Genomic DNA, 144,179 nt, shown 5'->3' with positions numbered 1-144,179 from the left:
TATATAGTCCGGACCAGAAGACTTCCTGTTATTAAGTGATTTAAGTTGATTCTTTACGCCAAGGATATTTACTTCTATGTTACTCATGTTGGCAGCAGTTTCATTGTTCTCTATTCGAATTCTGGAATATTTACTTCGCCTTCTTTTGTGAAGGCATTTCGTATGGCTGTGTTTAGTAACTCTGCTTTGGCAGCACTGTCTTCGATGGTATCTCCATTGCTATCGTGCAGAAAAGGCATTGATTGTTTCTTGTAGCTATACTTCACATATGACCAGAATCGCTATGGATTATATGCCAGGTTTCACAACAAAGTTTCATTGTTGAATCTGTTATAAGCATCTCGCGTTGAATTCCGTGCTAAATTTCGAGCTTCTGTAAAATCTTGCCCATCTTGGGGATTTTGCGTCTCTTTAAATTTGGCATGTTTGTTTCGTTGTCCCTGCAACAGTGTTCTAACCCGTATTTTGTACCAAGGAGGATCAGTTCCGTCGTTTGTTAATTTATTTGGTATAAATCTCTCAATTGCTGCCGATACAATTTCTTTGAATTTAAGCCACATCTGGTCTACACTTATATTATTAATTCACACCAGCGAGTCCAGTGGGATAAGAAAAAAATGTCAGGAAACGAAGGCAGGCGATACTGTAATTCATACATGAAAAATGTTAAGTTGACACTGAAAAGTAAAACTGTGAAAGTAAAGTAAATTCAAAGTATCTGCAAAATCCTGCTAGAGATCAACAAAAACAACTAACAGAAATCCCACTGACTGTAGTAGCCATAGTGGGAAACGGAAAATAAATTTTAAACACTAGTTTTGAACAGTAAATGCGAACATTTTAGGTTGGGCATTTGCGTGACTCTTACTGACATTAAGTGAAACATGTTTACTGTTACCAGTCACTGTTTATTTATGTCCACCACCCGTTTCAAAGGTTTGAACCTCCATCATCACATGGATTTACATTTGTTACTATGACATTTGTGTGTGTGTTGTGTTACAATTTTTTGGAGGAACCTGTGGCACTGTCTCCTTTCACTATCGTAACACACACATCACTTTCTGAAAAAACACTCCATTTCTTATGTAACGGTTTCTGTATAATTTGGTTATAATTTGGTTTTATTCGTATGTTAGTGCATGTCACAGCCAGTTCTAGTAACAGTTTTGGCTCACCTTAATAAGATGACATTTTCCTTATGGGAACTGCAGGTGAAACGCAGTTTTGAGAAAGCTCCATACTATCTTTCAATTCGCTTTCTCCACTCTTAAGAGTTCTGTAGGCGCTTTTAGCGCTGGTACGCTATAGAGTCCAGGTGCTTTTGTCAGTTACCAGGCGAACTAGCAGTGGGACAGACGAATGGAGTTTCCCAGGTGTGAATGATTTGGAGTGGTCTACTAGCTATGGTGTTTACCTGACAAACAAGGGAAACCACCGGAAAAACCTTGGCTGTTACTAGGGTTTGTGCTATCGTTGTGCGCTGTTATTCGATTTCTTCAAATTTAGGGGTTCCGCCTGATTTCATGCAACCCTCATGAAGAACCTGTCATGCATGACAGCAAGAGGCAGCTGTGGTGCAGGAACTTTGAAGCAGGACGTGCAGACGTTCCTGATGCAGGCTGTCAGGGAATTAAGCGTGTACCACTTGTTTGAGTGGATCAGGCAATTCGAGAAATCATCTGTGAAGGACAATTCAGGCTTGTCCTTCTTTGTGACGATGCTTGGCTACACACTGAAGCTGTACCAAAGACGCTCCCGCACCGTCTTCAATGGGAAGTGGTCGACCAGCCACCACATAGCGGGGACTTGGCTCCAACTGATTGTCATCTCTTTTCTCACATTAACTGCTGCCAATGAAGAGAGAAATTTTGAACAAAGGAAGAGCTGCAGACCAGCACAGAAAACTGGCGGAAAGCACAAGCGACTCCCTTCTATTAGGAGGTTTCTAAAAGTTGGTGCAACGCAAGTGTCTGAGTTGTAACAGCGACTACGTGGAGCACCTACCTCAGGGCTGCAAACAAAAAATCTTTTGAAACTTCCTGGCAGATCAAAACTGTGTGCCGGACCGAGACTCGAACTAGGGACCTTTGCCTATAGCGGGTAAGTGCTCTACAAACGAGCTACCCAAGCACGACCCACGCCCCGTCCTCGCAGATTTACTTATGCCAGTACCTCGTCTCCTACTTTCCAAATTTTACAGAAGCTCTCCTGCGAAACTTGCAGAGCTAGCACTCCTGAAAGAAAGGATATTGCGGAGACATGGATTAGCCACCGTCAGGGGGATGATTCCAGAATGGGATTTTCACTGTGCAGCGGAGTGTGCGCTGATATGAAGCTTCCTGGCAGATTAAAACTGTGTGCCGGACCGCGACCCTAACTCGGGACTTTTGCCTTTCGAGGGCAAGTGCTCTGCCAACTGAGCTGCCCAAGCACGACTCAAGGCCCGTCAGATGGTAGAGCACTTTCCAGCGGAAGGCAAAGGTCCAGAGTTCGAGTCTCGGTCCGGCACACAGTTTTAATCTGCCAGGAAGTTTCACATCAGCGCACACTCTACTGCAGAGTGAATCTGATTCTGGATATTTTTATTTATTTTCACTGTCATTTAAATTCCGCAACCGATCGGACATTGCAAAACAAAAAAAAGGCCTACTTGCATTACTTGATATCCGCTAAAGCTTATCCAATGCAGAAATCTATTCACCTCTCTCGAATCGTCATCAATGTCCCAATAAAACTGAAGAGGCTGTGAAAGTAAAGCTTGAGTAGGGTATTGATTAAGAGAGAGCAACGGATGCGTTGTGAGGGAAATTTCAGTAGGCCACTACCTAAGTTCGATGTGCTTTGCACACAGTTCATTTCCCGCAGCCATGCCGGCGGCGCGTTGACCCCGGAAACAACTGCCGGTGTGCCGAGGCGCTTAAGATTTCTCGCGCTGGCCTTTTTCCGCCTTCGGAACTGCCCCGGGCCCGTCTGGCGCCCCCTTCAAAATGTTGCCCGCTGACGTGGCCAGGTGCTGACGCAATATCCACGCCCGCACTGTGATTGCTCGGCTCCGCCCCTGGGCCCGGCCGTTTCTGCTCCGCAGCTGTTCGCGCCTCGGCAGGAAAATTTACCTCCTTCGCCTTTCTCCCTCTCGCTCTCCCTCTGCCTCCTCTGTCTTCCTCATTCTCTCTCCATCTTCTTCTCTCTCTGTTCCAGTGGACTCAGGTGCAGTAAACCGTTTCGCTGACGCTGCCGGTTCTTAATTCCAGTTCTGTTTGTACTAACGGCCGCGTTTCTCTGAAGCACTGGCGTTATTGGCAACTGGAAAGTCTGACATATTCAATGCAGTTGAAATATTCATTGCTTTAAATATAGAGAGAACTGAATGAAAGACTTTGTACGTTGTTTATTAGTTATTTGTGGAGAGTAATCAGTGTCTCTATGTTCAGTAGAGACACTGGAGGCGAGTACCAACCGTGTGCGTTATAACAAAAGCAACACTGAAGTAAAATCTAAGACAGATTGATAACATTTGTCGACCTACGAAGAGCTTAGAACAATATAAAATTTTGTAAGGTGTTAGAAATCATCAGGAAAATGGTGTAAGCTAAAGGGAAAACTCATTGCCACACAATTTGTATACACAGTTTCTACATGAACTAGGTGGTTATAATTATAATGAAAGACCAAGAACAAAGAGTTCAGTTTAAAAGGGATGTAAGATAGTGATGTAGTATTTCTGTCGTACTGTTCAATGCGTCGAAGAATCATATTTCAAAAGAGACATAAAAACTACACTCCTGGAAATGAAAGAAAGAACACATTGACACCGGTGTGTCAGACCCACCATACTTGCTCCGGACACTGCGAGAGGGCTGTACAAGCAATGATCACACGCACGGCACAGCGGACACACCAGGAACCGCGGTGTTGGCCGTCGAATGGCGCTAGCTGTGCAGCATTTGTGCACCGCCGCCGTCAGTGTCAGCCAGTTTGCCGTGGCATACGGAGTTCCATCGCAGTCTTTAACACTGGTAGCATGCCGCGACAGCGTGGACGTGAACCGTATGTGCAGTTGACGGACTTTGAGCGAGGGCGTATAGTGGGCATGCGGGAGACCGGGTGGACGTACCGCCGAATTGCTCAACGCGTGGGGCGTGACGTCTCCACAGTACATCGATATTGTCGCCAGTGGTCGGCGGAAGGTGCACGTGCCCGTCGACCTGGGACCGGACCGCAGCGACGCACGGATGCACGCCAAGACCGTAGGATCCTACGCAGTGCCGTAGGGGACCGCACCGCCACTTCCCAGCAAATTAGGGACACTGTTGCTCCTGGGGTATCGGCGAAGACCATTCGCAACCGTCTCCATGAAGCTGGGCTACGGTCCCGCACGCCGTTAGGCCGTCTTCCGCTCACGCCCCAACATCGTGCAGCCCGCCTCCAGTGGTGTCGCGACAGGCGTGAATGGAGGGACGAATGGAGACGTGTCGTCTTCAGCGATGAGAGTCGCTTCTGCCTTGGTGTCAATGATGGTCGTATGCTTGTTTGGCGCCGTGCAGGTGAGCGCCACAATCAGGACTGCATACGACCGAGGCACACAGGGCCAACACCCGGCATCATAGTGTGGGGAGCGATCTCCTACACTGGCCGTACACCTCTGGTGATCGTCGAGGGGACACTGAATAGTGCACGGTACATCCAAACCGTCATCTAACCCATCGTTCTACCATTCCTAGACCGGCAAGGGAACTTGCTGTTCCAACAGGACAATGCACGTCCGCATGTATCCCGTGCCACCCAACGTGCTCTAGAAGCTGTAAGTCAACTACCCTGGCCATCAAGATCTCCGGTTCTGTCCCCCATTGAGCATGTTTGGGACTGGATGAAGCATCGTCTCACGCGGTCTGCACGTCCAGCACGAAGGCTGGTCCAACTGAGGCGCCAGGTGGAAATGGCATGGCAAGCCGTTCCACAGGACTACATCCAGCATCTCTACGATCGTCTCCATGGGAGAATAGCAGCCTGCATTGCTGCGAAAGGTGGATATACACTGTACTAGTGCCGACATTGTGCATGCTCTGTTGCCTGTGTCTATGTGCCTGTGGTTCTGTCAGTGTGATCATGTGATGTATCTGACCCCAGGAATTTGTCAATAAAGTTTCCCCTTCCTGGGACAATGAATTCACGTTGTTCTTATTTCAATTTCCAGGAGTGTATTAGTAAAGAGGGTATAAGATGTAGACTCACAATGGCAAGGAAAGCGTTTCAGAAGAAGAGAAATTTGTTAACATCGAGTATGGATTTCAGTGTCAGGAAGTCGTTTCTGAAAGTATTTGTATGGAGTGTTGCCATCTAAGGAAGTGAAACATGGACGACAAATAGTTTGGACAAGAAGAGAATAGAAGGTTTTGAAATGTGGTGCTACAGGGGAATGCTGAAGATTAGATGGTTAGATCACATGACCAATGTGGAGGTGTTGAACAGGATTGGGGAGAAGAGAAATTTGTGGCACAACTATCACCAATTTAGTATTAGAGGGCAGCGTGGAGGGTAAAAATCGTAGAGTGAGACCTAGAAATGAATACACTAAACAGATTCACAAGGATGTAGCTTGCAGTAGGTACTGGGAGATGAAGAACCTCGCACAGGATAGAGTAGCATGGAGAGCTGCATCAAACCAGTCTCTGGACTGAAGACCACAACAACAACAACATAAAAACTACATGAATTGTAAGTTTCTCTAACGACATTGCTATCCTTAGTGAAAGTGAAGAAGAACTGCAGGACATTTTGAACGGAATGAACAGTATAATGAACACACGCTGTAGAGAGAAACTGAAGAAAGACGAAAGCAGGTGTGGTCAGTGCCAGAAAGGAGATTAGCGATAATCGTAACATCAAAGCTCCTGACGATGAAGTAGAAGGAATTATTGTTCCTCGGAAGGAAAATTAAGCTTGACAGACAAAGTAAGAAAGAAATGAGCAGCAGGCAATCACATCCGAAGAGGTCACTCCTGGCAAAGAGAAATCAACTAATATCAAACACTGGCCTTATACTGATGATGGTGATGTTTGGTTTCTGGTGGCTCAAATGCGGGGTCATCAGCGCCCGTAAAAAGTCCCAATTATTATACTCCAATATTTCTATACAGTCCAATCTAGCCATTGCCACGAATGATGATGATGTTGATGAAATGATGAGGACAGTACAAACACCCCGTCCCCGGGCGGAGAAAATTCACAACGCTGCCGGAAATCGGACCCGGGACCCTGTGATCCAGAGGCAGTAACCTTAATCTGAGGAATACATTTCTATGAATATATGTTACGAACACAGCACTGAATAAAAGTGATCGCTTAATTTATTTCCAAGGCTTAAGAAAATCCTAAGTAACTGAACTTGTTTGAGAAGCTCAATAAAGTGTTTCTTACAGGTTTCATCACACTGTACATTAAGAACATTTGAATATTCAACACTCTTTACTGACTCTTGCTTACGTGCTACCTCAGTTTTTCTGTTAATTTATTTGTTATAGAATACTGAACACATTATGTTTTCTCAAAACGAAGGGAGTGTCCATTTTCAGAGACCCATTTAGTAATTATGTAAAAAACGCCATTAATAACTACTTCTGTTGCTTTCTCTGTGATGGATTTATTATAACACTAGCATCATCTGGAAAAAGTAGGAATGAATATTTTAAGTGGAATGTCATTCATACGTGTAAGGAATAGAAGAATACAACAATTGGAATCTCGTGGCTCTCCCTTCATGATTTACTCTGTTTGAAACGTTGTGTGAATCAGTTACTTTTTATAGCATATTTGGTATACAGTATTATAATGAAAAAACTCCAGTCTTCATCATAATACAGGAGATTACTGGTGGTGACCGGTTTCATTCTAAATAGTTCGCCATCCTACAGCACTTCGATGAGTCACTGAAGACAACCGTTTAGACTGAAACCGACCACCGTCAACAAACTATTTTGTATTCTGCGGTAAAGCCTGATCGTTTCATTTTAATTTTTCGTATTACTCGGCACAAAATTTCGCATTATGTTTGTTAATTTCGGTTGAAACTGATATTTTGTAATGCCATAAGTTCCATGAAACGGAAGTATTTGTAAGAGAGTAACATTTGCACACAATCAAACGATTTCGGCAGGTCGCAAAAAAATAAAAAATAAAAAATGCAGATAATGTTTTATGATTTCATGTAGTCCCATTAAGACGAATGCACGCAGTATTCGTTTGAAGGGATGCGACTAATTCCCTTCCTTATACATAAAAAGTGTTCGTAATTCCGTAGAAGGACAACCACCAGCTGTAGAACGGAATGACGACAGTGAAATCTTATGCCGTACTGGGACATGATCACGGATTTCGCCTTATAGCGAGTAGCCGCCTTACCCTTTAGCTACCCTTTCACGACTGACGGCGCAACGCAGACTACCATATGTCGTCAACCATGCGTCTATGACCCGTAATATGTATATTTACGTACAGATCAGACTTGTAAGTCGCTTGCCCGATGTACGAGATAGATACCATATTACAGTGTCTGTGTTATTGCATGCATGCATATTCAAAGGAACTTTGCATAGTAGTCAGAGTAACACAGGCACTGGAATACCGTATCTCCCTGCCAATACGGGGCAAGCGACTTTCACGTACAGTGTCTGACGTGTATGGGAATATACATAGTGGATGTACGAGTACTGGTTGTAGACGCCTGGTCGACTACATATAGAATTCTGGGTCTGGCTGTGAGTCGTGCACGGATAGCCAATAGCACAGAGCGTTCGGTCAGAGAGTTAGCTGTCCTCTGTAATAAAAAAAAAAAAACTAAGTGAATGGAACGACGATGAACAAGCGTCATGGGACGTCCGCCCCGGACAAATAAAAAAAACCGGTAAAGCACATGAATGGATGCAATGACGTCACGGAGCGAAACCCGGTCACGTCATTGATTTTTCACCCTCCTTTTTAACCAAGCGTTCAGCTCTCAAGAATATGAGGAGCCGCCAGCAACGGGACGTGGTTCAGATTCAACGTTAAACAGTAGGGCCCCCTTAGGGACTCTCAAGTGGCACAAGTGTCGTCCAATTGAAAGTGTAGCACCAGGCTAGCGATCCAAACTAAATAATAATTATTATCTTTATTTTTGTTAGTATTAATATTACAATAACTACTACTGCTACTACTACCACTACCCTTCACCAAACTGACCATTTGCTCTGTCTCCGATGGAACGTGCAGCTCTTATCTTGCGCCTTTCCGCAAGTGACTGTAGGTATGGAAGGAAAGTGAAATGACTAATGAAGGTACATATCCTACCCCATGCCAACATTATGCTCAGCTTCTCATAAATTGCCCTCCAAGTCCTAGTGCTCAAAGCATCGAAGGTTAGTTTTTTCTTTAGGCTGTTGTTCGAACTCTTTTCCTGATCCTCTCCATAGAATGTGCAATACCTGCAATTATTATCGATATCTTAGAATCCAATGAGGAATTCCTGGCTACTGTGTGTCATAAATATATGAAGCTCTCTACGATTTTAGTAATAAATGGCACATTTTGTTTTTTTGAGTGTGATTGTAAGACTAAAGCGGCCGTTGCCTGATAGCATGTTAGTGCAACTCTAGATTAGCAATCCTGTGTACACTATCAAAGTAGTATGGTCAGCAAATGGAAGCTCACGTGTTGATGATGTGTGATTTGTGGGGCGCTCATCTCCGCGGCCATCAGCGCCTGTACAAAGTCCGAATTTCTACGCAGTCCAGTGTTTTCACTATCCAATCTAGCCATTGTAACGAATGATGATGATGATGATGATGATGATGAAATGGTGATGAAAGCACAAATACCCAATCCTGGGCAGAGTAAATCCCCAACCCGGGCGGGACTCGAACCCTGGACCCGTGATCAAGAGGCAGCAACGCTAGCCTCTAGACCACGACCTGCGCACATGGAAGCTCTCGTAAACTTACCTCAGTCACTTCGGTTTTTTTTCTTTAAGGTGGACAACTAGAAAGCCGTTGACTAAACGTTACCTCAGAAGTTTATTTTTACCGAAGTTGTGCTGAGCTAATGTAATTTTAAGACGTTATGTGTCTATGTCATCGACTACTAATATAGTTTTTGGCTGGCAACTGAAGCTGGATCCTTGTAGTTGACTGACCAGTCACGGGAGTGTCCTGCAGAGTTCGATGAAAGCCTCTACCGGTGAACGTTAGGCAAAGGCATTCACCTATGTCTGTTGTTTGTCGTCGCGGTGGATCTTCACCCTTGGTGGTGGCTTGAGGGTGATGTGTGCAGGGAATTAACGTTACGTTCCAATGGTCATCACCACGTTGTAAACGACAAGTATTATAGTGAGTTCATGGCTACAATATCCGTACTTAAAATTTACATGTCTACGTAATAATAGCAGTATTTAAACTATTCACATGTGAGAATAGAATACGGCATTCATTACTTCCCCACTTTTCGATACTGTTCCAAGTACTCTATGATGTAAGGTGTTTTCTTTCGTCGCTGTTTATTGACCTAACTATTAATTATAAAAAAATATGCTAATGTACTTTCAATTAATTCATATTCCTCAATCGTTCAGAAAACTGATTCAATTTCTAAGCTTTTTCCAGGGCTGCTGCATTTTCTGCGTGAGACACTGATCTGAGATCGTGTATTGTTGTTATACAAAAACAAGCATCCAAGAGCAGAAGTACCACGAATTTTTTCCGTACTTATTACAGCCAGCAGGGTAAATTAAAATTATTTTTGTAAATAGATGTAATGGTTACAAGCTGATATCTCATATCCTCATTACATGTGATCTGCCTATGCGTAACGCCGCAGTTATACATCACACCAAGAAGTTGAAGAGTACAGTTCTAGTTTTGCATTCATTCAAACCCTCCATCAGTTTCTTATTTTTCCGTTAAGCAATAAAGAGTTTTCTACTACTTAATATTTCAATTAAACGGAGACCAGTTGGTGTTAACGACGATTTTGGGACGAATTCTTGTATAAAAGAGGAATACATTTAGGGTGCTTTACTAAATTCACTCCGGCCGCGGTGGTCTCGTCGTTCTAGGTGCGCAGTCCGGAACCGTGAGACTGCTACGGTCGCAGGGTCGAATCCTGCCTCGGGCATGGATGGGTGTGATGTCCTTAGGTTAGTTAGGTTTAAGTAGTTCTAAGTTCTAGGGGACTGATGACCACAGCAGTTGAGTCCCATAGTGCTCAGAGCCATTATTTGAACTCACACTCAGCATAATTAAGAGAGCAAATAAGTTTCTACAGTCTAAAATGTTTCTCTTTGGTTCCTGCCTGCAAATATTTGCCACTAAAATCATACATGTGTTGTAACTGCAACCGGAACGGTCGCGGGGTTGAAGTGACAGAAAGTGCGGTGGGACCCGCAGAGCGGCCCGTGAACAACACAACGGGAGAGGACGGACACGACCTACAAAAGACAGAAAGAACAAGAAGAAGATCGAAACAACACAGTCACAGTCACAGTCACAGTCACAGTCACAAGGTGTGGAATATGGTGGAGGGGCCCAGACCCCACATATGGCCAGAAAGGAGCTTGAGGAGACAGAGTCGGGAGCGTACCTTGGCTTCGATTGTCCGGAAATGGAGGGTCCAGGAGAGTCAACGATCGAGGGTGATTCCAAGGTACATATGGGTGGCCGGCCACGGTGGTCTCGCAGTTCTAAGCGCGCAGTCCGGAACCGTGTGACTGCTACGGTCGCAGGTTCCCATCCTGCCTCATTCATGGATGTGTGTGATGTCCTTAGGTTGGGTAGGTCTAAGTAGTTCTAAGTTCTAGGGGACTGATGACCACAGCAGTTGAGTCCCATAGTGCTCAGAGCCATTTGAACCATATTAGAACTTAAGGGTGAGGGTGAGGGCGATAGGATGGCCATAGACGGTGAGATAGAAATCAAGGTAGCGGAAGGAAGGGGTGGTTTTGCCTACAATGATCGTCTGGGTTTTGGAGGGATTGACCTTGAGCAACCACTGCTTGCACCAAGTGGTGAAGCAGTCAAGATAGAAATTGGAGAAGGTGTTGGGAGAGCTGCAGGGTGGGGGCAAGGCCAAGGAAGGCGGTGTCATCGGCAAACTGGAGGAGGTGGCCAGGGGATGACGGTGCCGTCATGTCCGCCGTATATAAAAGGTACAGAAGGGGACAGAGGACAGAGCCTTGGGGCACACCGACGGAGGGAAAACAGGTGTAGGAATCCGTGTTATGGATGGTGATGTAGGAAGGACGGTGGGGGAGAAAGGAGCCGATCAGACGGATGTAATTAATGGGTAGGGCGAAGGTTTGGAGCTTGAAGAGGAGACCAGAATGCCATACGTGGTCATAAGCACGTTCGAGGTCCAGGGAGAGGGAGATTGTGGAGCGATGGGAATTAAGCTGTTCAGAAAGGAGGTGAGTGAGGTGAAGGAGTAGGTCGTCGGAAAAGAAGGATGGCCGAAAGCCACACTGGGTAACTGGAAGGAGGCGGTGCTGGCGGAGACGCTAGTGGATGCGATGGGTGAGGATAGATTCCAGGACCTTGCTGAAGACCGAGGTAAGGCTTATAGGACGGTAGGAGGAGACGGCAAACGGCGGTTTACCAGGTTTAAGGAACATCAGGATATGGGAGGTTTACCACAGGTCGGGGTACTAACCAGTGGACAGGACTACATTGTAGAGCCTGGCCAGGGTGGAGAGGAAAGAGACAGGAGCTTCACGAAGGTGACAGTAGGTGACACGATCATGACCAAGAGGAGTGTTGCGTTTAGTGCGGAGTGTAGCAATGAGATTCTGTGTAGTGATAGGGGCATTGAGTTCCGTGTGCGCAATGTTGTCCAAGTACTGGAAACCAGGAGCGAGTGGAGGGACAGTGGTGTCAGTTCGATCATGGACATCCGGGAAGAGGTAGTAATCGAACTGGGGATCATTGGGGATGGAAAAGACATCGGAGCGGTAAGAGGCAAAGTGATTGGCCTTACTAAGGGTGCAGGGAAGGGGTGATCGTCATGGAGCAGAGGATAGTAGGGGGAGGGTTTAGTTCTGGTAAGGCGACGGAAGGCTGACCAGAACTTTGAAGAATTTATAGGTAGGATAGCATATAAACAGGTGCATGTCTGTCGCCAGTCCCGGCGTTTCTTAGCCGCGAGCAAATTTCGAATGTGTTGCTGGAGTTGCCGGTGCCGTTGTAGTGTGTCTGGGTCACATGTATGGAGGAAGGCATAATAGAGATGGCGGGGTTCACGGAGGAGGAGGACGGTCTGAGGCGGTTAGATAGGACGGTGGGGGTGGATGGCAACAGTAGGGACGTGGGCCTCCACGGCCTCAGACAAGGTGTGCAGCAGAAGGGAGGCGGAATGGGTTACATCATTAGGGTGTTGGTAGGTGAAGGGACGGCTATCGACCTATGTTGAGAGGGTATCCCGATAGGCATTCCAGTTGGCACAGGAATAGTCACGAACGTACTTTGGGGGAGGGTCATAACGAGGGACGTGCGGGGGCAACGAACATGTGAAACTGTGAGGACAGGGAGATGGTCGCTACCAATAGGCTCCAGGACATCCACCGTTATGAGGCCAAGGAGGTGAGGGGAGGAAAGGATAATATCAGGAGCGGAGTTGGATTTGGGACGGGTGTGCTGGGGGATGTGGATGAGGTCACCTTGAAGGGAGGAGAGGAACCGATGCTACCGTCGTAACTGGGTGGCGGAACGGCTATGGATGTTGAGGTCAGCGGCGATCACGTAGGAGGAGAAGGTATGGTCAATGTGACAGACGAAGTCGAAGGGAACAGTGGCGTTAGGGCGGACATAGATGATGCCGCAGGTAACGGTAAGGCCGGGGAAGAAGAGACCAAGGATCAGATGTCCGGTGGGGTCAGGAAGGAGAGGTTGGAGGCAAACTGGGATCTGGCGGTGGTGACCAATGGTAACTCCGCCACGCTCAATCGGGAGAGGATTATCAGAGCAGTGAAGGAGGTAGGGCGACGAGTGGACGGTGTGGTGGGATTGGAAGAAAGTTTCATTGAGGAGGAAGGCATCCACACGGTGGGTTGCAAGTGTGTGCAGAAAGAGGTTCTTGTTGGTGGGAAGGGAGCGGATGTTGTTGAAAGGATACGGTGCTGTCGCGCCATGACAGGGATTTAGACAAGGGTGTCAAGATGGGAGAAGGTGAAATAGGCCCGGTTGTTGGAGGAGGTGGCATACATTTCTAAGTGGAAAATGGAACAGGAGGGAGAACTGTTGGAGAGTGTGAGGTCTCTGGAAAGGGTGGACGTTTTGTAGGACAATGGTGAGGAACCTGATGATGTCCTAAGTGGTGGGGGGGGGGGGGGGAACGAAGGGAATTGCCAGGACGGGTGGGGGCGTCCAGAGGACAGACAAGGACGGTGAGTTCAGGAGTGGTCGGAGGCAGTCGGGCTTTACACTTTTGGGTGTAGGTGGGATGGGGGAGATTGCAGGTATTGCAGGAGGGAGGGGATTGAAGGTTAGGGCACAGCCGGAAGAAGTGCGCTTGCCTACAATGAGAGCAGGTGGGGTCCTCGCGGCACTTGGCTGTTGGGTGTGCATTATAGTGCAGACACCTCTGGCAGCACAGGGGAACAGAAGGGGGGGAGGAGGAGGAGGAAGCGGAGGGAGCAGGGGCAGGTGGGGAGACATCCATGGCATCCTGGGAGGGGGAAGGAGGACGGGGGGGGGGGCTTTTTGGGAGCAGAGGAGGTGGCGGCGCCACTAGGGCGTTTAACGGCGGCAGAAGACGGACGACGACCAGAGTCTCACGCTGCTGGCGCGGAAGCTGAAGCTGACACCGACTGGCAGGAATGCCACAGCTGGCGCCACTACCGTGGACGGGGCCGAGGCTGCTGCTGCTGGAGGGCGGGCTGGCTGGCTGGTTGGCTGGCTGGCCAGACCGCTGTAGCTGGAGGGGTGGCTGGCTGCTACAGGCTGGACTGCTGATGATGGTCGGGACCGCTGCTACTGCTACTGCTGCTGCTGCTCGACTGTACCGCTGGCTGGCTAGCTGGCTGGCTGGCTGGCTGGCTGGCACCTGAAACCGTAGCGTTTCGATTAGTGCGGGAACTGTACAATCGAAGGGCGGTAACCTTATGGAATACTGCCGGAGAATACCCCTTGGCTGAGCTTTTTTTTTTCTTTATTGTAATTTTAATCACCTCAATACAAGGTGGGCTGGCAGCAGCATATTACCCTGCTCTTCAGCCTTGAGTGGTACAATAACATGACATATAGGTGGCACAGACAATACAATAAAAACGGCGGGCAAAAAATGTAGATACAAAAAAACAGTTAACATGAAGCCGTTCACGCTGGATGAGAAAAACACTAACATTTGGTGACACAGCGCACATAACACTGACGACTGCGACGGCACACGTGAACGGACACTGAACACAAAACGAAGGCACACACACGAGACACTGATGGCGATGATCTCCAGTGTGCGAATGTTCACTGAGCGTGTGCGAGTCCGGGGACCTGCCAAGGGAGGGGGAGGAGGAAGGGGAGTGGGACAGGGAGAGGGGAGGGCAGATGCCATGTGCAAGGGAGACAGGGGGAGGGTAGGAAAATAAGGTGGGAACCAGGGGGAAGAGGGGTGGAGGAAGGGGACGGGGGAAATAGAGAGAGAAGGGAGTGAGGGTGCCAAGTGGAGAGGCCACAGGAAGTGGGGGCAGGTAAGATCAAAGTTGATAGGAGGGGTAGATGGAGGGGAGGAGTTCATCAGGGAGGAGGAGCTGCCAGAAGCCACCTTGGGAGAGGGTAAGGAGAGATGGAGACCAGGTGGGACGTGGGAATACAGTCGCAGCAGTGGGCGGGGGTGGGAGAGAATGGGCGAGACAAGAGGGTGAGGAGGGTCGAGTTTGCGGGAGGTGTACAGGATCCATATCCTTTCAAGGAAAAGGAGGAGGTGGGGGAAAGGAATGAGATTGTACAGGATCCGCGTGGGAGAGGGGAGACAGATGCAATATGCGAGGCGGAGAGCATGTTGTTCAAGGATTTGAAGGGATTTATAGAAGGTTGGGAGGGTGGAGATCCAGGCCGGATGGGCGTAGCAGAGGATAGGGCAGATGAGGGATTTATAGGTGTGGAGGATGGTGGAGGGGTCCAGACCCCACGTATGGCCTGAAAGGAGCTTGAGGAGGCGGAATCGGGAGTGTACCTTAGCTTGGATTGTCCGGAGATGGGGGGTCCAGGAGAGGCGACGGTCGAGGGCGACGCCAAGGTACTTGAGGGTGGGGGTGAGGGCGATAGGACGGCCATAGACGGTCAGATAGAAATCAAGGAGGCGGAAGGAAGGGGTGGTTTTGCCTACAATGATCGTCTGGGTTTTGAAGGGATTGACCTTGAGCAACCACTGCTTGCACCAAGCGGTGAACCGGTCAAGATGGGATTGGAGAAGGTGTTGGGAGCGCTGCAGGGTGGGGGCAAGGGCAGGGAAGGCGGTGTCATCGGCAAAACTGGAGAAGGTGGACGGGGGTGACGGCGGCGGCCGGCGGGAGAGAAAGGAGCAAATCAGACGGGCGTACTGGCTGAGCGAGAGGCAGGCACTTAAGTACTCTATCGGGGGCGCCGCTTATGGCCGCTGCAGCCACGTGTTCCACTGTAGCGCCCTCACACTAAATGCGGGCCAGGAGGCGCGCTCCACCACAGCTTACGGCGCGACGGTGCAGAGACCTCTAGGGGTCTTCGACGTCCATGACGTCTGGCGGGGATTCAAATTCCGCGGCGCGCGGTACCAGAACATAACCAGCAAGGTAAAATACAGAAGAAATTACCTAGGAACCAGTTAGTAAGCCTTTTGATCACCACTCTTCATGCAGAAGCCTTCTTTGTGGCAATTTTCATTGAAAAATGTGGTTTCCTGCATATTACCATGGGATGAGGTGATAGCAGTCACATGTCTCTGTGCAGCTAACCTTGTAACAGGCTAAGTAGCTTACCAGTGCTAACTGATAAACATTATTACATGGTTTCTGTTGTTCGTCACAGTATGTCATGATGTTGACGATAGGGGATTGAATCGTAGGGAAATGTAGTCCTCAAAAATTATGATCAAGAGACTCGGTGATGAGGTTAGCCCGTCTCTGCTCACCCTTCACCCTTCAATGTGAGAAATTTTTGCCATCGATGAATGACTTAGTGGATACCGTGGTGGTACTTAGTAGGCTGGAGTTCGGCTTTTCGGGAAACTTTCCTCCTTGAAAACCACCTCATTGTCAGGAGGAGCCATGTCAGAAAAATACTGGGAAATAAAGCTAAATTTGACAGCACAAACAAGAGGCATATGTCACTGTCCCTGTGCAGAATATGGTGCGACGTTGTCGTGAAGCATTAGCATTACTTTCCACAGGTTTCCGCGACCCTTCGTCTTGAGAGCCTGCAATAATCTGCAGAGGAGATTTAGGTAGCATGTTTCTGCGACGCTTTGCCCATTACGAGCATAATGAGCTATACAAATAGCGTATGTGTAAAATATATTATACTGGGTGTCCCATTTATCTTGGCCACCCAAAATAAGTGTTTGTCCAGATGTAAATTACAAAATGTTTCAAGCAAATGTTCTTTAGCTGTCAGGAGGACATCAGTCAGCATGATTGCCTCCGTTGTAGCTTTGTTTTTTACAAAGATATGAACAGCGTTATAATTTTTTTTATATGCACACGGTATTTTTCATTCGCTAATTCATTTCCTCTCCTAAAGACCTATTCAAAAATGTATCACAGTGTACCATTCACTAAAACACAACGTTATTAATTACATAACACAACACTGACTGAGCCCGGGATCACAAACTCGTGCACTTGCTGGAGTTGTCAGAAAATAAATGAAAACCAAGTAAAATCATAACACAAAATTTACTTGGACTGTACTGTACCATTGCCTAGGAGTAGAACATTCAAAGGTGCACATAGTGGTAACCCTGGACACCGATACACTGGTGCACTGGTTGAATGAAACAATTATTTACTGCTTCCAGTGATGTCACCAAAAGAGCATTACAGGCAAACACTATTCGTTCCTACACGTCCTCTGGTGTTGTTGGAATATCGTAATAGACATCGTCATTAACGCATCCCCAAAGAAAAAAGTCCAGAGGATTTGAATCAGGAGACCTAACAGGCCAAGTAACTGTTGCTCCTCGACCAGTCCATCTGGCAGGATACCTTCGGTTCACAACACGACGTGCACAGAAGGCATTATGTGTTGGACATCCATCGTGTTGCTACCACATAAGCATTCTGGTTCTTAGCGGCACTTTATCCAGAAGAGGGGGAAACGCTGTGCCGTTTACACTGACATTGATGAAATAAGGGCCAATAATTGTAGTACAAAGCATCCCTCACCAGAAGTTAATTCTTCATTGACACTGATGTTCCACATGCCAAAGACATCGGGGATTGTCGCTGGACCAATAGTGCTTGTTCCTTGTACATATCTGTACATTGTTTGAGAAGGAACATTCATCGGTAAATAGAACATTGGGCAAGAATGTCGGATTGGCGAGGATTTGCTGCTGTGCCCACTGACAGAACTGTACACGATTCTGGAAATCATTCCCATGCAATTCTAGAAGTTGGCATACATGGTAAGGATGGAACCGGTGACATGTAAGAATGTGATGTGCACTTGTTTTAGGAATGGCAATCTAGAGTTAAAGCTGTCGTTTGCTCACATGTGGATTGATAGTAACGGCAGCGAGAACAGTAACTTCGGCAGCTTCGTCTGTGCGAGTGCTACGACGATTCCATTGCTGCGGGTTGAAACTTTCCGTTTCCTGAAGCGTCGCCACAAGACGAGAAAACATCCGACGGGAAGGTGGGTTCTGGTCAGGATATCGCTCTCTGTACAGTTCCGCTGACTGTGTAGCATTTCGCCTACCTTCAACAACAACAACAGCAACAACAATAAGAGAAACGTTATGTCGATGAAGTTTGTAGGAATTACAGGCTTTACTGTACGCCAACTCCACACAACAGTATTTAAAAGGACTAAACTACTGTACTAAATGTACCCGTACATAGTACATAAGAAAACAGAATAGCGATTACTGTTCTGCTAACTTAAATTCCCCATTGATGAGTAGCATTTCTACGTTCTCTTCATTGGTGTACATTCTGCTCACAAACTCTTCAACAGACGATGACGGAATGACGGGCGTGCATTCTACTTATGTTTATATTTATGCTCTGTCAACGTAACTGCACTAACCGCTGGGCGCGTCAGCGTCAGTGCTGTGTTAAATAATTAATAACGTTGTATTTCAGTGAATGGTACACTGTGATACATTTTTGAATAGGTTTTAAGGAGTGGAAATGAATTACCGAACAAAAAATATTGGGTGACATTTAAAAAAGTCATTTCGCTCTTTATATTTTTGTAAAAAAACTAAGCTACAACGAAGGCAATCATGCTAATTGAAGTCCCATGACGCCTAAAGAACATTTGCCTGAAATATTTTATAATCTGAATCTGGAAAAGCAGATCTTTAGGGTGGTCAAGATAAATAGGACACGCTGTATATTTGGCGCAGCGCCACAGCAGTCAATGAAGCCACTTTGCATTACTTCGTTCGGTTTTTTTGTCGGTCGTGGAACTACATCTTTCTACTATATGACTTACAGTTTTGTCTCATGGCTATAGGCAGGCGGCTACAGAAATTTCCTGGGGCCGCCTGAAGCTAATGCAACATTCCCGCTGCTGAGTCGAGTCAACAGGCTTCTTGAACAGGTGTGATGAGTCATGGTTCAAATGGTTCTGAGCACTATGGGACTTAATATCTATGGTCGTCAGTCCCCTAGAACTTAGAAATACTTAAACCTAACTAACCTAAGGACAGCACACAACACCCAGTCATCATGAGGCAGAGAAAATCCCTGACCCCGCCGGGAATCCAACCCGGGAACCCGGGCGTGGGAAGCGAGAATGCAACCGCACAACCACGAGCTGCGGACGATGAGTCACGGATCACCACGTCTGATACCTTGAAACGATCGTACAAAATACTGAAAACTGTTCCGGGACTGCTTTTCTCAATTCCCAATATCAGCTTGACTTTGATACACCGGTATTTGATCAATGCTTCCCCTTAGATTGCGATTGCAAGGCCTTCACAGAGAGATTACCAATTGCCACAGTGGGAAGGTAATGTGAGTTTACTTAAAATTAGCTTCTGCCCCGGAATATTCTACGGCTCAGAACCGCCCTCAAGGTGCACCATTGTGGAACTATGCAGAATTGTATGTTTCCAACGAAATGATTAACGGGTACGCTAGCAGTGAAACTGAAATTGACACGCTATACTATACTCCATAGTAACTTGCATTGTCTCCCACAAGAATGAAGAAAATTAATAAACACATAACGGTAGATTTATCACAAAAAACAAGTGAAATAAAACATAAACAGAAATAAGGAAGCAATAATTAAATTCAACCATCTGATTAAGACAATAATGTGCGTAGTTTTTAGAGCTGATAAAGTTGTGGAATGAGTGGAATAATTTTTACTATGTTTCCCGCTTTAAAGACGGGATAACACGATCTGACTGAATCTTCTGTAGTTAACAGTGATTGCGAGCCATTAAGCGGCAAGTTAGCATGAAGTCCACGAAGTGAACAGCGAGTACTACTGTTAGAAAGGGCCCACCACGGACGGTGAGAATTCATCTTAAAAGTTTCTAATGCCGCGCAGCTGCGAAATGCTCACCATGCGATTGTGGGCGTCTACAGTGATGCAATCAGTGTACCTATGCGCCGATTCGAATTAAGGACCTCCGTTTTCTTCTCTCCTTCAATGGTCATGATCACCTCTCCATATCGAACCGGAATCTACGTTCTAACACTCATTGAGGCTCTCGCGACAAAATCCTATTAGACTCACCTCACAGCCAAATACCGAATATTTGATCTCAGTCTCTTTACTATCAATTCCAAAAACACTCGACGTGGAATACTTTCGAAGAACAAACTACCTATTGATATTTGGGAGCACTTTTTTACGCCAGTAGCGTAATTCTCCACTGACAGTGGAGAAATTCGATTCCTTCAATCCTATTGCTTTCCGTGACAGACACCAGATTGTCTTCAGGATGTCTTCTGACAGCACGGCTTGATTCCAGGTCAGACCGCTGTTTCTCTGCTCGTGCCGGAAACAATTTTACGTGGGTGCCTACGTGACGCTTAGAGAGAACAATATCTGTCGCGCGCGACAGTGCACGGCTGTTTCCAGCCACCGAGGCGAAATATTTTCATGATACTTACTGATAAGTATCTCGCCTGGTGGTATATGGAAAACATCGTGCTCGGTATACTCTTGAGAAACTTCGGAAGCATTACGTCTTTAGCACAAGTACTTTGTCGTTGTTAGCATCTGTTGGTTGCTGATGAAATTATTTGTATGTATTGTATAGTTTTCCTCTCGCAAAGCATTTTATAATACATAAACTGTGACATTTAAAAATGGAAAGGATGGGTAAACTATACTGTGGGCTGTAACTGTTCCAAATTTCAGACTTGCATCCCTTACAGTTCCTGAGAAAATGGCTCATTAATTATCAACGGCATGGTTTTTAGCAACACTCATTTAAGGAAATATGATTATAGCTCCAAAATCATTTTGATTTCCACCATGCAGCTGTTCTTGGCCTTTTTGAAGTATGTATTTTATTCACTCATGCCTCCACTGACGAAGCCTCTGCAGATCAATGTTCATCAACCGGGCGAAGAGCTTCGGTGGTGCTCATTCCTGACTTCTATCTAAGTTCGTAGCAAACTTTCGTCCTCCTTTCGGCAGCACTCCTGAAGTGCAACGCTGTTTCATACATTCCACTTTGCACGGTTTTCAGTTCTACAAACATTTTTGACAGACTCTGTCATGGTGAATTCTGGATTCGACGGTGAAGACCTAATTTTTAGCAACATGTCATCACTCAGTTCCTTGTACTAAGATTTTATTGTCTGGCTGGCAGTATAAGGATGTGAATAATAACGCTTGAACACTTCAAAAGAAACAGGAGTTCACTGAAAATCACATTCCGATTCACTTACGTCAGGGGCTAACGTATGTTGAGGTTATGCATCTGTTGAAGTTTTATTCTGCAAGGAATCTCATCTGTAACAATCACAGCTTTTCGATCATTAACATTACTTCTAATGGCATAACCATTTACATCTGGAAAAGACCTATTTCTTTGTAAGTTGCCCTGCCTCATTTAGTACATTGTTGTAATTTTTTACTGCCCACTTTGTTGTGACTTCAATTTTAGTGCCCTTGTTCTCATCCTTTTTTGGATGTACCCTACACACTCAACTTTTACAATTTCAACTCCGTCACCACATGGCTTTGATTCATTAACCTTGGTGTAAAACTTATAGTCACCATCACAGAGGTATTGCAAATAGCACACACAACGTTCATGCACCAATCGCTTCAAAATCTCATACTTCATCCTGAAACTCCAAACCTCCGCCAGACACAACATAGTTTTAGTCATATTTACGATTAGGTACTTCATGACTACACCCTCTACAACAGCCGTTAGAGCCTAAACATCAATAACGTCTCCAAAATCAAATGATCTGGCAGCAGCAACACCAAGTTGACACGTGTGGTCACATTTCTGTCATGTCCCACCGTCAGGTACACGAATGTCTTTCACTCTGTCGCTTGTTAACACATCTTGCGCAGCTTCAACTTTTTAAATATTGCATCAGTAATTGCAAAACTTGGATGGCGGTGATGACAGATACAATAATTCTGCGCTGTGCTGTCCTTTGACGCTGCACCACATGCCATAAACTACCGTTAAACTGATAGCATAGCATTTGTATTTTGTGGGCTCTCATATTTTTGTTGAATTAAATTATTCCAACATTTACATGTAATCACCAAATTTTCACACAATCTCAATGTAACACTTCTATTCTTTACTACGTGCAAAACATAGCGTGAACCATATATACAACTAGTATGATTTGTTGCTAATACAGGAAGAATATTAAAAATAACATTACCACATATTTACAGATAGGGGTCCCACAGTAGACCTACATTATCGTCCAAAGTGCAAAGTACAAAGTTTATTTCTTGATGTACTTGATCGACAGCACGACGTAGCAAGCTGAAGATGAACAGATAGGGAAAGTGTATGAGGATATTGAAAGGGTAATGCAATATGTAAAGGGGGACGAAAATCTAATAGTCATGGGCGACTTGGATGCAGTTGTAGGGGAAGGAGTAGAAGAAAAGGTTACAGGAGAATATGGGCTTGGGACAAGGAATGAAAGAGGAGAAAGATTAATTGAGTTCTGTAACAAGTAATAGCGAATACCCTGTTCAAGAATCACAAGAGGACGAGGTATACTAGGAAAAGGCCGGGATATACGGGAAGATTTCAATTAAATTACTTCATGGTCAGAAAGAGATTCCGAAATCAGATACTGGATTGTAAGTCGTACTCAGGAGCAGACATAGACTCAGATCACAATATAGTAGTGACGAAGAGTAGGCTGAAACTCAAGACATTAGTCAGGAAGAATCAATACGCTAAGAAGTGGGATACGGAAGTTCTAAGGAATGACGAGATACGTTTGAAGTTCTCTAACGCTATAGATACAGCAATAAGGAATAGCGCAGATGGCAACACAGTTGAAGAGGAATGCAGGTCTCTAAAAAGGGCCATCACAGAAGTTAGGAAGAAAAACATAGGTACAAAGAAGGTAGCTGCGAAGAAACCACGGGTAACAGAAGAAATACTTCAGTTGATTGATGAAAGGAGGAAGTACAAACATGTTCTGGGAAAATCAGGAATACAGAAATACAAGTCGCTGAGGAATGAAATAAATAGGAAGTGCAGGGAAGCTAAGACGAAATGGCTACAGGAAAAATATGAAGACATCGAAAAAGATATGATTGTCGGAAGGACAGACTCAGCATACAGGAAAGTCAAAACAACCTTTGGTGACATTAAAAGCAACGGTGGTAACATTAAGAGTGCAACGGGAATTCCACTGTTAAATGCAGAGCAGAGAGCAGATAGGTGGAAAGAATACATTGAAAGCCTCTATGTGAGTGAAGATTCGTCTGATGTGTTAGAAGAAGGAACAGGAGTCGATTTAGAAGAGATAGGGGATCCAGTATTAGAATCGGAATTTAAAAGAGCTTTGAAGGGCTTACGGTCAAATAAGGCAGAAGGGATAGATAACATTCCATCAGAATTTCTAAAAGCGTTAGGGAAAGTGGCAACAAAACGAATATTCACGTTGGTGTGTAGAATATATGAGTCTAGTGACATACCATCTGCCATTCGGAAAAGCATCATCCACACAATTCCGAAGACGACAAGAGCTGACAAGTGCGAGAATTATCGCACAATCAGCTTGACAGCTCATGCATCGAAGCTGCTTACAAGAATAATATACAGAAGAATGGAAAAGAAAATAGAGAATGCGCTAGGTGACGATCAGTTTGGCTTTAGGAAAAGTAAAGGCACGAGAGAGGCAAGTCTGACGTTACGGCTAATCATGAAAGCAAGGCTAAAGAAAAATCAGGACACGTTCATAGGATTTTTCGACCTGGGAAAAGCGTTCGACAATATAAAATGGTGCAAGCTGTTCAAGATTCTGAAAAAAGTAGGGGTAAGCTACAGGGAGAGACGGGTCATATACAATATGTACTACAACCAAGAGGGAATAATAAGAGTGAACGATCAAGAAGAAGTGCTCGTATTAAGAAGGGCGTAAGACAAGGCTGTAGCCTTTCGCCCCTACTCTTCAATCTGTACATCGAGGAATCAATGATGCAAATAATAGAAAGGTTCAGGAGTGGAATTAAAATACAAGGTGAAAGGATATCAATGATACGATTCGCTGATGACAGTGATATCCTAAGTGAAAGTGAAGAAGAATTAAATGATCTGCTGAACGGAATGAAGAGTCTAATGAGTACACAGTATGGTTTAAGAGTAAATCGGTGAAAGATGAAGGTAATGAGAAGTAATAGCAATGAGAACAGAGAGAAACTTAACATCAGGATTGATGGTCACGAAGTCAGTGAAGTTAATGAATTCTGCTTCCTAGGCAGTAAAATAACCAGTGACGGACGGAGCAAGGAGGACATCAAAAGCAGATTCGCTATGGCAAAAAAGGCATTTCTGGCCAAGAGAAGTCTACTAATATCAAATACCGGCCTTAATTTGAGGAAGAAATTTCTGAGGATGTACATCTGGAGTACAGCATTGTATAGTAGTGAAACATGGACTGTGGGAAAACCGGAACAGAAGAGAATCGAAGCATTTGAGATGTGGTCCTATAGACGAATGTTGGAAATTAGGTGGACTGATAAGGTAAGGAATGAGGAGATTCTACGCAGAATCAGAAAGGAAAAGGAATATGTGGAAAACACTGATAAGGAGAAGGGACAGGGTGATAGGACATCTGCTAAGACATGAGGGAATGACTTCCATGGTACTAGAGGGCGCTGTAGAGGGCAAAAACTGTAGAGGAAGACAGAGATTGGAATACGTCAAGCAAATAATTGAGGACGTCGATTGCAAGTGCTACTCTGAGATGAAGAGGTTAGCACAGGCAAGGAATTCGTGGCGGGCCGCATCAAACCAGTCAGTAAACTGATGACAAAAAAAAAGTACTTGGTGGAGAAGCAAGATAACGCGGAACTGTTCCTTGTGACACACTAGTATTTTTATTTTTATTATTTTTACAAATTGTTTCTTTTGCTCTCATGCTCATATTACCTAGAAATATTTGCTTAGGAAATAATTTCACAGGTCGTGGCGTTATAAAACACAAAATATGTCCACACGGAAAAGCCAGGTCATGGACGAAGTTACGTTTACGGTCCAAAAAACGGCCACATACGCCATATTGAAACAAGTCAGCCTTTGATGCGTAAAACAGGTTAGCGATACATCTGACATGTGAGACTTAGTTTCCCGGCGTATTTTTCTCAAAAATTGATGGAGTTATTCCATTTAAAGAAAGTGGCGTAGAATACTGGTGAATTAAGGGGATGGCAGCGTATTTCAGTTATTTTTGTGTTGCTAATTATACAAATAGACACACTGAAGATGACGTTACCTAATACAGAAAAGAAGAAGAGTATTTGGATGAAGAAATCTCAAAAAGGTATTTTTCAACATGCATCCAAGTGGGTTATTTTACGGTAATTCCCTTGATGTCCGATATTTATCTATTTTCATCTCACACAGCCCACTTAATTAATTGTAACTAGCTGATTCTGCAATAGCCTTCGTTACTCTCGACTTCTAAAAATTCTTGGTATCTCAGTTTAAAAATATCCTACTTCGTAATTCCGGTTTCAGTAATTAGAAATGCCAGTTATCATCCGATAAGCAAGACCAACTCAGCCGCATTCATAAACAGTGCATATTTATAACTGTTATGAAGAATCAGATGAAGAACTGCCATTAGAGCAGCATCTCAGCAGTTAAGTAAGATGCAGGAGGCTTTTCACACTATCCATCACGTATCATTGCTGCAATGTTCCCATTCAAATACAGGATAAGGTTTACCGCGCGGTACTCTGTTTATTAGTAGACTGGGTTTTTTTTTTTAAATTTATTTAATGAGCTCCTCTATCGACAAACCGAAGTGTTGTGGCGCAGGGATTCCAGGATGCATACTTATAACAGAAAAAAAAACAATAAATTGGTTTGATAACATTGTTTTTAGGTTGTGATTGAAACTTTATATACAGGGTTATTAAGCTGCCCCTATCTTGGGTTTTTATGCAAACCGCAACGCCTTCAAACACCACCAGCAAGATTTTCTTATTCCCTCACTCACTACAACCAAATTATTATACCTATAGAAAAAATGAATGTGATCGTTTTATACTTGACTACGATTCCACCAGAGATCAGTTTTCGAATTATTAAAGGAAAACGTATACATGTTAGTGTCAAACACATTTTTCCTTGAATAACACGAAAATCGTGGCGTCCAGCGGACGCAACACAGTATTACATGTAACTACATCAGATTTCCTTCAAAGAGGTCTTGTTCATTTTCTTCTGTAGGACTAATGATTAGATGGGTAGATCACATAACTAATGAGCAGTTATTGAATAGAATTGGGAGAAGAGGAGATTGTGGCACAACTTGACTAGAAGAAGGCATCGGTTGGTAGGACATCTTCTGAGACATAGAGGGATCACCGATTTAGTATTTTAGGGCAGCGTGGAGGGTAAAATTTGTAGAGGGAGACCAAGATATGAATATACTAAGCAGATTCAGAAGGATGTAGGCTGCAGTAGGTACTGGGAGATGAAGAAGCTTGCACAGGATAGAGTAGCACGGAGAGCTGCATCGAACCAGTCTCAGGACTGAAGACCACAGCAACAATAGTGGAACACCGAAGAAGATCCCAGTCGATTAATCGAAACTTCGAGTATTGAAGATTAATGTGATGTAGCCTAAGGATAAAGAAAATTTTGCCACTAATATGGAGTTATTCGCTCCCAAATCAACAGTACACACGTTTCTGACTGCTGTTCTACAGGAAGTGTGGTTGCTGGAAGAATGGGAAGGCTTCGACAAAATAGGTGTGTGCTTGTGCCTACCCAGTATTTCATGTTCCGTGCGGCGTACGTCCGCACCGAGTCGTGCATTCAGCAGCGGCTCAGAGGTGGTCCCAGCTGGAGCCGGTGTGCCTGGGGGGCGGCCATCACTCTTGCGCGGGTGCCAGCCACTACAGAAGAGGCCGGCCGCCCTAAGTGGCCATTAATTTGGCAGCGCGAGTGCGGCGGCGCTGCCTTGTTCCGGCGCTGATTCAATGGTCGAGGTGTCGAACGCTAAATTGTGCGTTGATTTATGTGTGGCGGCAGCGCCGCAGCAAGGCGATACGCCCACCGCGATAAATTAGCCAGCCGGATAAAGAGCGCCGGCCCGCGCACGCGCACGCGCGGGTCCGCCGACTGCGTGCGGTGTGCGTGCGAGCGCCGCCGCCAAAGGCTCGTCGAGGGCCTGCATACCGGTAATTAATTAATTGAGATTCATCGGCCGCCGGTCACTACAGCGGCCGGTGTTCCACCAATAGCAAGCCGGCGGGCGTTATCGGGAACCCTGTGCCTCCTGTGCGATAATGGTTTAGGCTAATTGAGAGGTCAGATCCACCGCAGGCGTCTTACTAAGTGGCGTAATTCTATTACTCCGCCGGCTCTCGAATAATGGCTTCCTAGGAGACTAGTGCTGTCGCTCTGTAGAGTGAGCGCTTCCTGTCAAACTTCTTCCAGCTCTGAGGCTATATGAGAGACCAGTGGGCATTATAGAGATGGGCAAACTCGTTCATCCTTGGGAACTGGTTCACTGCTGATCGTTCTTTTTTGGGATCCGTTCATTTTTACTCGTTCACCGTTCATTTGTGGTTGGTATACGGTTCTTATGAAAAACTGAAAACTAGTAGTGTAGGTGACTGAACGATGGATGGCACGAAGAGGGGGGACTTGCCTCCCCCCTCGAGCATAGAGTTTTTATTCATTACAGAATTCTTACGCACTTTTAGAAGTAATTTCTGTGAGTCTGCAGAACCTCTCGTTTAGCCAACTGTAGCGTTGTGTGGCTGATAGCAGCGAAATAATATCGGGTGATGCACGGAAAACCGGCCCCGAGTACAGACTGCTCGACAATTAAGGACGATGTGTTGCCCGTTACGAGCAGATACAACAAACAAACATGTAATGATTGGGCAGCGAAGAAATAACAGGTTAATGCAAGCAACAATGGCGAAACAATCGATGATGATGAGTAGAGAGCTGGAGAAGAGGACATGAAAATCTCACGCGACGCGCACGGGCTAGAGCACATACAGTCTTTTAAACCTGTTGCTGGCTGTTTCCTAACTTAATAGACCACTAGTGTCTTGTATAAAATTCTTCGTTTTGACTTCCACTACATAGCTATGCTACTTTGTAAACAATAATCGTTTACACCATATGTATACTTCACGTTATCTCTGAGTTCGTAGGCGAAGTAGACTTTGTACAAGCATAAAATAAAATGTGGTTATCTCATCATACTTGCGTCACACGCTTAGTAAAAACTAGATTTTTATGTTGCATTATTAAAGTTAATGCAGCAATAATAATAATAATTAAGTTTGCAGTAGTAAAAATTTTGGTTTGAAAGCTCCTTCTGAACCTACGTTCTTGAGATAATAAGTAAATACTATTTTATGGCAATCTATGTCTTTTCAAATGAAGAGGCACCGCTTTTGCTACTGAGCCAAAATGACCCATAAACCCACTTTTTTTTCTTCAAAGAAACCAAACTAGCAGGTAATGCGAATTGGAAACAACCAAACTTAAAAATAATTAGAGCTTTCCTAAATGTAATGTTTTGTTTATGAAAGATACACGAAAATCGTTTATATGAATTTTCTTACACTAAAAATTAAGTAAATTATTGAAAGTTAGTTGCTAAACCAAGTCGATGAAACCAAAAATTATATGAATAACAAAAAAAACGTGCCTCGTTATAAGTATGTCTTATGCTTTTCATCGATATAATGAAGTGAGCTGATATGCCCTTCTGTTACCTGAAAAGGGTTACCTATTACATACAGTGTGATTTTTATGTAATTTACGTAACTATTGCCGGTCGTGGACGCTGAACAGCCAGACCAAAGTAGAAAAACAGTTTGGAACACATGTAAAATGGGCGAGTGCAGTGAACGAAACTAACAACTGGATACTGAACTAACAAGGAGCAGTCGGCTGAGGAACTGAGACAGGTGGTCATGCGAAGAAAGACGAGGGAGACCGAGACTGAGACGAGCACGCGACCGAGGATAGAACGAGAACTGCCAAAGTGACCGCCGCGACCGAAGTGAACTAGTGAACTATGAACCGATCGTTCCTCGTGCCCGGGAACTATAAGTAGACCGCCGCGACTGAAGTGAACTATTAACCAATCGTTCCTTGGAATTCGTTCCGCGGTCCTTTCGTTCATATTGGTGAACCTTTCCTTCGCATCCGTTCGTTCGCGACCTACCCAACTCTAATGGCCAAAGAATACGCACTGATGAGCCAAAACCTTACTACCACAGTCTATCGCGTAACTAATGCCGCTGGGTTGTTATGAGGCCATTTGAGAGATCGAGCTCAAGGGCAGGGGTGATAGACAACCTGTGGGTCCGGTGAGTACCATTTGCAAAGCACACCGAAGACATCGAGAAATGCAGTCTTGTGATACAATAAACCACAACTGTAAAACGGTTGCTGTCTAACCAGATACTGCAGTTTTCGATATCCGTCAGTGTGTTTAGGACGTGTGGTATCTCCTTGCTACTGTCCTCGCTCCCTCACTGACATCCTACTCACACGACACGGTACAGAAAGCAGAGATAAACGGGAATTCATTGTAACAGCGATACGGGGTCCTAATGGCGAAATCTAGTGCCATAAACAGTTTTGGTAGAGGGCAGATTGTAACAGCACAGTACCTTGGAACGAGTAGCTTAGAAAAGGTGAAGATGGACAACATTTTAGGTTCTGTTAACATGAACGTCAATGGAAAGTGGTTGCAGGGCTGTCAAACCATGAGTGGACGATTTGGTGTTGGACAAACATCCCACATCACAAAAATGCTTGCCTGATCTGTTTTCCAGGATAGGTGGCGATCTGTGGCAGACATGACAGGAGATTAGTTTGGTGGTGCAGCTGCATGTGTTTCGGAGCAACCGTCCAGCGCACGTTGTTGAACGTGGACTCCACAGCAGACGACCCATAGGGGGACTTAGTGAGGAATGAAGGAGGTACTTAACCTTTAAGAATTATTGTGAATTTAAAGAACTGGGAGAAAATAATTCTTGCAAGTATAACTAATAACCTTGTACTATAACTTACGTAGAGTATCTATTTTGAAAATAAATTAGGACGGTATTTATGCATGTTTTATATTTTTACAAAGAAACGCTCCGTGTTTTCCGTTCGGCCCCACCCACTGGACGGTATGGGATATATCAATTTGTTGTAAAATTATTGTATGATCTTTGAAATTATTAGGAATATAATCTTAAAACGAAGACATGAATTTCTTTAATGAACAATTTAGACTAAGAAAATGAAATATAGAAAAGAAATCGTCAAAAATAAATTTATAGTAATGTCATTTTGAAAAATTTACCATCATTTTTAATGCTTAATATCAAGTTACCGGTACTGACACTGTTATGTTATTGACTCATTTCGCTCGTGCACATGATTTATTTTCTGCCTTATGAATAGACAAAATAGGACGCCTAGTAATAACACCTATAATCCAGTCCTTCCCAGATAAAAACTTTTAGTCCGATCTGTAAGGTAAGCCAAATCCTTCTGCTAGTTGATACGCTGATGATCTGGCAGTGAAATATTTCGTCATTGAACTAGAGAGCCTGCTTTTACGCATTAAATATCGGTATACTACGTGCCCGTATCTTGTTCTGCAAGAAACACGTTTTTTGTCTTTGAATTTCATTTTCCATCTGACATGTTAACTCTGTAGCTGACATTATCTTTCCAACGTTGATTTGTGTACTTCATACTTCTTAGGTGCATCTAAATCTCTTATATTTAGAAGTAAATGACAGCTGAAACTGAAATTTCGTAAACTGAAAATCACATCCCAGTCTAATATACGTTCACACCGTATGGAAAACCAAGGAGGGTAAAGAAATAGTTTGAAATCTGTTTGAGTGATAAAATGACCGGGAAGACGGGGCACTGTCCCACTCTGCTCCGCTCCTTCCCGCCCCACGAACAAATATCAGGTTAATAACTTCCATGGAGCATAGTAACTAGAGAGTCCTATGACTAACGTATAGCGAATGGCAAACACTCTAAGATTACAAATCAGTTAAGGGTGTACAATTAACGATTAACGGCTTACTATGCTTTAAAATACACCAAAAGTATGGAAATACAACTGAAAAGTGAAGGATGCACACTGACTTACGAGTGGCCCTCCAAACCAAGTCAAAATGGCTGTCCCACCTTCCCTTCCATTCAGACGTACTTACGTGTCAGGTTACCTTCCATTAGGAAAGTGAGCGCCTCAGCGACTGTTACGTAATTTATAAATGATAGGGCGCAGAAGTCAGTCGTGTTTGTTTTTTGCAGGTTTAGCTACGCAAATCAAGATTTCGGCTAGTGCCTAGCCATTATGTGTACTATTTTTTAATTTCGGTGCATGTTAGTTCCCTGTTGTTTGGGCGTCAGTCACAGTTCTTTGAAAAATACTGTGTAAGGAAGGTAGGCTGTGTGAAGAACACAGTCTTAACAATTAACTTAACCTAGTTTTGACACATGGAGTATATCTTGCATCTGTTTCAGCTTCCTTCTCCATGAAGAGTTCTGCCAGTAAATGTAGTAAGCAAGAGCACAGAGTGGAGAAGAAAATATACTTGAATATTTCTGGTATCTCAAATGCAGATGTTTCAGCGCACTTTTAACTTCAGGAAACTGTATCTCAGAATGAACAAAAATGGACTTGTACCACTATTTCAATAAGCCCTTCATATATTAGTTTGATTTTCAGTGTACTCTGTCCGTTTTAGCATGTATTTGTGAAAATTTATAGCAGTAAATATACTGGTGGGCAAGAAGTTATCATGCTCTCTTCCCAATTATTTGAGTCGATACACCAGACAGACGTCTCAGCTGGATTGCGACTCGAATTTATAACAGTATAACATATATGGAATAAATTTTCAGCTATGCTAAAGTTTCTGTTGTTCATAATTTAAGCAACTGGCACTCTGGGCGAGCGAAACTATCTCTACAAATTACGATCTCATCACGGTATCGTGCCGGGTATATGTGACCAGGAAACGTGGGGCGAATGTGTACGAGGGGATCATCCACTAATTAGGAGATTATCTCCCAGCGATCTTGACGTCACTGCAACAGCCAATTAATGGAGCTCTCCCTTATTGTTCGAACCTCTATTATCACCTGTTTATTGTTTGACGCTGTCCAGCGCTATAACGGCCACTTCCACTTAGTTTACTAGTTGGTGCGAAAGCTTTCATTTTCACTTAACAGCCGCTTTTGAAAGCTTATAAACGTTTCATAACTTCTGCGTGGAGCTGTTAACCACAGCATCATTAGGCTACACACTTATGCTAAACGATACTGCTGTAACTCTCAGTACTGCGAAGATTAGCTTAAGTGCGGGAAATTATGCTTGTTACAACTACAGCTTTGAGGGGCGTCATTCATATTGCTTACGTTGGTAGATGATGGTAGCTTCAATTTTCCTGTCTGTGTTGCTGATTACTGTGTGTGAAAGGCGAAATGTTAAATTAGATTTTCGAATTTCTTTTTTTCGCACTTTTAAAAAACTTTCTGATGGTTACCTAAGTGAACTAAAATTTACCACGAAAAGTTGAGTTAAAAAAATCCATAACATATATCTATGAGATTTTGTAGGATATTATAAGATAATACACCGCTTATCAGAAGAAAGTTTTCCTGTAAGACAAATATCAGCGTGATTCTTAGCAGTTAATTCGTAGTTAAAAGCACCTGCCATCAGCTGAAATCCACATTAGCTGAAGTTCCCTTCATATCGATAACAGAAATAATTCATTTTTATAAAGGATGCTGTCGCTACTTTTTGTTTCCAAGCAATATTACGGGGCGAAGCATAACAAAGGCAAATGATAGAGGTTCATTAGATGCACAATGATAAACAGAAGTTTAAATCTCCAATTCACTTTGCCTTCCTCATACAGAAACTACGGTATATTATTCTAAAATATCCAGTTTTCTATTAATTATATGCAAGTTGTGCACTTACGTGGAACACTGTCTGTAATATACCGTTACGGTCACTATGCAGTTCTGTTATTGTTTGCAGACAAATTCTGTGATCACTGAGCTACCATGTGTAACATTAATTAACTTACACCTACATGAAACAAGGTTAACTAATACCGCTGTATTACCCGGCGTGATTCTCTTACAAGTGACAATGCGTTTAATTGGACGTTCTGTTATATCTCTGACCAGTTACATGATAGTAAATGTATGATCCTTTTTATGTCCGTACCTCACTGCAGCATTACTTTTAGTATCACAAAACATTATTTTCACTGTTTCTTCCGTGTTTCAGTATGCCATACAACGACATTGGAGTATTGTTGGGCTCCACGTGCCCTTATATTGTGACACGATATGTGTTCGCAGTGTTTCCCATGTTACATCAAGCCAGTTAGTACTAGGCCTCCATTTAGAACAGGTAACAAGCTTCTCGTGAAGTGGTTGCTATGAGCTGATACAATTTCAGGATTTTTTCCATTTTAGGTTTTAATAACTTTATAATGTTCTGATTCGCTCGATCGATTTCAGGCCATGACAAATTAACGACAATTATCCCTCTTATTTGTAACATAGATATGAACATGTTGTTTTTAATAATGAACACCCTTTCCAAGAAAAAAATTAATTTTCAGTACAGTCTTCGCTGCTGGCTAGATTTTCCATGAAGTACTCTCAAATACGCATCGTAAGTTATTTTCCGGAACGTGTATATTGATGTAAACTATCGCAATTCATTTCGAAATTCTTCTGCTGAGTGTTATTCCATAATGTACAGACAGCAGTAGCATTAATAGACTCCGACACCAATTTTGTAAAGAAGAAGAGAGGGTTTAACCTAAAGAGGATAGTGAGAAATTATCACTGTGTAACGAAGTTAGGCAATGAAGGAACAAGGACCGTATAATGAACAAAAGCGTAGAATTCTGCTAGTTGAGGCGTTGGGTGTCAGAAGTTTCAACGTGAGGCGGTTACTAGAAAATCTGTTAATGGAAATGCTAAGACGCAATTTAGAAATTGTATGGATCAGTGATGTGAAATGAAAAGAAGACAAGGATCTCTGGCCCGAGGAACACAGGATAACATCAGTAGCAGCAGAAAGTGAGACAACGTGAGATTCGTAATGGATAGGAAGGAAGGGCACAGAAAGAGCTACTGTGAAGAATTCAGTGATACAGTTGTTCGCATCAAAATCGACAGAAACCAATTCCAACACCAAGAGGTCAGGTATATATACCGATGTCGTTAGCAGAAGACGAAGAGAGAGAGAGAGACAGAGAGAGAACGGTTTTTCAGTACGTAAAGTGTGATGAAAATGTAATAATCTTGGCGGATTGTAATGCAACTGTATGGGAAGGAATAAAAGGAAGGGTGAGAAGAGAAAGATAAAACGTGTGCTCATTAGTTTCTTCTGTCAACAGCGAATACTGCGTACAAGATTAGGAGTAGGAGATGTATCAGGAAAAGGTGCGGAAACCAAGGAAGATTCCAGCTGTATTACATCATACTCAGACAGAGATTCTCAAATGAGATGTTGGATTGTAACGGATACACAGAAAACGATATAGAATCAGATCACGATTTAGTGATGATGAAGAGTAGGTTGAAGTTGAAGTGAATCATATGAAAGTATCGGTTCAAAATGGTTCAAATGGCTCTGAGTAGTATGGGACTTAACATCTGAGGTCATCAGTCCCCTAGAACTTACAACTACTTAAACCTAACTAACCTAAGGACATGACACACATCCATGCCCGAGACAGGATTCGAACCTGCGACAGTAGCGGTCGCGCGGTATCAGACTGAAGCGCCTAGAACCGCTCGGCCTCACCGTCAGGCAATTTGTAATATTTAGGCTTATTAAACCGTACTATTAACCCAGCAACGGTATTTGGTAAGTCACAGTACAATTTACCTTAGTGTCGATTTATGGATGCATGTTAATTTCACATTGATTTCAGAATAAGATTACGGATTTTGTTTATTCCTTCTGTTATATCAGTGGCACAGCAACTAATTGGCAACCAACGACAGTAGTCACCTCCGCACAAGAGTTTTATTCGCCGCCGATACGACAGCCGTGGGGTCAAAAAGATGCCAGAAGCTACATGTAACTGCTGTGACCGCTCCTCGTCATCAATGAGTAAATGAGAGAAAGTGTTCTATGTGATGTAATCCTATCAATACTGCTTCATACCTGCCTGAATCGCCATTCTTTACGCAAACACGATTGATTACAGCATACAAGTATAATAATTTCAAATCATTGCGTCGCAAAAGTCCGTACCCGAATTTGTGGAATAATACATTTTGATGTGTGGTATCGTGAATTATCTTAAAACAACAAATCTGTAGCTTTTTGAAAATTATCCACGCAAAGGAGATCTAAATAACTTGAAAATATTGGTAGACAGAATGTTATCCTTGAAAGTCTCTTTGAGTTTGCTGCCGGATCCTAAAATCTACTCGATTCAATATTTCGGCGATCCAACTGTTCGCCATCTTCAGGAGAACGCCGCTTCTGCTTAGAACTGACGCTAGGCTGCCAGTCGACGTCTTATATAGGCCTCCGTACCGTACACGGCTCATGCGCCGCACATCTCACTTGCTGTCCTCCAAGACTGGGTAGTTAGCGCACTCAGAGACGATTTTCGTACACTCTGACTGGAAGCACCGAAGACCGTTCTGTTTTAATGCGGGGTAGTACAAGACTCCACCTCCTGCTAAGAGGGAACCCATTGTCTCTATTAATTAAATTACCCACCAACCTAACTTCAGTTGCCTCTTTATGGACACTGTTCCAAAAACCGAAGTGTTGGCACCTATCAGAGTATCATCAAATTTCATACCGTATCCCTAGTTTAAACAATGTTCTGCTACCGCCGATTTTTCCGGTTGTTGAAGTCTCCTATGAAGGCTAAGTTCCAGTCACCTGCCATTAGCTGTGCGAATCGAACGGCCGATGTAAGCCTTCCCACACTGACACGGAATTTTGTATATACCGGGCTTCATAATCCCCAAGTCATCTTTCACGAATACGAGTAGTGCCCTAGTCTTGGGAAGTGAACGGAACACATTCTTGATGTTAAATTTCTTTAAAATTCTTCTAATCTTAAAAGATACTACCCCAGCATAAGGAATGAAAGCCACCGATCTATTATAATCTTCATGCACTTCCGTTGAGGGTTCAATCTCAGTAGACCGACGAATCTGCTTCTCAGAGTAACCATTTTCCTTAAAAACAGCCATGAAAACCGCAAGGTCTTGGGTTAAATTGTCCGCATCCGAATGGCATACGGTCTGCGTAGCAAAGTCCTAAAGACACCACTGCGTTGGTATGGTTGATGACAACTCTTTGGGTGCGGATACCGATCTTTGAGCACTATGCCCGTAAGTACCATCTGGTTATCTTCTATGGCTAGCCGCTTTTTGTCCTTAAGACGACATACAACTAACAAAATATGTCAGTTGTACATAGAATCGTAAGGTCGGACATAGCAGTGAGTGCAGAGGCTATACTAACCAGCTTTGCTTGCACTTTCTTTGTTAAGATTCTGTAATTGGAGATGTAAAAGACCAAAAACATCAATAGATGTGCCGTTACAAAGTTGTGGGTGACTCTTCCAGGCGATACTAAAAGAAAAGTACCGATCTTTTTCTTTTGGTTTCCCACGATGGCGTAAACATGAAGGCAGGAAGATGATGTCATTAGTCGACGGGCTGTGACGTCCGTCTTATGCCCCACTTTCGAGCACAGAAAAGCGGTGAGGAAGTCTCTTAAGAAAATTTAATACGGTGATGATGAATGGAGTAAAAGTGACTGTACAGATTTGTACCATTGTCTAATGTTGGATGCAAGGGAAACTGGATAGAGGTTTGAAGAGGCAAGAAAAGATCGTGGAGGTGCGGATTTCTTTGGAAGATATATTAGGGGAGTCAGAGCACACGGAAGATTCGAGATTCAGTCAGGGTACGCAGAAGAGAGAAATTCGATGAAGAGAGATGCAGAGTAAGACAGGTTATGTCCAGTTCATGGCTGCTGCTAGACACCTGTCGACGCAACTCACAGTAAGAATACACTGCTGCAGCAGCGTATCCTGGACGGACTGACACTACGATTCGCTCTTATGGCCAGCAGTTGCGGCCTCCAATACTGCCCCAGAATTAACATTGACTCGCTGTCAGTTACTCGCATTTCAGTCACTGCTTACATACAATGCAGCCTTGTGTCTATAAATATGATAAAACTGTGGCATATACTGCTTGAGATTCGTACTCTTTCCCAAACCTTACCAACATATAGAGACGACTGTTAATGTGAACTGTTGCGTATTAATTGGAAGGAGATTGTGAACCATAATTATTAATCCATGCAAATTAGAACGTTATTTATGGATTTAACTCTAGACATTGTAATTGATCCCCCCCCATGAACCATGGACCTTGCCGTTGGTGGGGAGGCTTGCGTGCCTCAGCGATACAGATGGCCGTACCGTAGGTGCAACCACAACGGAGGGGTATCTGTTGAGAGGCCAGACAAACGTGTGGTTCCTGAAGAGGGGCAGCAGCCTTTTCAGTAGTTGCAGGGGCAACAGTCTAAATGATTGACTGATCTGGCCTTGCAACATTAACCAAAACGGCGTTGCTGTGCTGGTACTGCGAACGGCTGAAAGCAAGGGGAAACTACAGCCGTAATTTTTCCCGAGGACATGCAGCTTTACTGTATGATTAAATGATGATGGCATCCTCTTGGGTAAAATATTCCGGAGGTAAAATAGTCCCCCATTCGGATCTCCGGGCGGGGACTACTCAGGAGGATGTCGTTATCAGGAGAAAGAAAACTGGCGTTCTACGGATCGGAGCGTGGAATGTCAGATCCCTTAATCGGGCAGGTAGGTTAGAAAATTTAAAAAGGGAAATGGATAGGTTAAAGTTAGATATAGTGGGAATTAGTGAAGTTCGGTGGCAGGAGGAACAAGACATCTGGTCAGGTGATTACAGGGTTATAAACACAAAATCAAATAGGGGTAATGCAGGAGTAGGTTTAATAATGAATAGGAAAATAGGAATGCTGATAAGCTACTACAAACAGCATAGTGAACGCATTATTGTGGCCAAGATAGATACGAAGCCCACACCCACTACAGTAGTACAAATTTATATGCCAACTAGCTCTGCAGATGACGAAGAAATTGAAGAAATGTACGATGAAATAAAAGAAATTATTCAGATAGTGAAGGGAGACGAAAATTTAATAGTAATGGGTGACTGGAATTCGAGTGTAGGAAAAGGGAGAGAAGGAAACATAGTAGGTGAATATGGATTGGGGCTAAGAAATGAAAGAGGAAGCCGCCTAGTAGAATTTTGTACAGAGCACAACTTAGTCATTGGTAACACTTGGTTTAAGAATCATGAAAGAAGGTTGTATACGTGGAAGAACCCTGGAGATACTAAAAGGTATCAGATAGATTATATAATGGTAAGACAGAGATTTAGGAACCAGGTTTTAAGTTGTAAGACATTTCCAGGGGCAGATGTGGACTCTGACCACAATCTATTGGTTATGACCTGTAGATTAAAACTGAAGAAACTGCAAAAATGTGGGAAATTAAGGAGATGGGACCTGGATAAACTGAAAGAACCAGAGGTTGTACAGAGTTTCAGGGAGAGCATAAGGGAACAATTGACAGGAATAGGGGAAAGAAATACAGTACAAGAAGAATGGGTAGCTCTGAGGGATGAAGTAGTGAAGGCAGCAGAGGATAAAGTAGGTAAAAAGACGAGGGCTGCTAGAAATCCTTGGGTAACAGAAGAAATATTGAATTTAATTGATGAAAGGAGAAAATATAAAAATGCAGTAAATGAAGCAGGCAAAAAGGAATACAAACGTCTCAAAAATGAGATCGAGAGGAAGTGCAAAATGGCTAAACAGGGATGGCTAGAGGATAAATGTAAGGATGTAGAGGCTTATCTCACTAGGGGTAAGATAGATACTGCCTACAGGAAAATTAAAGAGACCTTTGGAGAGAAGAGAACCACGTGTATGAATATCAAGAGCTCAGATGGCAACCCAGTTCTAAGCAAAGAAGGGAAGGCAGAAAGGTGGAAGGAGTATATAGAAGGTTTATACAAGGGTGATGTACTTGAGGACAATATTATGGAAATGGAAGAGGATGTAGATGAAGACGAAATGGGTGATACGATATTGCGTGAAGAGTTTGACAGAGCACTGAAAGACCTGAGTCGGAACAGGGCCCCCGGAGTAGACAACATTCCATTAGAACTACTGACGGCCTTGAGAGAGCCAGTCATGACAAAACTCTACCAGCTGGTGAGCAAGATGTATGAGACAGGCCAAATACCCTCAGACTTTAAGAAGAATATAATAATTCCAATCCCAAAGAAAGCAGGTGCTGACAGATGTGAAAATTACCGAACTATCAGTTTAATAAGTCACAGCTGCAAAATACTAACGCGAATTCTTTACAGACGAATGGAAAAACTGGTAGATGCGGACCTCGGGGAGGATCAGTTTGGATTCCGTCGAAATGTTGGAACACGTGAGGCAATACTGACCTTACGACTTATCTTAGAAGAAAGATTAAGAAAAGGCAAACCTACGTTTCTAGCATTTGTAGACTTAGAGAAAGCTTTTGACAATGTTGACTGGATTACTCTTTTTCAAATTCTAAAGGTGGCAGGGGTAAAATACAGGGAGCGAAAGGCTATTTACAATTTGTACAGAAACCAGATGGCAGTCATAAGAGTCGAGGGGCATGAAAGGGAAGCAGTGGTTGGGAAAGGAGTGAGACAGGGTTGTAGCCTCTCCCCGATGTTATTCAATCTGTATATTGAGCAAGCAGTAAAGGAAACAAAAGAAAAATTTGGAGTAGGTATTAAAATTCATGGAGACGAAGTAAAAACTTTGAGGTTCGCCGATGACATTGTAATTCTGTCAGAGACGGCAAAGGACTTGGAAGAGCAGTTGAACGGAATGGACAGTGTCTTGAAAGGAGGATATAAGATGAACATCAACAAAAGCAAAACGAGGATAATGGAATGTAGTCCAATTAAATCGGGTGATGCTGAGGGAATTAGATTAGGAAATGAGACACTTAAATTAGTAAAGGAGTTTTGCTATTTAGGAAGTAAAACAACTGATGATGGTCGAAGTAGAGAGGATATAAAATGTAGACTGGCAATGGCAAGGAAAGCGTTTCTGAAGAAGAGAAATTTGTTAACATCGAATATAGATTTAAGTGTCAGGAAGTCATTTCTGAAAATATTTGTTTGGAGTGTAGCCATGTATGGAAGTGAAACATGGACGATAACTAGTTTGGACAAGAAGAGAATAGAAGCTTTCGAAATGTGGTGCTACAGAAGAATACTGAAGATAAGGTGGATAGATCACGTAACTAATGAGGAGGTATTGAATAGGATTGGGGAGAAGAGAAGTTTGTGGCACAACTTGACTAGAAGAAGGGATCGGTTGGTAGGACATGTTTTGAGGCATAAAGGGATCACAAATTTAGCATTGGAGGGCAGTGTGGAGGGTAAAAATCGTAGAGGGAGACCGAGAGATGAGTACAGTAAGCAGATTCAGAAGGATGTAGGTTGCAGTAGGTACTGGGAGATGAAGAAGCTTGCACAGGATAGAGTAGCATGGAGAGCTGCATCAAACCAGTCTCAGGACTGAAGACCACAACAACAACAACATTGTAATTGATTACTTTGTGAGGTTCGTGTCTGATCAACAACAACTGTGTAAGTTGTAAATAACTTTGGTTTAATGTTGCAAACGTATCACAGAAATAAACTCATTTACACAGTTTATGATGTGACAATGTTACGACAGTTGTCACACAAACGCACCTCGTCCTCAGAAAGAGAAATAATCCTAAACACAATAATGGTAAATTTTAACTAGATGTTTCTTTACAAAATTATTCTTTCGACTACATCATGATGTTGGCCAGTGTTACGATAATTCATCCGATTCCGGTTCAAAGTTCGGTACTATTTAGGATGACAAGCAAGTCTACAGAGGATGGTTAGTTTTGTGACAAGTTGAGCCAAAGATTACCCAAGGTCGCTCGAGTTTACAGTGGACGCAAACTGGTGAACCAACAAGTTTATGCCTCTGTGCGCGGTATTTACCTTAGCTGTGATGAGTTGTCATCTGCATGGCTGCTCTCGCCCACTGAAATTCGTATAAAATCTAATTAAGCTTTTGATGATTTTTTTCAACAGAAATTCTCCCCGTGTTTCTTGTGACGCGAGAAAAGATGCATTCATCCCTAGTCTTGGAGCAGCGTGCATATGAAAATGCCCTCTCAGTCCTCAAAAGGATAATTAACTAACTGGCTGGTTCATTTATCCACAGTTGGAGCTCGATGACGCTACAGCTAATATCTAGCTGAATGTCAGCCGCAGTGAACGCAGTGTTCCCTCAAATTTCTCCTCTGCGTCATACAGACTGTTACGTGCTCTGTTCTGCTCTTGACGCCAGTTTAGAGAAGAGTGTACAAAAATTTCGCTCTCGTCTTTCTAGAAGCCGAACTCTCTCCCCACCTGGGTTCTTTCATTCTCCACGTTACGGCTTTTTTCGACCAATAGGAGCATACCCTTATTCTGTGGAAACTCTCTTTACCAGTCGCAAGGGCCCCACCATCGAACTGCATCGAAATCTTGGCACTTTACTCTTTCCTATTTCGTTTCCGCTAATCGGACGTTTCGTGCCCGCTCACATGAGTACCAATCGCTGTTCACGTCATCAACTGCATCTTTGGTTTTTCAAGATTTCAAACATGGCTGCAACAGCAACTGCTGAAATTCTTCACGATGAAGGATGACAGCCAATAACAGTTGCAGGATAAAAATTTATTAAAATTCTTGACCAATGTTTCGGCACATATAAATATACCTTCATCAGAAGTAAAAAATCTGAAATTACATAATGCAATGGAGATTAATAAAACAATTGTGCTAAAGGCGTCGTCAATAATTAAGACATCTTCTCCATTTGTACAACATGACTATGGGCACAGGGTCAAAGCTAACAGTTTAGCACCATTACTTCGCCTATAAATGAAGTAATGATGCTAAACTGTTAGGTTTGACCCTGTGCCCATAGTCATGTTGTACAAATGGAGAAGATGTCTTAATTATTGACGACGCCTTTGGCACAATTGTTTTATTAATCTCCATTGCATGATGTAATTTTAGATTTTTTACTTGTGATGAAGGTATATTTATATGTGCCGAAACCTTGGTCAGGAATGTTAATAAATTTTTATCCTACAACTGCTTTTGGCTGTCATCCTTTATCGTGAATCTTTGGTTTTGTTTGTATCTATTTGGGATTCGGAAAGCAGTTTTCTAAAGTTTCTTTCTCTCATATTTCTTGCGGCCCGTTACTCACTCTGCAGTATGCGTCACCTGCCAGGTCGCTGACTCGTACCGCAGGACGCCCCCGCTAAGAGCTTTCCGTAGTGCCTCTCGGGGGGAGGCCTCTGTGTCTACCCGCGCTGGCGTCCACACAAAACGTTTCCTCTCGCTGCTTGTTTCACCCTCTGCTCATTGACATGCGTTATATAGGAGTTGTGTGTAATACCGTTGATTGAGTGTCGTCACTTTTGCATTACCTACTTGTAGGCAAATATGCTCATTACTGTGGAAGTAAGTTAGGTGTCATATTCACCTTCCCATCACGATGTATAAAACTCTTATGTAAGGTGCGAAATTGACCTTCATTTCCTCTGCCACCTTACATGTCATCTCTCCAAGTTCTATTTTGCGCTGGGACAATCAATGGTAGAGAAACTCACTGAAGTTAGTGCAAAATTTTTTGCAACTGGTGACTTTAGCAATTGACCTATTTGCTGTTGAACTTCCTATTTTAAAGTTTATCTTAGAGAGTGGTTCCATCTAGTCTCCTTGATCAGTATATTTGACTTTATACTTGATTTCATGTCTACGGATTTGGGATCTTAATTTATGTTCTTTTTTCATTGAAAATTTAACATTCTTTCTAATTTTCTAATTTTTATACAATTCTATTTAACTCATCTAAACTCCGTTTCTTTCAATATAGTCTATATTTTAATTTCAACTTAAATTGAAACAACTGGAGATTAAATTTGTATCATCTCTGAAATTTTTAACTTTGAGACTGATCTGTTTTTTGATTTCCTAATTTATGTTAAATGATGATGGACACATACTGAAGTTGAGGAAACCATCATTTCACATTAGTTTCCCTTTTTTCAATATCCCCAACTTTCATACCAATCATAATCTAAGTAAGTTTCATTTCTTATAACCAAGCTTTATGATTTATTTTAAACTCAACCAAATGATTCCCATGACTTTACATGCATAGGCCTTTATCAAGACCACCACTAGTGACAACTTCCTGCAATGTAGAAGGCTTATCTGTAAATAAAGAAATTTTATTATCTGACATGTGCAAACGAAACAACTGTGATGTCTTAGTGTTACAAGAAACACACATGGCACCAACTAGCCATAGACCAAAAATACAGGGCATGAAATTAGTTCTTGAGAGACCACACGAAAGGTACGGAAGTGCTATATTTGTGAAACCGATCTTAGACATATGCTCCTGTGCTCTGACCTACGAAGAAAATTTAGAAATTTTAACTATTGAGCTACATTCATGTACTGTAATATCCGTGTACAAACCACCCAGTGCGAGGTTCAAATTTTACGGAGCCTGGAAATTTCCATTCAAAAAACATTAAAGTTGTACTACGAGATTTTAACTGTAACGGTCTCGCATGGGGTTATAAAGAGACAAATGACGATGGCGAAATGCTGGAGATCTGTGCAGACCAAGCTAAACTGAAATTGATACCTGACCCAAAGTTGCCTGCATCATTTAACAGCGGAAGATGGAAACGAGGTTATAATCCTGATAATATATTTGTCTCCGAAAAGGTATCCCTGCAAATTGTAAAGAAAAATCGAGGACCCAATTCCAAGATCGCAACACAGAGCAATAACTTGTTGCATTACTGCAGTAATCAAATCAGATGTAATGCCCTTCAAGAGATGCTTCAGTTTCAAAAAAGCTCATTGGGAACTTTTCACAGAGGACCTTGGTAAGGAGATCTTGAAAATTAAACCAGAGATACAATCATATGAAACTTTTATAGACGTTGTCAAGAAAATCTCTCGACGGCGCATACCTAGAGGGTGCCGCACCCAGTATATCGCTGGACTCAATGGTAGCAGCAAGGAAGCTCTGAAAAAACATGATGAACTGTACAATAAGGACCCCTTCTCAGAGGAAACGATCCAGGCAGGTGAGGTACTGATGTCTGGTATCTCCGAAGCGAGAAAGGAAAAGTGGTGTAACCTCCTACAAGAGACGGACATGAAGCACAGCAGTAGGAAGGCATGGAAACTGGTCAAAAGTCTCAACAACGACCCACCAGAACCACAACCAAATTACAGTGAAGTTACACCTGATCAGATAGCTTTCCAACTACTCATGAACGGAAAAACTAAAAGGAAGATCAGGAATGGCAAAATTAAAACAAAACTGAACGAGAAGATTAGCTTCCTAGATCGCCCGTTCTTCATTCAAGAGCTACAAGATGCCATCAACGATCGGAAACCAATAAGGCGCTGGCCTCGATGATCTGAGATCTGAGCAAATTAAACATTTTGGACCGGGAGTACAAGCATGGATCCTAGAGCTAATGAATAACTGTATTACAACAATGCAAATTCTTAAACTGTGGATGAAAGCTCGGGTTATTGCGTTACTAAAACCAGGGAAAGACCCAGCTGAAGCTAAAAATTTTGGGCCTGTCTCACTGCTTTGTCATTTATTTAAAGTGCTGGAGCGAATGATCCTCAAACGCATAGCTGATTATGTGGACAAAGCCCTCATTAACGAACAAGCTGGATTTCGACCAGGAAAATCATGCTGTGGCCAGATCCTTAATCTCACTCAGTACATCGAAGACGGCTATCAGAGAGGAGAAGTAAGCGGGATCCCATTCCTGGATCTCAGTGCTGCATATGACAAAGTTAACCATAAGTTGCTTACCCAGAAAGTGTATAATGTCACTAAGGACTACACCCTTTCTATGTTCGTGAAATGCATGCTACAGAACAGACGCTACTATGTAACCTTACAATCTAAAAACAGCCGATGGAGGACACAGAAAAATGGACTTGCACAGGGTAGTGTCTTGGCTCCAATATTATTTAACACCTATACCATGATCTTCCCATAAGCCACGAGACACGAATGTTCATATATGCTGATGATGTAGCAGTGGTCACACAGGATAAAACCTTTGAACAAGTGGATGAGAATCTCACAGGAGTCTTAACAGAACTTGCTACCTATTACGACGGCAATAATCTCAAACCAAACCCTAGTAAATCTCAAGTATCCGCCTTACATCTGAGGAACAAACAAGCGAAACGGAAACTGCGAGTCATGTGGCAAGGGGAAGAGCTGAAACATACAAACAGCCCAAAATACGTGGGAGTAACATTGGACAGAGCACTTACTTTTAAGCAGCACGGTCACAACACTAAAAAAAAGGTCTGTGCCAGGTACAACATACTGCGGAAGCTAACAGGCTCATCGTGGGGAGCTCAACCACATGTTTTGTGCACCACGGGTCTGGTGCTGAGTATCTCAGCAGCGGAATTTGTGGCGCCAGTTTGGAGGAACTCTGCTCACACTAAGCCAGTTGACGTCGCCGTAAACGAAACTGTACGTGTTGCCACAGGATGCCTCAAACCAACTCCCACAGACATCATTTATCCCATCATAGGCATAGCACCACCCACTATCCGCAGACAAGTAGCCGCCGAGATCGAAAGATCAAAACAAATGAATGATCCTCGACACCCGATGAATATGCACCGCAAACAACGTGTCCGGCTGAAATCCCGCAGGAGTTTTATTGAAACTACTGAAGAGCTCGCCACCAAGCCAGTCGCAAGGCGGTTATCTCTTTGGGAAGAAATGGTGCCACACTCCACAATGGAACTTCTTGAGGAGGGATCTGCAGGATTTCAACTACCTTCTACAACTTGGAGGTCATTAAACCGGCTGCGTACTGGAGTAACTGAGTGCAAATCAAACCTATAATAATGGGGTTACAGTGATAGCGATAGATGTGAATGCGGAGCAATACAGGACTTGGATCATCCCGATATGTCTATAACATGCACTAAAGATGATATTTTGAAAGTCAATGACAAAGCAAACTACGTTGCTAATTACTGGGAAGGGAAGATATAATTGGCGCATCCGGATACGGAAGAAGAACATGCATAGTCCTATTCATGAACATGTTTACATTCCCCAAAATCTTAAATCTCTGCATTATTATTTTACAAATATTTTAAAATTGGACTTTTACAAACATATAAAGTTTCTAACCCTATTCGTTGATTTACAAAACTTAAACAGACATCATGAAATACCTAAACGTATTTATATTTATCTATCCTCAGTTTTTGAAAAACCTATCACACACTAGAATCTTAACCTCTCCAAAAACTTCAGGTTTTCCTAATTAAAACATGTTGAAAAATATGATCGTTGTGTCACGACAAAAATTACTAAACGCATCGCCAATAAGGATCAGTTACTAGCCCATAAAAGTCTTCAAATGCAAATATTTTTAAACACAATCGCTAAAAGTTTTCTTATTTTCCTTTGTTCACATACTAGTCACAGTACAGAGTTACAGAAGATTTAAAGAGACTCCACTCAGTAACCTTGCTAAGAGCCTTATACAATATACTGCGTTATCCAAAATCCATTGCAAGATTCGTTACCGCGTGATATGTTAACCACAGTCAGAAAATTTCGAACGTAGTTTGGATGGTCATGGATTGGCAAAAAGAAAATCTTGCATTCTAAAAAATAGAAATGACAAGGAAGAATTTCCAAATAATATGGAAGTCCAAGCACGGAAATAATAGGACAAAAAAATTTATTGCAGCTTACAATTCTACACATATAAATCGAACTTGATGGTAACATTATCTGTTGATGGAAGTATGGTGTTGACCAACGTTGTTACATTTTGGAAGAGCAATTTCCGAATACATGTCGTGTATTTAATACAGCAGCTGTTCTCTCAAAAGTACATGCATTTCCGAAGGACATTGGCATCTAACTGCACAAACATTGTAAATACAGACAATGCAATGACTGTACTTCATGCTTAAGTAAAGGCAAACTGATGAGCAAGCCACTGTCTCTTCGTGAGTGGGAATCACAAAGTGTGGGAGCAGTACGGAACGAACACACTAGTTTCGATCGGTTCTGAAAGTAAGCTCCGATTGCCGTAGTGGCTAAGGCCATTGATCGTGATGAGAGTGGAGTTTCGGCAGCCACTGTCCCTATTGCAATCGATGAGATGCAGGCGTTTAAAGAGAAGCAGGAAGGCTTTCATCGGGAGCAACAGAATAAGAAGGACAGTTCGCAGAACGGTGCAATGAAATGAAAGGGCGAGAGACGGGTGCCGCAAGTATGTGCACTAGTGAGGAAAAAATCACAACTGTGAACCGCTCAGAAAGGTTGATAACTATGAGGACAACAACGATAGGGAGTGTGAAAGTGTAGGAGGATTAATCGGAATAGAATCACATGAAATTGCTGAAACACACAGAATGGAATCATTCAGACAGACACAGAGAGAGGTGGCCCTGAACATATAGATTACTAGAACTAGAGGTCAGCATGCAAGCACCATTTTGCAAGGAATGCGGAAATACGTTGCACCCCAGGCTTAGATTGAACAGTTTGATGATATGAACCCACCAGTGTGGTCATTAATGTTTAAGCTGCAGTATGAATGCTCTTAATTTGAAGTTGAACGCAAAGTGAATAAGCGACCAGTAGCATTAAAATGCACATCATATCAGGAGTTTGAAGAAACAAAAGTATCCAGTTACTGGTTAAATCAAAAGCTACCACGAGTGAAATACAAATAATTATGGGTCGTGATTTTGAATGATCAGGACTTAGACGTCCATTGAAATTTTTCTAGGACATTTTATAGTAAAACCGATTAATAGATTTTCCATACAGCACAATGAGATGGTTAGGTTTGGGTTTCACAAGTTACCAGGGAGTACCAACACACACTGATCTGATGTTGCACCAACCATATAAATGAGTTCAAGGTCCTGCTACTGGATATCGAACTTGTACACAGTGGCGATTGTAGGACGAATAAGCATAGTAGCTGGTCTACAGACACCACACCACAATTCGAGAAACAATAGGGCACATTCCAAAGGTGAGGGCATTTTAGACCTTATAAACTGCGGTACGGAGGATGAACTAACGTGAATGATCGATGAAGGAACGATTACAGTGGCCATCAGAATAACGGGATTATAGACTCCAGACAAGAGGGAAATCAGGGTAATAACAAGCCGAGGTTATCGAACAATGTGGATCCAATCCAAGAACTAACCACAATGCAGTGCCCTCATAATCACAATAATTCACGAGATCCATTGGTAAAAGAATGCGAAGCCCGTGAATGGACTTGAAACAGAAGAGACAAACTACATTGCACAGGGAAACTTACGAGAAGTATGGCCTATGAAAACAGAGGTTGCTCAGGCGCAGAGTATACTTCCAGTAGTCAATGTATTAGTCAGTGAAGAAGTAGTGTAAGCCATTCAACAGTGGTTGTCAAATATTGGTAATGCCAGATGACATATTCCGACAGCGTATGCAAGAGACCAATGGACAGTGTCAAATGTACAAATGATGAAGTTGAGAGGTGCAGTATTGGGCAAGACTAAGATACGCAGCACCAAGTACGATTAGAATTTATACGTCAAGGTAATGCCTAGAAGTGGAACTCATTTATAACATAAAAGTTGTCCATACAGATGATTCTAGATATAGACACTTGCAAACGTATCGGACAGTAATGGAATCAGAAAGAGGTGAGATCCTCTTACAACAAGCCAAGGAGATATGCATTCGATCTGGAGAACATGTAGAGAGAGTACAACTTCCACTGCACTGCTTAAACTGTATGTTGATAGATGTACAGAAATAGCATTAATATAATCTGAAAAGTGTAACCAACAAAGTGCATCGTTGTCGTGTATTAGACCTACTCTTACTTTAACGTGCTCATTTACTGTGTAACACGACATAATTTTAGTCTTACAGAGGGTCGTTAAAATTATTCTATTTTCTTCTTTTATATAAGGGACCGACAGTCACAAGTTATGCTGATACCTGTATAAGAGCCAAAGTTACCTGTAATACAATAACAGCTAACTTGGTGCCTATATTAGCGGAATGTGCCATCACTCATTAAATTTCACATAGAGTTATAGATGTGTCGATGTATAACCAACAAAGTGAATCGTTGTCGTGTATTAGACCTACTCCTACTTTAACGTGCTCATTTACTGTGTAACACGACATAATTTTAGTCTTACAGAGTGTCGTTAAAATTATTCTATTTTCTTCTTTTCTTTAAGGGACCGACAGTCACAAGTTATGCTGATACCTGTATAAGAGCCAAAGCTACCTGTAATACAATAACAGCTAAATTGGTGCCTATATTAGCGGAATGTGCCATCACTCATTAAATTTCACATAGAGTTATAGATGTGTCGATGTAGAACGTACCTTAAAGTGAATGTGAACTCAAATGAGTGATGGCGATTTAAGGAAACATTGTCCCCTTCCACACTAGAGGAAACTCGCATCCTTGTGTTTCTTTAAATTGGAATTTATGTCTGACGTAGGATTTAAGTTCACTTTCCATTTTATTTACTTAAACATATGTACAGGGTGACACAGATTCATGGGATGTTTGAAATGAGTAGTGGCAGCCATGGGGAGATGGCAGCACTGCGGGCTCGTGCCAGCGAGTAAACAGTTCGCCATTTCAGTAATCATGGGTCAATGGAAAGAACAAAGCCTGAGTTAGCCATAAAAATATTTTATAAGAACAATGATAATTTGTTAACGGTGCAGAGGGAGTTTCGACGTTTTTATGGTGTAGGACGTCATGATGCCGTACGATAGAAACAAGTGATAAAATGTTGGATTAATAACTTTGAAGAGACTGGATCTTCCTCAAGAAGAAAACAACAGGACGACAAAGAAGTGTGCGTTATGCAGCGAACATTGATGTACGCGAGTTTGTCTTATGGAGCCCACGGCGTTCATTTCGTAAGCAAGCAGCAGTGGTTGGAATGTCCTGGGTTACAGAATTCTTCATCTTCATTTAAAATTTCGTCCGTACAATCTACAGATTTTGCAACAATTGAAGAACAACGATTATCGGTTACGATTAGGATTCTGTCAACAATAGATAACAAAAATGAACACATTGTGGATGTCAGTTGAGGCACATTTTTATCTCACAGATTATGTGAAAAAAGTAGAACTACCGTTATTGAGCAAGTACAAGTCGTAATGACGTTCATAAGCGCCCTTTGAACGCTAGTAAAGTGACAGTATGGTGTGATGTTCCATCAGTGGGATTATCGGGCCGTACTTCTTCATAAATGAACAGAGAAACACAATAACTGTCAATACGGATTGGCAAGTGGAAATGTTATGAACTTTCGTTCCACCTGCATTGAACAACTTTCCAAACGTTCAAGAAGCCTGGTACAAACAGGCCGGAGCGACATCACTCTGCACGGCAATCAGTGGTATATAGGCAAGAATCGTTTGGCAACCGTATCATCTTACGATTCGGTGACATTAACTGGTTTCCTGGATCGCCGTATTGATCCATTTGTGGTGCTTTGTTGTGGGGCTACCTCAAGAGCAACGTCTACACTAATCAACCAAGGATACTGGATGAGTTAAAATAAAGAATTCGGGATGCAATTCATTGTAATGTAGCTGTGATTTTTCTCGCTGTGGCATCCCCTGTTTGGATTTTGAATATCAGACAACGGATAAATAATAATAATAATTAATAATAGTAGTATGTGATCAGTTTATACAAATTTTCGCGCTTGACAATGGCTTTTTGCGTAAAGTCCGTTTATTGTGAACTGACCGTGATTTTATGGTAAATATCGGACTTCATAGTTTGAATAATTCCAACGTATTGGTTCGTAATGGACCTTGGTATAATTTGTAACACGGAACCCTTAGCCTTGCCAAGACGCCTTTAGCTTGCAACTCAAATAAATCAAAGGATTCAATAATATCACTGTATTCACAAAATATTATGCTAAATTGAGTAACATAGCCACGTTAACTCAGTTGCTGTGAGCAACTATGAGTACGCCTAATGAAACTGCGTCTCATTATATAGCCTATAATTATTGCGGTGCCAAATAATTATTTGCAGCGATGGCAGATATGCGTCCGATCAGGACGGCTTCCAGAACAAAAACGGTGCCGTCTTCTCGGCAAGACAATTGAATTGCGTAATTATTCTGTTTCAGAGGTTGCACGCCACACTCGATACAACCGCTTGTACTAATTAATGTTCTTTATTTACATTCTGAACTTACATCAACGTTTTTGCTACAATTCCTCACCCAACCTACAAATGTGCCTATAAATTGCCCCCTGAATTGCGAGGCGAAAGGACGCACCTGCCGGCGAGTAATTCACCCTAAAGCACATTCAACACAATATTTACATACATAATCAAATACAGTTGATGGTATACAATATTTGAATGAGGTGCGCGTGCCCAGAAGATTTCAATATTCGTATTGCAACTGCCACGCATGTATTGTCGCGTGTATTGTAGTGTATTTCAGTCTGGTAGTAACCGTTAGTTGAACTCGCGGCACGGTGATCATGTTCGTGTGCGCAAGACATCACTATGACAGGACATTCCAAGAAGTTTTTTTTTTACAAAAAATATGCACTAACATCTAGAACAGGTGTAATAGTCTTAAAACTACTACATATGTTGAAGCAAAATACATTTTATTATTCGTCATTGTCCGTCATGGAAAGTATAACATTTAAAATGTCTTCCTGTTTCAGGTTAGCTGTCCTTGTACGAAGTGTCGTCCTTTGCAGTTCATATACGTAATACATACAATAATAATGCAAAGGTGAGCATTGTTTTAGTAGTTTGCCTAACGTAAGTGTTACTGAATATCGACGTCACTGTTCACAGATTTGACAACCGATATGTGTGCATGTTCACACGTTTCACTGTTTATTTCCACTGATAACACTGTTCTTCCTAGGTCATGCGTCGCCTGATAGAAGAGCGGTAGATTTCCATTCCACAACATAAGTTTCGTGAAGGCATAATGCAAGACTTCGGACGGCAAACCGCTGGCATCTATCCTTGATTTGTCCAGGTAAGTGTGGCCGTCGTATTCCGAGAACATTACATTCCCTGAAGTCCATTCCAAAATTCCTCCACCCGTGGAGTCGTGTTCAATGCTTTTTTGCGTCGCGGCGGTAGGTCAAGTGGTTTCCATTTCTTTTTCTCCGCAGTTGCATCGCGGTAAATGTCATTAGGCGGTGCACTATAAATGTTATTGCACTTTACATGCACAGTACCATCACGCTCACAGTTTATCTGGCGACGTACAAAGAATGTTTGTTAACAAGTTTTTTACAGAAATATTTCAACGCGATCATGCTCGTAGCGATATGTGAAGAATAGTTTTAACAATTTTGCACACATACTTCATCGCGGTTACAGGCATTGGTGCGTATGTAGAATGTCTTTAAAGCAGTCTCTTTCATATTAATCTCGGGTACATATTACAAATTCTGATCACATTTACATACCAACATATTACATTTTGCTCTTCATCAATACAGATAGTTACACATAAATACATAAATTACATTTTGGATTTATACGGAATGCAAGTTTTTACATAATTTTAGAGACTTTACAGTTTTTTGAACCAAATTTTGCATTCACGCAGTGATGTCACCTGAAATTGGGAAGATTAGACACAACATCTGAATAAATCAGCGAATAAGCCCAATCGCATGTATACTAACGGACACACGTCTAAAGCAACAAAGTAGAATCAAACCTACAGAATTCTTGCGTTAGAAGTGTGTGTAGAGTGTGTATATGGCCTTGGCTTTACATATACTTGTGTTATGCAGTATGAAGTGCATCTAATCCCTTCCTAGGTGATAGTGTTTGGTTGTCATCTGGTTGTGTGTATAAGTCAATCAGTCATGAATAGTACTAACACTTGCGTAAATGTCGTCATAAGATTTGCGTCAAAATTGAGGATGACGTTGTTTATGTATGATTGGCGAAGTCTAAATCTCTTCTTTCTTCTTCTGCTGCTGTTTGGATCATCTGAAATAAAATTTATTGTGCTACCTGAATTTCATCAGGTAGTACTGAGAGGTACGTGTATTTTATAAATATACAGTTTACTTAATCATTCCTAATAGAAACACGTTTACTGCGTAGCGTAGCGTAAAGCCCAATGATTCTATTCGTCTTTTTGTTCTGCAACAGGTATGCACCACGATGCGGTATGTTGACAATTACACATGGACCGGCGTACAGCATAAGCCACTTCCCGTTCCGCCGTTTTAGAGTAGACGATTTATGGCGAGTATGCAATAATACTGGTATCCCTACCTTGAATTCCTGCTTTCGTATAACATTACTAGAGCAGTATTTGTGTCTTGTATTAGCAGGCTGCATTAGTGCGTCTAATACTTCCATTTTCATCGTGCGAATGCTGCTAAGGTGATAGCTTCTGCAGCGGAACGCTCCATCATCTGAATCTTTGCTATCGAAAATGAGCTCGTTAGGTGTATTTCTTATGTCATATATATTCAGGTTATTGTAAACTTCTTCAAATAATGTCAATAACTTACATAATTAGAATTCTGTGTAGGTATAAATGCCCCCATGAATCTGTTCAGTTCTCTGAAAATTCGTTTAGTATGATTAAGTTGTGGACTAAACTTCGAGATAAAGATGCTCTTAATGTTATTGTCCTTTAAGAATTTACACCATTTCTACCCTGTGTAGTACGTGGCGCTGTCAGATAAAATTGCCTTGGATTTTCTCACGTTATGAAAGTAGTCACGTGAGAATCACCTGAGGATTGCGTTAGCAGTTAGAGATCTTATGGCGTACAGCTAGAAATGTTTAGAAAATATGTCATAAAATGCTAATATATATCTCACAGGATCACCCCTTGCTGGATGTGGACCTCTTATGTCCGTAATTACAGTCTCCAGACGTTTGCTGGGTAGTATGGAATGTAGATCTGTCTTTGAAGATAAGTTCTGAGGTTTAGATTTTCGACAAGATGTAGACGTTTTAAGTACATTGTGAATTTTTCGTCTCATATTAGCGAAACAACAATATGTGCTAAGCTTTTCAAGGCACTTCTTCGGTCCATAATGTCCCCAGACTAAGTGTGTGTGCCAGATTAAGTTGTGTTCCGAATTCTTGGGAATACATACACACCAGTTAGAGCCATCAGGATGACGACGATAAAATAACATTTCATTATATGTAAGATAACGGCTAGACAGTGGATGGTCAGGTTGATCTATGACTAAAGTTCTTACCTTGTTCCAGGGTGGATCAAATTTTTGTAAAGCTGCTATATTTCTAATCAAATCAATGCAATATTGGTAATACTGTTCATCCTACATTAGGAATATTCGGTAGTCGTTGACACTATCAAGATGAGTTTCACAATCATCCATACCTTGCGGAAGACGGGACAAAGGATCAGCAATGATACTGTCTTTACCTTTAACGTATGCAATCTCAAATGAGTAATTCTGCAGAAGTAAAGCCCAGTGTGATAGTCTAGGATGGACTAGCTTACATGTTAGCAAATATTTCAGAGCTTGGTGATCTGTATAAATTTTCGTGTGTTTACCATACAAATAATAGTTGAACTTTCTGAACGCCGAAACAATATAATGAGTTTTAAGTTCAGTGGTTTGCATAAGTACGTTCACATTCACTTAACGTAGGGCTTGCAAATGCAATGATTTTTATCTGTTCCTGTTCTCCATTTTTAACCACTTGAAATAGGCAACAACACAAACAAATGAATGACACGTCACACGTCATACAAAAATCAAAAATAATGTCTGGATGGTCTAAAATGTTTGTATTCACCAATGCGTGCTCAATGTTATCAAAATCTTGCTGGCACTGCTCAGACCAGATGCATATTTAATTTTTCTTAAGTAAATCTCAGAGATGCTTAACTGTTCAGTAGAGTTGTGACAGGAAATGTCAAAAGAAATAACAGAGTCCTAGAAATGACTTCAGTTGCTTTTTAGTGCGAGGACTAGATAAATTCTTAATAGCGTCGAACTTACTTGGATCAGGGCGTTTACCTTGTCCATTAACTATGTGTCCAAGACACCTAATCTCCTTACAGGAATATTTTGACTTCTTTAGGTTATCTGTTGCACCAGCTTGTGCCAATTTATCCAGAATCTTTTCAAGGGAGTCAAAATGTTCATTCCAAGTCTTCGTAGCTATCGAAAGATCATCGCCATGATGTGTAACAGTCTCAACTAACTCGTCACCAAGAACCGTATCCAAAGCAGTACTAAATACGCCTGAACTGACCCTCAGTCCGAAAGGAAGAACACAGAATTGATACGTTTGCCCCCTCCCCCCCCTCTCGAACATGAAAGCAGTATATTTTCAGGAATCAGGCGTGATTGCGACTTGCCAAAACGAGTTTGTTAATTCGATCGTGAAAAAGTACTTAGCCTCTAAAAATTTCTGTAATTGTTCCTCCAGATTTTCTGGTATTGTGTGTACAGGTAGTATAATTTTATTTACAGCACGTGGGTCCAACATCACTCTAATGTTTCTGGCAGGTTTTTTGACAACAGGTAATGGGTTATAGTAGGGAGATGTGGAAGATTCAAGGATTTTCCAGTCTAAACTCTGTTTAAGTTCTTGCCACAGCGTTGGTCGTTGAGATAGTGGTACATTATAGGTTTTGTGATAGAAAACATGCTTGACTTCAATTTTGTAAATATATTCCTTAATGTCACTAGTCGTTTCGTAAAGACCTATATCTACTTAGATAGTACTTGATAAAGCTCTTTGCGTTCATCACCAGTAATAGCAGTGGTTTAACTTAACTCATGGCTAATCAGTGTTTTCAGGCCATTATATACTTTATCAGGTGCGAGTGCCTGTATGTTGGTTTCGTCGCTCTCTTGCAGAAATTGAATTTTGTACCCTGTCGGATGCTTGTCGTGTCTGAGAGTCCTGTTATTCAAGTCAATCGTAATTTCACTGCCCTTATGTCTAAGGAAACATTTAGGTTTTGAGAACTCAATAATACTGTCCTTCTCACATAAAATATCTAAACATATTACACAGTTAGCAACTAGATTCTGGACCACGAGGAATGACCATTGTGCTATTCCATTACCTACTTTAATGGTCACAAAAACCTGATTCGTCACTCTACTAGACATATTACCTACAGCAGTTAAAATCTTACACTTCTGGACAGGGAAATCTGGTAGAGGTTCAAATTAAATAATTTTCTTATATAAATTATACAAGAAACACTCACAGCCGCACCTGTGTCCAAAACAGTACTGCTTGGAATTCCTCCTACCATACCATTTGTTGTAGCTAAAACTACTTCTTTGGTAGATGAACGACATTGTGCATTTTCGTGCAGTAGTTCATCAGGATATCTCTCATCATGATTGTAGCGTACAAATAACAGTGGTTGCTACTTAAAACTATTTTCTACATAATCATTCTGTTGTTCATCAGTGGGAGTATCAAATAATGATTTCATATAGAAGTCACCCCCCAAATCTACTTCAGCCACGACCTGACGCCCAGTAGTGACGGTCTTGGGTTTGACGTCGTGGTAATTGGTGCAGGTGATGATACAGGCGGAGGTGTAGTTTCACTTGAAAAAAACAAAAAAAAAAGCTCTGAACACTATGGGACTTAACTTTTGAGGTCATCAGTCCCCTAGAACTTAGAACTACTTAAACGTAACTAGCCTAAGGACATCACACACATCCATGCCCGAGGCAGGATTCTAACCTGCGACCATAGCGGTCACGCGGTTCCAGACTGTAGTGCCGAGAACCGCTCCGCCATCCGGGCCGACTTCACTTGACACTTCTATTATGTTTACATTAGGGTATTGTGTATTCCACTATCCAATCTGTTTTGGCTTTTGCGGTTAAGCACTTTGACTTACCTGCTGATAAGAGGGTAAAGCCCAATGTTGATTTCGTACCGGCTGTGGCGGCATTTGCCACGGACATGTGTTGATGTCGTTCTGAGGTGGTGGACCAGTACTTTGGCACACATTACCGTAGCTACTGTTCCAGCTTTGCAGTTGACTTTGTACAGGCTGATAATGGTTTCTTTTCTTGTTCCATTTTTTGTTGATTACATTACTGTTATTTCCATTACTATTGTTGCGTTGCCTGTTGTGCGGGTTGTCGCTCGTTGCATATGATGTATTCAGATTATTGTTCATACTGGGGTGTGTCTGCTGATGTTGGTACTTGTATTGGTTTGCGTAAGGAAGGTGTTGATTCTGCTGCACTGCGTAACCGACAGCGGCCGGCGCGCCAGGATGAAGTTGGCTAGCCTGCGCGTTTTGCATGCCTCTGACGTACACATTGTGTCAGCTGTTTTGCGGTGAGGAACGTTGATCCTCATCTAAAATATCAACAGAATCTAGTGCAGACAGAAAATATTCTGCTTCATTGTCTGGAATGTGCAGTAACCTCTCTTTAATGTTAGAAGCCAATCTGGCTTTTAGTGCGCCGAGTATATCGTGAGTAGCTACAGGTTCATGAAGAAAGAGGCCTATATTCAAATATTTCTCAAAATACCGGTACATATTTCCATGTTCAGCACTGAAAGGCCCTGGTTCCAAGACCTGTTTCCTTGGACGTTCTTGTATCGACTGCGACCAAAATTTTGCCAAGAAATCTCTTTCAAATTGCTCGTATGTCACGCTTCTGTCGGCTTCATTATATGACCAGAAAGCTGCATCGCCTTCGATGTGACCCACTACGTAATAAATTCTCATTCGGTCACTCCATGCTCTTGGGAATGCTTTTTTAAACGCTTTCAGAAAAATTACAGGATGTATTGTACGTTTCTCTGGGATGAAAGGTTGAAATTGCCGATGTTTAATCAGACTTTCTTCTTCTTTGACCCTGTAATGTCGATTGCTTTCACTGTAATTATTGTAGTGATCGACTGGTCACTGCTCATAAATGTCACGATTGTAATTAGGTGCAATGTGTAGAGGTGTGTACAGTTGCTGTGAGGTGTGTGTTGTGTACCGAGAATACGTGTCATACCTATATTTGTTTTCATTACCAAAGCGAGCACGTTGATTGTTAGTATTACTACATTCCGTTCGTATGTCATCGTTAACTTGGTTCTGTCGTGCTGCGTTGGACTGAGCTCCTTCAGCCATGACATGTTTGTTATTTCTAACAAATTCGGCTACGGTGCCGTGCACAACCGTCGGTAATTTTTCCTCTATACAGTTATTTTTCTGATCAACCCATTCATGAAATTCTTTATTTATGTTGGCAAAATGGTAGTCACTGTGTAATTGCAGTTTGTCTATATGTTGTTTACCCATAGTGTTAACTTTATTTTCAATTACAGTGCTGCGTGTTTTTAGTGAGCCATGAATTGACGGATAAGATTTTACTTGGGTGGCAAAAACTTCGCATGTATTGTATAAATGTTTGACCTCAGTTTATATGTATTCTACGTCTTTTGTAAGCTAGCCGCGGTGGCCGAGCGGTTCTAGGCGCTTCAGTCTGAAACCGCGTGACTGCTACGGTCGCAGTTTCGAATCCTGCCTCGGGCGTGGATGTGTGTCATGTCCTTAGGTTAGTTATGTTTAGGTAGTTCTAAGTCTAGGCGTTGATGACCTCAGATGTTAAGTCCCATAGTGCTCAGAGCCATTGGAGCTATTCTTTTGTAATTTTTTTGTGTTCTAAGTTCAATTCGGGGAATTTTGAGTCAAGTTCGGACACTTGACCGCTCAGTCTCGTGTTAACCTCGTCTACTCTTTCACACAAAGTGTCGTTACAAGTTTTTAGTGCTCTTAATTCAGCCCTTAATCTCGTCATCTCGCGTTTCTAAAACTGTCATGTGTTCGTCAATGTCTTTTTTGTTTTTAGTCATCTGATTTTAGTTTCCAGTCATTTGATTATGTAGTGATAACATATGCGAGTCGGTGTCTTCCTTGTTTTTACTCATTTTCTTGGTAATAGTGCCAAATATGCTGGCAATATTAATCAAGTGAAATTACTCTGCCTCCCGCCACGTCGTTTGACTTGACGTCAAAGACAAGAATGATCTCTGAGCAGGATTTAGCTAGTCCTTATGTTAGTTAGGTTTAATGAGTTCTAAGTTCTAGGGGACTGATGACCCATAGTCCCATAGTGCTCAGAGCCATTTTAACCATTTTGTCATTGTCAATGTTGTGCCCAATATCCAAGTTGGGTTCGGTTTGCATCTGTTGTCTGTCGTGTTCCATTTTTGCTAATTGCTTACGCGTTACCACCATTCTACACGTAATGTATATTGCAAGAAAAATATTTTAAACACGTTTGAGAATGATTTCATCGAATTAATTGCGAATAGCTAAAATGCTGGCTTAACTGAGAATGGATTGTCATTAATGGTGAAAAAATTAACATTCATCACTACTTGCCATTTTGCATTGCACATGACACCATTCGGCCATTTTGTGGATTAGTTATGGCTGTATTGTTGTAAGAAACTGTATAATAAAAATAATTTCGAATACGCGATCTCGCGGTTACGGGAAATTTCCACTAAGTTGGGAAGCAAGCTGCAATTACATAAAGCGCTTGGACTAGCATGCTAATGTAAAACTGTAATGTCTTACCTTGGATCCAAGTATGCAGTGTAGATCCCATGTTTAATTATCAGTTTCAGTGGTTCACGCTTTTGTTTGGGCTTTGCAAATATTCAATGGCAATGGCGATGATCCCCTTATCCATGACACAAAGAAAAACAATGTAGCAAATACAATAAAGGGTCCAGACACGAAGTCGCCGGTTTGACTCTTCTCGCAGTAGTTTTTCCTCCCTGGTTTTTGAATATCAGACAACGGATAAAAAAATAATATTATTAACAATAGCTGTAAATGATCAGTTTCTACAAACTGGCTGCCCCTGGCGCCAGGTCTGTTCAGTGTGAACTGACCGTGACTTTACGGTAAATATCGGACTACGTAGTTTGAATGATTCCAAAGCTTTGCTTTGTACTGCACCTCGATACAATTTGTAACACGGAACCTTTAGCCTTGCCAAGACGCCGTTTATTTCGAACAATAGCTGGCAACATAAATGAAACACAAGATTAAATAATATCACTGTATTCAAAAAATATTATACTAAATTGAGTAACATGGGCAGTTACATTTATTCTGTTGCTGTGAGCAACTAGAGTACGCCTAGTGAGATTGCGTCTCAATATATAATAATGGCGGTGTGCCAGATAATTATCTGCTGCGATGGCAGATATGCGTCCGGTCAGGACGGCTTCCAGAACAAAAAAGTTGCCGTCTTCTCTGCAACACAATTGAACTGCGTAATTATTCTAACGTTTCAGCTGTTGCACGTCACTATCGGTACAACTGCTTATATTAATTAATATCCTATGTATTTCTTTAAATTCTGAACCTATATCTGAGTTTTTGCTATATTTCCACGGGCATCCTACAAATGTGCCTTTTAACAGCTGAGATATTGCAGCCGTCAATGAGGAATCTCAACAGCAGATTTCACGAAATTATTCGTACAGGAGGACGCCATCTAAACGATGCATTTAAAAGAAAAATGACAAATGTCATCAGTGTTCGGTAAATGGCAAAGTTGTAAGGTTTCAGTTACTATGAATACAATTTCTTTCCTTCAACACTTCTAGTTTTATTGGATGTGGAAATGTTCCTGTTTTTCTGTGTCACTCTAAATAAACAAACAATGAATATGTGACAATCGTGTAGTATCAATAGTAGATAGCTTTGTGTTTCACGCACGGCTTCTTTTGCGACCACACATACGCCTTTTGACATATTGCGTTAAGTAATCCTACAACGCATGCGAAAGTGTTTTAAGAGGAGTCTTACCCTGGGACAGTGTGTATTACCGTTCCAAATCTTTTCATTCTGAAATGTCTTTGTAGGTTTCCGATTTGCTATTTTGTTTATCTACTTAATTGATCTGCCGCTGCTGCATAACACAACTGGAACTGCTGTACTTCCAGGTGTGGGTGGAGGCTATTTCTCCAGTCAGAACTGCACTGAAAAAATTAGAAACATTAGGCGTAACGACTGTGCTTGGTATTAATTCTTAGACGTTGTCATCATTTCATGCATGGCTTTTCATTGATCAGAGATGGCTGTGCGGTGTATCTGAAAGCGGCAACTTTACGAGCAAAATAAGCGACTGTCAGTCAGGAAAAATAAAATAATAACTTTTATTGCCTCCAAAAAAACGATTATTTTTGTCTGTACTTTTAACGAATGTCTTTTAAGTATATGAGATACACTATATGTCTCTTCTGAAACGTTTCCCACAAAATTACGCAGCCCGCTTTGTCAAATGCTTTCGCGTGGGGCATAACCGTTAATCGTGTGTCTATGTTGAATGCTGTATCTTTCCCTCAAGAGCAACAAGTTGCTTAACAGGATCTACCATTCCTGAATACGATTTTCTCCTGAAAAATTATACTGTAATCGTATGAATACATACTGTATGAGGACGTAGGAGATTGGGCAACTCACTGAAAATGAAAAATGTCCGGAGTCCGTTAATGAAGAAGTTCTTAATAATATTCGCTTAAACAGACCTCCTCTGTTTAACGAAACCCACTTTTGATGGAAGGGATCGGATTCCACACGCAAAACCTCTTGAAATGATTTGAAGAGTGCCGTGCAAACGAGAGCGTAATTAATTGCGACCATAAAAAGTTTTCCAGCAACTTTGGAGATCTCTGAAATTGGTCCTGGGCTCCGAGGAGGAAAGACAAACAGAAAGCTTCTGATGCCTCTGGATCTGAGTTATGATACTCTGAAATGTTGTTTCCTTACCATCTGATTTCCGCTGCTGACGTGAAGTTCCAGTGGACTGAGTTTGCCACTGGGTGACCATCTACCGCCAGTAACAGTCCTCTCAGACTGTCTCGCGTATACACTAGAGGACGAAAATTCGCATCACCAAAAATAATTAGTGCAAAGTAACGAAATTTCAGGACTACATGTGTCTAGATAACATATTTAAGTGATTATCATTGCAAGATCACAGGATAACGTAAGAGAGAGATAAGCCATTGCCAGTGTGATATGCCGGTACATTAATAACCGGTGTAACCTCCAGAACGTCGAATGCAGGCTTGCAAACGTGCATGCATTGTTTTGTACAGGTGAGGTATGACAGTTAGTGGAATGGTCTTCCGTAACTGTTGCACTTGTTCGGTGAATACAGCGACGGTAACGCTGGTCGTGGATGACGCTGGAACTGTCACCCGATAACGTCCCATACGTGCTCGATTGGAGACAGATGTGAAAGGCCGAGGCCACATGTTGGGTTCCAACAGCGGTATGTTGGCGAGCATTATCCTGTTGGGAAACAGACCCGGTATGTTGTTCATGAATGGCTGCACAACAGGTCGAATCACCAGATTGACGTACATATTTTCAGTCAGGCTTCGTGGGGTAAACACAGGTGTGCTCCTGCTGTCATCCGAGATCGCACCTGATACGTGAATTCCTTAATCGTGCCACACTTAAACACCATATCTTAAATACCATAAAAGAGGAAGCGGTATGGAATCATGGTTGGTAATCACAGTTATAATTAAGACAGATTATTGACATTACCCGTTTTACAAAGAAAATGACAATTACAAATTGTGGAAGAGCCACTAGATAAATCTTTGCAAATACAGTTAGGAACCGAACGTACTCAGTGCTCTACCAAACAATTCTAAACTGACAAACTTGAAAACTTCAAACTCCCCATATCGGACGTCACTCAAAATAGATACAATGAAACAAACTACGGGTAAAGGGTGACTTAATAACACTTGGACACTAGTGCCAAACTAAGATGCCATTATATAAAATGATAGAACCATTTAAATAAAAAAACTACAACAGTCACACTAATCTTAAAAAAAATAAATGTTCACATCCTCAGACGTGATAATAAACAATTGGTAGGAAAAGCTGCACTAGGAACTTAGCAAATGCTCTGCAGTCTAGGGTTTAGCCAGGTGCCAGTCCCTAATATTTAAGAAAACAATTTCACACAAAAACAAGTTATATACAATATATGTATCTACCAGCTTAACCAGCCTTGTCGGTAGGAAGATCAATACTAAACTTCGTAAGGCGATATGTGAACAACTCCGGTAGTGGCCAGGTTCTTAAACACTGCCAGGTCTAAACCTCGGATGACATTTCGCTCCCCGCCAAGGCGCTGGCACAATCAAAAGTTTCTGCAATAACATTGCAATAACTCTGAAACATAGAATCACTCGGAAGCAACTTTTACTCATTTACACATGGAAAACTGTATTAATAGACTGTAAGCATTAAAAACGGCAACACAAAACACTAGTAAAAGTTCTGAGAAAGTTTTCAGATAACGGCCACCATTTAACTAGGCCAACTAAACACTTCCACACCGTTTCAAGGTTCGACTATAAAAGTCTCTCCATAATAATAAAGTTTAAAATCTCTCAGTGCGTCGGTGAACAAACAATTATGATGACTTCCTCCATATCAGGTACACAATACGAGGGAGCGGGTTCCACAGCTTCACCGCTTCCCTTCAAATTTTATTCCCAGCGAAGTCACAGAACTTGTATCTCCAAGCTGCCCATGTCGGTAAAACGCCCAACCAATTTCACACGACAACGTCTAACGGTTATCACGACATTCGGCAGCCGTTGACACTCGTCTCCCCGTGAATGCCACGAGATCTCGAGGGTTACCCGTCGAAGGCTAAAAACCGATTCACTTCGCCTGGAAAGCCGCAAGACAAGACACGCGAAAAGCAAAGATAGCTTACCTCAACCACAATCGATCTCAACGATACATGAACAAAATAAGACTGGCGCCAGCTCGCCACGGCTCAGCACCCCAGACGATAACGCCAACTCCAGGTACAGTGTGTCTAACAGACAGACGTGTTGGTTGCAAGCTCTGGATTGGCCGCCTTCTAACGAACACACGGCTGTCGCTGGCACCGAGGCAGCGAACCTCTCCCCTGTCCTACAATGAGCCCTCTCTTGATTCCATTGCAGCCGCAAATGGCTCTGGTTTGGGGTCGGTGTAATGTACTCTACAGGGCGTCTGGCTCGGTATTGTCCTTGAAATAAAAGATTTGTAACAGTTCATTGTATGACTATGGTGTGAAGTGCTACTCAGATTGTTGCTACAGTTGCAGTACAATGCGTGAGAGCAAGACGCCGAACACGACGGCCTTCCCTCTCCATACCGCCAAGAGGCCAGCCGGAGACTGGGCTTGTTGCGACCGTACACTCTCGTGATGACCGCTGCCACAAACACGTACAGTAGCTACATTCCTGACTAGTCTTTCTACGTTACCAAAGAAAGAACATCCAGTTTCTCGTGGCCCTATTACACGACATCGATCAAACTCAGTGAAGTGCTTACAACGGCGTCTTTGTCACCTTAAAGGCATTCTTCACTAACATCAGCTCACCGAGTCCAATTTTAGAGGTAACTAACGCTCATGAACGTATTGAATGTAAACATTATTTGCTCCTCACAGTGGCGCTGCTACCGCTACTCTAATGCGACTGATGAGAAATTAGAAAACATATCACATTGCAGATGTACTAACACGCCTATCAACTTTCGTTTCTGTTCCACAACTCCTTCTCGGTGTTGCGACTTTTTTCCGTGAACTAGCTAACGAAACAGTTAGGAACTCTATACACGGGATAAATGTAACTCTGTGCAGGGGATAAATATATGGAATTTTGTGTGACTCAAGAACTAGTTAAAGTCGGGATAAATGTAACTCTGTGCAGGGGATAAATATATGGAATTTTGTCTGCCTCAAGAACTAGTTAAAGTGGATGCCTGAATTTAGAGCTGAGTTATTTGTAACGAGATAACTGTTTCCTTGTTCGGGTCAACGACACCACCTGTTACAAAACTGTTTATTGGAAATTCCGCCGGCCGCTGTGGCCGAGCGGTTCTAGGGGCTTCCGTCCGAAATCGCGCTGATGCTACGGTCGCAGGTTCGAATCCTGCCTCGGGCATGGGTGCATGTGATGTCCTTAGGTTAGTTAGGTTTATGTAGTTATAAGCCTAGGGGACTGATGACCTCAGATGTTAAGTCCGACAGTGCTTAGAGCGTTTTTTTTATTTTAATTGCGTTATAAATAAGTTGTGTGCTCGTGGGATATAATGAAAGTTACTTGTTGTGTTTTAGGAAATTATTTTGAATTACCTATATCTTTAATTCCTTTAGTAGTTATCTCTTGTATTTCAGTAGTCGGCTGCTTGAGAGATTTCTGAACTGATGATGTATCACGATATATCAGATCAGTGTCGAAGGTGTGCAAAGGCAGAAATGCAGCTAATTGAGTACTGATGTTCATTACATTTCCAGTGAGTTGGAGATGGTAAAGATTATCGCTAACAAGAAGAGACAGTGAGATAACACAGTCAAATCATATATTTTTGTATCTGGGCAGCAACTTATTAAGAGACCTATATAAACTTTTTTCGAAATGAGATAACGGCATCTTCACATATACGTGGCCAGCAGTATGAAAAGTATAAATTACTGGATTTCTCATTAATAGTTACACCACTTCTTACTATTGATAATCACATAAGCGTCACAAATACCGAAAAGAAATTACAGAACGTATATTTCTCTAGTAAAAATTCCTACGTAGTAATAATTATTTTTCCGCAATTATATATTATTTGAAACCAAGCTGGCTCTGTTTGTTCATGAGACACAGACACTCCTGCACTTTGGTCCAGTAGAGAAAATACGTGGGGTACGGCCGCTGCTGTGCCTAACAAATATAAACTACCTGTAGCTCTATAGAAGTGCTTGCACAAAGAGATGGACTCCGTTACATGATAGTAAGGTCAAACGTTTGACCAGAAACTGAATTCCAATGAGGCTGCTATAATTTCAACAGACTAAGTATGCAAGCCACTATGTAAATTAACAGGGATAAACACCATCAGCTAGAGACTTCCTATGATCTTTATTAGAGTGTTCTCGTGTTGATCGGGATGTAGCCGACAGACGTATACAATAAAGTACCGAGCGCAGCAAACTGCGTGAGAACTGTTACATAACTGTTACAAATGACAGTAGAGGGAATTAATACCGTAAGAGAAAAACTGTTGTGCGGATTCATGGAAAAGTGGCATCTGCGCAGAGGACCGTCGTTTTCTAGTACCTTTCACAACGTCAGGGAGTGGCTGAGAAAGAAGCATATTAATCCCAGGCGAGGCATGGTTCATATTCAGATGAGCCCAGGGCTTTACTCTTCGCAGATAGAGCGAGTCGGTTGCTATCACATGGCTAAAGGTGCATGTAATGAAAGGGGAGCTCCCGATCACGTACTGTTACCGTTGGTCACAGTCTACAGGTACACACACGAGCTGCTGATAGTGTAACGCTTTCTGGTAGAAATGCTGTACGGTGATTTGGAATCAATTCTATCCATTCAACCAATTACTTGGGTTGGATCCTCTAGAGACATCTTTTAATGATTACAGCAACTGGTGAAACATATTCGTGGCACTCCCATATCTCGAAATGAGTCACCTTTTTCGAATCTATCTGCTAAGAATTCCATATGGCAGAAACTCCAGTGCTGTTTTTAGACAGTCCCTCAGCATCTTGTAAATGCACCTAAATCTCCCCCCCCCCCCCAAATTATGAAGCTTAGTCGACGTGATCGCCCCAATTTAAGTCCGACCTGTATGGAAGTCAGAGCACGCTGTATCTAAGAACTTCTGCATCCTGTAGGGAAATAGGACGAGCTGACTTAATGCGACAGGAGCGCATGATGAGCAATCAGTAGAAATGAGATCATCATTTTATATCTCCGCCAACCGGGTACAGTGTGTAGGACCAGCGCCAAATGAAGCTTTGGTATGAGGTAGTGGAAGAGATAGTACGAGCAGTTACGCTGGTGTTTCTTGGTGGGAAAATTAGGAATACTACACATCATACATGGCATGGAGGATGGACGTAGATTTTGCGACACATCTCCAAACGACATACAGGTAGTCCGAAGCAGATCTGTGTCTGTCAGGGTGCGTTCATGTCTATCACCCAAAAAAATGTGGCGATGCTATTAAATATACACCTGTTGGTTCACTGGAGCAGGAGGTTCCTGATCGAATTGGGTTGCGTTGTTTGGGGAAGGAGACCAGACAGCGAGGTCATCGATCTCATCGGATTAGGGAAGGATGGGGAAGGAAGTCGGCCGTGCCCTTTTTTAAAGGAACCATCCCAGCATTTGCCTGGAGCGATTTAGGGAAATCACGGAAAACCTAAATCAGGATGGCCGGGCGCGGGATTGAACCGACGTCCTCCCGAATGCGAGTCCAGTGTGGTTCCTGATCAAAGTCACTCCCAAAGACGGTTGTAAAGTTTCATAACCTGTACTGTAGGATGACCTTTCCCAACAGACTATCAATCACACGAGAGAGTTCCTGTATTGCGTTTTAATAAGCAGTTTAATACATAGTTCTTTGGTTCAAATAACTCTGAGCACTATGCGACTTAGCTTCTTATCAGTCACCTAGAACTTAGAACTAATTAAACATAAATAACCTACGGACATCAGACACATCCATGCCCGAGGCAGGATTCGAACCTGCAACCGTAGCGGTAGCGCCCAGAACCGCACAGCCACTCCGGTGGGTACATTGTTTTTTGGGTTAGGTAGAGCAGCAATCAGTCGTAGAATTAAGTTGCTTTTTTTTCCTTTTTTGTTATTTTCATACCTGTTTACAGGCAGGCATGCAGCAGCATACTACGCCGCTCTTTGGCCTCAGAAAAACACACAAGATACAAATGAAGACATTTTGAGACAAAAATGCGGTGGACATATAAACGGAGACAAACACTTTTTAAAATACATGGAGCCGTTTGCGGGCGTAGAGTCCAAGATAAAAGTTGTTCAGACACTTGACACATACATAGACGAAAATAGTCACACGTGAACGTAGGTGCACAAAACGAATAACACTGAACCACTTAAGCACAAACGACGTCACACACAGAAACACGTGGCGTTGATCTCCGGCACGCGAAAGTTCACTAACCGTGTACGAGTCCAGGGACCTGCCAAGAGAGGATGAGGGGGAGTGGGAGAGGGAGAGGTGAGACCAGATGCCATGGGCAGGGGAGATAGGGGGAGGGGAGGAAGAGGGGAAGCCCGGGGGAAAAGGGTTGGAGGAAGGGGACGGGGGAAAAGGAAAGAGAAGGGAGGGAGGGTGCCTAAAGCAAAGGACACAGGAAGTGGGGCAGAGAGGATCAAAGATGATAAGAGGGGTAGATGGAGGGGAGGAGTACATCATCAGGGAGGGGGAGCTGGCGGAAGGCACCTTGGGAGAGGATAAGGAGGGTGGAGAGATGGAGACCGGGTGGGACGTGGGAATACAGGCGCATCAGCGGGCAGGGGTGGGAGAGGATGGGCCAGACAAGCAGGTGAGGAGGAAGTTGCTTTAATATGACATTTATAGTCACAACACAGATCAGATTTCGACCTGTGTCAGGTCATTATCAATGCTAAAACAAATACAAGAGTATATATTACAATGTGATTTACAAAAGTTATAAGTCCATCACATCGTTGTCTTTTAATGTTAACATTACATACCAGTGCGGAATTGTAGTAGTTGTTCGTGATCAAGTGAATGCTTACACAGTTCAACCATTACTGTCGTAAAATTATGTGTTGGTTTCACAGTACACATCGGGTTTGCGTATGGCGCTCTATATTAGGTGCGCCTGTAGTTTAAAGTTTTGACGACATTTTTTGTAATATTTACGTTGTATTGTAACTAAGTAGTAACATTAAATTATTATGAGTAAAACTATGTAAAATTACAATTCTTACTTTTTCTCATGTCTGTAATGTGCTAGATGTTTAAAGTTACTATAGCACGTAACAGTAACAGTTTACGCCTCATAGGCTAAAATTAATTATAAAACTGATATGGCTACGCAAAGTACGTTATAGGAAGTATTGCATATTTTGTCGTGTTGGGACTTGTTTTAACTTAATTAGTTGTTACCTGACAAAAGATATAACGTGAACTTTATTTACAAAATGCACTTTGTTGGCGCTAGTAGCGCTTTTAAGCATCACTTCAGTATGTCGCACTTAGTGGCCGAGAAATAAGAACAATATGATAAAGCGTGATCTTTTGAACACTTATTTTGAAAAATAACAGTTTTACGTATATTAATTGTTGCTAATAGTTACCCTCATGAGTTTTCGTATTATTCTAATGCAATAACTTAGTTAAATATAGTGTTTTCATAGTGATACTCGTTTACATCTTATGCAAGTGGCTGCTACATAATGGCGTGAGGTTGCGCCTGACATTTGAGACCCCCTGGGTCAAATTTTTCACTGCTTTCAAGTAGGCAGTTTTCGTTATGGCCTGATCATTGAGCAGGTTACACTTAGCATTTCTTTGGTGGCAAAAGATCTCCATCTCCTCAAGAAAATCGAGGAGTCCACCCTTCTCGCCTCTATGTAGCAACCTTATATTTGATGTTAACATTGGCAATGTATGTTTAGTTGAGAATAAATGTGCAGCCAGAGTTGATTTCTCTGCTGCGTCTTTTCTTTCTAGAGCAGCATGTTCCTTAAACCTCGTTCCCAGTCTCCTCCCTGTCTGACCAATGTAACATGCTCCACAATCAGGACAATCAATTTTATAAACCCCAGATGAATCAAGTACATTTTTTACATCTATAGTACGTTGTAAGATACATCCTAAGTTATTTGTTGTTCCAAAGGCTAATTTCACTTTGTATTTTGCTGAAAATCGATGCAATTCTCATGCTCATTTTCCCATAACAAGGCAAGGTGACAAATTTTGTACTTTCTTTTGGTATCAATTTATTTATCTCATTACCATATTCTTTCTCTACATTCCTATATATCATGACGACAAATGTGTTAGGATTATTATTCACTTTAGCGATATATCTTATATTTGCCATTTCATTGTCATGTTCTTCTTTTGACAACTGAATGGCAAATACACGATTAATGGCGAAATTAAAAAACGCCTTTTTATGTTGAATAGGATGGTTTGATGTGTAATCTGCAATACCACCTGTGCATGTTTTTTTGCGAAAGATACCAAACGTGTGCCTACCATTCATTCTCTGGATTAATAAATCTACAAAATTTATGGAACCATTATCTCAATTTCACCAGTAATCTTTATTGATTGATGCCAACTATTGAAAGTGGATAGTATGTTATGAATTACTTCTTCTCCCTTTTACTAACAACAGTGTGTCATCTACGTATTTATAATAATATACCATTTTTCTGCCCATTGTGGGTGTTCTGTAAACAATTTGTTCTCAAGATGGTTTATAAATATGTCCGCTAGTATACCAGACATTGAGCTCCCCATACCAACACCGTTTTCTGAGAAAAGGCTGTACCATTAAATTTAAAATAGTTAAATTCCAAAATTAACTTCAATAATCCAATGAACTCCTCAATTTCCCTTTTTGAAAGCTTATTTTGCTCTAGTAAATTGCAATAGATTACCTGTATAGTTTCGTCAATAGGTATGTTTGTATATAAGTTTCGAATGTCTAGAGAGACCAATTTCATTTCATCCATTGTTGATGTAGTTCTAATTTTCTTCACTAACTCGGTAGTGTTTTTTATAGAGCATTGACTGTGGCATTTGTAGTTGGTTTTAACAAACCGCAGACACTTTTTCGCGACCTTATAAAATGGACTGCCCCTGCTGTCTACCACTGGACGTATTGGGTAACCAGGTTTGTGTGCTTTTATTTGTGACCTAAGTGTGGGTACCAGTGGGTTCATAACCTTTAGAATTTGTACTTCTCTTGGTGGCATTACCTCACTAAATGTTTTTAATTTCTCAATCAGCTTCCTCTGTGCTTACAATGTTACATTGCTATTAATTTTTTCTATGTTATTGTCCTCAAGGAATTCTATAGCTTTTGCAATATGTCCCTTTTTTTTTAATAACCGTAGTACCTCCTTTGTCCGCTTTTGTTACTATGGCCCCACCCACTTTAAGTTTATTATTAATACTTCCAACAATCCTACTTTCACTAATTGAACTAGGAACAGGTTTGTGTGTTTCATTCACAATAATGTAAGTAATCGCTAGACAAATCCTATTCTGTTCCGATTTTGTTAACTTTAAGGAATTTACCGCGTATTTAGTCTGAATTATTTTGTCTCTGACAGCCCTACAATCTATTCTCCTGTTTACGTTTTATTTCATGCCGTTATTGAGCAATCCCATTTCTTTTTGATCAATCATTATGTCAGTCAAATTCATTACTCTTGGAAAAAAAATCCTGAATCACATCCATTATTGTTAGTCACTATAAACATATTTTCTAATCTCTTAATTTTGTTTGTATGTCTTTTCACTATTTGTTGTACCACTTTGTCTACTGTATTCCTGACAATACACAGCACAGTGTCAAACATCGAAGGTGAAAGCATAACAGTAAGACAAAAATGTAACCCATACATGGTATCACTAATGACTTGTTTTTTCACAAACAAAGCCTTAATTTCATTTCTCATTATTATCACTTCACATTTACGCCTACTTCGTACCATTCTTCAATTTGTGTTCTTGCGGTTGAACTGTGATTGTACATACCTTGGTGCAAGATTTTTTGAGATACACGTTTTGTTGAACGTTATATGCTGGTTGGTGACCGCCAGCTTTATCTTGAGTTCTCAGTTGCAACACATCCAACCAGAGTACACCGCCATACACTTCATTTATCTACCATTACTTGGAGACCCATCCCAGCTGCTGCTAAACCGACATTAACAGACTTCAATCCTCTGGGTCTCACAGAAAACTGAACATCGCATGGCATAAACTGTATAGCTACTACACCACAGGCTGGCAGAAATAAAACACAAACGCGGTGTTTCACTTTACAAAAATGTGGAAGACATCGCAACGTATGGAAACTGGAAGTGTCTGCAGTATTGTATACCACTTCCAGCAACTATTGGAGGCTGATTACCTGTATGGTTAATCACATCTTAAGGGTAGCGGATGTCTTGGCTCTACGTTTCGAAAACCATTGTTCCTTCATATTTTAGTCATGTACAGGATAACTCTTCTGGTGTTGAGCATCGTCGGAATGTACTGCTCACAACGCGAGTGTGGTAGCACTAATAAAAAGATAGATTGTTATCTTATTGGTGAAAAAAAAAAATAAAAACATGTGTACAGCATCGCAGCATAAGTAAATGGGAAGTGACTGTAGCAATTAGGAACGCTTCCAAACAACTGTATTAAGGTGATGACATCTACATTTAATCCCATGTTCCACAGAGACAAGTAGCAGATATCCAATGCTCCGTCATGGTTCCCTCTATCTCAATGGTGATGCGTCAATCATTATGCGTTAATCAACAGCATACCCAGTGGACCGTCGGGATTGGATAGACGCTATTGGTATGGAGCGATGTACTGTAATACACACCACAGTTGATAGCGAGAGCAGTTTTAGCAGTGTTACCCAGAAGTGAAGGATAGAAATACCCACCACATTCTGCAAACTGTTTAGAAACAGATTGAGCTGAGTTAAAGGGGGGTAGGACTTCAAACAGGCCGACTTCGAGCAGGAGAGGCACCACAGGACATTTTAAATTCCACTGTCTATACTTTTACAAGTAAATTCATAAAACTTTGTCAGAATGACCAGGAAGGTTTCAGGGTTCACACTGGTAGCAGCGTAAGTTTAAAAACATAACAAAATAGTTATTTTTACATGTGAAATTTCATCATTTTTTCACTTACTCTTGGCTGCATTTGTTGCTATAGGTACACTTTTCTTCATAAGTAAGAGAGACTGTTCGGTGAATTTGGCACAACATACAAACCATACTTACAGTTGTCTGCAACTCTAGGATCTATTTAATGTATGAAAAAATGAATGAGCTGTTACGTTTTAAACTTTATGTTTAGAAGAAAACCAAATTTTTTAGTTAATTATCTCAATTCTTACCACAGTTTTTAAAAGATTTGGAGAATTCTAGAGTTTCATACACGTGTAAGTATGGTTTGTATACTGTGCAAAATTCATCAAAGAATCTCATTTATTTGTGAATAAAAATGTACCAATAACAATAAATGCAGCCAACAGTAAGTGAAAAAATGATGAACTTTCATATCTAAAAAAAATTTATTTTGTTATGTTTTTGCACTTCCACTGCTATGAGCGTGAATCCTGGACCCTTCCTTGTCATGCTGACAAACGTTTATGACTTTATTTGTAAAAGTATAGACAGTAGAAAATAAAATGTCCTGTGGTGCCTCTCCTGCTCCAAGTGGGCTCGTTTGACGTCCTACCTCCCTTCAATGCTACAAGAGCGTATTTTTACCACTCGGTGGAAGTGGGAACATCTTGTAGTACCTCCACCATCCGAGTTCGATGTGTAAGGTCAGCGTCAAATGAAGCCTGCAACAAAATAACTGTACGATCAATTACGGTGGTGTTTCTTGCTGGGAAAATTAGGAATACTCGGAATCGAAGCAGATCCGCGTTCCTCACGATCCATTCACGTCTATCACCCAAACATTGTGTCATCGTTATTCTGTACCATCCAGCAGAGAAAAATTACAAACTATAAAAGCTGCGTTAATTTGAACCGAGAGATTTTTACCGCACTTCCCTCTTGCGATGTATCGAAAACGAAGACCGTTTACATGCAGGCATCGGACGTATACAGCGATCCTATTACATTTGCAGGTATTTATCCATCAGAACAGGTGGCCAGTAATCGACGTCGCTTGCACAGACCGGTGTAAAATTTCATTGCCTGTACTGTTCGATAAACTCCCACAAGCTATCAGTCGCAGGAGAGGGACCCTGTTTTGTTGTTTGATACACCGCTGTTTCTGCTGTAAAAAGCTTTGTACACTGCAATACATTTTTTTTCCCACCACGAGTTCGATGACTGTGGCAGGTTCTAAACTGGCATTAACAAGTTTGGTCCATTGACTCCCCAGGAAACTAGACATTGCACGGTGTAAATCACATTATGTGGTAAACAACAACGTACCCGGACTGTTGCGACGGAAAGGACACCATCGATGTACTGTATTAATACCCATCATAGTTGATATTGCGATCAGTTTTAGCAATTTTATCGTTATTTCAACACTGACCAGTGACGCGGCAGCATACTTACCAGTTTCTGTATCATCACTGAACACTCCCTCCACTGCTTTTTCAGTACAATCGCGAATGTAAGTAGATGACTGTGCAGTATGTTCATTCATTCCTAATTCTCGAACATATACACCAAAGTATACCAGACAGTGATCTCTATATCTCTAGCACTAGGATTTTCTCTATGTGGATCGGAGTCACAGGGCATTCTCGTATTTTCAGGATAAAGTTTAGAGACCGAAAGCTTTCCTCGCATTGCCTTTGACCGACGCTCCATGCTTCTGACCAGAAGTAGACCGCTATATTCCACGTTTAATGTAGGAGCAGTGTGAACCGAGACTGTAACTGCTGTCCTGCAACCATACAAGAGCACAAGATATCTCCAGATGTGAATGTCGAGGACGCTAGCACCCTTTATCGCTGTACAGTAGATACGAAACTGTTTTGATGATATAACAGATGGTTAAGAACAAGAAACGGGTAGTTCTTATGTATGATGGAGCTCCAGACGGACGGGGTTTTCTGCGTTTTACGTAAATCAACTGCGCTAGCAATTCTTTAGTATCTAGGGTCAGTACCAAGAAGGTATCGGTAAGAGAGAACATAAACACATGCACTCCTAAGGCTACAATGTTCTGCACTTAAAAGACGCTATATTGTTAGATCATTGCAGTTTCCAACCTATTAGTCGTTAGTCGTATGGAATGCTACACTGTTACTTTCCCATTGTAAGAAATATATTTCCAGCGCATGACATACATTCTCCCTGCAGGTCTTTCTACGATAAACTATGCTGTTAAACTGTAAAATGAAAAACTACATCCTTAAAACATCGATTCCTTGTGATACACGTACAATATAGCTTTCCCGAGGTTTATAGCCCCCACTATTCACATCTGATCACGGTTCAGAAATTATGCTCGCATCAGTCCTATATAAAATTGTGGTGTGACCGCCAGACACCACACTTGCTAGGTGGTAGCCTTTAAATCGGCCGCGGTCCGTTAGTATACGTCGGACCCACGTGTTGCCACTATCAGTGATTGCAAACCGAACGCCGCCACACGGCAGGTCTAGAGAGACCTAGCACTCGCCCCAGTTGTACAGCCAACTTTGCTAGCGATGGTTCACGGCCTACTTACGTTCTCAATTGCCGAGAAGATAGTTTAGCATAGCCTTCAGTTGCGTCATTTGCTACGACCTAGCAAGGCGCCATTATCATTTACTAATGATATTGTGAACTATGTACCGCCAAGAGCAACGTTCATCAGTAATGGATTAAAGTTAAGTATTCCACCAGCTACGTCCGTTTTTCTAAAGTCTAATTTCCTTGTCCTGTTCCAGACCTCACGCCAGCTTGCGTGAGCTAAAACATGTATCTAGTAACACGGTGTTGGCTCTCCTGCCAACCACAAAAAATGCCATGTGTAATGGGGAGTCCCTCTTACAAGGAAAGGGGCAAATGCATAGCAGCGGTGTTTGACATGTTATATTACACATGTCCCCTGGGTGGGGGGGGGGGGTCGGGTGGTCGTATCAGCACAGCCCTGGGACAAAGAAATTCCCATGAAAATTCGAAATTCGAAATTCGAAATTCACACGAAAAGTGGAAGTTCCCACCAATAGGGTAGGTTGAGTGGGAGGGAGGGCGTGTGGAAGGGGGAGGGGGGACGAGTAGGCTACGGCACATGTGTAGCTGAGATAACACGTGACGTCATCCATGGGCTGGGGTTGAGCCTGCTTAGTGGCAGGGGTGGGCGCGGATGGGTGGATGTGGTGCAGATTAATTGAAAAATTTAATTTATTTGCTTATCAATTTGATATCAAAACTGCCCTGAGAACCCCACTACCCTACTACTCGTACTCACAGAAGACGACGACCAATGGCCAACATGTTATTGAACCGTGATTTATTTCCAATGATTATTCTTCAGAATTTATTTTATTTACTGGCGATTCATCAGGAACACTAACACATTTAATCACGCTATGTAAGCATGGAAGAAGTTGCCAGGGAGTAACTGATGAAATCATAACCAAATTCCTTTTAACTAATGGGAATTCACTTTAATAGTGCCCGATCCGTCCGCTCCCAGCCGCTTCAACGGACGCAGGAAGCTGCGCCAATCTCCCGTCTCGCGGCGTAGCAGCTCGCACCGGCCAGACTGATGTCGTTGGTTGACTCCTGTTGCTCTCGTGTCGACGTCGAAGTCACTACCCCTCGCCATACGCCGCGGCCCACTGGATTCACGTGGCGACCTCACATTCGCCGTCGTTCGAGACGGATAAGTCATCTTGTGTCTCAGTGCGCGACCGACCAACCGATGGATCCTACCGCCAATGGCCTTTGCCTGAGCAAACTCGAGCAGACTGGCGGCCTAACGCGCAGACTCAGATTCTGGAACTAAGCCCCGACCAGGCGAACACTCGCTGATTTCTCTTACTGGCGGAGTGGAAAGACTCTCAATTTGCTGGCCTTACAGGTTGATCCGAAAGACAGACAAACCAGCACTCTGAACGAGAGACAGATACTAACTGCGTAACAAATGCGAACGAGAGAGACTAGCAAGCTGGGGACGAGATACTGACCCACACTGACCCATTGGCGAGCTCCTAGCGCCCCTTAAATGCTCGTGAACAGTCGACCTTTCCCCTTTCCCACCAGAGGGAGACACCAAAGCTGCGATTTCCACAGCGGCGCCACCGCCAGAAAGGGAGGGCGACTGCTTCACACTACGCGCTGCGGCGCGCTCTTCAAAGCAGCAATTTGTACCACGGCTCAGTTATGAAAAATATACTCTGGATAGAATAAATTTGACATTGGTAGGAAGTAAGTATACAAGAGAAACTACCCTACATTTTAAGGGTGTTCGGACGGTGAGGTGCAACTGATTGCGAAATGGACCACATCGTACATCCGATGAGGCTTTGTTTGGATGTTCTGGACTGTGTCTGTAGTATGGCCATCGATTGCGTCACGTCGCTCTTCTCAATTCTGAGCACACAGTGAGCTCGTAAAGATGCCTACAAAATAGCGTGTCCCGCCAAGCATGAGTGCCTGTGAAAGATTTCCTCGTCTTTCATTAAGCCCACACAAAGTGACTTTCATCCATTTCCTTCTTCATGACAATTCTCGACCGCACGCTGCAGGGGCGCCGAGAGCATTAGCCGAGCGGTTGTAGGCGCTTCAGTCCGGAACTGCGCGACTGCTACAGTCACAGAGTCCTATCTCGGACATGGATGTCTGTGAAGTCCTTAAATTAGTTATATTTACGTAGTTTTCAGTTCTAAGGGAATGATGACCTAAGGTGTTAAGTTCCATAGTGCTCAGAGCCATTTGAACTGCAGGGGCAATAAGGACGCTCCTGCAGCGTTTTTGATCGGAAGTTATCACCCACCGTACCACCTGATTTGGCTCCCTCTGATTTTCATCTCTGCCCACATGAACCACTGGCTATGATGACAACATTTTGGCACAGACAACAGGCTGAAGCTCAGCGTAGAGAATTGGCAGAAAGCACAGGTGGCTGCCTTCTATGATGAAGGTATCGGGAACTTGCCGCAATATTACGACAGATGTCTCAGTCGAGGCAGCCTCTATGAAGATGTCTAGCTGAAAGATGTAGCTAACTGCTGCAAATGAAACATATTAGATTTTCACTGTGGTTTCCATCTCGCGACCTATTGGACCTTACTTCCGAATGTCTCTCGTGATCATGGAGCACAGGAAATGGTGTTGAGCAAAACTGTACACTGAAACACATGATCAGTTAAAACTGTGTGCCCACTTGGTCAACAGAGTGTTGGTCCACATCTGGAAAGCAATAAAGCAACGATTCTGCATGGCATGGATTCTACATTTCTTGAAGTCCTTGTTATATTGACAAGGATATGTAGCTCCAGATTCCTATGAACAGGTCATACAATTCATGTACATCACAGGCCATTGAAGTGTATGCTCTAAGCTGATGTCTCATAGTGGCCCCAAGGAGTATCATCGAGTTACGATAAGTCGATTTTGGTAGCTAAGATATGAACGCGAGGTCTTTGTCACGATACTCAAAGCACATCTGGCGGTTATCCTGCTAGAATTTTCCATCACCAAGAGAAAAGACATCGACAATGAATTGATGAAAGTGGACGTCAACATCGTTCACACAGTCCTCCACTGCCATATTACACTCTATTAATACCATAGATCTCGTGGAAGCCAAGCTGTATATAATCTATCGCGTAATAGCGCCCTAGACGGCCTGCAACAGTGCCCTAGAGCGTTTCACTGACCTGGTGTAAAAAGAAACGTGACATATCGGAACAGGCAACACTTTTCCATAGAACCACGGTCCAATTCTAGAATAGACCGTTGTCAGAGGCATAGACCAATAGCCTTTGTGCATCTGTTGACGACCTTTCTTGGAACTTAGAGTGGCCTGTGCTTTTTTCCAATTATCAGGAACGCTTCGCTTCTCTAGAGACATGTGGTACACTGTTGCTGGAGGAGGCTTAAGTACTTTCGCACACTATCTAATGTCGTTCTGTTATGGCGTGAGGTCCAGTGGCCTTCCCTTGGTTGAGCAATATCAGTTGCTTTCCCAGCCCATAGTCTCTCATTTCAATATCAACAATTTTGCTGTTATTACGACGATTTAAAGTAGGAATTACAGAGCGATCTTCCTCGGTGAAACAGTTTCTGAAAAAGACATTTCTTTTATGGGTTGCCATATCAGCCCTCTCATCATATCCGCGACACTCTCTGCCCTACTTAGCGAAAATAGAAAACGAGCTGCATAACCCTGAACTTTTTCGATGTACTTCGTCAATTCCATACTGCGGAACAATAATCCAGAAAAGGAAACACTAATATAGTATAGCCAGTCTCTATCGTTGATTTCTTACCACGCCAACAGGGGTATCTCATTTTTGGGATTCTATAATGACCTGCAATGGATGGGCTGAGAGAGAGATCACTCCACATGAAATCAGATACTGAAATGAATCTGTCGCTCAACATGGTTTAATGATACGAATTGAATGTCGCTTGTAAACGATTTTTGAGTGTAGGTTCATACAAAAACTATTGAGCGTGAATTTACGTAGAAAAGCGTTTACCTAAGTACCGAATTACACTTAATGGTCCGGATAAATTTCAGTTTCTAACAACTGCTCCGTGAAAACATTTGCACAAACAAGAAAGCGATAATCTCATTCTAACGTGAGCAATTCCAAACAAAGTGAAAGAAACTGGTAATTTCGAATATTGACATGAACTTAGATCAGAAATTCATTGGCCTGTCAAAGCAAGCAAGACCTCCACTTGCTCATGTCTCCAGAGCTGTAAAGTCTGCTTCCACATCTGAATCCAAAGTTCGGAAATTTTTTTCTATCTGGTCTGTATAGAATCTCCGCAAAGAATATTCTATTAATAAGAAGGCTCTGCTAAATAATAGCCAATGAGATTTTTTTAAAAGAAACAAAAACAGAGATGCAACACTCCAACGACAGTGAGTTATCCATTGAGGTGCCTCCCAGAGTATAAAATTCTGAGGAAAGTGAGCTCTATACTATAACATATCACGTATATTTCCACTTGCATTACCCCATGTGCTATTGTCCCATGTCTAAAATTTCTATAAATTTGTATCCTAAACTCCAACATAAATATATTTTCTTTTAAGATGACCAAAGTAGCTACGTTCCCACCTTACGAGAGAGAGAAATTCTCACTCCATCAGGAGTGGCGTCCAGCTGTTGCACTTTCTCCCCCACAAGAGAGAAGAAAAATCTTTCAGCAATAAACGGCCATCAAGATTCACACGAGAAACCAAAGATGAATATAAACCAAAGGTGAATACCTCACTGCCAGCTCGTCAAGCTTACTTTTCTAGGAAAAGCAATATCGGTGAGAAACACTCAACTAACCTGTTCTTTGAGCAGAGAGACTGACCTGTAAAAGTAATTCCTACTTCACTGGCCAAGTGTTTGACACAGTTAATTAATTTTTAGTCACCATCAGGGAGCGCACAGCGTGTGACCACATTCTGTGTCGTATTGACCTCTCGCGTCCCGCAAGCGCCCAAACGGAGTGATATAGGTCCCCATAAACGCCTACCTGATGGTCGGTACTTGGGTCGCTACCTGTGCTCCAGGTTCGAATCCTGCCTCGGGCATGGGTGTGTGTGATGTCCTTATGTCAGTTAGGTTTAAGTACTAATTTCTAGGCGACTGATGACCTCAGAAGTTGTCCCATAGTGCTCAGAGTCATTTTGAACCTCTGCTACAAATGCCCTAGTCTTTAAAAGCCAGCTATTCTACCTAGGGTAGACTGCCTGCTGACCTTGCCCTCTCCTACTATGAGGCCCACCGAAGATTCTGTAAGGAGCAAACAGCACAACACAGGGCATGCAGATAACTACGGAGATTACGGGAAACTGAGACATGTATTCGTGGCTCGATTTTTGCAGTCACCGATTTCACCCATGTCATGAGCCACATATATTCATCAATACATAGAAACTTGATACTGGTTAGAATAAAGCAATATGATATGTTAGACACGTAAGTCCACCATTTCACTAAGGAGTTTCAGTTTCGTGCATTTCCGTGTTCTCCTAATAAAACGCAGTCTTCGGTTCGTTCACACCACAACATTCTCTATGTGATGGTTTTAATTTAACTCGTTTGTAACTGTAATCGCTAGGTACTAAGTTGAATCGGTAACCTTTGAATTTTTATGATATAACATTTCGCCGAAATTTAACGGATTTTTTTTCAATTACGTATAATTTTCATCGTTTAGGGTAAGTAACGTCATTTTGGCACCAAGCAAATATTCTGTGCAAATCATTTGGCACTTCGTTTTGCTCTTTCGGTGGCTTTACTAGAATCCCTGCAAACATTTAGACTGTCTGGAAGGTAGGAGACGGATACAGGCAGAAGTAAAGCTGTGAGTACCGGACGTGAGTCGTGCTTCGGTAGCTCAGTTGGTAGAGCACTTGCCCGCGAAAGGCAAAGGTCCCGAGTTCGAGTCTCGGTCGGGCACACAGTTTTAATCTGCCAGGAAGTTTCATATCAGCGCACACTCCGCTGCAGAGTGAAAATCTCATTCTGTCTGGTAGTTAGTTTATATAGATGAAGGACACCGCGGCAATTTTATCATTTCGTTTTCACTGTATGAATTATCCAAATAACTTCTAACTGTGACATTTGTAATAGGTAAAGACAAATTCAGTGACACAACATAGACGATTCTCTACATGTACGCAACTTGATTAGAAGCCATTTGTGAGGATTTGTATCAAAAACCTTCTAGAAATTAGAAAATTTTTGTCATCTTGAGTTTCTGATTAAATGTCAATCATTACTTATTGTATGTATTGTACGTATTGTGTTTAACAAAAGCGATACTTTGTGAATCCGTACTGGTTATGTATTAATGGATTTCATAATTCACTATATGTGTCAGAATTGTGATGCAAGCAGCTGAAAATGATATGGGTTTATAATTCAGCAGATTACTTCTATTACTTTTCTTCAAAATTGTTGTGGAATGTGCCACTTCCCAATCTTCAGCTACGAATCTTCCGTTCTACCAGCGGTTGTGAACGATCTGTAAAAAAGTAGATATTTAGCCAAATTACTCCTTAATGAACCTAATTAGTAAGCAGTCTGGAGCAGAAGATTTGGTTTCATTGAGCACTTGCAAACGATTGGGAGTTATGTTACGTTTCACATTGTCTTCGGTATAAGACTCTTAAGTGATGTCAACGCTATTTCAGAAAACGTAAACTATATTGTGTTAACGCATAAATAGTATGGAAGGAATGCTTTTAGTATACCGTCAAGCGAAATTTTATCTTCATTTTCTTCTTCTTCGTCTTCTGCCTCCTTCATCGATTAGGTGATTTCAGTTGCTCTGGTGAAAACGGTCTAGCCATATCTTCCGTGATCTTCATCTGTGTATTGTCTGTCGTGGTTTTCAGTCAAACATTAGATTTCGAGGTCCTCTTTCAGGCATTCTATCTTTATGTTCCTACTGTATGGTCACATCTATTTTCTTATGCACCGACTCAGCTTGTAACTTATTCATAACGCCTTCATTTCTGAAGTGGTCGTCTCTGCTGCACTATGTAACACTATGGAAAAATCTCATTGTAGCAGCTTGGATCCTGCTCGTATCCTATGTGTGGAGAAGCAGATTTCAGATCCATAGATGACAGTAGGTACTGCAATGACATAAAATTTCGTCTGGATTTTTGACGTTTTTCTACTTGTCGCACAGTTTACGTTAAATTTTACGCTCTTATTATCGATTTCACTGTCGAAATTTCGTCGTATCTCACAGCCGAAATGCTTAGAGTCGATTATCTGCTCCAGTACTACATTATTTATTACAATGTTAGATCTGATAGGTTATTTTTCTTTGAATGTCACAACTTTTGTTTTATTAGTTCAAACTTTTATGCTATATTTAGGAGCCAACAAATTAAGATGTTACGTTCACTGCTGTTTGAAGATCGTCTTTATTTCTTAGATTATTCAAATGGTTCAAATGGCACTGAGCACTATGGGACCTATCTTCTTAGGTCATCAGTCCCCTAGAACTCAGAACTACTTAAACCCAACTAACCTAAGAACATCACACACAGCCATTTTAGAGGCAGGATTTGAACCTGCGACCGTAGCGGTCGCGCGGTTCCAGACTGTAGCGCCTAGATTCACTCGTCTACCCCATCCGGCTCTTAGATGATTATTTGATTGTCTCCGAACAGTAGAGTACTAGAACATTTCCCTTTGTTGATGTTGGTGACATTGATGATACGTTGTTTCCAAGCTCTGACTATGTCTAATACGTAGATGTTGAAAAGAAATGTACAACATGCCGCTTCCTTACATAACTCCATGTGTTGTTGTTAACTGTTTAGACAAGTTATCTACATCATAGGTCATAATTTTAATTTCTTTGTAAACAGTTTTAACATAGATAATTAGATGCGCTGGGCTGCCTCTTTTTTCCATAATCTGCCACAGTAAACGTCTATTGACTTTATCAAAAGTCTTTTCATGAGCCATAAACGCTGTTGCGTTATAAGTTATAACTTCTTTAGTTTTTCTTAAAAGTTGGTTTAAACTAGAAGTATCGTCAGTGCAGCATCGTCCTTTTCTAAAACAACGTTTTGCTTCTGATTAAATTTTATTAAAGGTACGGTGCACTCTTTTATTTATGGTAATTGTTGTTCTAATGTGTGTGAAATCTTATGGGACTTAACTGCTAAGGTCATCAGTCCCTAAGCTTATAGACTACGTAGCCTAAATTATCCTAAGGACAAACAGACACACCCATGGCCGAGGGAGGACTCGAACCTCCGCCGGGACCAGCAGCACAGTCCATGACTGCAGCGCCCTAGACCGTTCGGCTAATCCCGCACGGCCTATTTGTTGTTGTTGTGATTTTCAGTCCTGAGACTGGTTTGATGCAGATCTCCATGTTACTATATCTTGTGCAAGCTTCTTCATCTCCCAGTACCTACTGCAACCTACATCCTTCTGAATCTGCTTAGTGTAGTCATCTCTTGGTCTCCCTCTACGATTTTTTCCCTCCATGCTACCCTCGAATACTAAAGTGGTGATCCCTTGATGCCTCAGAACATGTCCTACCAACCGATCCCTTCTTCTGATCAAGTTGTGCCACAAACTTCTCTTCTCTCCAATCCTATTCAATACTTCTTTATTAGTTATGTGATCTACCCATCTAATCTTCGGCATTCTTTTGTAGCACCACTTTTTGAAAGCTCATATTCTCTTCTTGTCCAAGCTACTAGTTACCGTCCATGTTTCACTTCCATACATGGCTACACTCCATACAAATACTTTCAGAAATGACTTCCTGACACTTAAATCTATACTTGATGTTAACAAATTTCTCTTCTTCAGAAACGCTTTCCTTGCCATTGCCAGTCTACATTTTATATCCTCTCTACTTCGACCATCATCAGTTATTTTGCTCCCCAAATAGCAAAACTCCTTTACTACTTTAAGTGTCTCATTCCTTAATCTAATTTCCTCAGCATCAACCGACATTATTCGACTACATTCCATTATCCTCGTTTTGCTTTTGTTGATGTTCATCTTATATCCTCCTTTCAAGACACTATCAATTCCGTTCAACTGCTCTTCCAAGTCCTTTGCTGTCTCTGACAGAATTACGATGTCATCGGCGAACCTCAACATTTTTAATTCTTCTCCATGGATTTTAATACCTACTTCGAATTTTTCTTTTGTTTCCTTCACTGCTTGCTCAATATACAGATTGAATAACATCGGGGAGAGACTACAACTTCGTCTCACTCCCTTCCAAACCACTGCTTCCCTTTTATGTCCCTAGACTCTTATAACTGCCATCTAGTTTCTGTACAAATTGTAAATAGCCTTTCGCTCCCTGTATTTTACCCCTGGTACCTTCAGAATTTGAAAGAGAGTATTCCAATCAACATTGTCAAAAGCTTTCTCTAAGCCTACAAATGCTAGAAACGTAGGTTTGCCCTTCCTTAATCTTTCTTCTAAGATAAGTCGTAGTGTCAGTATTGCCTCACGTGTTCCAAGATGTCTACGGAATCCAAACTGATCTTCCCCGAGGTCGGCTTCTACTAGTTTTTCCATTCGTCTGTAAAGAATTCGCGTTAGTATCTTGCAGCTGTGACTTATTAAACTGATAGTTCGGTAATTTTCACATCTGTCAACACCTACTTTCTTTGGGATTGGAATATTATATTTTTCATGAAGGCTGAGGTTATTTCGCCTATCTCATACATCTTTCTCACCAGATGGTAGAGTTTTTTCAGGACTGGCACCCCCAACGCCGTCAGTAGTTCTAATGGTATGTTTTCTACTCTGGGGGCCTTGTTTCGACTCGGGTCTTTCAGTGCTCTGTCAAACTCTTCACGCAGTATCGTATCTCCCATTTCATCTTCATCTACATCCTCTTCCATTTCCATAATATTGTCCTCAAGTACGTCGGCCTTGTATAGACCCTCTATATACTCCTTCCACCTTTCTGCTATCCTTTCTTTGCTTAGAACTGGGTTTCCACCTGAGCTCTTGATGTTCATACAAGTGGTTCTCTTATCTCCAAAGGTCTCTTTAATTTTCCTGTAGGCAGTACCTATCTTACCCTAGTGAGATAAGCCTCTACATCCTTACATTTGTCCTCTAGCCATCCCTGCTTAGCCATTTTGCACTTGCTGTGGATCTCATTTTTGAGACGTCTGTATTCCTTTTTGCCTGCTTCATTTACTGCATTTTTATATTTTCTCCTTTCGCCAATTAAATTCAATATTTCTTCTGTTACCCAAGGATTTCTACTAGCCTTCATCTTTTTACCTACTTGATCCTCTGCTGCCTTCACTACTTCATCCCTCAAAGCTACCCATTCTTCTTCTATCGTATTTCTTTCCCCCATTCCTGTCAATTGCTCCCTTATGCTCTCCCTGAAACTCTGTACAATCTTCTGGTTCTTTTAGTTTATCCAGGTCCCATCTCCATAAATTCCCACATCTTTGCAGTATCTTTAGTTTTAATCTACAGGTCATAACCAATAGATTGTGGTCAGAGTCCACATCTGACACTGGAAATGTCTTACAATTTAAAACTTGGTTCCTAAATCTCTGTCTTACCATTATTTAATCTATATGAAACCTGTCAGTATCTCCAGGCTTCTTCCATGTATACAGCCTTCTTTTATGGTTCTTGAACCAAGTGTTAGCTATGATTAAGTTGTGCTCTGTGCAAAATTCTACCAGGCGGCTTCCTCTTTCATTTCTTTTCCCAAGTCCATATTCACCTACTACGTTTCCTTCTCTCCCTTTTCCTACTACCGAATTCCAGTCGCCCATGACTATTAAATTTTCGTCACCCTTCACTATCTGAATTTCTTTTATTTGATCATACATTTCTGCAGAGCTAGTTGGCAAATGAACTTGTACTACTGTAGTAGGTGTGGGCTTCGTATCTATCTTGGCCACAATAATGCGTTCACTATGCTGCTTGTAGTAGCTTACCCGCAATCCTATATTTTTATTCATTATTAAACCTACTCCTGCATTACCCCTATTTGATTTTGTATTTATAAACCTGTAGTCACCTGACCAAAAGTCTTGTTCCTCCTGCCACAGCACTTCACTAATTCTTACTATATTTAACTTTAAACTATCCATTTCCCTTTTTAAATTTCTTAACCTACCTGCCCGATTAAGGGATCTGACATTCCACGCTCCGATCGGTAGAACGGCCTATTTATGGTAAATATATACACTCCAGGAAATGGAAAAAAGAACACATTGACACCGGTGTGTCAGACCCACCACACTTGCTCCGGACACTGCGAGAGGGCTGTACAAGCAATGATCACACGCACGGCACAGCGGACACACCAGGAACCGCGGTGTTGGCCGTCGAATGGCGCTGGCTGCGCAGCATTTGTGCACCGCCGCCGTCAGTGTCAGCCAGTTTGCCGTGGCATACGGAGCTCCATCGCAGTCCTTAACACTGGTAGCATGCCGCGACAGCGTGGACGTGAACCGTATGTGCAGTTGACGGACTTTGAGCGACGGCGTGTAGTGGGCATGCGGGAGGCTGGGTGGACGTACCGCCGAATTGCTCAACACGTGGGGCGTGAGGTCTCCACAGTACATCGATGTTGTCGCCAGTGGTCGGCGGAAGGTGCACGTGACCATCGACCTGGGACCGGACCGCAGCGACGCACGGATGCACGCCAAGACCGTAGGGGACCGAACCGCCACTTCCCAGCAAATTAGGGACACTGTTGCTCCTGCGGTATCGGTGAGGACCATTCGCAACCGTCTCCATGAAGCTGGGCTACGGTCCCGCACACCGTTAGGCCGTCTTCCGCTCACGCCCCAACATCGTGCAGCCCGCCTCCAGTGGTATCGCGACAGACGTGAATGGAGGGACGAATGGAGACGTGTCGTCTTCAGCGATGAGAGTCTCTTCTGCCTTGGTGCCAATGATGGTCGTATGCGTGTTTGGCGCCGTGCAGGTGAGCGCCACAATCAGGACTGCATACGACCGAGGCACACAGCGCCAACACCCGCCATCATGGTGTGGGGAGCGATCTCCTACACTGGCCGTAAACCTCTGGTGATCGTCGAGGGGACACTGAATAGTGCACGGTACATCCAAACCGTCATCGAACCCATCGTTCTACCATTCCTAGACCGGCGGGGGAACTTGCTGTTGCAACAGGACAATGCACGTCCGCATGTATCCCGTGCCACCCAACGTGCTCTATAAGGTGTAAGTCAACTACCCTGGCCAGCAAGATCTCCGGATTTGTCCCCCATTGGGCATGTTTGGGACTGGATGAAGCGTCGTCTCACGCGGTCTGCACGTACAGCACGAACGCTGGTCCAACTGAGGCGCCAGGTGGAAATGGCATATGCCGTTCCACAGGACTATATCCAGCATCTCTACGATCGTCTCCATGGGAGAATAGCAGCCTGCATTGCTGCGAAAGGTGGATATACGCTGTACTAGTACCGACATTGTGCATGCTCTGTTGCCTGTGTCTATGTGCCTGTGGTTCTGTCAGTGTGATCATGTGATGTATCTGACCCCAGGAATGTGTCAATAAAGTTTCCTCTTCTTGGGACAATGAATTCACGGTGTTCTTAATTTAAGATCCAGGAGTGTATATACCCGTGTGGAGTTGCTGGTCTCCTACCGGACGCTTGCCGACTCCCCACGTGGTGGCGAGAAGGGGAATGCTCACTAGATATGGTGGGTACTGGGGAAATAAAATACCTGGAGTGGACCAAATCTGACCCCAGGAATGTGTCAATAAAGTTTCCCCTTCCTGGGACAATGAATTCACGGTGTTCTTATTTCAAATTCCAGGAGTGTACATGTGACCCAGAAGAAGTGAATAATTTCTGGGACCTAATGGATGAAAAACTATCTAAAATTCCTAAACATCATGTGACACTCCTTATGGGCGACTGCAATGCTGAACTCGGGCGAGAACGAAAATACAAGAAAATTGAAGGAAACCACGCTGCCCATAAGAAAACCAACCGAAACGGCGGAAGATTTGTACCCATCTGTGAAAATCACAACCTGCAGGTACTGTCGACCTGCATTCGCCATCTACCCAGGAAGCAGACCACTTGGCGATCTCTCGTCCAGACCATCGGAGAGTTCCAAATAGACCACGTCGCGATCTGCAGGAGGAACAGACCTGAAATTATGAATGTCAAAGAAAAATATAAATGTGCTTCAGATCATTACATGTCCATAATTAAGTTGAAACCTCTTCCCAAAAACACCAGAAAGACCACCAAAAAAATTATACGCTTTGACAATGGTAAACTTCGACAAATGGTCATGAAGTTCGAAGAAAAGGTAAGACCAAGTGACTGTGACTTCAATACCATCAAATAGGGCATTATAGAGGCTGCCAACGAAGTTGCAGAAATCGAAATAAGCAAAAATCATGCCTGGTGGAATGACACATGTGAATCAGTCCTCAAGGAAAGGCTCGGTGCATGGCGATAATACTACTTAACTAAACTGGAAACTGACTGGGAAACCTACAAAATCCTACAAGCCCAAGCAGCCAGGTCACTCAGAGCTGAGAAACGTAGGTACCAAAAATCGTTCATTGAAATGATAGAATAAAATTTGAGGATACTACAGAGCCTTCAAACCCAAACTGGCCGGTTACAGACCGCCGTCACTATGCATTCAGCGAAAGGACAGTACACTGGCGACTTCAAATGAAGAAAATTGTTACATTCTAGCAGATTGCTTTTGAGACCTACTGGACTGTAATAAACCCCCAAACCCCACTGAGACCAAAGAACCACTGCCCAGGTGCGCAGAGTCCATAGCACCTGACAAAGTCGAAATCAAGGGCCACATTGCCCAAAGGAATCATTTGAAGTCGTAAAAAAATTGGAATGAGGAAACACAGTCCGGAGATTGGAAAACAGTCTAGTAGATCCATCCCTTGCACAAGAATGGCAGCATGAAAGACATTAAGAACTACCGAGGAATATCCCTGCTACTGGTAACCTATAAAATTCTCCCACTACCTATTCTGGAGCGCTTAAATGCCGAAGTCACACATATAATAAGTGAATAACAAGGGGGCTTCCTAAAAAGTCGCTCAACAGCCGAAAATATCCACAACCTGAAAACAATGATCAGATACTACACTCTAACGTCCAAACACTACCTGTCAGTCTTTGTTGACTTCAAGAAGGCATACGACTCCATAGACCGGAAGGTCCTGCAGAACATCGTAAATGAGTTCGGAGTTGACCTTAAACTGCAGGCATTAGTTATAGGTTCCCTAACAGATACAAAAGCCAAAGTAAAATCTATCGGGTGCCTCTCGGATTCCTATCATGTCCAAACAGGGATCAGGCAAGGTTGTGGCCTGTCTCCAATGCTTTTCAACTGCGTCCTTGAAAAGATCGTGACAACCTGGCGCGAAAGATTAGTGGAGACCAACTATAGCCCGTTGCGAATTGGAACCAAGTCGAAGGTGATCGAGGTAGACTGCTTAGCTTTTACCGATGTCATTGCCAATCTTTCAAACGACGTAGACACTGCTAGAGTTCAAATCGAACTGTTAAAAGGACTCTCTGAACAAACTGGTCTGCAAATATTATTTGAGAAGTCATGACTAACATTAAAGACGCCCCACCAAAACTCCGTACGAAATATGACGTCATAACCCGGGAGTTTAGCCATGTATGGAAGTGAAACATGGACGATAAATAGTTTAGACTAGAAGAGAATAGAAGCTTTCGAAATGTGGTGCTACAGAAGAATGCTGAAGATTAGATGGGTAGATCGTATAACTAATGAGGAGGTTTTGAATAGGATTGGGGAGAGGAAAAGTTTGTGGCACAACGTGACTAGAAGAAGGGATCGGTTGGTAGGACATGTTCTGAGGCATCAAAGGATCACCAATTTAGTATTGGAGGGCAGCGTGGAGGGTAAAAATCGTAGAGGGAGACCAAGAGACGAATACACTAAGCAGATTCAGAAGGATGTAGGTTGCAGTAGGTACTGGGAAATGAAGAAGCTTGCACAGGATAGAGTAGCATGGAGAGGTGCATCAAACCAGTGTCAGGACTGAAGACCACAACAACAACAACAACAACAACCCGAGTAGACAAATTCAGGTACCTTGTGACATCCTCATGAAAAATGGAGTGGACAAGGAAGCGCTTAGGGAACGGATACGCAAACTGGGAACAGCTTACGAATCATCCCGCACGATCTACAACAAGAAATGCTTTTCACATAACACAAAGATACGTCACTACGAAACAGTTTTTAAGCCAGTAATTTTGTATGCAATGGGATGTAGCAGGCGTTCCAGTAGCAAAGATCTCCGTATTTAAGCAATTCGGCATTTATTCCATCTGTCGTCATTGATATCTTGTTCTTCCACCTTTTGGTCTGCTACATCCATCTCATTCTTTTCGATGAGATATGTGTTTCTGTTGGTCTAGGAATTTTCACAGTGTTCTTCTGTGGCTGAACCACCAACCCAGAGAATTTTTTAATGTTATTCCCATCGTTCCAGAATTATTACATTTATTTTGTATGTGTCTTTCTCTTTATATTTCATTTGTCTCATTTATTTGGATGCTAGTGGCTGTCGCCCATCTATATGAGTTTCTGTTTCGTTAACGAAAGGTTCCAATCATATCCATTGCTTTTTTTCTTGTTATATTTTCAGCAACGTTTCTTTTCCTACGATATATTAGGGGAGATTCTTGAGAGTGTGATTGTAGGTATGTATTATATGCTTGTTGTTTGCGGTTCACTGCTTACTCAATCCTTGGTCTAAAGTTTTTTATCCTTCCTTTTTCTGTATATTGACTTTTTGCCTAGTACCTTTCCAGCTGTTTTCCATGTTGCATTTTTAATTGCTGGTCAGTCTTCTTCAATCGACTCTCTTTTGCTTACAATCGTCAGTTTATCGATATTCCAGCATTCTGAGATATCTAATATCTTCCATTTTTAGGAGGTGAACCGGATATTTTGTTGTGTGTTTACGACTGTTTCTCTGTGTCGCTTTCCTGCATCTAGCCTAAATTTGGATCTTTGAGTATACCATGAATCGATCTGAGCCAGTATCAAATCCTCTAAAAACATGTATGTCAGTCCGTTGCTTAGCAAATACATGATCAGTAACGGACGTATTCACCTTGCACTCCGTATGTATTTATTGTTATCTTTCTTTCGAAAGAAGGTATCGATTATCTTCAGTGAGTTCAAATCGGAAAGAGCTCTTAGCTTTTCCCATTTTTGTTGATGTGGTTTTTTTTCGGACATTGCCACAACTTATAAGAATAGTGTTTAGTCGACTCAAGCATTCATATCTCCGGCTATTGGAAGAGTGTCTCGTTTATTATGCTGGTTGACGAGTTACGGCAATTTTTAATAGAAGATGATTCTTTCTTCATTCCTGCTCTATTCTGCAGAATAAGAGCGCATCATACACAGATGTCCCTTATCAAGTTCAGAACGAGACAGTGTTATTCTCTCATTGACGTACGAGTAAAAATGTTATTCTTCCACATCTCATCAATTACTAAACTAGACTGTCTGTTCATTCGTCACTGCTACTCACGACTTTCTATGTTGCTGACCTGTGTATAGGCAGTTACACTCATGCTAGCGCTCTCTGAAGAGGTTGCTAACTGCACCGTGCTTACAAAAGAAGTTAAAAATCCATTCAATAAGAGGTACTACAAACACTTAATTGCGTAAGTTTCATTCTCATAAAAACGATTCGACAAATGTTGTATTGTGAGCGATTCTTGTTTAACTGTGTGATGGCATCGTCCTTACATGCACGTTCCTTCTCTATTTCTAGCCTGTGTCTTTTTTGTGACGTTACAGGTATGAATATCGATGACACAAAACCCACACGTTCCTGTATACATCTACGAATATGGTGCATATGTGGACAAAATGACGGTCAATTTTGTTAATATTTCACTGAACTGCCGGCCGCGGTGGCCTAGCGCTTCTAGGTGCTCAGTCCGGAACCGCGCGACTGGTACGGTCGCAGGCTCGAATCCTGCCTCGGGCATGGAAGTGTGTGATGTCCTTTGGTTAGTCAGATTTAAGTAGATCTAAGTTCTAGGGGACTGATGACCACAGATGTTAAGTCTCGTAGTGCTCAGATGAACCATTTTGAAGCCTTCACTCAACTAATTTAGAACAGCTAGTTTGAGGTTCGTGTGTGTGTGTGTGTGTGTGTGTTTGTGTGTGTGTCTCTTTGAGCGATTATTAATAATTTCTTTCGATTTATCTGATAACTGTCGGTTAGCCTGAGAGGCCACTGTATTTAATTACGTGTTGTCTATCATGTCAATGAAATTTGTTTTAAATTCCTGAGAAGTTGTAGAATACGACAGAGCGAGGCCTGCAAAGGATAGGCACCACCCTAGTCTCTGTCTGGCGATGCTGGTCAATGCAAAGATCATCAAATAAATGAAATAATGTACACATCGAAAAGAGAAAGGCGCATATTAACAATGGTGTCATGGAACGAGGTGAGGATATTTTGTATTTAGGGCGGCTGAAGGTAATAAATGGGCAGAGAGCCAGAGCAATAAACAGAGGAGTAAAACAAAGTTTTCAAACGGAAGCTACAATTAAGGCTGAAGCGGAATTTTATCAATAATGTTTATTACCAGTTTCACCTCGCTATAATGAGACTTGTAACGTGAAAATTAAAATCTGAGCTTTGTTCAACAAACAATAGATAGGTAATTGTTATAAATCAGCAGAAGGGATAGGCAGAAAAGTTACTTCAAGTTTAACCATGTTTCCTACGTGGCAAATCCGAGATTTTCGATAAACAAGACCATTTTTCATTGATGATCACACTTCTGTAACTTTAATGCTAGGCAGCCTGATAGAGAACACGGTCTGTAGACATATAATACCAACCTATAACCACAAGCATCAGTAGTCAATAAGAATAAAAGTTTCAACTTAAATTACGATCACAGACACAAACTATCACGTAGCGCAGTGGTTAGCACACTGAACTCGCGTTCAGGAGGACGACGGTTCAAACCCGCGACTGGCCATCCTGACTTAGGTTTTCCGTGATTTCCCTAACTTGGTTCAGGCAAATGCCAAGATAGTTTCTTTGAAAGAGCATGGACGACTTCCTTCCCCATCCCTCCCTAATCCGATAGGACTGATGACGTCACCGTTTAGTCCCGTCCCTCAAATCAACCAACCCACCATGGACTATCTCTCTCTGCAGGATGAAAATAATGACAATAACCAACCTGTTAATCTGTAGCGTGAGACAAAACATATCTCACATTATTTAAAAAGTCAGTTTCCTTTAGTTTTTTAATTATGAAGAGGTTGTGGTAAAGAAGAAATAATTTAGCTCATATACGAATAACGTAGATTCAAACGGTTCAGATGGCTCTGAGTACTATGGGACTTAACATCTGAGGTCATCAGTCCCATAGAACTTAGAACTACTTAAACCTAAGTAACCTAAGGACATCACACACATCGATGCGCGAGGCAGGATTGGAATCTGCGACCGTAGCAGTCGCGTGGTTCCGAACTGCAGCAATAAATTAGACTCTTTTAGTGATAAACGAAGAGTATAAAAAAGAAATAGTCTACGAAAAGAGAATGAGAAACGCTGGTAGTGTTTAAAACAAACGAGCTGCAACTTATTTCTTGTACACTCCAGGAAATGGAAAAAAGAACACATTGACACCTGTGTGTGAGACCCACCATACTTGCTCCGGACACTGCGAGACGGCTGTACAAGCAATGATCACACGCACGGCACAGCGGACACACCAGGAACCGCGGTGTTGGCCGTCGAATGGCGCTAGCTGCGCAGCATTTGTGCACCGCCGCCGTCAGTGTGAGCCAGTTTGCCGTGGCATACGGAGCTCCATCGCAGTCTTTAACACTGGTAGCATGCCGCGACAGCGTGGACGTGAACCGTATGTGCAGTTGACGGACTTTGAGCGAGGGCGTATAGTGGGCATGCGGGAGGCCGGGTGGACGTACCGCCGAATTGCTCAACACGTGGGGCGTGAGGTCTCCACAGTACATCGATGTTGTCGCCAGTGATCGGCGGAAGGTGCACGTGCCCGTCGACCTGGGACCGGACCGCAGCGACGCACGGATGCACGCCAAGACCGTAGGATCCTACGCAGTGCCGTAGGGGACCGCACCGCCACTTCCTAGCAAATTAGGGACACTGTTGCTCCTGGGGTATCGGCGAGGACCATTCGCAACCGTCTCCATGAAGCTGGGTTACGGTCCCGCACACCGTTAGGCCGTCTTCCGCTCACGCCCCAACATCGTACAGCCCGCCTCCAGTGGTGTCGCGACAGGCGTGAATGGAGGGACGAATGGAGACGTGTCGTCTTCAGCGATGAGAGTCGCTTCTGCCTTGGTGCGCATGCGTGTTTGGCGACGTGCAGGTGAGCATCACAATCAGGACTGCATACGACCGAGGCACACAGCGCCAACACCCGGCATCATAGTGTGGGGAGCGATCTCCTACACTGGCCGTACACCTCTGCTGATCGTCGAGGGGACACTGAATAGTGCACGGTACATCCAAACCGTCATCGAACCCATCGTTCTACCATTCCTAGACCGGCAAGGGAACTTGCTGTTCCAACAGGACAATGCACGTCCGCATGTATCCCGTGCCACCCAACGTGCTCTAGAAGGTGTAAGTCAACTACCCCGGCCAGCAAGATCTCCGGATTTTTCCCCTATTGAGCATGTTTGGGACTGGATGAAGCGTCGTCTCACGCGGTCTGCACGTCCAGCACGAACACTGGTTCAACTGAGGCGCCAGGTGGAAATGGCATGGCAAGCCGTTCCAAAGAACTACATCTAGCATCTCTACTATCGTCTCCATGGGAGAATAGCAGCCTGCATTGCTGCGAAAGGTGGATATACACTGTACTAGTGCCGACATTGTGCATGCTCTGTTGCCTGTGTCTATGTGCCTGTGGTTCTGTCAGTTTGATCATTTGATGTATCTGACCCCAGGAATGTGTTAATAAAGTTTCCCCTTCCTGGGACAATGAATTCACGGAGTTCTTATTTCAATTTCCAGGAGTGTATTTTGGCGGGCGACGAAGCGTGGTGAAATACGTTTTTATGTCAGCTTACCAGACAAGTCGATTTAACTACGACGCAACGAAATACAACAATGTTATCCTCATATTTAATCGTGAATGACTTGAAGGACGTTATATAAAATTAGGTTCATGCTCCATGAGGGACTAACTGCCTTAGAGTCATTTAACAAGAACGCTGTGTATTCTGTTACGAACAAAACAAGAGCTCAATTCCCATTAATTCTCATTAAATTCATCGAAGACACATCCACATCATAAGCAGATGACTTAACCAAACGTTATGTCCATTCAGGCGTTAAGTGACAAATTCTTTATTTCTCTCTTTGTTCAACATCATTTAGTTGTATCGTCGACAGCGCAAGAATTTCTCAACAATATTAAGCGTTTACAGTTTTTTAATACACAATCTGTCAAACTCAATATTGGTATCTTTACATTCAGCTGTATATTTAATTGTGAACACTTTAATTTCTTTTTTAATAACACGGAAAGACGTCACAATCTTCTCTGCAGTGAAAATGAATCTGAGTTCCCTTCCTTCACACATACAGATTACGAACCACATCACAGATCAGTCATTCAAAATACTTAACTTGGTCTAAGTGCTTTCACGTCCGAGACCCGCGAAAGAAGACTGGTGTAATCACAAGTCATGCTTCAGGCTTCGAGAGACTGAATAGCGGAACTTGGAGCAATTCTTGGGGAAACTCTTTCACTGAACAAACGACCTTAGTCGTCTTTTTTTCCCCTCTCGGACTGTGCACAGTGTACTAAATTCCAGTTCCTGAAGAGGGCCATTTTTCAGTGGGGAAGAAAAATACGACGCAGCCTTCCTCTAAGGAAGAAATTAAAACCTCCACGGTCTGGTAATAAATGGTTACACAGTCTGCTTTGGAAGACAGAGGTAATAAAAGAAACACGTACAAAAGCCAAACTAAGTAAGGTGAGCTTCAAAACACGCAGATACACAAACATCGGCATGTTTTCTTATTTAATTTTTTATTTGACGAATGGTGACATCAGATGTGATCTAAACCGCTTATACAGTATCAGTGGCTTTAACTTCTTATTATATTGCTCACTGCTTTCTTCATTCTAGTTTCGATGAGAAAACATGAAAGACGTACACAGGAAAGGCTGGTCACTGTAGAAGTAGCTATGTGCTTTATATACTTATTTGAGTCTTTTTCTTAATGTGGGCTATAATGGAAGCACTACAGAGTTTCTGAATACTGATCTTGTGAAATGTGGTGACATTTGTATTACTGTGGACGGAGGTAGAAACAGAACGGGTACTTTTCCTCCGCCTTGATTTAAGGGAAATACATGAACTAGTTATATAGCAATTCTTGGTGGTTACTGCTGCACTAGAATTCTCTTAGACACATTGTGTAACAACATCCAGATTGCTGATATTGTAGAGTAAATATGTATTTATTCTAATGGATCCATTTTGGCTAGACTGTCACCTTTAGACCATCTGAAGAAGCTGCATGATATTTTATCTTTTATTACAACATTGGTTATTCATATTTTTGGATATACAAATTTTTTACCTACATCCATTTATCATAAGTTTTCAGTGTCACCCTGTATTGCATTGTAGCCTGGTTTAGGATTGGGACTGTTACGCAATATGCTATTTCGTGGTTCACTCCTGATCTTAAACCTTATTTGTTGTAATTTTCATAATTTTACGTTTTATCTTCAGATTAGTCAGAATGAGATTTGCTGTGGTGTGTTGAGGTTATCAACTGGAAACAAAATGTAAGGGGAAAAATGAAAGTGCCTAATGAATACCCAACTTTCAAAGCAATCCAAAGCTACTCTTATTCCAGACCGGAAAATTCTATCAACATCTGAAGGAATACTGTTTTTATAAACAGATATCGTGAATGATAAGACCAGAAAAACTGAAGTCTTAAGTCTCCCATTACAAAAGTTATTCATATATGATGAGCTTGTAGCCATACTATCGTTTGACTGTTACATAGACTCCCGTTTGTAGGAGGATACGGAAACTGGCATCGCTGTTATTAAGAACCAACTGAAAGAGTTGAAAGTAAAGAACTTGCCCGGTTGCGCTAAAACCCCAATTTTGTTTTACAGGGAGTATTGTACTTCACTGACCCTTTACTCCGCTTATATTTATCCTAAATTTCTCTTCCAGCTCGAAATCCCAAGCGACTACAAAATGGTGGAGGTGACTGCCTTATAGAAGGGTTGCCCAGAAAGCAATGCACTGCATTTTTTCTTCAACAAATCTTTACTGAACATAATGAGAATTACGCACACGAAAGAATGGTGTTTTATCTTCACATCCTACTTTTCCACGTAATCTTCATTCCGTTCTATGGCCTCCCTCCAGTGCGAAACGAGGGTAGTATGCCATGTCGGTACCAATCCTTGTCCTAGTTGCGGAGCCACTGCTTCATTGTATGAATCACCTGTTCATCGTACTCAGAACATCTGCCGTGAATGGCATCCTTTAATCGCCCAAACTCGCGAGCGACATCAGATGTGACAGCCGTGGATGGTCTCCCCGACCGCTGCAAATCGTGGAGCTCCGGCGAACCGCCTGCTGATGACCTCACCCTACGTACCCAGCGACTAACTGTAACCCTGTCGACAGCCGATGCCCCATAGACTTTGCACAAGCGTGTTGAATCTCTTACACAGTTTGTTTCTCTACTGTGAGAAGTTGCTTGTACCATACATCACCTACTGACGCCATTTTGAAAGTGTCCTGCTGCTACGCTATCTGTCGGAAGTGACGGAAACTGGTCGTGCTCAGTCAGGAGACTTCAAATAATACATACCTAACGTTTCGCATTCGTGGCATTGTTTTCGGCGGAGAAAAAAAATGCTGTGCATTACTTTCTGAGCAATCCTCGTATAAAAAGAGTAAGAGAACGGACTCGCAAAATCACACACCAATACACATAACAAAGGTTTTCTGCAGATTTTCTGGAATACAGTGCTTGACACATGTAGGACGATTAACTGTCTAGGCGAAACGTAACAAAGGGATATGAATTGAAAAGAGCGCGATAGCTCGGTGGCAGGTTAGGCGAATGGGCGAGATACGTAGGTATGATCAACTTACAAGTACTACAGCAATTCTCCGTGAATTCAAATGCCGTTCGCCGGAGGGAGTACTGAGAACATTTATAGAACGGGTATTTGCGACATGCTACTGCTAGTGACGTACAGTTTGCGTAAGGACAGCGAAGACAAAATTTGGTCTTGTTCCATTTGAATGTGGAACACCAAAGGTAATCACCACCAGTGATAGACAGCACCCTCCGACACTCACCGTACTGTGACTTGCGGAATATGTATGTAGCTGTGATGTGTCGGTGACTTATGATAGAAATGACCTTGCTGCATATTTTGTTTAGTTTTATGCCTCGAACATGCATTTTCCTCGTTCTAAAATACGCTGGCACAGTGCCCTGCACTGCAGGGAGTGGGTGCATTTACGTGCCACTCCCACGAGAATTGATGCAGGGTAATTTTGCGAATATTTTCGTGTCTCCGCGAACGTTGCTCAGGCGTGGCAGCACCTGGCTGCCGGGGTCGCACCTGCGCGGCCGTATTTCACGCCAGAGATGGGCCTCGTTTCCCCGCCGTTAACTTCGCCCCGGCGTTGTAACGTAGATTCCCATTCATCTCCGAATACTTTGCGGTCGCGTGCGCCACTGCCGGGCCCGGCAACCGCCGTGCCCCACGAGTGTGGCTAACCGCGGCATCAGGTCCACGCTCGTAAGCTACACACGAAATGTACCACGCACGCTGCAACGTCACGTCATCGTGGAACCACGGCGGTGCTCTCACTACGCATCTGTGACACCACTTCGCCGTTTATCGGCATACGTGTTCGTTGTAAAACAGTAGAACCTTGTGAGGAGCAATGCTATCTACATCTACATACATACTCTGTAATCCACCATACGGTACGTGGCGGAGGGTACCACTACCACAACTAGCATCTTCTCTCCCTGTTCCACTCCCAAACAGAACGAGGGTAAAATGACTGCCTATATGCCTCTGTACAAGCCCTAATCTCTCTTATCTTATGTTTGTGGTCTTTCCGCGAAATGTAAGTTGGTGGCAGTAAAATTATACTGCAGTCAGCCTCAAATTCTGGTTCTCTAAATTTACTCAGTAGCGATTCACGAAAAGTATGCCTCCTTTCCTCTAGAGACTCCCACCAGAGTTCCTGAAGCATTTCCGTAGCACTAGCGTGACCATCAGACCTACCAGTAACAAATCTAGCAGCCCGCCTCTGAATTGCTTCTATGTCCTTCCTTCAATCCGACCTGATAGGGATCCCAAACGCTCGAGCAGTACTTAAGAATAGGTCTATTAGTCTTTTATAAGCGATCTCCTTTACTGATGAACCACATCCTCCCAAAATTCTACCAACGAACCTAAGACGACTATCCACCTGCCCCACAACTGCCATTAGATGCTTGTCCCACTTCATGTCGCTCTGCAATGTTACGCCCAAATATTTAATCGACGTGACTGTGTCACGCGCTACACTACTATTGGAGTATTCAAACACTATGGGGTTCTTTCTCCTATCGATCTGCATTAATTTACATTTATCTATAATTAGAGTTAGCTGCCATTCTTTACACCATTCACAAATCCTGTCCAAGGTATCTTGTATCCTCCTAGAGTCACTTAACGACGACACCTTCCCGTACACCAGAGCATCATCAGCAAACAGCCGCACATTGCTATTCACCCTATCCAAAAGATCATTTAAGTAGATAGAAAACAACAGCGGACCTACCACACTTCCATGGGGCACTTCAGATGATACCCTCACCTCCGATGAACACTCACCATCGAGAACATCATACTGGGTTCTATTACTTAAGAAGTCTTCGAGCCACTCACATACTTGGGAACCAATCCCATATGCTCGTAACTTAGGAGTCTGCAGCGCGGCAGCCGGCCGCGGTGGTCTCGCGGTTCTAGGCGCGCAGTCCGGAACCGTGCGACTGCTACGGTCGCAGGTAGGAATCCTGCCTCGGGCATGGATGTGTGTGATGTCCTTAGGTTAGTTAGGTTTAAGTACTAATAAGTTCTAGGGGACTAATGACCACAGCAGTTGAGTCCCATAGTGCTCAGAGCCATTTGAACCATTTTTTCAGCGCGACACCGAGTGAAACGGTTTCCGGAAGTCTAGGAATATGGTATCCTTCTGATACCCTTCATCCATGGATCGCAAGATATTATGTGAAAGAAGGGCGAGTTGCGTTTCGCAGGAGCGATAGCGATGCTTTCTAAAGCCGTGCTGATGGATGGACAGAAACTTCTCTGTCTCAAGGAAATTCATTATATTCGAACTGATAATGTGTTCGAGAATCCTCCAACAAACCGATGTTAAGGATATTGATCTCTAATTTTGAGGAATCGTCCTTCTACCCTTCTTATATATATGGTGTCAGTCGTACACAGACTATCCTAGGAATATTCAGAGCTAAAAATGCCTTTATCTGCTGGATACAGTATCCTGCTTCTTCGTTCAACAATTCCAATCGCCCTCTATCACGCTACTTTGTCCTAGCCGATCACATTCATGTTTCTCGCGAAACCATCGCCAGCTATCGAGTCGCACTAAAAATATATGAACAGTTTTGCAGATGTTAATTAAATAAGAGTTTTGAATTTTTCTTTGGTAGTACAAAAGTAAATGATTAATCTTTCGTTTTTCATGTGGTTGCCCTTAATTAAAGACGATATCGATGCGCGTATCAGTAAGGTCATCCTGAAACCGTAGCATCTGCTAACGGGCTATATTATCGTTTGAACAAATGTTAAGGCTACTGTGAAGTATTGTAGCGTCATAGTTTAATTTGGCAAAAGAAAAAAATACAGAAATGAAGAACTTCTCTGTAAAAGTTAAATGCTAATAAGATTACAGTGCGTCCTGCAATTGTTAGGCAGTGTGTCACTTAAGAACACTACAAGCGAAGTTAATAGGGGTGAACAGTTATCCTATTAAACCCAAATTTTCACTTAAAACGTAAGGAATGTAATATTCGTAAAGTAAATAGACCTGATTTTGTTTCAGGCAACATTGTTAGATTTACAGAGATGATGGTTAAAAACCGGTCTGACTGTGGCGTTCGTTGTGCAATTCAGTTATCGGACACGAGACTAGTAAAAGGAGGTAGATTATTACAGTCGTTAATAACTTTTTACTAAGAAAATTTTGTTTTGCTTGGTTATCGCTAAACATCCTGGACTCATTGCGAGTTTTAAAGGATTTAACACATACTTGTAGGTCGACTCTTGAATTGTTCCTTTCCTCTTAAACAGGTAAGCCTTCCTTTAAGAATTGGACAACTGTAAACCCTTTCCGAGACGTTCAGTGCCTCTGTTGTTATGTTACGTGCTTTTTATTTAAATTCTTTAAACGCTGTTATTATATTGATTGAAACACTGCAAAAAATTTTTGCCCGCATCTCGTGGTCGTGCGGTAGCGTTCTCGCTTCCGACGCCCGGGTTCTTGGGTTCGATTCCCGGCGGGGTCAGGAATTTTCTCTGCCTCGTGATGGCTGGGTGTTGTGCTATGTCCTTAGGTTAGTTAGGTTTAAGTAGTTCTAAGTTCTAGGGGACTAATGACCATAGATGTTAAGTCCCATAGTTCTCAGAGCCATTGAACCATTTTTTTGCAAAAAAATTTCGTTTTTTTATGTATGTAAACTAAAGGGTGAAAAAGTTTTTCCCTGTACCTTGCCTAACTCTTCCACATTCCCTAGGCCTTGTTTCTAAAACCATCCTATCATCACGTTTTGCTTCCCTATGTCTTAGAGAACTCGAAAACTTATCATGAACTGTAAAATATTTTCAGCGACAGATGTCGACTGTGCCCTTTATTTACGGGATATGAATTGCACATTAAAAATTGAAAATTTGTAAAAAAAAAGGAAACTTAGGAATTGGGACTTGGTTAATTTGAAACATTCAGTGGAGCAGGGAGAGGGAAAGAATCTGAGACGAAAGTATAGCTTTGGGAGATGGAACAGTGAAGAGAGTCCAGGATCAAAATTGGTACAAAGAGAGTGCTCAGCAGTGATTCTTGGAAAACACAGGAAACACAGAATTTAAGTGGCGAGAAAGAAAATCCGTAACAAAACAGATTGAAGTAAGCGAAGGAGGTATGCAAGTTTGTAGGAGCATATATCAGCAGGCGATATTTAGATACCAACTCCAGGAAACATAAAGAAAGTTTTCGAGGGAAGAGGAGGAGATGATATCTCCTAAATATTCTGTATGAAAATCAGGAGCTCAATTGGAAAACCAGTAAAAAGGGTAAGCTGAAAGGAATCTATAAGAATTCTGTACAAAGGAAATGATCTTGAACACAATTTTACAGAAAGGGAAGAGAAAACAGTTGAAGATGAGACAGATGCTATACTGCGAACATAACTGGACAAAACACTGAAAGATATAACTGAAATGAAGAGCCGTGAAGTAGACAACTTTCCCTCAGAAGTATTGAGATCCTTGCCGGGTACAGTTATTCGAAGGTATCCCATCTATTCTACAAGACATATGATGCAAACGTAATATCCTCAGACATCTAGAATAAAGTAATAATTACAAGTATAAATAAGATAAGTGCTGACAAGTGTTAATAGTATTGACTCGTCAGTTTGGTAAGTGTTGTCTGCAAAATACTGACATGAATTATTTAGAGAGTAATAGAACAAGTAATGGAAGCCAAAATCGGGGAAGGTAAGAATGTGTTTCGGAGAATTCTAGGAACATGAGGGGCTGTAATGATGCTACCACTTCTCTTAGAAGACAGGTTCAGGAAAGGCAAACGTACGTTTATAGCAGTTGTAGACTTAAGGAAAGCTTTTGACAATGCTGGGTGAAATGCACTGTACCAAATTCTGACTGTACCGGGGATAAAACACGGAGAGCAAAAGAGCATTTACTACTTGCACAGGAACCAAACGGTAGCTGTAAAAGTCGAGAGGCATGAAGAGGAAACATTGGTTGAGAAGTTAATAAAACAGGGCTGTACACTGAGTAAGCAGAAAAGGGAGCTCAGGAGATATATGGAAAGCGAATTAGACTTCACGCAGAAGAAACAAAACTTTGAGGCTTAGCGGCGACATAGATTTCTGTTATAAACGGCAGTGGACTAGCAGAACAGCTAAGTGGAGTCGATAATGTCCGAAAAAGGAGTCATAAGGTGAGTAGCCACGAAATAAAACGTGCATAATGGAATGTACTCGAATTAAATGAAGTAATGCTATTGGAATTAGGTTAAGCAGAGGCACACTAAAGGTAGAAGACAAATCTAGCTATTTGGGTAGCCAAATTACAGATGAATGTGGAAGCGGAGAGGAGCTACAATGCAGACTGGGTACAAAAAGATAACCATTTATGAAAAAAAAATTATTAACATTTGATATGAATTTAACAATAATTTTTCCGAAAATATTTGTCTGAAGTACAGCAATGTACGGAAGCGCAACGTTTACGATAAGCAGTTGAGACAAGGTAAGTATGGAAGAATTGTAAATATGGCGCTATGAATCAACGCTGAAGACGAGACTTGCAGATCGAGTAGCTAATGAGTTAGTACTGAAGCGACTTGAAGAGGTAAGGAAGTATTGTACAAATGACTAAAAGGAGGAATTGATTTACTCGGCTAAGGCATCAGTGAATCATTTCCTAACGGAGGGAAGTGTGGTGGGTGGAAACTGTAGAGGGAGACTAGAGTGTGAGAATAGTAAGCAGATACAAATGCATAAATTTTGCAGAAATTATTCGGGTTGCATATAATACGCTGGCGTGAAGAGCAGGATCAAATAAGTTTCCGCCCTGTAGACCACCACATTAACTGTGATGTTCAAAGTGTATGATAAGTCTAAGCGCACAATGTATGTGGATAAATCATACTCATCAATTTTTTTAGTGGTATCAATTTAGCTCCATTGGCTGTTAATGTCAAGGATTAAATTACCGTTTTATTTTATATGTTAACTACTACGTACTTTCGGCTGTGTTGTTATCCGGGAGCTTAAAGTTTAGCCCATTAAATGCACATACTTGGGTAACATTAAACAACAGAACAAGTAGAGCGTGACAGCACGCCTCGCGAAATTTAGAATTATATTTATATAACTGACATGGCACCTCATTTATGATTTTTGCCATTTTCAATAATATATCCACATTCATCGTGCCCTCCACAATGAGAATACCCATGAAACTATCTAGTAGCGCTGAATAAAGTTCTGATTTAGGATAACACCCTGTTGCAAACATAGTTTTCCTTCAGATTTATAGTATGCCTTCCCATTCACTAATCGATTATAGTGAGATGATTATGTTTCAGAGATAATGTTTTCTTAACACAGAAGCATGACGTAATAATTATGTCTCATTTTCGACCTAGAATAAAGGGTAAAGGTATCTTCAAATGACATATAAGTTCATTAATAGCACTTTAACATAAGTGCATAGTAAAAGATTTTTGTCGTTGCCGTAACATATCTCTCAATAGACCTGGCCGCGCGGGGTAGCCGCGCGGTCTAAGGCGTCTTGCAACGGTCCGAACGGCTCCCCCACCCCCTCCCCCGTCGGAGGTTCGAGTCCTCCCACCGACATGAGTGTGTGTAGTCCTTAGCGTAAGTTAGTTTATGTTACATTAAATAGTGTGTAAGCTTAGGGATCGATGATCTCAGCAGTTTGGTCCCATTAGACTTTACCACAAATTTCCTAATTTTCAAAAGATCCTCAGCTAGTTTAGAGTACTAGATCTGTCGTCAGCCCTCACCTTCATCGTCTTCAAGAGTTGCAGTAAAATTGATAACCGTCATTTGTCAGTTGATTTCCGCTGCGGGGATAAGGACGTACTCCAGATATCTGCATGAATTACTATCTTCTTCAGAGACTAACGCCGAAATGCCTTTCTGATGACAGCTCCCACCAGATCGTCAGTTCTATTTCTTGTCATTCTGAGAAAAGCTAATATTTTCCTTGTTTCATTGACCATCAACTGGGTTGGCTGTATATCTCTCTCAGCTCCAATCCATTGGCATCAGTCTGTTCTAGTTCGTTTCCTGAGCCATTTATTTGTTTCCCTGTATCGACGAGATCACCTATCACGATTCTCTGCATTGCTCATTGAGCATCTGACAGTGTTTTTTAAATGGAAGTCTAAGTCTTACTGTCATTATATCATAGATGGTAAACACTCACTGGCTGCGAACTTCATTTTTCAGACGTAGTGGAAACTGTACTATGCCTCCATTATCCAGTTAATGAAAAGTATTGGAGGATATTTTATTTCTCTCTTTATTTCTTTTGCTGCTCGTCTAGTTGTTTCAAACCGTTCATAAAATAACCATATAAAGTTGTCCTGTGACCTCAGTGTTATTTTTGTGACGCTCACACACTGTTCTGTACATTTTATAACTGTTTTTGAGGACCGCTTTCAAATTGTCTCTATTACACTCCTCCACTGGTTACTGCAGCTCATCTGCACGAGAGGTAAACCGTGAATTACTATTCGAGTATGTTCTAGCAACAGTGATAAGTAATGGCAGTGGTTTCCAACCACTTCCTTAGACCATTCCCCTGAGTGGAGAGAGATGATATGAGAGATGTTATCTAATACCACCACCCCTCCCCCCGCCATCACCACCACCATCACCACCACCACCACCACCACCACCACTACCACCACCCCAACAGGGCCACTACTATCATGGAAATCAGCATCTAAACAAAGCTTTGAATGTAAAAGAATTTTCTTCGGACACTTTTATTTTTAAAATGACTACAAATGTATGGTACTTAGTTTTTCTAGATTTTTTGTTAAACCAGGAACTAAATGAGTCAATGAAAAAATTTGTGCTGCTTATATCTAACAACCAATTCTTTGTAGACAGATGAAGAAATTCTCAGAGTATCGCGACTGCTAGCTATAGCTCGTTCTCAGAAAAGAAAGATAACTATCCACATTGATATCCGTACAGCGTTTGAAACGGTGTCACACTTGTCATTTTAACGAATTACATTTAGTAGATAGATATGTGAGTAGCTCGAAGATCTTTTGCCGCACTCTCACTCTCTCTCTCTCTCTCTCTCTCTCTCTCTCTCTCTTTTTTTTTTCATATATATATATACATATATATATATATATATATATATATATATATATATATATATATATATATATATATATATATATATATATATATATATATAAGATCTGGCAGACTAGCAAACAGTGCCGTGCTTGGGGAAATGTCATCGTTTAGTGACTGTAGGAGTATACAAGATGACTTAGCAAATTTCTTGTTGGTGTGATGAATGACAGCTATCTCTAAATGTAGAAAAATAGGTTAAGCATTGAGTAGGAGACGCAAACCCATAAGATTCGGGTACAGCATTAGTAGTGGGCTGCTCGACACAGTCACAACGATTAAGTATCTGAGTGTAACGTTGCAAAGGAGTGTGAAATGGAGTGAGCTTGTAAGTATTGTAGTACAGAAGGCAAATGGTCGACTTCGGCTTATTGGGAGAATTGTTGGAACTCATCCCCTGGTGTCCTACCAGATGTCCTATCATACTGTCCCTTGTTCTTCTCGGTGTTTTCCGCATCTTCCTTTCCTCTCCGATTCTCCGTAGAACTTCCTCATTCCGTACCCTATTAGTCCACCTGATTTTCAACATCGTCTGTAGCAGCACATCTCAAATGCTACGATTGTCATCCGTTCTAGTTTTGCCACAGTCCATGCTTCACTACCATACAATGCTATTCTCAAAACGTACATTCTCAGAAATTTCTTCCTCAAATTACAGTCTATGCTCGATACTAGTAGACTTCTTTGGTCAGGAATGCCCACAGTGCTAATCTGCTTTTGATATCCTCCTGTCCGTCATTGGTTATTTTGCTACCTAGGTAGAAGAATTCCCTAAGTACGATAGTTTTTGACCATCATTCCTGTTATTAAATTTCTCGCATTTCTCATTTCTGCTACTTCTCACTACTTTCGTCTTTCTTCGACCTACTCTCAGTGCACATTCTAAACTCATTAAACAGTACATTACACTTCTTCGTCACTTCCACTCAGTATAGTACTGTCATCAGCGAATCGTATCATTGATATCCTTTCACCTTGAATTTTAATCCCACTCCTGAAACTTTATTTTATTTCCACCATTTCTTCTTCGATGTACACATTAGACAGTAAGGGCGAAAGACTACACACCTGCATTACACAATTATTAATACAAGCAATTGGTTCTTGGTCGTCCACTCTTATCATTCCCTCTTGGGTTTTGTACATACTGTATATCATCCGTCTCTCCTTATAGCTTGTCCCTATGTTTCTCAGAATTTCGAATATCTAGCACCAGTTTCCATTGTAGAAGGTTTTTTCCACGTCGACAGAGCCTATGACAGTGTCTTGATTTTTCTTTAGACTTGCTTCTATTATGATCCGCAGTGACAGTATTACCTCTCTGGTGCCTTTCCCTTTCTTAAAGTCAAACTGATAGTCATCTAATACATCCTCAGTTTTCTTTCCCATTCTTCTGTATTCTTTTTAGCAATATGGAAGCATGAGCTTTTAATCTGACCGTGCGACAGTTATCCCACTAGTATATCGTGCAGTTTTCGGAACTGTCTGGATGATATTTTTCCGAAAGTCAGATGTCATGTCGCCAGACACCAACTAGTCTTTTTGTCATTTCCAGCATTGATTTTGGAAATTCTGATGAAATGTTATCTATCCCTTCTGCCTCATTTGAGCTTAAGTCCCGTGAAGCTGTTTTAAATTCTGATTCTAATACTGGATCTCCCATACCTTCTGAATCGACTCCTGTTTCTTCTTGTATCACATTAGACAAATCTCTCGCCTCACAGATGCCTCCAATGCACTGTTTCCACCAATCCGCTCTCTACTCTGCATTTAACAGTGGAATTCCGGTTCCACTCTTAATATTACAACGCTTGCTTTTAATGCACCGAAGGTTCTTTTGACTTTCTAATGTGCTGAGTCAGTCCTTCCGATAATTATATATTTTTGCCATTCCTTCACACTATACATTCAGCCACTTCGTCTTAGCTTCCCTGCACTTCCTACTTGTTTCAGCGATTTGTATTTCTGTATTCCTGAATTTGCCCCAACACTTTTGTACTTGCTTCTAGCATCCATCAACTGAAGCATTTTTTTCTTTTACCCATGGTTTCTTTCCATTTATGTTCTTTGTACCTAGGTTTTTCTTTCCAACTTCTGGGACTGACCTCTTAAGGGATGTCCATTCCTCTTGAACTCTACTGCCATCTCAGCTAATTCTCATTGCTATATCTATATCCTCAGAGAACTTCAGGTATATATCGTATCACCGAGTCTTTTCCTAGTACACCACGTCCTTTTGTGGTGCTTAAACATAGATTCGCTATTACTAGCTGAAATTTATTACAGAACTCAATTACTCTTTCTCCTCCATCTTTCATTGTCCCAATCCCATATTCTCCTATAACCATTTCTTGTGCTCCTTCCACTGCAACTACATTCCCGGCCCCACAACTATCAGATTTTTATCTCCCTTTGCATATTCAATGACCCTTTCTATATTTTCATATATTTTCTTTATCTTTTCATCTTCAGCTTGGGACGTCGGCATGGATACATAAATTATCGTTGTCGGTGTTGCATTGCTGTCGATAGTGATAAGAAAGTAACATACTCCTTAGCCTACCTTCCTATTTATAACGGATCCTACTCTCGTGACACCATTTTCTGCCACTGTTGATATTACCTTACACTCATCTGATCAGAAATCCTTGCCTTCTTTTCATTTCACTTCACTGACTCCTACTACATTTATATTGAACCTTTATATTTACATTTTAAGATTTTCTACCTTTAAAACCACGTTCAGGCTTTTGAAATTCCAAGCCCCGACCCGTGGAACGTTATCCTCTAGTTAGCTATTCAGTCTTTTTCTCGTAGTCACCTTCCCCTTAGCAGTCCCCTCACATATGCCCTGTGGATACACCTTGTATGCCTTGGTTTTAGCATTTCCATTGCCTTCTGCATCCTCATGTCGTTGATGATTACTAATTCTTCCACCTTTAGGGGCAGGCAGTTTCCCACCTCAAGTACAAGAGAGTGCCCTGAACCTCTCTCCGCTCCTCCGTCCTCTTTGACAAGGCCGTTGGTAGAATGTGGGTGAGTTATTCAGGAAGCATTCGGCCCTCAATGCTGATTACCATTAAAAATTTTGCCAGTGGCTAGTTTCGAATCCAGAACAGAGAACGTTTTGATTACTAAACAAAGATTGTAACGTTAGATCACATGTGTAAATAACAGGGTCAGTATTAATAATACGGTAGACCTTACAGCTGTTTAGCAGCCACTATGTGGTTCGTTGTATGTCGTGCTGTCAATCAGTTCGTTTATCTGTTGCAAGGATAATAATCAAGCAAATTCTGGAATACTGTGGGTATCCCTGACATTTGGAGAAACGTTTTCATGTGCTATTTATGTGATGTACGTGTCTCAATTTTACTGTCGCAGAAATATGGCACAAAGAATGTTTATAATATGTGGAATATGTAAAGGAGACGATGTTCACTGAGTCGTCTCCAAAATAATAACCCTTACCACATTGCGTCAAGCGTTAATTCTAATATTTTAGGATAATGTAATTATTAGTAACTTATGTAATTAGTATTATTGTTGTGTTGCCCGTCTGCGACCGTTAGATTAGATTAGATTAGATTAGATTAGATTAATACTTGTTCCATAGATCATGAATACGACACTTCGTAATGATGTGGAACGTGTCAGGTTAATAAAAGATGTCTGTACAAGAAATTACATTACACAAAATATTGCATGACACTAATGATTAAGTTTTTTTTTTACTTAGTTTATATCTAAAAATTCAGCCAATGAGTAGAAGGAGTTGTCATCTAGAAATTCTTTTAATTTATTTTTAAATGTTAGTTGGCTATCTGTCAGGCTTTTGATGCTGTTTGGTAGGTGCCCAAAGACTTTTGTGGCAGCATAATTTACCCCTTTCTGTGCCAAAGTCAGATTTAACCCTGCATAGTGAAGATCATCCTTTCTCCTGGTGTTATAGGTATGCACACTGCTATTACTTTTGAACTGGGTTGGATTATTATCAACAAATTTCATAAGGGAATATATATACTGTGAGGTTACTGTGAGGATCCCTAGATCCTTAAATAGATGTCTGCAGGATGACCGTGGGTGGGCTCCAGCAATTATTCTGATTACACGTTATTGTGCAATGAATACTTTTCTACTCAACGATGAATTACCCCAGAATATGATGCCATACGAAAGCAGTGAATGAAAGTAGGCATAGTAAGCTAATTTACTGAGATTCTTATCACCAAAATTTGCAATAACCCTAATAGCATACGTAGCTGAACCCAGACGTTTCAGCAGACCATCAATGTGTTGCTTCCAGTTTAACCTCTCATCAATGGACACACCTAAAAATTTTGAAAATTCTACCTTAGCTACAGACTTCTGTTCAAATTCTATATTTATTACTGGAGTTGTGCCATTTACTGTACGGAACTGTATATACTGTGTTTTATCAAAATTTAAAGAGAGTCCGTTTGCTGAGAACCACTTAATAATTTTGTGAAAAACATCATTTACAATTACATCACTTAGTTCTTGGTTTTTGGATGTTATTACTATACTTGTATCATCAGCAAAAAGAACTAACTTTGCATCTTCATCAATGTGGAATGGTAAGTCATTAATGTATATCAAGAACAGTGAAGGACCTAAGACCGAACCCTGTGGGACCCCGTGCTTGATAGCACCCCAGTTTGATGAATCAGCTGTTGTTTTAACATTACACGAACCACTTATTTCAACTTTCTGCATTCTTCCAGTTAAGTATGAATTAAACCATTTGTGCACTGCCCCACTCACACCATAATGATTTAGCTTATCTAAAAGAATTCCATGATTTACACAATCAAAGGCCTTTGAGAGATCACAAAAAATACCAATGGGTGATGTCCGGTTATTCAGAGCATTTAATATTTGATCAGTGAAAGCATATATAGCATTTTCTGTTGAAAAGCCTTTCTGAAAACCAAACTGACATTTTGTTAGTACTTTATTTTTACAAATATGGGAGGCTACTCTTGAATACATTACTTTCTCAAAAATTTTTGATAGAGCTGTCAGAAGAGAGATTGGGCAGTAGTTGTTGACATCCGACGTATCCCCCTTTTTATGCAATGGTTTTACAATGGCATATTTCAGTCTATCAGGGAAAACACCCTGCTCCAAAGAGCTATTACATACGTGGCTGAGAATCCTACTTATCTGTGGGGAACAAGCTTTAAGTACTTTGCTGGGAATGCCATCAATTCCGTAAGAGCTTTTACTTTTCAGTGAGTTTATTATTTTACTGATTTCAGAGGGAGAGGTTGGTGGAATTACAGTTGTTTCAAACTGCACAGGTATGGCCTCTTCTATTAATAGCCTTGCCTCTTCTAGTGAAGATCTAGATCCTATTTTCTCCACAACATTTAAAAAATGATTATTCAAAATATTTTCAATTTCTGATTGTTTGTTAGTGCACTTGTCATTCAGTTTTACTGCACTAAAGTCTTCCTGTGCTCTTGGTTGCCCTGTTTCCCTTTCAATAATATTCCAAATTGCTTTAATTTTATTATCAGAGTTACTGATCTCAGACATGATACACATGCTTCTGGACTTTTTAATAACTTTTCTTAGTACCGCACAATAGTTTTTATAATATTGAACAATTTCGGGGTCAGTACTCCCTCTTGCTGCTAGATACAGTTCTCTTTTAAGGTTGCAAGATATTCTTATTCCTTTAGTTAGCCAAGGTTTTTTATATGTTTTCTTGGAATTATGTTTAACTATTTTCTTGGGAAAACAATTTTCAAATACCCTTAAAAATGTATTGTGAAATAAGTTATATTTCAAGTTTGCATCGGGTTCCTTATACACTTCATCCCAGTCTAGCTGCTGTAGGCTTTCCCTAAAGTTTGCAATATTTATATTGTTAATTGAACGCACTGCTTTGAAAGTCTGATTTATTATACTGCATGGAGCTATGTCATGTACTGTAACAAGCTGTGCACTATGATCTGACAGACCATTCTCAACAGGATAAGCATTTATGTCCTTAAACTTATCTTGGTCTATATAAAAGTTATCTATCAATGTACTGCTGTTCTTTGTTATCCGAGTAGGAAAATCAATGACGGAGCTCAAATTGAAAGAACTGAGTAATACTAAAAGGTCATTCTTCCTATTACACTCTTTCAGGGAATCAACATTGAAATCCCCACAAATGATAATTTGCTTCCCCCTGTCTGACAGATAGCACAACAAAGCATCCAAGTTTTCTAGAAATAGCTGGAAATTCCCTGAGCGGGACCTATACACTGTTACAATTATGAAAGTGCCATCATTTAGTTTAAGTTCAGTGGCACATGCTTCCATATGTTGCTCTACACAACATTTTTTAGTTTCTAAATTTTTTGCACTGTGGAAGCTTTTGACATATATGGCAACTCCTCCTCTCATCATATTATCTCTACTTACATGTGCAGCTAATTTGTACCCATTGATGCTAACCTTTTGCATATCAGTGACAATGTGATGCTCAGACAGGCATAGTATATCTATTACATTCTTGGTTTCTATATCTTCTAAACAAAGCAGAAGCTCATCAATTTTATTCTTCAATACCCCAATATTTTGAAGAAATATACTAACAGTATTTTTCACTTTACTTTTGTGAGTATCTTGAACTTTTTTAACATCTTTAGTACTTTTATTCTTCAATCCCCCAATATTTTGATGAAATATAATAACATTATTTTTCACTTTACTTTTGTGAGTATCTTGAACTTTTTTAACATCTTTAGTACTTGCCTGGCTGAGTTTCCCACTGGACACTGATCTTACACTAAAAAAGAGTTTCCACCATGAGATGTAGTTCCTCCCCCCTTTAAATTTCCTGCTATCAGCCCAGCCAGTTTACCCTTCCCTTTTCTGTTGAGGTGTAGGCCATGTCTATTATAGTCCCACCTACAGAGTGAATCAACAGGAACCACACCAATGTGTGACTCTGCACCAGATCCAAGTAGCCGTTCCAACTCCAAATTAACTCTCCTGACAGAAGAGGTCAAATGAGGTCGGTCGTGGCGCTGCAGAACCGACACAAACCCAACACTGGTATGATTCGATGCCGATGCAATCTTTGCCAGGTCACACTTTATGCTGTACCCCGGATCTCTGTCAATACTATTGCCTGGCCCACCCACAATAACCACGGTGTCTTCCTTAGTAAAACCTTTACATAGTGAACCTAAATCCTCTGTAACCTGCCCAAGTTCAGCACTAGGTTTGAAAAAACTTGTGACCTGGTAATCCAACCCCAATTCATCCTGCAGAAGTTGGCCCACACCTCTAGCATGCGAACTACCTAGCAACAAGACTTTCTTTCTCTTTGCAGACTTCCCTACATTCTTAATCAATTTGCTGCTGAAAGCTTGTTGAGCCCTGTCTACATCTACTTCTGTGAGAGGCTCATCAGTTTCTGACTGAGGCAACAGGTCAAACCTTTTTGTACATTAATAACAAAGCTGTCAGAAGAATTTCTTGGCCTGTTCCTCATGCCTGTTGCCACTTCCCACCCCTGTTTACCCTTCTCCCCCCTTAACCTGCCCAGTTCTCGCCTAGACTCATCTAACTCAGCCTGAAGGGCAGCAATTTTCCCCTCCTGTTCCACAACCTTCCTATCTCCTGTCCTTGTTGCTAATGAGAAGTGGGTGAAAGCCGGAGAAAGTATCTTCCGCTTCAGGATTCTGAACAGGCAAGCAAAATATTGACAAATGCAGTTTGAATAAAGACATCATTCAACTTATTCTGAACAACTGTTACACTGTTCATAACTTGTTAACAATATGCAGGCGTGTGTCTATATACTGAACTCTTGGCGGTAGAGCCAACTATTAACAAATTGGAGTAATGCTCCGCACCAAGTAGCAACACGGAAATCTCACCAGACGCACGGAACCACAAACTGAAGACCGACGCCCAGATGGCCTCCGCTAATAGCGCCGTCCTGGCGGTCTTGCTTGGTCAACGGCCTATACAGGTTCTTCATTGATGGCGATATTGAAAGTGCCGTACTCAGCGGCTGCAGGAACATACAAGGAGCCGGCTCTGGCAGTTTTGATAACCTTCAATACTACAATTCCTGTCTTAGGAAATGGTAATAACAGTAATGCTCTTTTAAAAAGACCGAAACGCCGTTGAATACTTTTATTCTTACCCCTCAGAAAATTTCATTTAACGCCTAAGAGCGTAATTACTCCCAGGCTGGGAACCGCTGCCTTATGGTCTTTAACATATCGGGGTCACATTAAACCTTTCGCCTACTAAGAGCACCTTACCTGGTACTGAACCACCTTGCTTAACTACCTTGAGAATTGCATGATACACACTGTCCTGTCTTGCTGCACATTCATTTACTGCCGCTTTTGCTCTTGGACCATCTTCACAATGGAAAAATATTTTTTGTGAAAATTTCAAGTGGCGTATGTGCTCTTTGACTAAGAAATTATACATCATTGCTGACCTTGAAATCGTAAGAAAGTGGATGTTTTACGCCGTGTGATCTAAGGTGAGAAAAGGCGTATACTTTTCTGGTTAAATAGCGTGTATGCCGTGTGATGTCATATTAGATATATTTCCGCTGTGAACATGATCGAAACCAGTAGTGAATAAATGTATTGAAGACAGCACTGTCAACACCGTGCATTTCTCCAAGCACATTTGCTGTTAACAGTTTGTTTGAAAAAAAAAGTTGGTTCCTTAACCGAACTGATTTTCCCGTTATATTGACCAAAACTGATGGAAATTATAGAGTGTATACATTCTCTAGTATATTATAAGGGCGATCAAAAGGTTTACTTCGAGGATTTTGATGCAGTGTATAATCAGTGTAACACCAATCTAGTGCTGGTATGTAAGCACCGACCTGTACGCACGGGACTACTGTAGCATTCGTGTCCTTCCCACATGAGTTTCGTAAATGTGGAAATGTTAACTATGGCGACATTATTACAAAATGCGTCCAAGTAGGACAAACGTGATGTTATTCTTTTCTTGGCTGCTGAAGTGCAGACACTGGTAGACATTCATCAGAGAATAAAGTATGTGGACAGCACTTCTGTTGAAAACCATCGTTGTGGAATAGTTTGTCAAGTTCCGTCCCATTCGCGATTCGACGCCGCTTGATGTGGGAGGCCAGCCGACGCGAAGTATTAAAAGCAATAAAAAGAAGGAAACGACTTTTGTCGTGTTCTTTTTATTGCTTTTAATATTGTAACACCTTTTATACTTTATAAGCTTACTACAGACTTTAACTGTTGTATCACCCTTCCATTTTCGCTGTTTAAATTAATTATTGAAAACTAGTATATGCCGACATTAGTGACATCTGGTTAACTTACAGCACAAACATCTTGTGGCTTCTGTACGGCAGCTTGTTTTAGACAGTAGTTTTACTGACAACATGACTCGTGCCTTTGATGTGATTTGTATGTCTTTGACGATGCTGGTGCTGATCCAGCATTTAACATTTGACGATGCCGCTATGGGTGCAGTGCATTAGGACTTTGTTTTTATGAATCAGGTATGCCTCTTCATATTTAAAGCGCAAAAATGTAAATCTTGTCAGTACTACTTTTCAATATGGTCTATGTATTGTCCTTAAGATGTATACAGTTTGCGAGTGTATTTATATTTTTCCCATTTTTGCTGCAGATCTGATAATGGTCATTGAAGACCGAAACCGGTAATCTGTTAAACAAAAAAGATTGTGACCATAGACGTAAATTAACGGAAACTTATTACAAATATGGTCTCTGTGTTTTCTTCGCGACGATGTCGCAGCTTGTGAACCCGATAATACTTAGTGTCTTGAGAGTAAAGCAGTGAAATTAGAGCATTCATTAAGAACGTTTAGAAATAAGGAAATGACAGAGATGGTTAAAAGTAATATATTTCATTACAGTTTACTTGTCACTAAATAACTACAACTTCTTAGTATTAAGCCATTGTCCTTTATTGCTTGTAAGTAAAATATATATGTTAAGTTTTCTTCCAAAGTATCTATACAATATGATGTCAAAGTGTTTGAGGTGACTGCAAAACGACATTTATTTACAAAAATTTGAGGATGTGATAGTATTCTGGTGAATCAAGTGGGCATGAAGTATACTACTGGAACTCAGCGAAAGTGTTGTTCAGATCTCTATAAATATTATTAGGGATTTCGCATAGGGTATGAAGTCAGTTGTCTTATGTTCCACACCTGCAGTAATCATATAATGTCTGACACTAAATGGCACATTATTTTTTAGGTGTATGCCTTATTAATGGTTTTTCAGTGAACGGTTAAATTATCTGAAATTTTTGTGTAATCATCATAATACCATACTCAAATTTTTTCACAAACTGTGTAACATATTGATGAACATTTATCTCCCATTCTGATTATTATAAATGTTTCTCGATGTAATTCACCAGTGCCACTTCGTACTAATTTTCCTTCTAAAGTGACAATCACGTCACTTGAAATGGAGTTAGGGCAAACCAATACTTTTATCAACCATATAACACAATCAGTGAGCTGTTGACATACAGAAGCGTAGCAATTATTGTAGTTACTAGTCTACATTACGCATAAATTTCTCCAGTATCGAGCAAGCATGCTCCTGTAATGAACCCACTCTGCCAAATCGGTATTACATAGGCACTCTGAATTGATCATTCTCCTTCTTTTAATAGTTCTTTGGTGTTTTCTTGAAGGAAAGAAATCACATGAGCATCGAGATACCAAATCTGTAGAATATGTTTGTTCATTGTTGTAACACGATTATTTCATGTTAATTTCTCCCTCATGTTATCACATGTTTAGAAGTCTTTCATATGTTTACGCACCATTTAAACGCAGTAACGCCTGGTGAATCGTTCTGTTATTCCTGTTGTCACAGACAACTTGAATTACTGACATCTTCATTGTTGTATAACTGGTGTAGCAAATCAAAACAAATCGCAACAAAAATAACTCCTTTATTTTTTCCTCTCCACTAGGTGCTTTCCTATCCGTTGAAAAGTATTTACTTTTTTCTGTCTCCATCGCAACGATTTGAATTTGCAAGCGACTGGTCATGAGTGACTATTTCGTACCGCTCTAGCACAACATAATGTAATCTGACAATAACATCTGAATGAGTGCTCTAAGCACATCCCAGACTCAAAGACGTTGGGTTCGCTTACACTCAATTTACACTATTGTTGACATATTGCTCTTTCTGGATTTAAGTGATTTTTATCTTACAATGATAGTTGCGGGGTACTCATAAATGTCATAAGAGACAGATGAGAATACGAAATTCTCTACATACATGGACATTTTGTGAGAAATTATGGAACAATTTATTCTGAGTAGGGTTACATATGTGACGAGACAGTGGTATCCTGTGTGCTGCTCAGTACGTTGAGTGGTCCCTCCTGCACGGTACTCTGACCAAGGATGCGGTTAACAGACGTCTCTTCTACTCGCGGCACAGAATGGATGATGGAGCACGCCGTGATGGCGTTCTGCCAACAGAATCATCAGGTTCACAATGGCTCTAAGCACTATGGGACTTAACATCTGAGTTCATCAGTCCCCTAGACTTAGAACTACCTAAACGTAACTAACCTAAGAACAGCACACCCATCCATGCCCGAGGCAGGATTCGAACCTGCGACCGTAGCTGCAGCGAGTTTCCGGACTGAAGCGCTTAGAACCGCTCGGCCACAGCGACCGGCAGAATCATCAGGAGTTCAGACCCAGTCTGCAGCGTTCGTTAAATATCTCTGTGACTCTGTCTTTCTTTTACCATGAACAATTACGTGTATTGAACGTGGATATACGTTCTGTTATCTGTAATTTCTATGTACCAAATAATCTAGGAATTCCGTTTGATGCCCTCTCGGTGCCTAGAGGCAATTGTCTAACGAGCATATACTAACAACACATGTCCTACCCCAATACTGTATTGTTCTATGGCGAAGTATGCATATTTCCGTATAGACACTAACGTGTTTTTAATTTTTGTGACTTGTACGTTTTGCTGCATATGGTTTTAGATATGGTTTAATAGCAGCTTTGTATACATTGAGTTAAATGATGGTTTCTTACTTTCTATTTTTGTTTGTCTTATCTCTATATATCTGAAGATAGATGAATGTAAATGAAACCTGTCATAACCTTGTAAATATAGGAAATCTTAGTACACAATGAAATTTGTAGAAGAAGTTGCAAGCCATGTGCTGTAGGCACATTTCTCACCCTGTATTCATATACATATCTGTAAGGACTTGGGCGATTCAGTGAACAGTGGCAGTCCCGTGTCTGCTAGAGTAAGTTCATCTTTGGTTAAGAACCGCAAAGGCAAGACATAATCACACTCTGAGATCAGTTAGACGGTACTATTGCCCGGGGCGTAGCTAGTGTACCGAGGCCACGCATTGCTTGTGGTACCAAACGACATAGTGTTTTCGCTGCACCATGAACACGCTATTCTCTCCTGCTTGTTAGATACAGCGTAGTATAGACGCTTGTCTTGTAATGCGCCCACTGAAGCAGCAGCGTCCAGGATTGTCGTTAGATGGTTGTTATTTGCGTTACTTATGCGTAATTATCGTGTATGTTATTATCAGATTCATTCACTTTTGAATTGCTTGCCAGGTGGGCAAAATAGTTCCGTTTTTCGGTTTCACAACTGGACTGGAAAGAATGTAAACGATATCCGTTTTCTATCCGTTCATCCGAGTCTACAACTAACTTATCCCACTGCTTTTCCTCTCATTAAATAATATTATGGGCACCGAAAGGAAAATGAGACTGTTTTTCTGTCTATTGTAAATGTATGTTGACGTAAAATCACGTGGTCCCTTGCAGGATACTTGCAAGACATAAGGCCGTGTATTCTTTTTCTGCATAATATACAAATGCTTGTTAAGATTTACCATAAATTCCGACACTGACGAGGTTATTATCCACCCGTTTGATCTTTACATGTGGTCTCCTGACAACCTTCTTCACAAGAGAATTAGATTCATTTACATACTGTTTCATGAACAATGATCTGCCTTCAGCACAGAGATTATTTAAGTTTTCGATTCAAATTTCATCTAACAGCACAAGTGCATGTGCCAGTGGTACTTCAAGATACGTGTTTTCAGTGAGGAAGTCGTGGATGTTAAGCTACCACGCGAGATCACTTCATTTACAACGTTCTGAGGGATACCGTGTGCAGTTCTGTTTTTTCACTGTACCAATAACTTGTAACATGCATAAATCAGTATATTACGAGGCCCCAATAGTGTAGCTATAGTAATCGAAAGGTAAGTTGTCAAGCGCACGGTAAGTTGCTCGAAGGCTCCCAAGTAATATTTGTCAAAACAACATTCATAACACTTCGCGTCGATTGATCTTTGTTATAGACTGCTGCCACACTCAAGGACCTCATAGTTTTGGTGCTCTAACTGCCTGACGAATTGTTGTTGTATTATCTATGTGAACGTATGATAAATGGATTAATAACGGAAATCGTACTTACATTTAAATTCTTCATCCAATCTGGGACCTGAACACAAATGTTAGCTCAATAGTAAGAATCCAATTCTTAGTCTACTAATTGTGCTTTATTACCTTCATTTAATTCTATATTGTTTGATACAGATACGGAAAACATTTGAAGATTATTGTTTCTGTAACGCTCTTTCAGGAATACGTGTTACGTCTGGTCAAAATTTCCAACATAGCAGCTGCTCGGTAGGAATTGTCAGTATTGCAAGACAATCAAAGATGCCCCGTATCACATCCTCTAACCCAGCAGTGGCTGCACTACTTAACACACTACCCCAGAGGTAAGAGGCCAGTTTTAGTTGCACTACGGCGAAATTCACTAAGGTCAATCAAAATTAAGCAAGTCTAGAAAAAGCACTATCGCTGTAAGTACACACATTACGTACAAGAGCGAAGAGAGGACAATAAGTGTGGAAGACGCAGAACGAAGTTCTGCGATTAACAAGCGTGTGAGACAGGGATGTAGATTTTCGTCCCTACTGTTCAATCTGCACATCTAGATGCAATTACGGAAATAAAAGAAAGGTTCATGAGTGGAATTAAAATTCATGATGAAAGGGTAACAGTGATAAGATTCGCTGATGTTATTGGTCTCCCCCTCCCCCTCCCCCCCCCCCCCCCCCCCACACACACACATGAACAATGGACCTTGCCGTTGGTGGGGCGGCTTGCGATACAGATAGCAGTACCGGAGGTGCAACCACAACGGAGGGGTATCTGTTGAGAGGCCAGACAACCGTGGGGATCCTGATGAGGTGCAGCAGCCTTTTCAATAGTTGCAGGGTCAACAGTCTGGCCTTGTAACACTAACAAAAAACAGCCTAGCTCTGCTGGTACTGCGAACGGCTGAAAGCAATGGGAAACTACAGCCGTAGTTTTTCCCGAGGGCATGCAGCTTTTCTGTATGGGTAAATGATGATGGCATCCTCTTGGGTAAAATATTCCGGAGGTAACATAGTCCCCCATTCGGATCTTCGGGCGGGAACTACACAAGCGGATGTCGTTATCGGAAGAAAGAAAACTGGCGTTCTACGGATCGGAGCGTGGAATGTCAAATCCCTTAATCGGGTAGGTAGGTTAGAAAATTTATAATGGGAAATGGATATGTTAAAGTTATATGTAGTGGGAATTAGTGAGGTTCGATGGCAGGAGTAACAACACAACAGGTGACTACAGGGTTATAAACACAAAATCAAATAGGGGTAATGCAGGAGTAGGTTTAATAATGAATAGGAAAATAGGAATGAGGGTAAGCTACTACAACGGCGCGGGATCAGCCGTGCTGTCAAAAGCGCTGCAGTCATGGACTGTGCGTCTTGTCCCGGCGGAGTTTCGAGTCCTCCATCGGGCATGGGTGTGTGTGTTTGTCCTTAGGATAATTTAGGTTAAGTAGTGTTTAAGCTTAGGGACTGATAACCTTAGCAGTAAAGTCCCATAAGCTTTCACACACATGTGAACATTTTTAAGCTACTACAAACAGCATAGTGAACGCATTATTGTGGCCAAGATAGACACGAAGTCCACGCCTACCGCAGTAGTACAAGTTTATATGCAAATTAGCTCTGCAGATGGAAAAGATATTAAAGAAATGTATGACGAAATAAAAGAAATTATTCAAATAGTGAAAGGAGACGAAAATTTAATAGTCATGGGTGACTGGAATTCGATAGTAGGAAAAGGGAGAGAAGAAAACGTAGTAGGTGAATATGGATTGGGGGTAAGAAACGAAAGAGGAAATCGCCTGGTATAATTTTGCGCAGAGCACCAACTAATCATAGCTAACACTTGGTTCAAGAATCATAAAAGAAGACTGTATACATGGAAGATACTGACAGGTTTAAGATAGATTATATAATGGCAAGACAGAGATTTAGGAACCAGGTTTTAAATTGTAAGACACTTCCAGAGGCAAATGTGGACTCTGACCACAATCTATTGGTTATGAACTGTAGTTTAAAACTGAAGAAACTACCAAAAGGTGGGAATTTAAGGAGATGGAGCCTGGATAAACTGAATAAACCAGATGATGTACAGAGTTTCAAGGAGAGCATAAGGGAACAATTGACAAGAATAGGAGAAAGAAATATAGTAGAAGAAGAATGTGTAGCTTTGAGGGATGAAGTAGTGTATGCAGCAGAGGATCAAGTAGGAAAAAAGACGAGGGCTAGAAGAAATTTTTGGGTAACTGAAGAAATATTGAATTTAATTGATGAAAGGAGAAAATATAAAAATGCAGTAAATGAAGCAGGCAAAAAGGAATACAAACGTCTCAAAAAAGAGAATGACAGGAACTGCAAAATGGCTAATCAGGGATGGCTAGAGGACAAATGTAAGGATGTAGAAGTTTATCTCACTAGGGGTCAGATAGATACAGGAAAATTAAAGAGACTTTTGGAGAAAAGAGAACCACTTGCATGAATATTCAGAGCTCAGATGGAAACCCAGTTGTAAACAAAGAGGGGAAAGCAGAAAGGTGGAAGGAGTATATAGAGGGTCTATACAAGGGCGATGTACTTGAGGACAATATTTGGGAAATGGAGGAGGATTTAGATGAAGATGAAATGGGAGATATGATACTGCGTGAAAAGTTCGACAGAGCACTGAAAGACCTGAGTCGAAACGAAGCCCCGGGAGTAGACAACATTCCATTAGAACTACTGACAGCCTTGGGAGAGCCACTCCTGATAAAACTCTACGATCTGGTGAGCAAGATGTATGAGACCGGCGAAATAGCCTCAGACAACAAGAAGAATTTAATAATTCCAATCCCAAAGAAATCAGATGTTGACAGATGTGAAAATTACCGAACTATCAGTTTAATAAGTCACGGCTGCAAAATACTAACACGAATTCTTTACAGACGAATGGAAAAACTGGTAGAAGCCGACCTCGGGGAAGATCAGTTTGGATTCCGTGGAAATATTGGGACACGTGAGGCAATACTGACACTACGACTTATCTTAGAAGAAAGATTAAGGAAAGGCTAACCTACATTTCTAGCATTTGTAGACTTAGAGAAAGCTTTTGACAGTGCTCTCTGGAATACTCTCTTTCAAATTCTGAAGGTGGCAGGAGTAAAATACAGGGAGCGAAAGGCTATTTACAATTTGTACAGAAAAAACATGGCAGTTATAAGAGTTGAGGGACATGAAAGGGAGGCAGCGGTTGGGAAGGGAGTGAGGCAGGGTTGTAGCCTCTCCCCGATGTTATTCAATCTGTATATTGAGCATGCAGTGAAGGAAACGAAAGAAAAATTCGGAGTAGGTATTAAAGTCCATGGAGAAGAAATAAAACTTTGAGGTTCGCCGATGACATTGTAATTCTGTCAGAGACAGCAAAGGACTTGGAATGGCAGTTGAATGGAATGGATAGTGTCTTGAAAGGAGGGAATAAGATGAACATCAACAAAAGCAAAACGAGGATAATGGAATGTAGTCTAATTAAATAGGGTGTTACTGAGAGAATTAGATTAAGAATGAGACACTTCATGTAGTAAACGAATTTTGCTACTTGAGGAGCAAAATAAATTATGATGTTCGAAGTCGAGAGGATATAAAATGTAGACTGGGAATGGCAAGGATGTATTGTGTGACCAATAGTCCGAAAATGAGGGCACTCTATTGTAACACATTACAAGCATAACACCAAGAACCAACCAAATTTCTCCAGGATCTGTGCTCTGAACTGTGGTTTTCTTTATCATTTTTAATCTCTGATTTTTAAACTGAGAGATAAATATAAAAAAAACTAGGAGGAAGATTTTCTCAAAGACGTCTAGTTCTGAAGTACTTCTATTCAATTTTGCTAATACAACTGTAATCACATATTTGGCACAGTCTTTCGAGGTCTGAAGATTGCATCTACCTTTGACCACAATACTACATTTTTAGTTGAAACTAGGACGTACGAAGCCTCATTGTTGTCTTGGTCACTCTCATCAGAATCACTCATGTTAGAAGCACTGCGATCATGGGATTTAGAACTGCAAGAGAAGTCTGGATCATCAACACAGTCATCATTGTCTTCAGCAAGCCACTGCAAGATACGTTTATCCATATCGGAAGCCGTCCTTGATTCAGGCGTGCGTCAGTATTTCCGAAATAATGATGAATACATAAACTATTAGGGTGTGTTTCCTTTATATTGAGAAGTGATGGGACAATGATGTCCCAAGAAAAAGAACTACTTGGACATTCACATCCCAAGTCTCTAAAACACTATTGCTGTTTTTTTTGTTTTTTTTCCATACGATAAACTTTCACAATCATGGGAATTATAAATCAATACAACATAAAAGGGTGTAGATAATACTTATATATGACACGTCTTCTTAGCTCCATTTCAATGATTTTCTGCAAGAAACGATGCAAATATCACCACGATCATGTGGTTTATTCATAACTATGCCACCATGACAGTTTCACAAGGGCTGCTAACAGTCCAGACACAAGGAGGGAAGTTTAAAAGACTTTTGTGTGCAAACTCATTGTTTAATTGGGACGCCTTTATCCCAACTGTCCACTTGGGACTTCTTGTGGGACATATATTTCCCGTATACGTCACATAAATATTTACATTTTACTAATTTAAACATTACATTTACTAATTACGTTATTAGTATAAAAGATACAGTTAATGTTCTTGAAACAACTGATATGCAGCGATAATTTAAGAGTAGCATCTTTATTTAATGTCTATGAAAATAAAAAAAAGGATGGAAAGGGACGCGATTGTACGGCCGAGAAGGAAAGACGTATTTTATCGGACATGCACTGTTTTGTTTCGCGGTACGGAAAGCAGCCATTGATCGGCTACATATATTTTATGAAAATTATTTGTATTTATGCAAAAATAAAATTGTTATTTTTATCACAAAATGAATTTCTATGTAATAGTTGTCACCTCAAATGCTCGCAGTGGCTAACTATTTCTAACAAGCATTTTTTCAGTAATTTGTGCTGCGAGAAGCTCATCTTCCGGTGCAGCCTCTGGGCGGCCATTACGCCCCGAAGTATTAATATATTTTTCAGTTTTAACAGTAACTGTTAATGCGAGAGATTTCGCTGTAACAGATAATTAATTTACGTTAAAGTTCATTTTTTAAATTATACAGATTCCATGAGTTCAGTAAGTTTTATCTTGATCGCCCCACGGCAACAATCGAAATTCTCTCCAGCCTTTTTTGCAGTCAATAAATATAAATTAACAAAATCACATTCAGTTCAGTTAACGGCAACTATATTTTAGTCATCACGTTCAAACTCTAAAGTTGGTACATGAATAACAGCAGCCCTTCAACAACTCGTTTCATATTTACTTATGCACGTAAGTAAAAGTGATAGGAAAAGATAATATCCTTGAGAGAATGAGTTGTGCTCAAACAGAAGAAAAATTCATGCTGATAAATTAAAAATAAAAAAATATATAATTCTTTTGTATATAACGTGACAAATGGCACCGACGTCTCACCCGTTAGGTTCGATAGGGATAAATTAGACTAGAAACGAAATCTTCAGAAATAGAAAAAAAGAGTTAAACGTAAGCATAGTTATTCCCGTTGCCAGAGTTCAGTGTATAGAACTAAGAATGCAAACTTTATCGCTCTCGCACTACATTTCATACGCTGCACTGCGAGTGCTGGGTGTCGGAAGACGAGGACAGGCGACGCGGTGGCACGGTACAGCGTCGTACCCTGACGTCGACAGCACTGCCGCCGGACGGCGTATCTGGAAAGCCGATACGCTGCTCTCAGGAGCCCCAGAACGTCACCGGAGGCAGCAGCTGACAGTTGCCGTAATGAAAACTGCTCCTCCTCGCTCTTCCCCACCGCCAAGGCGCGTCACGGACCACTTGTCCGCTCCGCTTCTTTCGGGGACTTCTTACGTCTGTCCATTCTCAGCGATGTGCCGACAGATAGCCTAAAAGTGGCCGACAAAACCTTTCATCTGCTACGTGGGGATCAAATACTTGTCATGTCACGGGTACGGCTTTATTTCTTTGGTTACAGCACTCGTCATGATTCCAGGGGTTGGGAGGGGTGTGGGTGGAGTTGGGCTGCAGCTGTTTAATATTTTATGTAATGCGTGACATGCAGTTTTCTATTTGTCTTTTATTGTTGCTATCGGTATCAGTTAATAACTGTCATAGCAGGATAAACGTACGTATACCAGTGCTATTCACGTTACATGTCACATCATTTCAATAGGTCAACATTATCAATACAGCACCATCAGAACTACTGAACATCAAAAGAACAAACAGGTATCCGTACACTTGGGGGTGGTGTGTAAGATGGGAAAGCTCATTTACAGCGCTGTAGACAGCCCACAGCATTAGTACCATCACATACTGTTCAATAAATACTACAGCTTTCTATCTAACGATTCGTAGTAATACAAATATTGATTTACATTCGTTTAACTTCAAATACCAGCAGTTAAACGAAGCAAAATTCGTCTTTTTTAAAGCGTTATCTTAAAACACAACTCGAACACACAAAGATTTTATCCCATAATTTATTACTAACTGCCGACAGTAAGGAATCGTCAACCATTACCAGTGATAGATTTAAATTATTGTCTCATGTTCGTCATGAACAGTATAATTTTCAGAAATATCTGTATTTAAAATTACTTCATTGATAAAATTCTTTTCGTTATTGTGTGATTGGCAGGCATATACTGTTGCACTAACACGTTTTTAATACAACGTCCAGTAACGGAACATACGAATTTACGTGGAAGAAACAGTCTTCGCTTAAACAGGGCACAGATAACTCAATTACATCAACCAGTAACACAAGTAAACAGTCGATTACGTGGCATTCAGGTGCTCCAGAATTAAATTATGCAGACAAAGTGGATCTTTAAGGCAGTATTTTGAGGTGCTGACTAATGTTAAAGAATGAGTATTTCAGGTGTTACGAGGTCTGCAGCAAGCAGTAACTGTGTGAGAAGTGTTAACAAACTGCTCAACCTTAAGTGAAATTGTTTGTGTTTCTGTTTTATCGTATTTGATTACGTGAGGTACTTCGTGTACAAAAGACAGTTATAGAAATTGAATAGGAGTAGGATCACTGGACAATTAGTTAATCTCCTCTTGTAGACGTATTCTAATACAGTGTAACCACCTTTAGGTATACGGTTCAAAAGGTTCAAATGACTCTGAGCACTATGGGACTTATCATCTGAGATCATCAGTCCCCTAGAACTCAGAACTACATAAACCTAACTAACCTAAGGACATCACACATATCCATGCCCAAGGCAGGATAAGAAACCTGCGACCGTAGCAGTCGCGCTGTTCCGAACTGAGCGCCTAGAACCGCTTGGCCACCGCGGCCGGCGAGGTGTAGAGGCTTGTCAGGAGGAATGAGGGAGGAGGACGGACTCATTGACGTCTGCGATGAATTTCTGATGGTAACAGCGAATACTATGATAAAGTTTTACGAGAAGAGGAGATATACTCCGAAAAGACCTGGAGATGAGGTAAGTTCAAGCTGACTAGTAAAGATTGCGAAATCGGGTGTTGGAGTGTAAGGTGTACACAGTAGCAGATGCAGAATCGGATCACACTCTAGTAATGATGAAGATTAGACGTAAGTTTAAGAAAATCGTCAGGAAGAATAATTGTGGTGGGAGCTGGGAAACTGAAGCACTAAGGAATGATGAGATACGTTTGAAATTCGATAAGGATTAGGATACCGCTGTAAGTAATAGCACACTAGGCAGTTTAGTTGGAGATCGGTGGAAGAGGACAATATCGCTATAAATGACAAGCACAGAAGCTGGACAAACTGGTAACTGCAGAGTAATCTTGGATAACAGAAGAAATATTTCGTTTGATCGATGAAAGTGGGAAGTACGAAAACATACAGGGAAAGAATAGAGTAAAAAATCCATAAGGACTGAAAATAAACGTTAAGTTCAGGGAAGCTACTGGAAAATTGCTGCACGAAAAGTCTGAAGAAATAAATGAAATTAATGATTATCCGACTGATACAGTACATAGAAAAAAAACAACCGTTTGTGAAATTAAAAGCAGGAGCGTTGATATAATGAATGCAATGGGAATTCAAGTGTTTCATGAAAAGGAGAAAGCGGGTAGGTGGGAAGAGTAATTGTAGGCCTCTATGAGGGGTAACACTTGTCTGTTGGCTTGATAGAAGAAGATATTGGAGTCCATATGGAAGAGAAAAGGGATACAGTAATAGAGACAGAATGAAAAGAGCTTTGGGAGATCTGCCATTAAAAGGCAGAGGAGATAGGTAACATCCCTTGGGAAACTCTAAAATCATTCCGGGAAATGGAAACCATAGGACCAGTCAAGTTAGTATGTAGAATATATGAGACTCTGATGCACCATCAGGCTTTCGGAAAAAAATAACCTGCGCAACTCCGAAGATAGCAAGGATAAATAAGTGCTAGAACTCTCTTGCAATCAGCAATTGACAGCTCATACATCCAAGATGCTGGGAAGAATAATATAAAGAACAACAGAAAAGAAAATTGAGCATTTCTTGGCTCTAGGAAAAGAAATGATGATCTGAATTCTGAGGAAAATAGGAGTAAACTGTAAGGAAAGTCGGGTAATGTTCAATATGCACAAGAACTAAGACTAAACAATAGAAAATAAAAGATCAAGACCTAATTCCTCGGAGTCAAAAGGTTGTAAAACAGGTGTACTTTGTCTTTCCCATATTGTTCCGTCAATATATCGAAGAAGCTATGGCGGAAATAAAAGAAAGGTTATAGAGTTTGTCTAAAATCCAGGGTGAACGCCTTCAAATTATGAGATTCGCTGATAACAATGGTAACTCAGTGAGGTAGGAGACAGTCTAATGAGTAAAGAATATAGACTGAAAGTAAACTGGGAACAGATAGACTTAATTAGAAGTACCAGAAATGAGATCAAATGCAAATAGTTTATTATGAAGAAGAAAAAGTTAAGGAATTATGAAATAATGAAAGCAAAATAACCCACATCGGTCGAAGCGAGTGGCATATAAAGTGTCAAGTAGCACAATCAAATAGGACATTCCTGGCCAAGAAAAGTCAACTGATAACAAACATGGATCTGCTATGAGGAAGGAATTTCTGAAAAAGTACATTTGGAGCACAGAATCGTATGGTAACGTAACATGGACGGTACGAAAACCGAAACACAGGAGAGTTGAATTGTTTGAGGCGTGGCGCAGTAGAAAAATGATGAAAATTGGGTGAACTGGATAAGGAATGAGGAGCTTCTCCATAGAATCGACGCACAAAGAAACGTACGGGAAACAGAAACAGACATGAAGAAGGGACAGTATGACAGGACATGTGTTAAAGATTCAGGAATAAGTGGCGGGCTGCATAAGAAAAAAAAAAAAACGTTCTCTCTGTTCCGCGATTCCACACATTTCTTCACGTGTGACATCTGCCGATGTAGTCATACCAGCCGGCCAGTGCGGCCGAGCGGTTCTAGACGCTACAGTCTGGTACCGCGCGACCGCTATGGTCGCAGGTTCGAATCATGCCTCGGGCATGGATGTGTGTGATGTCCTTAGGTTAGTTAGGTTTAAGTAGTTCTAAGTCTAGGGGACTGATGACCTCAGATGTTAAGACCCATTGTGCTCAGAGCCATTTGAAACATAGTCATCCCACGAGGCTTTCAAAATGTGGATATGGTTATTTCTACGTCTCACCCACTGTTCCAAATAGTTCCAGACTTTCTATGTGATACTGAGAGCTGATGTTTTAACGAGCCTTGTTAATGCGGCTGCGGCGGTTATTATCTCATAAGATGTGAATATCCACAGCATACCCATCACGAAGGTGTAGAAAGAAGCACACCACTCGGCTACCAAGACTGTTGAAATAGACGCTCATGTACGTTTTCACCCTATCGATACTGAGCGGACATTATATATTAAATGCAATTTAAACATAATTTCGTTCATAATGATACATTCTCTAAATAATGTCAATTTACCACAACACCCTTCACCCACAGCAGACTTAACGCCCCATAATATCAAATATTCATCAGTACACTATTGTTCAGTTACTTTGTGACTTGAACTGTAGAAGAGGTGCAGCTGCATGTTCACAGTGGCTTTTAGCGACATACATTCACCAACAAATAGGGCAACTTCATCCATGGGGTGCCAAACATGACAGGTCCTTCCTGGCGTTCTTTCACGTCTACACAGGAGCCAGCTTACATCGCTCATTCCACAAAACCGTCTCATACGAGCGACTTACTTCGCTGCTGGGACAAAAATATGAAAACAATGCGAGATCTGAGTGCTTGAACTTAAGTGTAAATGATAGCCAGGCCTGCAGGATGCACTGATGTATTTGGTGGCTAAAGGCACCTGTCCAGTGTCTTCAGTGCTTTATCAGTTGTGGTCGCAATAATGTTATGTATAGCTGTGAGTGCGTTATATTGGAGCTCAGTGCATTGAGATTGTGGCGCGCTTTCGGTGATCATTAGGGCAGGCTTATCATAGTCTCCTGAGCTTCATTGCTGACATCTTTCGCCCTCACAATCATATTCCGCACATCAAGACGTATCTTTCGAACCCGAACTCGTTAAGATTGAGTCAATGTTGTAAGAATTCATGTAAACGATATCCATGGATACACATTGGTGCTAAGGACTATACGATAATTTCGGCTGATCAGTTCATCCCATTATGAAGTGTTACTTCCCCCAATGGCGATGCTGCTTCAAAGATGACAAAGCCTCAGTTCACACAGCTCGCGTTGTCCAGGATTGGTGTTTTCAGCGCGAGGATGAACTGTGACGTCTCTCACGGCTACCGCTGTTACCATACCACTGCATACATGAAATGTATACGCAGTTCCGAACATGCAATACGGTCATATATAAAATGAAATGACGAAAACGTAAATTTTTTCCGGACATGGATTCGAAACCCAGATTTCTCATGTTCAGCGAGCGGTCGCCTAACCGTTTGGCCGCCCTAGCGCGACCCACCGCCAGATCCTAATTTCCAAATGTTATCAACCATATGTCTACAACCTGTACTGGTACATACATCCATTGTGTATAGTCCCGTACACGGGAGACATTTTACTTGAAAGTCGCTTGGCGGTGACCAAATAAACACACTACTGGCCATTAAAATTGCTACACCAGAAAGGAATGCAGATGATGAACGGGTATTCACTGGACAAATATATTATACTAGAACTGACATGTGAATACATTTTCACGCAATTTGGGTGCATAGATCCTGAGAAATCAGTACCCAGAACAACCACCTCTAGTCGTAATAACGGCCTTGATACTCCTGAGCATTGAGTCAAACAGAGCATGGATGGCGTGTACAAGAACAGCTACCCATGCAGCTTCAACACGATACCACATTTCATCAAGTGTAGTGACTGGCGTTTTGTGACGAGCCAGTGGCTCGGCCACCATTGACCAGACGTTTTCAGTTGGTGAAAGATCTGGAGAATGTGCTGGCGAGGGCAGCAGTCGAACATTTTCTGTATCCAGAAAGGCCCGTGCAGGACCTTAACATGCGGTCGTGCATTATCCTGCTGAAATGTAGGGTTTCGCAGGGATCGAATGAATGGTAGAGTCACGGGTCGGAGCACAACTGAAATGCAACGTCCACTGTTCAAAGTGCCGTCAGTGCGAACTAGAGGTGACTGAGACGTGAAACCAGTAGCACCGTATACCATCACGCCAGGTGATACGCCAGTATGACGATGACGAATTTACGCTTCCAATGTGCGTTCATCGCGATGTCGCCAAACACGGATGCGACCGTCATGATGCTGTAAACAGAACGTGGATTCATCTGAAAAAATGACTTTTGCCATTCGTGCACCCAGGTTCGTCGTTGAGTACACCATCGCAGGCTCTCCTGTTTGTGATGCAGCGTCAAGGGTAACTGCTGCCATGGTCTTCGAGCTGATAGTCTGTGCTGCTGCAAAGGTCGCCGAACTGCTCGTGTAAATGGTTGTTGTCTTGCAAACGTCCCCATCTGTTGACTCAGGGATCGAGACGTGGTTGCACGATCCGTTACAGCCATGTTGATAAGGTGCCTGTCATCTCGACTGCTAGTGATACGGGGCCGATAGGATCCAGCACGGCGTTCCGTATTACCCTCCTGAACCCTTCGATTCCATATTCTGCTAAGTCATTGGATCTCGAGCAACGTGAGCAGCAATGTCGCGATACGATAAACCGCAATCGAGATAGGCTACAACCCGACGTTCATCAAAGTCGTAAACGTGATGGTGCGCATTTATCCTCCTTACATGAGGCATCACAACAACTTTTCACCAGGCAACGCCGGTCAACTGCTGTTTGTGTATGAGAAATCGGTTGGAAACTTTCCTCATGTTAGCACGTTGTAGGCCCAGCCTTGTGTGAATCCTCTATAAAGCTAATCATTTGCATATCACAGCATCTGTTTCCTTTCGGTTGAATTTCGCATCTGTAGCACATCTTCGTGGTGTAGCAGTTTTAGTGGCCAGTAGTGTATGACATTGCTGTGCCTATGTTATCCCGACAAACATGCTTGTCCAAAGGAATGGACACAGCTGCGACTACAACCGTTATGAAATACATGAAGAGTATTCGCAGTTGCGAATATGGACAACCGTCATCTTTATTACAGATAGACGACAATGAAAGTTTGTACCGGACTGGGACTCGAAACCGGAATTTCTGCTTGTCGCGAGCGGTCGCCTTACAATTTGGCATTTGGTTGTCCATATTTGCAAATGCGAATACATTACATGTATTTCATAACGGCTGCAGTGACCGCAGTGCATCGGATCGTAATTCGGACTAATACCGCTGCACCTATATTGTCGAGCCTTTGAGGTCTACTTTCAAGAGAAGGATGCTTGATCGCTGTTCACCTCCATCCTGAACTAGACACTATTTTGCGCGGAGAATGGTATGAGATTTCCCTGAAAAACTGTACAAGACATGTATTTGTCTATTCAGAGGCTACTGGAAGCCGCTTTGCCAACGGGTTTCTTACACCTTATAAGGCGTGGTAATATACTGCGTTTGTGATGCTTCGATATTTTTGTCCACTCCCTGTAGGTCGGAAGTGTATGGTCACGTAACCCCTCGTTCGCAGCTATAAGCAACCTGCAGCAATCCGAAGCGATCTGTGTGATCACTTCAGGAGTAACTAATATTTGGTCTGGTGAGCTTACTTGAAACGATTGATTTCTGCAGAACGTGAAGCAAGAATTTATAAGTTGTTGTAATGCATGAAGTGTTGCAGGCAATTGTTGCTTTGAATTCTTGCTTTGTAACTAACGTAAGTGCCACACACAGGCAGTGCTTTCGTCATTAATAAAACCTATCTCGTTCCAGTAATTTAAAATTAAGATTTGATGACATACCTTAGGAGTAATGTTTTATTATCACGCCCCATAGAATTCGTTCTGTGTTCGGGGATCTCTCCATTGCTTGACTTCAAGACCTCTGCTGGTGCGGGCAGTCAGGTTTACTGTGTAGCGCTTGACCGCATATGCTGAGCTGCCTACGGTCACAATATGCAACGCAGCCTCCTGTCCCTCGAGTCCATGTGTTCGCCTAAACCAAAACTGGCGCATGAAGCGTTAATTTTCTTCGAGACGCAGCCGATGGCTGAAAAATGCCAAGCCGTTGCCGGCCTATAGTGTAGCAGCCAATGAAAGTTGCTGGCGCCTGTCGCCGAGGCTCACTGACATTCCTCATTAAACCAGTGACATAACCTGCCAGCACAACATCAGTGCGTTACTTTGCGTCTAAGATGGCCTTTACCAGTGGTCCACAAACCCAATTTTTACAACTTGTCCCAATAATCAGTACCATTAAGCTAGTCTTGACAAACGGACCACAGTCCCAATTTAAACTACTCGTCCCAAGAATCAGTATGGATCCATACTAACTCATTCATGGCAGTTAATTCAACCCCATTTCGCCAAACTCATTCACGATCGTTGTGCCAAAATGGCCCTCCGTACTAACTAAAACCCTTTAACAAACAGATTTCTGTTGAGGCCAACCGCGGCTGAGGTAGTCCATGTTTCTTAAATAAACAGCTTTAAGCTGTATATGAACTTTTACAAGGAAACGAAGGCTTTAGAGATTTCATATCGCTTGAACGGATTACATCAATGAGATAGGAAATGTACAGTCGTCATTATGATAGAAATCAGATACCTATCCTAATAAATCATGCTCGTGACGACCAATATGAAGTACCGACACGTCAGTAAAATATTTAAGCCCTGATACGGGAAGGATGGGGACACGGCATTCTCAGAATAAAATACTGTTAGCTGAATAAAGCAGTGCGACGTAGCTCCAATCGACCAGTTGAGAACTCGACATGTTAAAAGCGGTTTACCTGCAATGAAAAGAGCAAAAGAAGAATATAAGAAAAGGTAAAAGCTCCAGCTAGCAATATTGAAAGTCTATACTTAAAAAAACTCACTTCACACCAGGAATTAGTGGACAGGAAACCTCCCATCACCTCGCCGTGGAGGGCCAGACTGATAGTCAATGAACTCATATGCATCATGGATGGTATTTGATCCACCATGCACATAGCGAGAAAAGTTACAAACTTTCTCAAGCATACACAAATATTATGGAAATTATTAAGGCTCCATTACACAGTATAACCATATGAATCACAAAATACTTCAGCGTATAAATCGTTAGAAGCAAATATACCAGACGCAGGAGCCCTTAACAACAAGCCGAGGATCAATAACCAAGCAATCGAACAACTGCGACACTGTGTCTCTGGAAGGCAATCGAAGGTCGACAGTTTGTTGTAATGTCTTTACTCCACTTGATACAAATTCATCCTCTGCAAAATTTCAGTCACTTTCAGAATGCTGAATGTCTGGTCCCTTTACTTACCTGCGTGGGATTTTTAAATTTTTAGCTACACCTGTTGTGGAGTCGCTAGAATCACGTTAAGTGGCTAGTTAATGTAAACTTCGAATTCCCCGGACTCTGGTGTTCTCGCAAACTAATACCAAAGTATCTGATAGTGCGCCCCACACACCTGTCAGGTCAATAGCAGCTGATGCAATATAAACCAGATTTAAACAGAAGGTAGGATGTGAAAAGTACTACACTACTATCGTAAACTGCATCAGTTGCGACAGTTGTTCTGCCAGATATGACTGACATGGGGTTTGGCATTACGCTCCGTAAACAACGGTGTCTGAAGAATTCGAAGTGTACTTTATGTAGCCGCTTCCGTGATTCTGGTCACTCCATAACAGGTGTAGCTAATAATTTAAAAATGCTACACAGATAGCTAAAGGGTCTGACTTTAAACATTCTAGAAAAGATTGAAATTATGCGGAGTCTAAAGCTTTACTCCCTAAACACCCTTAACAATCATGTTGAATTAATAAATTACCATAAGCTGTTGAATTCTTATTTTCTTTCAAGAACTTAATGCCACAGTTGTTCATGTACGTCTACATCTACATCTACATTTATACTCCGCAAGCCACCCAACAGTGTGTGGCGGAGGATACTTTACGTGCCACTGTCATTACCTCCCTTTCCTGTTCCAGTCGCGTATGGTTCGCGGGAAGAACGACTGTTGAAAGCCTCCGTGCGCGCTCTAATCTCTCTAATTTTACATTCGTGATCTCCACGGGAGGTATAAGTAGGAGGAAGCAATATATTCGATACCTCATCCAGAAACGCACCCTCTCGAAACCTGGCGAGCAAGCTACACCGCGATGCAGAGCGCCTCTCTTGCAGAGTCTGCCACTTGAGTTTGTTAAACATCTCCGTAACGCTATCACGGTTACCAAATAACCCTGTGACAAAACGCGCCGCTCTTTTTTGGATCTCCTCTATCTCCTCCGTCAACCCGATCTGGTACGGATCCCACACTGATGAGCAATACTCAAGTATAGGTCGAACGAGTGTTTTGTAAGCCACCTCCTTTGTTGATGGACTACATTTTCTAAGGACTCTCCCAATGAATCTCAACCTGGTACCCGCCTTACCAACAATTAATTTTATATGATCATTCCACTTCAAATCGTTCCGCAAGCATACTCCCAGATATTTTACAGAAGTAACTGCTACCAGTGTTTGTTCCGCTTTCATATAATCATACAATAAAGGATCATTCTTTCTATGTATTCGCAATACATTACATTTGTCTATGTTAAGGGTCAGTTGCCACTCATTGCACCAAGTGCCTATCCGCTGCAGATCTTCCTGCATTTCGCTACAATTTTCTAATGCTGCAAATTCTCTGTATACTACAGCATCATCCGCGAAAAACAACATGGAATTTCCGACACTATGTACTAGGTTATTTATATATATTGTGAAAAGCAATGGTCCCATAACACTCCCCTGTGACACACCAGATGTTACTTTAACGTCTGTAGACGTCTCTCCATTGATAACAACATGCTGTGTTCTGTTCGCTAAAAACTCTCCAATCCAGCCACACAGCTGGTCTGATATTCCGTAGGCTCTTACTTTGTTTATCAGGCGACAGTGCGGAACCGTGTCGAACGCCTTCCGGAAGTCTACCTAGAAGCCTGTATGTAATATTTTCTGGGTCTCATGAACAAATAAAGCGAGTTGGGTCTCACACGATCGCTGTTTCCGGAATCCATGTTGATTCCTACAGAGTAGATTCTGGGTTTCCAAAAACGACATGATACTCGATCAAAAAACATGTTCTAAAATTCTACAACTGATCGACGTCAGAGATATAGGTCTATAGGTTTGCGAATCTGCTCGACGACCCTTCTTGAAGACTGGGACTACCTGTGCTTTTTTCCAACCATTTGGAACCTTCCGTTCCTCTAGAGACTTGCGGTACACGGCTGTTAGAAGGGGCGCAAGTTCTTTCGCGTACTCTATGTAGAATCGAATTGGTATGTCAGGTCCAACGGACTTTTCTCTGTTGAGTGATTCCAGTTGCTTTTCTATTCCTTGGACACTTATTTCGATGTCAGCCATTTTTTCGTTTGTGCGTGTATTTAGAGAAGGAACTGCAGTGCGGTATTCCTCTGTGAAACAACTTTGGAAAAAGGTGTTTAGTATTTCAGCTTTACGCGTGTCATCCTTTGTTTCAATGCCATCATCATCCTGGAGTGTCTGGATATGCCGTTTCGAGCCACTTACTGATTTAACGTAAGACCAGAACTTCCTAGGAATTTCTGTCAAGTCGGTACAAAGAATTTTACTTTCGAATTCACTGAACGCTTCACGCATAGCCATCCTTACGCTAACTTTGACATTGTTTAGCTTCTGTTTGTCTGAGAGGTTTTGGCTGCGTTTAAACTTGGAGTGAAGCTCTCTTTGCTTTCGCAGTAGTTTCCTAACTTTGTTGTTGTACCACGGTGGTCAGTGATCCTGGGATTGTTGTTATATGTTCTTGTGTCTGGTCTGTTTGAATTTACGATTTTTACGCTGAATCATGTTATACTTTATATAGTTACGCTATGTAACGGTGGCTTCAGTCAATCCCATGATATTTAGATATGCTCGAAAATTTAACTTTCCACGCAATGCGTGTGGTAGTACGGGTTCACTTCGTGACACAGAGCACATTGATAATCAGCGGTGCCATGCGTGGCGTAGCGGTTGGAGAGTTCCTGTCCGCCGCTTCCTAGAGTAAAGTAAGTTTTCCTAACCATTAACTTTCAATGGTGCTAGCTGGGGCTTGTGCCCTTTCCTTGTTTTCCTGTTTTGGTCTTTCCATTGTACGTAATTACGCTTTTAACCTGTCGGGTTCTCAACTTCTCGATTAGAACAATGATGCCCTGCTGCCTCCACCTAACAGTATTTTATTTTGGGAAGGTTACATGCCCATTCTTCCCGTACAGGGCTTAAATGTTTTGCTGACGAACTTGTCGGGTTCTCAACTTCTCGATTTGAACTATGATGCCCTGCTTGCTCCGCGCAACAGTACCGGGTGATGAAAAAGTCAGTATAAATTTGGAAAGTTAATAAACCACGTAATAATGTAGATTGAAAGCTAAAAATTGACACACATGCTTGGAATGACATGGGGTTTTATTAGAACCTAAAGAAGTTCATAAAATGTCCGAAAAATGGCGCTGGACAGCAAAACTGCTGCCGTGACAGTGAGAGGTACGCCGATATGTTACAGAATCGCATCATCCCCAGCCTGGCTGATAAACACCTGCTGGAACGTACGATGTTTATGCAGGATGGTGCTCCACCGCATATTGATAGACGCGTGAAAGATCTCTTGCGAGCGTCGTTTGGTGCTAATCGTGTGCTCAGCCGCCAGTTTTGTCATGTTTGGCCTCCCAGGTCCCAAGACCTCAGTCCGTGCGGTTATTGTCTTTGGGGTTACCTGAAGTCGCAAGTGTATCGTGATCGACCGACATCTCTAGGGATGCTGAAAGACAACATCCGACGCCAATGTCTCACTATAACTCCGTACATGCTTTACAGTGCTGTTGACAACATTAATCCTCGGCTACAGCTATTGTTGAGGAATGATGGTGGACATATTGAGCATTCCCTGTAAAGAACTTCATCTTTGCTTTGTCTTACTTTGTTATGCTAATTATTGCTATTCTCATCAGATGAAGCGCCATCTGTCGGACAATTTTGAACTTTTTTTTTGGTTCTAATAAAACCCCATGTCATTCCAAGCATGTGTGTCAATTTGTACCTCTCTAGCTACATTATTTCATGATTTCAAATTTATACTGACTTTTTGATCACCCGGTATTTTATTTTGAGAAGGTTATACCCCACCCTTCCCGTATAATGCTTAAATATTTTACTGATGCGTGAGTACTTTATATTTGTTCTCATAAGCATAGATTATTAGGATAGGCATCTGTTTATATCATAATGACGACGGTACGTTTCCTGTCTTTTACATGTACACCTGGCGAAGTGGTTCGAAATCATGAAACCGCCAGGTTCCAGTAAATTTTCGTATAGAGCTAAACGTGGTTTATTTCAAAAACATGCAGCCCATTAAAAGAACATGATTCGAGGCCTTCGTGTACACTTGACGAAAAGAAAAAGAAAAAAAACAGACACAGTCCGAAAAGGCCTTGAAGACCCAACGGTACCGGCCGTCCGCCGTGTCGTCCTCAGATCTTAGGCTCCACTGGATGCGGATACGGAGAGTCACGCAGTCAGCACACCGCTCTCTGGGCTGTTGTCAGTTTTCGTGACCAGTGCTGTCACTTCTCAATCAAGTAGCTCCTCTACTGGTCTCACAAGGTCTGAGTGCATCCCGCTTCAAAAATGGTTCAAATGGCTCTGAGCACTAAGGGACTTAGTGGTCAGCAGTCCCCTACAACTTAGAACCACTTAAACCTAACTAACATAAGGACACACACATACCCATGCCCGAGACAGGATTCGAACCTGAGACCGTAGCAGTCCGGACTGAGCTCCTAGAACCGCTCGGCCACCACGGCCGGCGCATCCCGCTTGCCTGCAGCACTCAGCAGACCCGGACAGTGCTTAACTTTGGTGATCTGATGGGAACTGGGGTTATCAGTGAGGCAAAACCGTTGGCCCATCTACGTCTGACACGAGCCCATAAAATATTCCCTACCCCTATCATGGTTGTTGTTGTTGTCTTCAGTCCAGAGACAGGTTTGACGCAGCTCTCCAGACTACACTATCCTGTGCAAGCTTCTTCATCTCCCAGTACGTACTGCATCCTACATCCTTCTGAATAGGCTTAGTGTATTCATCTCTTGGTCTCCCTCTACGATTTTTACCCTCAACGCTGCCCTCCAATGCTAAATTTGTGATCCCTTGATGCCTCAGAACATGTCCTACCAACCGGTCCCTTCCTCTAGTCAAGTTGTGCCACAAACTCCTCTTCTCCCCAATTCTGTTCAATACCTCCTCATTACTTTGTTGCGATCTACCCATCTAATCTTTAGCATTCTTCTGTAACACCACATTTCGAAAGCTTCTATTCTCTTCTTGTACAAACTATTTATCATCCATGTTTCACTTCCATACATGGCTACACTCCATACAAATACGTTCAGAAACGGCTTCCTGACTCTTAAATCTATACTCGATGTTAACAAATTTCTCTTCTTCAGAAGCACTTTCCTTGCCATTGCCAGTCTACATTTTATATCCTCTCTACTTCGACCATCATCAGTTATTTTACTCCCTAAATAGCAAAACTCCTTTACTACTTTAAGTGTCTCATTTCCTAATCTAATTCCCGAAACATCACCCGACTTAATTTGACTACATTCCATTATCATCGTTTTGCTTTTGTTGATGTTCATTACTACACCCCTACCATATGGGCCTGTATTTATTTTTTGGTTGTGCAAGTCGCAGTATTTTGTCATAGATTCCTTTAGTGTCTGTAACATTGTTTTTAATCTTTCTATTTGGCAATAAGCCCTACCCATCTGTTTTCTCTCTACTTTGTTCTTCATGAAACCCCATATTACCAGACGTGTATGTTAAATGATAAGATCAGATGACCATTTCAAAGATAAAACAAGTTTTTTTCCATAATTCTATACTGTAGAAAAAAGACACAGTTACACTGCAGGTCCCTTTCGAAACTGAAAAACATTATACATGAGAAGAGCTGTTATTTCCGTCTGCATTTGTGTACAGCAGACAGAAATACAAAAGAGAATTTCCATATAGCCAGAAACGAAAAGCCAACGCTGTAGTGTTGAAGTGGCAACAACGCCAGTTATGGATGTGGAACTTTTTCGGGCATCTTTCCAGGGAGCAAGGTGAATTCATTTGCACCATGTATCAACATAGTGAGCGAAACCATTACGGCTGCCTATAATCATCACTTATGACCTAATTATACAATGCATTACGTAATTAACTGTTGTTAATGACGCACAAAACACATCACGAATCGACACATAAATAAACTATTAAAAGATACAAAAAAAACACACACTCATACCCACACACATCACGTCATGCCCTCTTACTGAGCGAATTACATGTGCGGCTAGTAAGACCAGCAAGGTATATATTATTAATAAAATCTCATTAACTTAATTACTACTCCATGTCAAAAGCAATAAAGTAGTAGAGCTTAAATTCGTTAATACATACATTCTGATTTACTGTAGTCATTTTATTACATTAACTAAATCATTTGTTCACAAGGCTGAAAGTGTTACTAAGGTGAGAAGTATCGTTAAATACATAGAATTCCTTCTCCGAATGGTGATACACTTCTTCTTGTGACACAGTAATCTAACACTGTCATGGGTCATATTGAAGACACAAAGACGTGGATGAATTAATTCCAGTAGTTCATCGATAATGCTTTTGCAGACCAGTAACCCCTCCTTTCGCGAATGAGTAGCTTAGGATCACGCGAATTCCATGCTTTTTAGCCTTCGCTTAAGCGCATTATTCCTTCACGCACACCGCGTGAGTGTGTTTCTCTTGCACCGCCTAAGCATGTTGTTTTGCACTTCTCTCTTCTTTCTAGAGAGATCGTCGTTGTATGGTGTTCGTAACTGCATTTCGGTCATTTATATTTTGTGGTCTTTATTAATTAAGTCTTTTTTCAATCTCTTTTGTTTTGGGGTGAGTATAGTAATCTTATTTCGCAAGAAAGTGTGATTCTAATGAGTGATCACATTCTCATGGTAACATTGATTTTAGGGATTCATTTGTAGATCTCTGATTGGTCTCGGTCAATGTATTCATCTTTGTGACATATTCATCTTTTGTTCTCAACCTACCTCTGGCCTAAGATCTTAATCGTAATTTGACTTTCCTTTTAATTCATCTTTTAGTGTTTTGTGGGAGGACAGTCTGGTGGACAGTGAGTTTCTGGTACGATCACTGGTGTACAATTTCAGACTTTCCAGTACCTAAAGAGGGCTTGCCTTTGAAGTGCAGAACCTGAAATTAGACATGCGCACACAAACAAGCTCCACACTCCTTAATTATGTCTGTTGCCATTTGTTGTAATCAAATTCAACTAATAATCCCGAGAGATGTGCTTGTGCTGTGTTAATGTTCTTTCCCTATTTTCCGCCTCAATTCGACAAGCGCAATGAAATGTATTGAGAAATCTATGTTTTGCCGTTTTGCGAAAATAATGCTGCACGTATGATTGTCGTCTTCCTATTTTGAGAGATTTTTTTCTGTCTACGATATTTCATTAAAAACTTACTTGGATTTTGTAACGATGTTCCCGCTAGCATTTTTCCATTGTTTTGTGGTGATTAGGGCTAGTCCCACAGTTTTGGAAAGATTGGATTGCCCTTTAATACCTGAGTTTTTTACCCGTTCTGTTTCATCTACAATGATAGTGGGGAGTATTTTGTTAAAATATTTTTAATATTCTTCTATAATTTCTTGACTTTCTTTCTACTTTAGGCAATGCTCCATCTTCACTTTGTTTGCGAGATTTTCTTAACCCTAAATGCGTACGCTTTGGTCAGTCTGACCGGGAGTATTTTACATCTACATCTACATGATTACTCTGCAATTCACATTTAACTGCTTGCAGAGGGTTCATCGAACCCCAATCATACTGTCTCTCTACCATTCCACTCCCTAACAGCGAGCGGGAAAAACGAACACCTAAACTTTTCTGTTCGAGCTCTTATTTCTCTTACTTTATTTTGATGATCATCCCTACCTATGTAAGTTGTGCTCAACAAAATATTTTCGCATTCGGAAGAGAAAGTTGATGACTGAAATTTCGTAAAAAGATCTCGCCGCGACGAAAAACGTCTTTGCTGTTATGACTTCCATCCCAATTCGAGTGTCATATCTGCCACACTCTCTCCCTATTACGTGATAATACAAAACGATAGGCCCTTCTTTGTACCTTTTCGATGTCCTCCGTCAATCCCACCTGGAAAGGATCCCACACCGCGCAGCAATATTCTAACATAGGACGAACGAGTGTAGTATAAGCTGTCTCTTTAGTCGACTTGTTGCATCTTCTAAGTGTCCTGCCAATGAAACGCAACTTTTGGCTCGCCTTCCCTACAATATTATCTATGTGGTCTTTCCAACTGAAGTTGTTCCTAATTTTAACACTAAGGTACTTAGTTGAATTGACAGCCTTGAAAATTGTACTATTTATCGGCTAATCGAATTCCAACGGATTTCGTTTGCAACTCATGTGGATCACCTCGCACTTTTAATTATTTAGCGTCAACTGCCACCTGCCACACCATACAGCAATCTTTTCTAAATCGCTTTTCAACTGATACTGGTCTTTACCGAGCGAGGTGGCGCAGTGGTTAGTACACTGGACTCGCATTCGGGAGAACGACGGTTCAATCCCGTCTCCGGCCATCCTGATTTAGGTTTTCCGTGATTTCCCTAAATCGTTTCAGGCTTGCGCTCCGTCTCTAATGACCTCGTTGTCGACGGGACGTTAAACACTAACCACCACCTGGTACTGGTCTTCGGATGAACTTACTAGACGGTAAATTACAGCATCATCTGCGAACAACCTAAGAGAACTGCTCTGATTGACACCCAGGTCATTTATATAGGTCAGGAACAGCAGAGATCCCAGGACGCTTCCCTGCGGAACACCTGATATCACTTCAGTTTTACTTGATGATTTGCCGTCTATTACAACGAACTGCGACCTTCCTGACAGAAAATCACGAATCCAGTCGCACAACTGAGACGATACCCCATAGCTCCATAGCTTGATTAGAAGTCGCTTGTGAGGAACGGTGTCAAAAGCTTTCCGGAAATCTAGAAATACGGAATCAACTTGACATCCCCTGTCGATAGAGGCCATTACTTCGTGAGAATATAGAGCTAGCTGCGTTGCACAATAGCGATGTTTTCTGAAACCATGCTGATTACGTATCAATAGGTCGTTCCCTTCGAGGTGATTCATAATGTTTGAATAC

Source organism: Schistocerca gregaria, chromosome 6 (genome assembly GCF_023897955.1).
Source record: "Schistocerca gregaria isolate iqSchGreg1 chromosome 6, iqSchGreg1.2, whole genome shotgun sequence".
Lineage (NCBI taxonomy): Eukaryota > Metazoa > Arthropoda > Insecta > Orthoptera > Acrididae > Schistocerca > Schistocerca gregaria.
This window is presented reverse-complemented; position numbering follows the sequence as displayed.